This window comes from Perognathus longimembris, chromosome 12, assembly GCF_023159225.1.
Source record: "Perognathus longimembris pacificus isolate PPM17 chromosome 12, ASM2315922v1, whole genome shotgun sequence".
NCBI classification, from domain to species: Eukaryota; Metazoa; Chordata; class Mammalia; order Rodentia; family Heteromyidae; genus Perognathus; species Perognathus longimembris.
Window position 1 is genome coordinate 64795823 of NC_063172.1, and position 144179 is coordinate 64940001.

A 144179-nucleotide genomic window follows, 5' to 3' on the forward strand; every position below is an offset into this window, starting at 1 on the left:
CTCTTCTGGAAAGACGGAGAAAAACAACGGAGAAGCAGTTTAATAAAGGAAGCCAAAATTTGGGTCTCTTTTAGACTTAGCTTCAGAAGCAATAAAGAAAAAGAAGCAGCAACTAAACTTGAGAAAGGCTGAGATGCACAGGCCGGAACAGGCCTGGAATGAATCACCAAGCAAGCCCAAGTCCGCTCCGTGTGCCTGGTGGAAGTCCAGGTCACCTCACTTCTCTTAACTTCTCATAAGTATCAAAACAAAGGGGGTTTTGTAACGCTCTTCCACTGTGTTTGCCACTCCCATGCCTGAAAACATGACCCTGCCTGAATCAGTGGGACATCAGGCAAGTCGGATATGTATTATAGCTACAATATCATCCTGCCCTCACATGCGGGGGGGTGGGGGTGGGGGAAGGCAGTTAACATGGAAAATAGCCATTTAGCAGTTACTGTAGGCAGGGTAACAGCCCCTCAGAGACCTCTAGATCCCAATGCCCACACCCTGTATTTCTAGTGTGAGGAAATTGAGGATTCACAGGTAAGGAATTATCCAGAAGATGGGCCCAATGTTGACACCAGTCTTTATAAAAGGAAAGAGGAGGCGAGGGGCTCCAAGTTGGAACTCAGTATTGATTGCTGGCTTTGAAGGCCAACAGGAGGCCCACCCCCAAGGAATGCAGTTGGTTTCTAGAAGGTGGAAAAGGTAGCCTTGTGTTTTCTACTGGAGTCTCCAGAGCGATGCAGTGCTACCGACTGACACCTTGATTTGAGGCCAGTGGGGCCCATTTTGTATTTCTGACCTGGAATGGTGTAAAGCAATAAACCTGTTGTTTTAAGCCACTAAGTTTATTACAACAACAATGGCAGTGAAAATTAGGCGTAGGTCTAATTAATAGCAAAGCAGAAACAAGTCATTTCGTAGAAAATTTTGAGCATTTACTGCCCATTTGTGTTTTGTACAGGGACTTCAGGGGCATGCTAATTTGCATGACTACCTTGGGCTTTACTTCTGCAGGCTGCTAGACAGCTCCCTGTGATTTCCTTTAGCTACGTGTGGGTTGGAAGATGCAATTAGTGCAGTTTCTCTGAAAGCAGGAAGTCACCTGTAATATCCCATCGCTTGTTAGAACTCACCCCACATAACTGTGTCATGCTGAGCCAGCATTAACAGGCAAATGCCAAGAGCCAATCACAAGAAATGATTCTGGGAATGTATAGCCTCTGAAAGACATGTTGTATGTTTATACTTGTAGGAACATGCTTGAAGTTACTGTTTGTTGAGAATATGCTTCCATGGTAGCATTAGTCAATTCTTTTTGCCTTCTTCAGAGAGCAGTGATGGTTATCCATTTACACCATTTTAAGTATAGAGTACAAAAACTAGGCTTTCTTAGCAGTTTTAGATGTCCCCTCTCCCCCCACACCCCAGTAGCAATTTGGCTACCATAAGGAGGTTGAAAACCTAAATTCTCTGGACCACACTTCTCTTGGAATAGAAGTAGAAATAAAAAATATACAATTCATGATTCTAGTTGAAGGGGATGAAATGTAAAATACTAGGTACTGGGATGTTTTGAGAACTTATGTACTAAAGGACTTTTTACCAGAGTGATGTGAAATTAAACTGTTCTGAATTGCTTCCTCATCCACTTCTACCCTGAAGAACCCTTGATGAAAGAGAGAAGAGCCAGGTACTGGTGACTCATGCTTGTAGTGATAGCTACTCAGGAGGTTGAGATTTTAGGATCTAAGTTTGAAGCTAGCCCTAGCAGGAAAGTACTTGAGACTCTTATCTCCAAGTAACCATGAAAACATCAGAAGCAGAGCTGTGGCTCAAGTGAAGGAGCTCCAGTCTTGAGCAGAAAAGCTAAGGGACCATACCCAAGCTCTGAATTTAAGTCCCCTCCCCCCCACACACACACCAGCTTCTGAAACCAGGAGAATAATATGTTCTTTCTTCAAAAGAAATGTGTGATAAGCCACAGCAGTTGATTTTCTCTAGGAATACCAACTTCGGTGCTTCCCCATTGACTGCGCACTGCCTAGCAGTTTATCAGAGCAGTTTACCAAATTGCAAATGATGCACTCGTTAGCCAAGAGAAGAAAAGCTGTATCAGTTCTATTTTTCTCTTTATAATGAATAGATAGATGTGACTCAATTGTTTCTAGAATAGCAGAGAGCGTGGTTTAGGGCCACAGAGGTAGGGAAAGAGCAGATAAGTATTTAATCATCATTTATAATAAACAATGCTCCATAGTAAGGAGCCATCAAAAGTTGGTACTTAAAGAATTTCACGTTGCATAGGTCAGACTTCTAGATCTTACACAAAGCAATCAGGACTTTGTTCCTGAGACATCATAATATTTCATCTACTGAATTTTTGAAGAGGGGAAAACTCAATGTACTGAATCAACTGAAGAATAAATACAGAAATTAACTCCTGGCACCTCTTTGGTTCCAAGCCGTTATACACTGTATTACCATTGCCCCTACTGAATGGCTTCCTAAAGACTTCCTTGCATAATGACATTTTAGTCATTACTGTAATGTCAACAAACAAGGCAGATTAATGCTTCGCGTCCTGAGCTGTCTTGCACTCTGCTTATTAGGATGGTCGTCAGATCTTCATTAGAATGAATGACACCTGATTCTCTGAGGCCGGCACAACAGAGGAACCTTCTTGCTGTGGTGTCACCCTGCAGATGACAACACACGCCATTATGAGTGACACTCTGCAATTCGTGACTTCCTGCCTCAAATTGTGGTTAATCTTTCATCCAAACTGTACACATGTGCTGCTTTAAGTGGCCGATCACAGCAAGCCCCAGGAACGCGGCAAGCACATGGCGACTGACAGAAGGTAAATTGCTTGTCAGGAGGTCTGTATTTCAGTTCACAGCATATTCCAAACACGTCGTGGTGAAAGCATGCCACAACAGCTGCTTTCATTGCTAACTATTTTTGATGTAAATGTCAATAAAGCTCCAGGCCTTTTCATATTTGGGGCCAAGAATGTCCATCTTTCCCTATGCAGGCTGGCAGGTGGAGTCCCATTTATCTACTCTTAGGAACATGTCCTATAATAATGATTGTCTCTGGAGGCCGTTTAGAGTGATTGAAAGCAGTGATTGGGACAATAGGCTGCTGAATTTCACTGCTGGAGTGGGTTGACAGGTGACTGCTTTTATACCCTCTCATCTGGTGGAGAAGGAAATAAAATACACCCTTCCATCCAGTCCACAAGCAATCACCTCGGGGTTGCAGATCTACACCTAGAGTGCACTCCATTCATGGAAAAAAAAATGAGAGCCGTGGTTATTAAACCACCTTAAATTCCCTCGCAGGCTTAGGGTTTTTAAAGAGCCAGTGATGGCGTTTAGTTTCTGTAGGATTACAGATAGGAGAATGAAGTAAACGAATTTGAATGAGATGAACGTCTTTGAGGACCTTTCTCCTTTTGCCTGCAAATGTCCCTTTTGGGATACCAGCTGTTCATGCTGGAGAACAAACCCAGTCTCTCTTAACTAATGCTCTGAGGAAGATGACTGAAGCTTGACCTTTCGTAAGTGAAAGCCAACAGACACATTAAAAAATCAGTTCAAAGACACTGTTTGTGAGCATATTTGCATTCAAAAACATTACTCTATTACAAGGAGTAAGTATTTTCAGCATAGTGTAAAACCTCATAGTCTGATTCACATTTATTAAGCATCAGCTATAGGTAGGGTTAGAGACAGAAACTAGAATTAGATGACACTTATGAAAAGGTAGCCATTTAGAATAATCAAGAGAGAACAATTTTTAGCATAACTTAACACTTTATTTGGTTCTATTCTTGTGAGTTATTTATAATGTATATAGCAATATTATTTTAAAACATTTATCATAAATAGGAGGACATTTGCTCCTTTTCCTGAAACTTTAAAGGTATGATGATCTTAAGAAAGGTAGGTGGGTTTTGGAGTCAGACTGGAATAGTTTTCAATTCTGTTTTTGTCATTTATTTTTCTATTAGCCTTTTGAGGATGAATTACCTTTAAAATTCATCAACTGCAGTGTCTTCATATATTAACGAATGATAACTAACATGTGTAGAGCATTACTATGCACCAGATACTTTATCTACGTTATTTAATTTAATCCTCACCAAAGCCTTTAGAATTTTGCCCTTAGTATTACCCTGTCTTACCCAGGGCAGTGTGACTTGGCTAGTAAATAGAGCCACGATTGGAACACATCAAGACTATTTCTAGGAACTGTATTTGAAATGATCATTCTAAATAACTTTTTCCTTGATAATAATACCACCTCCCAGTATTATCATGTGCCTGGGTAAAAATGTATTCTCATCTCCTTGGAATTAAAATCTATGAGGGGTATGAAAACGGCTATTGAAAAGCAGAGAGGGTAGCAACTGGTTCTCGTATTTGGAGCTTTGCGTAACTGAGATTGAAAGAAGGATCCGAAATTGGTGTTTTAGCAGGAAAGTAAGCTGGGAGGACCATGAAGCTCGGGAAGAGAGTGACAGCTGAGAATGGCCTGCTCGAGAAACTAGTTGAGTGTTCCGCACGCCGGTGGGATGTGGGGTTGAGCTTTGAAGATGGATGAATAGGTGCTGTACATTTCTCTTCTAGCTGGGCTCCAGTGGCTCATGCCTGTAATCTTAGCTACGCAGGAGCCTGAGATCTGAGGCTGAGATCACCATCCAAAGCCAGCCTGGGCAAGATAGTACATAAGACTAAACTACCCACCAAACCCGCCCCCCCCCCCCAGAAATGGCATTGTGGATCAAGTGGTAGAACATTAGCCTTAAGCAAATGAAGCTTAAGGACAGCTCCCAGAGCCTGCGTTCAAGCCCCAGGACTGGCACCAAAATTTTTTTTTAATAATTTTGTTTTCTACCCACTAGCCATGTGATTTATTTGATGCCTGTTTTTTTTTTTTCTCAAGAGCATGAGCAGCTCTTAACGAATTCAACACTGCTGTAGGATTGAACATTGTTGTATGTGCAGTATGTTTAAGAAATTTACGTGCTTTATCCACTCTATAGTCAGATGGAAACTTCTGAAGGGCAAAATCAGGTGAGCCTTAGTATTTGATCATGTGACATCCACTACAGTGGTGGACACCCAATGAGTACAAAGGAATTACATGTGGGATTTTTTTTTTTTTTTTTTTTTGGCCAGTCCTGGGCCTTGGACTAAGGGCCTAAGCACTGTCCCTGGCTTCTTCCAGCTCAAGGCTAGCACTCTGCCACTTGAGCCACAGTGCCGCTTCTGGCCGTTTTCTGTATATGTGGTGCTGGGGAATCGAACCTAGGGCCTCGTGTATCCGAGGCAGGCACTCTTGCCACTAGGCTATATCCCCAGCCCCTACATGTGGGATTTTTGATAAGGCTGTCCACTAGCTTCCTACCTTAGAGGAAAAAAACATAACCCTTGTTTAAGTGTATGAATTACTTTTATCCAATTGTTATTTAACATGGACTTGAGATTCTAGTCAACTTCTCAGATACCATTTCCTGTATTTTTTCCTCAGCAAGCTTTCCCCAAGCATTCTGTGGTGGGTGTTTTGTGACTCCATTCTTTTCTAGGGTCCCAGGAATGGAAACCAACAGGAGCTAAAGTTCTCCTAAGCTGAGAGACCCCCCCACCTCATGACCCACCTCGGACTCCTGGGCCCCTACATGAGCCGTGCTACCCTGCTCATGTAGAAGTCCTGAATGGAAGGGTTTTGAGTTTTCGTTCAAGAGAAGTTACCACAGCACAACCTCTACAAGTGCTGTTCTGAGTTGGTTGTGGAAGCCTTTAGCTCCTCTGCTTACCGCCTCTGGCATAGAAGTGGTCCTGTCAGTGAGTTAAGACAATGGCTATCAGGATCCCGTGCTTGGTCTGCCGTGCCTGCAGTCCTCATCCTTAGTTTCTGATCTGTACATGAAAACTTAGAAGGGAGGAGTGCTCGGCATGCCTGAACATTTTGTGCAAGATGAATGATAAGGGATGATGTCTCACTCTTCTTCCTCCACCGAACACCATGCTGCTTTCTGCCACTAGAGATTAGTTTTGATTATGCCTGAACTTCACATAAGTAGGACTAATAATTTATTGATCTTTAAAGCTGGAACTGGGTTTTGAACTCAGGGCCTCATGCTTGCTGGGAGTGTTTGATCAACTGGTCCTGTACCACTTGAACCCAGGGTTACCTTCAAACTGTAATCCTCCACATCTCAGCTCTTGCGTAGCTAGTGTGGTATCCTGGCGACCCAGGACTCGAACCCACGACAATAAAGTCCCCAGCACTCAGTAAGTGGGGCTAGGAATCTTTCTTTAGCTGTGCACAGTGTCTGTGCTCCACCATCAGGATGGTAAAGAACAGCAGTGGGCCACCGCAGGGCTGGGTTTTTAAAGGTAGAGGCCATGGAGTCTACAGCGGGGGGTCACGTAGCACACAGGGGTCAAAACAGTGTAAGCAACCCATTTGCAGAGGCAGAATTTTGCAGTCAGGCTGACCTGATATCAACTAAGTAAGCATGAGTGGGCAAAACAATACCTGACAGTTACCATAGTTACCATGGCATTTCTGTAACTACTATTATGGTCCTTCCTTCCTTCCTTCCTTCCTTCCTTCCTTCCTTCCTTCCTTCCTTCCTTCCTTCCTTCCTTCCTCCCTCCCTCCCTCCCTCCCTCCCTCCCTCCCTCCCTCCCTCCCTCCCTCTCTCTCTTTCTCTCTTTCTGGGGCTTGGACTCAGCACCTGAGCATTGTCCCTGGCTTCTTTTTGCTCAAGGCTAGCACTCACCACTTCTGGCCATTTTCTATATATGTGGTGCTGAGGAATCGAACCCAGGCCTTCATGTATGCTAGGCAAGCACTCTTGCCAGTAGGCCATAGTCCCAGCCCCTATTATGATTATTTCTCTAATTTATTACTATTACCATTTTCACAATCCGTTACTTGGGCTGCTACCTAGATATAGAGAGGAACAAAGGCTACATATATCTTTAAATGTCAAACTATGAGGAACTAGCCTCACTGGTGGGGTACAGCCCTCTAACATGGAGTCACAAAAATGGAGTTACAGGAACTAAGAGTAAACTCTAAGACTGAAATTTTACAAGCCCTATTGTTTCTAGGAGCTCAGGGGACTACACTTTTCCTTGCTTCTCACAGCTAGCATTACAGGCATATGATATTTTATAGTGATTTCATAAAATGAGACAGAATTATGTATTCTTTAAACAATTAGACAACTCATATGCAACTGCCTAGAATGTGTGTGTGTGTGTGTGTTCTAGATATACATGCCAGTTCAGCCCTTTACTAGTTGAGCTAGGTCCCTCAGCCATTTTGGGCTTATTTTTCAGATACAGTTATGTTTTCGGATCAAGCGCTATCTTCCTCTGCCTCTTTTTTAACTGAGAATACACGCATGGACCACCATGTCCCGTTTGTTCTTTAAGATAGAATTGTGATAACTCTTTGCTTGAACTAGCTTTGAACCATATGATGTTCGTATCTCTGCCTCTCAAGTAGCTAGGATTACAATCATAAACTATTGCACCCAGCCACATGTATGTAAACATACACTTGTATATATGTATATAATTTTTGAAAATATTTTTATTGTTATTCTAAAGGTGCTATGCCGAGGAACAAAGAGTATATTTCTTTTTGGACAATATCAGCTCTTCCCTTGCTCTCTTCCAGTTTTTCCCTTCTGTCCCCACCCACAAGTTGTGGAGTTCATTTTCCACAGTGTGTAGTGAGTCCCACTGCTGCCTTTGCTCACCCTTTGTCCCCCCATTTCTGTGCCCCCTTAATCTACTGAGTCAGCTAACTTCAAAAGTTCCATCCTCTGCCCATATTTTCTTGTCTTATTCTACTACCTAGAAACATTGGTGCAACACAGAAAAAGACATGGAAATTTTGTCACCGACTATGTTATCAAGTTTTCAGTAACATTTCTCTGTCATCCTTCATATTTTCTCATCTTTGTTTTTCCACAATGTATTTCTGGTTCTCCCCAAGTTCATACTACATCGTTCACTCTTTTATACTTTAATTGCATTATCTCTGTGAAGCTTGAGCAAATTTCCAAACTATATCCCCTTCAACAGGTTACAGTAAATGTTTACTTAAGTTTATTGGTATTTTTTATCTTAAATATTTGGTTCTTTTTCATGCCCATTTGTTTTTGTTTTATTTCAACTAATTTACTCTCATAGTACTGAATTACTTTTAATAGCTGCTATGCCTTAGATAGATCTTTTAAAACTCTCATGATCTCAAAGTCCTTTTTTTAAATTTCAATAATGTAGAGTAATTTTTCTCCAGAAGTCATATTGTAGCTGTCTTTTAAAGCATATTTGAAAGAGTATTTTGGATAAAAATTTTCTAAGATTCTTTCTGAGTTGAGATTTTGATTACTCTTTCTCTATGTACAATTCCTTTTTTGCAGAGGTTTTGTAACATTTCCATTCTCTTATGGGGTCCCAGTTCATAAGTAATAGCCTGTTTAGAGTTCTTATTGTATGTTAATATCGAACTCAAGAATTTTTCGATACACATGACTTACTCATTATATCAACGTCATTAAAGTTCTAGGCAATGAGTAACTGCAGCTTCCTGCTCTTCCCTTTCCCTACCTTGGCCTCGGCTTGCAGGTAAGAAAACTGCAGTCTTATGTTTGAATAGTGAGCTTGGTGTTGGTTCTTCTCTCATACCATCTGCTTTTGTTTCTTCCTCAGTAATGAATGTAAACTCCTAGCCAATCTTAACTGTTCTAAAACAAGAACCCAATACACAGGTACACATCCACTCCACTCACTGTTTCCTGTTGTTGTTGTTGTTGTTTCTGGTCTCCTGAATTGCCTCATTTTAAGAGCAATGATTTAAAGGTCTTCTTGTCATTTCTAAGCCATTTATATTGGGTGACTGGAAAACTCAAGTCTGAGTTTAAAATAGTTTAACAGCTTCATTGAGGTATAATCTGCATACCTATTTTAATGGTATTTAAATTCATTTAATTCACCCATATTATGTGTACAGATGTGCAGTTACTACCACGATATAACTTTATAACGTTTCCACCACTCAGGAAATTCTCTCATATCCATTTCTATCCCTTCCTCTCCAAGTAGGTACCGCCTTCATTTCTGTCTCTTGGAATTTGATTTTGAATAAAAATTGCATAATAGTGAAATGATTTAAAAAGTCGTCCTTAGGGTCTGGATGTTTTCACTGAGGTTAACCAATTTTTCAGCACGTCTCACATTTGTTCTTTTTATAAGATTATAAATCTATTATCATAGATAATCATATTGCATTTACATCCTCACCAGTTTGATAGGTACTTGGAGCGTCTCCAGGTTTGGACTATTCTAAACAATGTGACACACATTCTTATCCAGGTCTTTGTGTGAACTTGGCTTTCATTCTCTTGGAGAAAGATATAAGAATGGAATTTCTGTATCTGGAAATACATGATAAGTTTAAGAAAAATTTTAAGTGGTTGTCCCAAGTAGTTCTGCAATTTCATATTCCCTTCAGAAAGAGAGAAGGCTTGCTGTTTCTCTACATCCTCCAGATTTGTTTTTGTACTTCTATTTGGTGGAATATCTAGTATTTATTAAATGTATTCCACTCTCATCAGTGATGATGAATGATGTTGAGAATCTTTTATATCTTATATACTTTTATAAACAAATGTGTATTTGTATATCTTTGCAGTACCTATTCAACTCTTGTGCCCATTTAAAATATTGGATTGTCTTATAATCGCTCTTGTGCATGCTACTTTCTTCAAGCTGAATTGATTACAAATTTTCCTCTTAAAGAATACTATCCAAAGATACATACATCCTACTGAAACTCCTCCATGACCTGAGTAGTGAATCAGAGTAGGTTCAGTAAATTTGTCATGTTAATTTTGCAATAAAATTTTTGTTAGAAGACCCTTACTTTCTATTTATTTTTAGAAGTACAAAATTGGAGAGTAGCACATTGCTTTCATTGAAAAACCTAAAACAACTCTAAACTTGTTATGTGTTTTTCTAACCATATGGCAATCTAATGAGCCACGTAGTTAACTTTAAGCCACAGGAATCTTCATGAGGTGAATTAGCAATTGTAGTAAGACAAAAACAAAAAAAACAAAAACCAACAACAAGAAGGCCTTTATTAATGTTCATCAAATTTTATCTATGTTAGTGCTAAATATCAAACTTTGTCTATGTTAAATGTGAGCATCAAATTTTAGCCATATTATTTCTATTTGGTTTCTAGGTCTCCAGTTGAATCCTCCAGGCCAAGTTCATTACTAGATTGTTTCCCATATTTCCTTTGTAATTCAGTAGTTTTTAATGTATCTAAAGAAATGCATCTTTTTCATAATCAAAACGTTTTAGAAACAAGTTGAACAAGAAATGTACTCACTGCCTTACATATGAAACTATAACCCCTCTGTACTTCACTTTGACAATTAAGAAAAAAACCCAACATTTGTTCCTCTTTGTCATCATTCACAATCTCCTCCAACAAGTCAAACAGTGTGGATTCCAGACATTACATATAAATGTAAGTCTACAATTCGTGGCTGACAATTTTACTTACAGTTACTTATTCATTTAACAGCTTTGGATTGGCCATGTGTTTTCTTTTCTCTGGGGTAAATTCTCCTAGGGTCTATAATAACTCTATTTTTAACAACTACAGGAACTGCAAGCCTGTTCCAAAAGGGTTATAAGCATTTTTCATTCTAATCTGCAGTATGAAGGCTCTAATTTCTACAATGCCATTATTACTTTATTAGATATAGGATTCAATTTTCCGTATGTGTGTGTGTTTATCTTTTCTAATTTCTTTAGTATATTCTTTGAAAGCAAAAAGTTATTTTTAAATTTTGATACCTAACTTAACTATTTTTTCTCTTATTGACTACACTTTTAATGTCATAGATAAAGTACAATTGCCTAATCCAAGGTCCCCTAAAACTCATTACCATGTTTTCTTATATAAGTCTACTGTTCCAGTCCTTACATGCAAGTATCTAATTCACTTGTACTTCATTTCTCTATATGAGGTCGGAGTTTACTTTTATTAATTTTAATTTTACAGGTGGATATCCACTTGTTCCTTTGCTATTTGTTAAAAAACATTATTTGCTCGTTTAATCTTTTAGCACCCTTGCTGAAAGTCACACTAGATCAGGAGTGGAAGGGTATTTAATTGTCATTAGCACTATAACAGTAAGTGGGAACAACACTTGAATGAGATCTTAAAGTGGGTAAACTCACTCTCCATGTTTAATCCAGCCATCCTTGTGAGATGAATGCATCTAATCTAGATGGGAATTACTTAATGTCCTGTTTCTTTCTAAATGACCCTCGTGCAATGTGAAAATTTTGTAGACAATGTTAGTATAAAACTCAACCAAACCATCTTTCTCTAATGATGTGGTGTTCAGCAAGGCACCAGAGCTGATTAATGCCATTAACATTAGGTCTGTTGACACTTGGGTTGAAAGACTAGTGTATACTCTACTCCCTCAAGTGATAACACAACTGTCATTCAGAATCTGTGTCTTGCTTTGTTGCAAAACCCTGGAGCATATGGCATTTGAATCCCAGACCTTAGGGGATCCCTTTTTAAAGCTTAAATCTACAGCCTATTTCTTCAGTATGAAATGGTCTACTTTATTATCACAAGAAAATATTCAGGGAGAAATTGATTATATTCTCTGCAAAGCAATAACAATGGGAAACAATTTGAAACAAAGAAGTTTTATAAAGCTTTTAACTTGTTAATTTGCCCATTTCTAATCTATTAACAGATATTTTGCTTTAAAAATAACTATGATTTGTTTTTTTATTCTGTAGTTTTATGTCATCCTCTATTTAAAATGCCTATAATTTACCTCTAATAATAGTTTTCACATTTTTTTCTTGAAAAAATGACATATATTAATTGTGCATGCTAATGGGATTCAGTGTCATATTTTCATACATGCACATCGTGTGCTCCTATCAACTCCGACCTTTCTTTCACCACCCCAGCTCCTCCCCAAATCTCTTAAAAATCACTTCAAATCTTATGGTTTTCTCATACGAGAGAGTACATATAGTATTGTTGCAAAATTGGCAAATTCATTTCTTCAGTCAAGATTTGGCACCTTTGCCAAAAGTCACTTGCCTATAGATGCATAGGTTTATTTTTTTTTTTTGTTAATTCTATGCGTCTGCTTTTTAATGTCAATACTAGGCTCTTTTGATTATTCCCTCTATTAAATATTGCATTGATCTTATGCACATAGCTATTTAGCCCTTGTGATCCTCTCTTAAGAATATCCTCCTTTGTTCTCACAGAGTGAATGTTTAGATTACTGTTTAATTAATCATGTCCAGGTCTAATTATTTGCCTTTCGCTCTCCAATGGGTTTACTTGTAGATTTATAGGCACATTCTAGTTATTACAAATGAGAGGAACCATGCAGACTATGTTTCTTTGGGTCTGACTTAGTACAATTTCTTTTTTTTTTTCAGACCTGAACATTTTTTTTATTAATTAAATTTTGTTGACAAGGTGTTGTGCAAAAAGGGTACAGTTACATAATAAGGCAGTGAGTACATTTCTTGTAATATCTTACACCCTCGTTTTTCTTTCCCTTCCCTAGATCAGGTAGGCATATATACAATACCCAGTGTACCAAAATCATATATAGTAACCATGTAGGCTACGCCAAAGGAAATTCACCTAGAACTTTAAATGTAATGTCAACAATAGAATCCTCCTGTGTCCTTCTCTTGGAGTTGTTTTTGCTTATCCTCATCTTATGTGATCATAGGTACATAGCTGTTGAGCTATTGTGATCCACTGAGAGGTCTATTCTAGACCTTTTCATGTTTAGTAGTTGTTTGGTTTTAGATACATAATGTAAGGTCGCCTACCCAAACCTGTGGAAATACCATTTGAAAAGAAGTTTTTGTTTTGCAGATCTGGTCTCTACTGTCCCCCACCCCACCCTGACCCTAATGGTCATGTATCAAGGAGACCATGCCCCTTTGTTCTCTGTGTTCTAGGCTTGTCTCACTCAACATTATTTGTTCAAGTTCTGACCATACCAATACTTTATCATTTCTAATAGCTATATAGTATTCCATTGTGTATAGGTACCACATTTTTTGGATCCATTCATCTGTGGAGAGGCATCTGGGTTGTTTCCATATTTTGGCTATTGTGAATTGTGCAGCGATAAACATGGATGTGCAGATGTCTTTATGATATCCTGAGACCTGTTCAGGATAGATGCCTAGGAGTGGTATGGCTGGATCATAGAGTATGTCTATGGTGAGCTTTTTGAGGAACCCCCATACTGTTCTCCAAAGTGGTTGTACTAATTTGCACTCCCACCAACAATGGAGAAGGGTTCCTGGGAAAGAGGTTTTTTATTATACTGTTTTCAGTTCTTTCTTTCTCTTTACTTTTTCCTTTGGTTAACTCCCTTCGGTTGCTGTTTTGAATTTCTGTACCTTTTGTCTTGTCTATAAGTTTATCTGATCTGGTGAGAGGAAGGAGAAGCACAGAAATGGTGGGCCAAAGGGTGAACCAATTCAGCAGTGAAACCCACTATACACTAAGTTGGAAAGGAACTATGCAACTTTGGGGGGAGGTCATGTGGGCAGGGGAAAAACTGGGAGAGAATGAGAGAGGGAATGACATTGTTGAAAAAGAAATGTACGCATTACCTGACTTTCTTAGGATGTGGAATATGTCATTCCTTTCTCTCCTGCCCTGTGTGGGTTCCACGTAGAGATTTCTTGTTCGTCTAAGGGGGAGGGCATTTCTTTAAAAATGACTTACCCCATTTGTTTTGCAGATTTTACAATTTTGTCTTTGTTCTGGACTTCAGAATGCTCTATTATAATATGCCACAGTTGAAGGAAAACCTGGTCATTTATTTCTACAAGCATCATGTACATAGATGTCCATGTATTATCTGAGATTGTGGAAGTTTTTTTGCTTACTTTCATCGGATGTGTTTTCTATGCCCTCAATCTTTATCTCATTGCTTTGGGCATTATAATGATACAAATCTTTGTTAATCTAATGAGGTTCTACAGATCAAAGTGCTCTTTTCATTCATTTTCTCTGTTTTTAAAATCTGTTATCTGTAGCATTTCAAAAAGATCTGTCTTCTTCAAGATCAAATATATATTCTTGCTCTTAATTTATTCCATTGTTGGAGCTTTCAGTTCCATTCTTAAATTTTAAAAACTTGCTGTTTTAGGGTAGATAGGGGCCTAGGGGATTGGATTTGTATGCAATATTTGTTTTGTTTCAATGTGGAATGTAAAGTAGCCTTTCTGAAACTTCTTGTGATGATTAAAGGGATCTACCGTCTTTGCAGGCTACCTACCAAGCAGTGGGCACACTTGCAGTTCAAGCCCGTGGGGTACCTCATGTAGGTCCCCAGTCACTGAGCTTTACTCAGGTAATGTAATGTTGCCTGTGCTACTTATAAGGGTCTCTGGTAACACCAGTAGTGGCCAGGAACCTGACATTCTTGTCTTCTGGCCAGACTTTGGCATGGTCTCAGGTGGTAGAGCCAGGCAGTATGCCTACTGTGTGTGGTTAAACTTTTTTAAAGCAGAAATTCTATGCTGAGAAATGATTTGATTGAAAAATTCTCAATGCATGCAGTGGCAGTCTGAGACAAGTGGAAGAAAGATTATTTGTAATAATTGTCTCCAGGAAGCAAAAAGGAAATAAAAATAACTAGAGTAGGGACAATACCAAGTGAACACATACATATTTTGATGGAATTTTCAGAAGGAAAAAGAACCAGGGGCAAAGAATGGCTGAAAACTCTCCAAATCGATTCATAAAAGCAAGATGTTCAATAGACTTTAATAAGTCCTCAAGAATGCGACGCGTTTTCCACAGAAATCTAGTAGGGGGAAAAGGAATTGAGATAACATAAAGAATTCAAAGAAAACAATGTCAAGAGTGAGTTCTTTTTTTATTAGACAAAACCACCCCTAAACATAAAGGAACTATGAAGGCGATACATTTCTAGATCAAACCTGAGGGAGTTCATGACCACTAGATCTTTCCTACAAGATTTTTTCAAGGAAGATCCAAAATAGCTGAAAGAAGGTAGCCAGCACTCATTCTTTTTAGCAAAGAATAACTAAATATCCCAGTAAGCATCATCCAGGTTCCTCAGCCTGAATTTGCAGATGAGAATCACACCGATAGCTGCCTGTCACTGGGAAACCTCCCCTCAGGAGGGCAAGGATGAAAGAAACCCCATGAACTATTGCCACCGATTGTGGCATCAGAAATACTTGAAGTCTCACCAGCCTCATGGGCTTCCAGCCCAGTGAGATAGATAAGAATAAATACACAGTAGGATTTGGGCTGCTTTAGAGAGAGAGAAACCATTGCAAATTCTCATTTCTGGAACCCCACAGATGGCCTGAGGTGCTGGTTCAAAGGGCAGTTGCCTCAGAAAACATCAGGGGCTATACAAGTCAGTGGGTGCCCTGCACAGTAGAAGATGCTATTGCAAAACAGAGGGTAGAAAGGGCATCTTCAGGAACCAGGAGATAAGGAGCTTGTGTTCTAGCCTGTTGCATGTGGATTTGGGTGAGAGGAAAGAAAACGTTCATCCACATGACTCCCAGGTATGAATTCATGCATGGGTACCTGTTCCCGTCAGGAAGGTGATAGTTGTTTCCCCATCCACAAGGAAGGGCTGGGACAGTCAAAGCTACAACACGGGGCACATGCATAACGAGTTCTCAAGAGAAACTCTGCCGGGCTCTGGCTGCATTCTCTGCCTGCTTGTTACTGTGCACGTATCAACTGAAGAGAACAGAAAAAGAAAAGCCATGACTATTACCTTATCCTGTAAGTACACACACGAGTGTAGGCACAGATCATGAGTATTTTGTCCAGCTCCAGCTATCACTCTTGCTTTCTTCTCAGTAGACACTGTAGCTTTAAGACTAAAGAAAAAAATACCCTAGTCATTGCCCTGTCCCTGGACACAGCCAACCAACAAAGGTCCAAGAATAAGTTTGTCTGGCTAATTCTGCCACTGTTGGCTTTCTAGCAGGAATTGCAGAAAGAGTCAGGAGGAGAAAAGCCCTCACTATCCCTCCACCTCGAGGCACACACTTCCAAGGAGAAGCCAAGGTCCTGCGCCTGGGCAAGCGCCCACAGTAGCAACAGAAACAAACACTAAAATCCCGGCTGCTACTGCATCGATGTATCTTCCAACACCGCACACGAATTATATATGAGCACCACACAAGAGGTGTTGTGGTTTCGTCCATTGCTCTATCTATGAAGAACCTAAACACACCTCACTGTCTGGTCAGAAGACAAGTGCTTCAAGACCCTGAACATTTACACTGCCATAGACCCCTACCAATAACAGAGTCAACATGACCTGAGAAAACCCCCATCACTCAATAGAGAACACCACCGCACAGTGTCTACCACACCCACTTGTCTCTCAGTAACATCTGCCTAAATTGCTAGGGCATCCTGACTCTGGAGTAGGCTATAGAGACAATATTGGAAAAAGAAATCAACCTTAAGAGAGATAATGTCCACAAGGGAATGTAAGAATTGTAAATCTATGTATGTCTTATATTGGGGCACCTGATTTCATAAGACACTGTTAGATCTAAATGGAAAGATCAGCTCCAATACAATAGGTTTGGGGGATTTCAATACTCCATTTTTATCAAGTGGCGATTAACAGAGTGATTAACAATGACATTATTAACTATGCTACTGATAAAAATTGATTTAACAGACATTTATAGAAGATTTCATCCAATAGTTGTCAAATAATACTTTCATCAGTGCATGAATATTTTCTAAAAGGGATCATCCTATACTTGCTTATGTTACAAGGGAATGAAGTAAGAACTCAGCAATCAAATATATTTTAGAAATTATTTAAATACATGGAAACTAGATATCATAATTTAAAACAAACAGTGGGTCTCTGAAGAAATCAAGAGGATAATTAAAACTTTTTCTTGAAATGAAAATAGAGCACTACATATGAAAACTTGATAGATTCAATAAAAGCAGTACTGAGGGAAGTTATAGCAATGAATATGCACATCTGAAAATGTATTTCAAAACACCTAATGAATCTCAAGATTTTAGAAGAGCAAGAGAAAAGCAAATTGAAAATTAGTAAAGGAAAAGAAATAACAAAAATCAAAGGCAGAAATAAATGAAATTGACACTAACAAGGAGTAGGAAATATCAATGACACAAAGGAAGGGTTTCTGAAAAGACAAGCATAACTTTGTTACAAAAACCTCATAAGGACTCTACAAAACTATAGACCTGTATTCCTTAAAATTACTATGTTAATCAGCTTTCCAACAAAAAATACCAGAAAAACAACATAAAAGAGGGGGAAATCTTACATTGGTTCGCAGCTTGATATCTTTCCGTGCATGGTCAGTTGGCCCCATAGCTTTGAGCATATGGTGAGGAAAAAATAACTTTATTTATTTATTTATTTATTTATTTATTTATTGCCAGTCCTGGAGATTGAACTTGGGTCCTACGCATGCACCGTCCCTGAGCTTCTTTTACTCAAGGCTAGCACTCTACCACTTGAGCCACAGAGACACTTCCAGCTTTTTCTGTGTTATGTGGTACTGAGGAATTGAACCCAGGGCTTCATGCATGCTAGGCAAGCACTCTACCACTAAGCCACATTCCCAGACCCCCAAAATTATATTTTGCAAGGAGCATATGAAAGTGTAATGCTTCTTCCATCATGTATGACTAGGAAGGAGACAGAGAAAACAAGGAACAGCTAAGGTCCTGATGTCTCCTTGTAAGAGCATGTCCATAATGACATACTTCCTTCCACTAGACCACACCTCCTAAAGTTTCTACTACCCTATAGTAGACCACAAGTTGTTGAAGAACAATACTTTTGTTTTACACTTAAGATCCAAACTATACTATATCTCTCTCCTGGCCCCAAGAGCTTTATGTGCATCTCATAATACAATATATATTTAGTGCACTTCCAACAGTCTTATATATCTTAACAGTTCCAGCACTGATCAAATATCCAAGTCTCATCTTGTAACTGACAAGCAACACAAATGAGACCTCTAGTTTCACTTACTTTTAGTTGAAATTAAAAGTAAATAATTTTGGAGATTCACAACTGAGCCATCTCTACTTTATCCCTGATTTCCATGGAACTTTATACATGGGCATGTTAATCTTTTAAGCATCGTTTTTTTTTTGTTTTTTTTTCTTTCCAATTTTTATTATCAAACTGATGTATAGAGAGGTTACAGTTTCATACGTTAGGCATTGGATACATTTCTTGTACTGTTTCTTACCTTGTCCCTCATACCCCCTCCCCCTTCCCCCTTACCCTTTCCCCCCTGAGGTGTTCAGTTCACTTACACCAAACAGTTTTGCAAGTATTGCTTTTGTAGTTGTTTGTCTTTTTTTACCCTGTGTCTCTCAATTTGGGTATTCCCTTTCAATTTCCTAGTTCCAATACCAGTTTTCCAATATACTCAGATAAGATTACAGAGATAGTGTAGGTACAACCACAGGAAGGTGATACAAGAACATCATCAATAATAGAAGCTACAGATACACATGGGACGTTGAAAGTAGTTACAACTGTGATATAACAATTGTCTCCATAACATGGAGTTCATTTCACTTAGCATCATCTTATGTGTTCATAAGGGTAGAGCTATTGGGCTCTTGTGATCCTCTGCTGTGACTTGCCTAAACCTGTGCTAATTATTCCAATAAGGGAGACCATAGAGTCCATGTTTCTTTGGGTCTGGTTCACTTCACTTAGTATAATTTTTCCAAGTCCTTCCATTTCCTTACAAATGGGGCAATGTCATTCTTTCTGATAGAGGCATAAAATTCCATCGTGTATATGTACCACATTTTCCTGATCCATTCGTCTACTGAGGGGCATCTGGGTTGGTTCCAGATTCTCGCTATGACAAATTGTGCTGCAATGAACATTGTTGTGCTGGTGGCTTTACTGTGATTTTGTTTGTGGTCTTTTGGATAGATACCCCAAAGTGGGGCTGCTGGGTCATAGGGGAGTTCTATATTTAGCCTTCTGAGGAATCTCCATACTGCTTGCCAGAGTGGCTGAACCAGTTTACATTCCCACCAACAATTGAGTAGGGTTCCCTTTTGGCCACATCCCCTCCAACAATTGTTATTGTTAATTTTTCTGATAATGGACATTCTTACTGGTTTGAGCTGGAATCTCAATGTTGTTTTGATTTGCATTTCTTTTAGGGCCAGTGATGTAGAGCATTTTTTCATATGTCTCCTGGCCATTCTCATTTCCTCATCAGAGAAGTCGCTTTGTTTTTTAGGTAAGTGATACCCTAATTTTTTCCCTTTACCCCATTCTAACCTTCAAGATGAAAGCCCCAAGCATTTCAAGATTTATAAGGTGTCATAAATCACATTCTACCAACAGCATACTGCCATCACCAGGCTACTCAACACTCTGTTTTGGATGCCAGAACCCTGCCCGGAAGCCTCTAGTCATCAATGCATTCCTAAGTCTTTCTTTCTCTGCCCTTTATCTATGAATGAACAGTACTTAGCACCTAGGAAGAGCTAAGAGAGTATTTATTGGTCAATTGATAGTCTCTCCCCTTTTTGACTTGCTGATCTTCCAATAAAACATTCCTGTTGCCTCCAAAGTTTGTCCTTGGGTATTTATTCTTTAATGCTAATTTAGGTGAAATTGGGCTCAATAACTAGCGAGACTTGAAAAGCAGTATTAGCTGTGAACACCTCACAAGTGAAATGCTTCCCAGGTTCCGTCTCACAGGGAAGGCGCTCCCATTCCAAAATGAAGCAACGGGGAATAGCAATGCGATGTGACCACACTGAAACCTCTGTCTTTGTGTCCAGCATCTGGGTCACGATGTTGATGGAATGAGTTTTGGAAGCTCTTCCCCACATCTTCGAGTGTTCAGTCTAAATGACCACTACTTTGGGGTGGCTCTGTTCACTTCTTCAACGGATATTCCTCATTCCTACGGTGTCTAACTTCTGGACTTTCCTTACAGCTTCACTATCAAAGCTTGGTTCATCACCCTCTTGAGTTCAGCTGGCTTGCACTCTGACCCTGCTGCACGCAGCCTGGTATCCCAGGCTTCACTCTGAAATCTTGGTGTACACCCCCATGGCTACATAACTTACTTTACAGGCTTTCCACATGAGCCTCACTTGGACAAGGGCTATTGCAAGCGCTAAGCAGCATCAGCCTCTGTGCGCTTGCGTGGATGAACGCCGGGAATGAATCGTGGGAGAGTAATGCTATAGGAAGTCCCGAGTGAGCAGCATGCTCCAGAGACTCTCTACTTAAACAAAAGCCTGAAATCCATGAGTATTACATATTTTTAAGATTCTTTCTTATTGTCCCAGCACAAGGTATAGCTTCTTTTTTTTTTACCTTGTTCTAATTTCCTAAACAAACCCAGACTTTTATGAAAAAACTTTTCCAGTCTGCTTTATGCCGCCAATGTTCATTATAAGCCTGAAAAAAGCATATCTCTGCATGGGAGGTCTTTTGTCTTATTCCTTCTATCAGAGAAACAAATATATCATCTTAAAACTCAGCATCACAACAAGGCCAGGGCATAGATAAGATGTCTTAGTGAAGTTGAAGAAGCTAAAATGAGTAGATTGCATTCTAATTCCCAATATTGTCCTTATTTCTAAGTGAAATCTTATGCAACTGGTCGTTACCTTCTATATATCTGTCATCATTCTTAACGTGTTAGAGGTCAACAGAATTGCCCAAAGTCCGGCACTGCAAGCTATCTCTAGCCTTCTTAGCAAAGTTTCCCACATTCCTTCAACAAAAAGAGGAAATATTTATTTTTGGCTCATAGTTTTTGAGGTTTAAGCCTCTTGGCAGTTGAGTTTATCATTTTGAACAGCGTAGTGGAGGATACACAGTGTAGCAAACTACTAGGAAGGACACAGACAGAGGAAGAGTTAGCATACAAATGTCTCCTGTATGGGCAAGCTCCCAGTGACTTCAGATGCTTTTTTATTAGGCTCAATCTCCTAAAAATTCCACTATTCAAAATAGTGCCACAATCGGACATTTAAGGTTAAACATTTAAACATAAGGTTAAACATTTAAGGTTAAACTCATAATTATGTATATCAACAATTAATCCACAAAACACTGTAGGATCAGGAACACAACAGAATTATCATACATTCTGATAAAGTTGGTTTACTTTCTAGGATGTGAGGATGGTTTAACAACATATACAAATAAAAAAATGTAATACATTACATTAACAGAAGAAAATATATTTTTTTTAAAGTTGGATTGGAGATGTAGCCCAACCACTGTGATCAAAAAAGCAGAGAAAGAGCATGAGTACCCGAGTTTAAGCCCTGATACTGACACAAAAAGAAAAAAAAAAATGGAAGAGGAGCCAGTTGCTAGTGATATTGAAGAGATTAAAAAAGGAAAAGAGTCGAGTACCAGTAGTTCACACCCATAATCTTAGCTACTGAGTAGGCTCAGACCTATGATCAACGTTTGAAGCCAACCTGGAAAGAAAAGTCCATGAAACTTTTAACTCTAATTAACCACCCAAAAAAGCTGGAAGTGAAGCTGTGCCTCAAGTGGTAGAGTGCTAGCCTTCAGCAAAAAAGCTGAGGTACATCTCCTAGGCCCTGAGTTCAAGCCCCAGGACACACGCATACATGCACACACACTGCAATAAACAGCTCTACACAAAATATGGTCATTTATATTAAGTTGAAAATTTTCCTGAAAAATGTGTACTAGACTACAATAGTTAAATCTGATAATTTGAATAAAATGATTTATCTACTGAAGAATTGAATTACTAAGTTTAATAATCTCCCTTCTCCTCCCCCCAAAAACACAAACTTTTGGAACTTTTTCCACTGGGAAATTATATGATACATTCAATGAATAAATTATACCAACTCTTCACAATCTCATTTAGAAAGCAGAAGCAAGAACACTTCCCAACTAATTCTATGAGGCTAACATTAACCCAGTACCCAAACCGGTGTTTACAAATGTTAAGAGGAAACTGTACACCTGTATTTCTTATGAACATAGCTATAAAAATCTTCAGATTATTAGTAGATGGAATCCAGTAACTGTGTTGGTAGTATTGGGGTTTGAACCCAGGGCTGTGTGCTTGCTGGAGAGTTGCTCTACCATTTTAGCCACACCCTTTTTTACATCTAGTTCTATTATCTTTTTAGTTCTATTTGGGTAATATAACTCAGGCTGGGTGAGCAGTGTGAGCCTCCTGTTTACAGGGAGAAATTTTCCTGCCCAGGCAGGCTTTGAATTCCCACCCTCAGCTTTCAGTGTTCTGAGTAGCTAGGATTACAGGCATGAGCCACTTGGTACCCAGCTACTCATTCTTTTTTAAATTACATTTTATTATATTAAAGTAGTTGTACAAAGGTGTTATCATTCAATGTGTTAATTTTCCACTTTCAATGAGAATATTGGGCCTATTGGATTAAGTTCCACTCCAATGGCATCATAGTCACTTGACAATTTGAAAGTCATTATTTTCAAATAAAGTCACATTCATGGATGCCAGGGGTCAGAACTCCACATAATTTGAGGGGAACACCAATCAAGCCATAATACCAGGAGATCACTCACCACCTCAGAGTTTTCATGTTAAATGAGCTAAGCCAAGCTCAAAGACACAAATGGCATGTTTTCTCTCCTGTGTGAAAGGTAAATGTAAATGACACCAGGACATGATAAATCATACAGGACTCCAGGCATTCACTCACAGTGAGAGCAAAGGAGGATACTCTTAAGGAAGGAACACAACGGCGCAATGTCCATGCACCTCGGATCATATAAAATAAAAATATGAAATTATCAAAATGAACTCCAAGGAATGAAAACAGGTTTTTTTTTCTTTGTTGTCTTTGTTTCCTTTTCTTTTTGTCATGCTTGTTCATTTATCTATTCATTTCCCAAGGTCGGGGGAACGTAGAAATGGTGGGACCAGGGTTTACAAATGCAGCAGTGGGACTCACGAGACCCTATTTGAAAATATTTGAACTCTACATCCTGTGGGCAGGGACAGGAGGAGAACGATGGAGAGAAAGTGAAGGAAAGGGTGACATTGTCAAAAAAGAAATATACTCTTTATCTGACATATATCACTGTAATCCTTCTGGACATGACTTTTATAATAGCAATTGAAAAAAAACCCTCTCAAATTTTTGTAGCATTCAGTTTTACTTTCCTCACCCCTCAAGATAGGAACCTTTTCTTTGTGGAAAACTATCTGTAACATTGTGCATGCACGACAGCTGCTAGAACTGTGCTGGACTCCTTTGTTCCTGGATACAGCATAGTTTCCCAAGCTAGCCTTCCTGATTTCTGAAATGTAGCATACTCCCATTTCCTAGCTGTGCTGTAAGAATGAGTTGTGGCTAGTTTTATGGGTTCTTTTCACTGGTCTGGCCTAATTTTTTTTTTAAAGGCGCTCATTGAACTTCTATCCATACCTAGATTAATACTAATACTTGGCATTTCTTTTCACTTTATTGCAGTCATTACATTCTGTTCAATAAGCCAAGTATTTGTTTTCTTTTTAAATGTAGGAGCTGTGTGAACAAATCATAAGTCATTTGGTGATAAAATTTCCAGTCTACTGGGTGACTCAAATAGCCCAGTCAGACACATGTCTCGCTTATAATGGGTGTCTCACTTTTCTGATTCATTGAAAACCCAAATGTGTTGATTATTAATTATTTACTTTCCCTATCCATTCAGAGATGACAGTATATCCACAGAAATAGGACGTGGGAGATGATAGGGTGGCTGCCAATTTAATAATTTATGAGCTCACTAAAACAGATGATTTCTAGAGTATCTCACTACATAAGCTAAACAGAATATTGGACTACTACAATCGTTGGGACATCAATGGAGATCTTATCCATTTTCCTCATGGCTCTTTTTGGTGTCTGGATGAGACTTTCTCTTGGACCAACAGACTCTAACACCTCTTCTGGAATGAATTCCAACCGATGATGAGCTACATCTGGCCTGTGAAATGAAAATAGCAAAACCTTTGATTGAGTCCAAGTTAAGTGGATCTACATCATCTGCTCAGTCAGGTTTTGCCAAGATGAATGGTGCTGTGTCAGTGCTCCCTAATTTCAGAGGTGGATTTCCCCTCTTTAAAAACAAAGTGTTTTCCTTCAGATCAGCACTGAGAGAAAGAAAGGAAAAATAACTCTGCTGGGTGTGAAAATGCGTTTTGGCTTCTGTATGTATATTTGGAAATGGAAACTCTGGAATAACCTCGCTTGAGCCTTTTTCTTTGTCTTGGATCACTGCCATCCTAGTCCTTACCACGTTGCGGGAGGGGGCACTGCAGCCCCTCAAGCTCTGGAAAAGAAATTGTTTCCAAAATATGAGCCAGAAGACTGTGTTGAGAATTGAGAAAAACCAATAACTTCCAGAGTGTCTGAGCGTGTTCTCCAGTTGTTTTAAGTCTCATTTCAGACAATGAGATATTTACTCTAGAAGGTTCACAAATGGCCACCCTAAGCACAGATAGCAAGCTGAGAACCTTAAAGCTTATTTGATAAATTGCTACAGTTTTCCACACAGAAGAGCAATGAACACAGAAAGGGAAATTTGCTGAAAATGGAGGCTTTGGAAACTCCGGGACTCATGTAGCTGTGGGGTTCATGATGGTGGCAGAAGATGCAATTCTAAGTCCAGTATCTGAAAACCTTTCCAGGCTTCCCTGAGGAGAGATGAAGCTTGGAGACTTGGATGTAGCACTGATCACTTCACAGTGAGAGTACTCAGAGAAAACCTAACTACTTTACTTAACTAGTGTAGTGTCATGATTACTGGTGTAATCAGGAAACCTCTACCACCCTAGGTTCTGCCAAACCATGATGCAAATGGGATCGCATGTTAATTTCCAAGTCTGCTCACTGGTTGGCCTTACAAGTCTAACCATAGGACTTTCATCTCTGTAAATTTTTTCTGAATTATTTATAGGATGTCCTATGTCCATATCAACTTCTATGGCCAAGGCATGATTGGCCAAGGCCAAGGCCATATTTTTGCGTTCTCATTTTGTATTCTGGCATAGTTCTTTACAAGTCCACAATGCCATCATTCTCTTCTCTTTCCCTCCAATTAACTTTACCATTGGGCTGAAGGCAAGGAACTCTTTAGTTGCCATGAAAAGACTTGAGTTGTTGCAGTAACAGTTGACACCAAATAGCAGCTCTCTCTCTTCTATTAACTTAACTAAGCTCACTTTTATCCATGCTCCGGCCATCTCATTATCTTACAATGAATTATATAATAATACAGAGGTAAAAGAAGACATGAGAAGTCAAGAGGCCGAGCTACAAAGAAAACTATGTACTGAGCTACAAGCTGAGATGGAGCAGGACTTGGAAACTTTAGAATGTCCTTTAAGATGTTTAAAGTGTCCATATATAAGCTATGTGCTATTTTTACATGTCTAATCTGTAAATTCATTTTAAAGCAATAGAAGCAATGAAGTCAGAGAGACCTGTAAGACCTGTAAGAACCAGAATTGCAATGCAGACAATGCACTGTGTAATATGGAGGGTGCATGTGAAAGGTTTTCTCAGGACCATGAGGACATGTTCAGTGGAATTAGAAGGCTAAGGAGGTTTTGGGGTATGTAGCCTGGAAATTCAATATATAAATTATATTTCTGAAGAAGAAAAGGTAAACTGAATAATTTCAGTATGGTACTGGGAAGTCTCCCAAGATGAAGGATGGCAGAATAAGCACACAGACAAGGCTCCATTATGAAATGCTTAGAGTGAATGTACCAGAACATTCCTATGGAAAAAAAAAAAAGAAAAACAAACCTTCATGGCAACCATGCAATCAAAACAGCTCCCTTGGATTAGAGATACAGCTCAGTAAAGTTGTAAGCTTTTGACCCCATCTGTAGCTCCTGAGTGAGAAGAAAATCAATATTCAAAAGAGGAAAATTTTTAAAATAAATGTACAAATATAAAGCAAAGACACTATCAGGTATTCTAGAGCCTATAAAATAAGTATCTGTGTGCTCTTATTGCAATTATTACATAAACACTCTACCTTACACAAATATGAATGAATATTGAATAATTAAAATGAGAGTTGTAGCAGGAAAGTTCCATGAAATTGAATGTAAGAAGTTAAACAGTTTGTATGAAACATTCTAAATATATTTAATGAATAATACAAAAGACAAACAAGTGCTTAGAAGGTCTATACTAGTTTTTAAAAGTGAATGATTTCTGGCTTTAAATCATCAGATTACAGTGGGTAAATGGAAGGAAAGAAATCTCTCATATTTCCTGAAGAAGAAATGCACTGTTTACAATGACATTTGCTTAAAGCCTCCAGTGTAAATGCATTTTTGAAATGTCAAAGGGAATCTTCTTGAAAACAGGGCTTAGCTTTTATAAGTCATTAGAGTACAAGAACATAATCATAATAAAAAATTACAACCAACAAAATCAAACTTAACCAAACATAAACATCTAGAAAAATTGCTAGATTTGGGAAAAGCATAAAGGCAAGCACAAAAGAGAATCAGAAGTAATAAAAACATGTGGAATACAAAACCAATGGAAACTAAGCACCAGACGCTCACGCCTATCAACTTAGTAACTTGGGGCTGAGATCTGGAGGGCTGATGGAGAACATCAGCCCTAATAAAAAAAGTCTGTGAAGCTTCATCTCAACTGAAGAAGGGAGTACGGTGCTATAAGCAGATGTAGTTATTGCTGTGGTTTGGGTGTGAAGATATCCCCCATAGATCCATAGGTTAAAAGCTTGGTTCCCAGCTTGCCAGGACGATGGTGGAACCTTTACAAGGTGGGGCTTCATAAAAGGTTCAGCAGCACGATATTTTAAAAGGCAAATTAAGAAGTATCTATAAGCTTAAAGTGACATCCTTTGTATACATTTGGAATCTAAAGCAGCTTAAAAAGTTTCCTCTATGACTTAGATACACAGTAAAACGGCTGGCTCTTCTGTGTACCACCAGTGCTCGAAGGACATCGCCCAGGAAAATTAGTGACACATTGGAGGTACCCTCGTGCACACTTTGTTTTATCCATGAAGGAACACTGGTAGCTGATGTTGAAGAAATTCAAGGTTCAAAAACTAATTTTAAATAAACCAACACAGAGTAGATCAGTCATCCATCCAGGTTTTCAACATCTGCTCCAAGCTGTCAAACTGATGGTCAGCAAGGGTGGAACCACTCTGGAGATTTATAATATCATTGAAGCTTAGAAGAACTCAGCATGTTACCAATAAACTGGGACTCAAACCTCATAGTTTTTTCTCCTAACTGCCCTTAGTATCTTGACATATGAGGGGCACATAAATGAATAGGTTCCTTGTCAGCTTTTCCAATGTGGTCATACTGAACCTCATTTCCAACTGGTGCTGTGGACAGTCTGCTCCTCTTTTAGTTTCAGCAAAGGTTCTTGCATGGGAAAGAAGTTTTAATTTTGAGAATTTCACATTTAAAAACCCCACAACAGCTGAGCACAGCACTCTTGGTCTCCCTTGAAATTTCCCTGTTTTTCAGCAGAGGAAAGAAGGGTGGCAAGGAGTGGGAATGACCCCAAGTTAAGACCCTGGTGGAGAAAAAACTCTCCTATCCTTCCTCTTTAGGCCTTGCCCGGTCTGTTATATATATATATATATATATATATGTGTGTGTGTGTGTGTGTGTGTGTGTGTGTGTGTGTGTGTATGTATGTATATATTCACCAAGACTCCACCCCTTCAGCACCCACAAAGAAGAAAAAGGCTTGGCTTCAGGAATTCTTCCCTTGTGGGCCAGAAGGACGGGGTGGCAGGGATGGGAAGAAGAATGAAAACACACTTGGCCTTAATAGATTCTCCCCAAATCCCATAGTAAAAATTAAAAAAATGACAGGCCATAGATTTATTTTACCAAATGGTCATTTTACAGACAATCACTTTAAGACACTCAAAGACTTCCTGTTTGGATATTCCTGAGTTAAAATAACTATGTTACCGTTCACCTGGCACTTCAGTTTCCTTGACTAAAATTACTTTTTTACTTTAAGCTTGAATAAAAATCTTCATTGATAAGTGTTAAAAAAAAAAAAAAAACAGAAACGCAGTGAGGCTTTAGGTCTTTGAAGGGATTGTGAGACTCGGGTCTCTTCCTGTCCCTCTCGGATAATTGGCGGCCTAACACATAGCTGTCACACTGCTGCGTGTCCACAGTGCGCGTGAGGCACGTGGTACCTTACCCACGCGGGCTGCTCTGCGGAGCCCCAGCAGCAAGACTGCAATGGCTGATTGCAGCAGGGGCCACGTCATCCCTCCTGCGCGCATCCCTCCTGCTCCAATGTGCCATTCTTCCGCATCATTCTCCCAGGCCCAGGATACTGTACATTGCACTTCAGAAAGGGCCACCCCGCCACCCACAGCGCGTCAGATTCAGCCTCGCCCCTGGCACAGACCCTCGGGCACTGACTTTGCATAGTGTTGCTCATTGCATAAAATGTCCCCCCCCCCCCACACCTTGCTGTGATGTGTGTGATCCACTAGCACAGCATCTTCTCCAGAGCACCCAAATTTGCTTTTTAAAACAATTCTCAGCCAGAAGCTGGGCACTGAGGGTTCACACCTGTGATCCTAGCTAAGCAGGAGGCTGAGATGTGAGGATCATGGTTCAAAGCCGGCTTGAGCAGAAAGCCTGTGGACTCCTGCCTCCAGTTAACCACCGCCAGTAAAGCAAAACAAACGAACAAAAACCAGAAGGGAAGCTATGAGCCCAGTACAAAGGGCCAGCCTTCAGGGAAAGGGCTCAAGAAGAGCACACAGGCCTTGCTTATAGATTCTCAGCCAGGCATGGTAACAGAAGCCACCGACTCCAACATCAGGATGTGGAGGGCGGAAGATCATGAGTTCAAGAGCCATCTGGTCTGTCTGGTGAGATTCCATCTAAACAAACACGATCTCCATTGGTGGGGAAACTCTCACAATCCTCAGTGCCCTGAGTGCCTGACACCAAACGCCGAAATGTGGCAAGCTCCTGAAATCCTTGATCCATTCCCTGATCTACTCTTGTCGGTCTATGCGTTGTGTTGGCTACGGCCTGAAATGGCACGAAGGATGCTAAAAACGGCAGAGGGGTGTGAAAGAACACTAAAAGAGGAAATGTACTAATTTTCTCAGAATTTCCTTTTTCCCACAAAAGCAAGCCTTCCTGCTTCGAAGATAGACATGTCAGCTGTAATATTCATCCATGCATATGTTCAGCTTGGAGGAATGAGTGTGAGATCAACCATCGACACATGCCCATATCTGTTACCATCAGGTTTTACCGTCCTTGATGACAAATTGGAGCAGTAGTTCATTATTTGTGCTTTACTAAAAAACGAGGAATCACTTTACAGAAGCTTTGTATATATGCCTACGTAAATGAGTAAAGGTTACTCAGCCTGAATTTGAAGTATATTTGACTCAGAAAATATATTTGTATTAACGTTTAAATAGGAGTAAAATAAAGACATTGAGAGCTGAAGAATGATCTTGTAATGTAGAAAAGATGTGAGAGTTGTAAAAATGATGCAAAGAGGAAGTGGTGCTGTGGCTCATGGGACAGAGTGCGAGCCTTAAACACAAAGAAGCTCAGGAACAGTGCCCCGGACCTGAGTTCAAGCCCCACAACCAACAAAATAAAACGATGCAAAGAAATATATGTCAATTTTTAAATCTGGAAACTTCTTGTGGTGCTTATCCGTGGAGCAAGGACTGAAAATCCCTCGCTTCTTCAAAAAGTCGCTGCTTTGCTCTTTAGTTTGCTACTAGGTATGTATGGATATGTAAGTCTATAGATATATAGCGATACTTAGTATTTTTCTAGATGATGCCAGACATAGTGGTGAAAACCAAAAGAGTCAGCCCATCATTTTGCTCTTTGTTATACATTTGGCATCACTTAGAAAAAAAAGAAATTAAAAATCATTAGTTTCAATTTTTATTCATATGTTCGAGTATAGTCATCATTACAAGGAAAGCTAGGTCTTAATAATTGCTTTTCTTTTATTTCATGTTTTGTACCCATAACCAAAAGCTTCCTCCTGATGTGTTTATTTTTCTTGATTGTTAAATTACAAGCTTCATTTCCCTTTGACTATTAAGCTTTGATCTAAAGTTTTCCCATCAGTGCCTTAATCCTTCCTGATTTCAACTTTGCTTCATAAGACATGACTTTATTTTCTATATATTTCACAACTATTTCTTACCTATTTTACTCATTCTTATATGTGTTGAAATGATTTAAATTCCTAAAAATAAACATCAAACATACTAAAATGTAAATAGTGATCAAAATAAAAAGATATTAGAAAAAAGGGAGCCAGAAATGAGCCAGCTATCTTGAGATGAGTGAATTCCCTTAATTGAACACCAACCTTCCTAAAGATAAAAAGTAAAAGTGAAGATCAGGCTTGAAGGGGAGGAACTGGATAATAATGACTGAAAAATAAAGAATCGCACAAGTCTATCTCCAGTAGCGGTACTCAATCTGGGCTTCTTTCTCCACAATCAAGAGCTTCTGCATCTCCCTAATAACATGCTTTATTTATTACAAAGGGGAATGTCTGGCACAGGGACTTTCCTGGTTTGGCAAACCTGGACATTTAAACGTCCCCACGGAATTTCTTGCATACCTCAGTATTCCCCCCGCATTTAATTTGACTTTCTGATGATTTTATTTCAAAATAGGAATAAGGTTGAAAGAAATCAAAACCTAACATGTATGCAATGTTTCCTTTCAGCCAGACCAGCTGAGCTTTTGCCATGCGTGGCTCATTTACTGTCTGCAATGTGCTTACAAGGCATTAGCTCCACTTACTGGGAATGAAGCTAAGGTTTGCAGACTTTGTGGGAGCAAGATCACAAGCTAGGAGCTGGGAAATGGCAGAGCTTGAGCATTTCACTCCTGTGGCTGTGTGTACATTGAACTCTTTTGTATGAAAGAATATCTTGTCTCCGCCTTCAACCGCAGAGCTCTGGCTTTGAAAGGCATACAGTTCAGCCTTGAAGCCTGGGTTTGACAACAGACCTGGTGATTTTTCTGGGTGGCTGGAAGTCAATGCTCTAAGGTACTGAAACCCAACCCCTTGCTCTTCTTCATTCTGGGAAGATCACTTCTCACTCAGAGCTGCCCACAATCCCTTAAGAAACATATTTGGGATAAAAGTGATAATTTATAAAAACAAATCTCCAAATAGAAGATGTTGTATAGTCCCTTTGAAAAGCACTTCAAAATTTTATCGAAATAGTAATTGCTTACCATGGAGCCTTCTAAGGTATGACAATATTCTAAGTGTTTTCCTTTCTAGTACTCCCACATACTTGTCATTCAGTTACAATTCATATCTCTGTCTCAGATTGGAAAACTAGAGAAGAACTGGAGTTCAAAGAATAGCTTGGTTTTACTCTATGATTTAAATTTTTTTTTTGGCTGGTCCTGATGTTTGAACTCTGGGCCTGGGCCCTGTTTCAGAGCTCCTTTCGCTCACTTGCACTCTACCACTTGAGTAACAGCACCACTTCCAGCTTTTTTTTTTCAGTGATTTAATTAGAGATAAGAGTCTCACAGACTTTCCTGCCCAGGCTGGCTTCAAACCTTGATCCTCAGATCTCAGCCTCCTGAGTAGCTAGGATGACGGCTATGAGCCCCCAGGGCCCAGCTTCAGAAACTATGATTTAATGTTGCAGATGATACTACTTCTTGGAGTTGTTAGGATTTTCTGACACTGACACACTCTCTTTGGGCTATGCGTAGGGATGTAGTGAGAGATATCAGGCACTAGACATTTAGACAAGACGCTTCAAGGCTGAATTCAGGGGGCACAAAGAGGAAATAGCAGCATTCGGAACACCAGAAATATCACCTGTTTACAAACTTTGTGAGGAGTTCATGGAACAGGTGCTTTTCGATCTCTTCTCTGAAGGTAGATTATTCTTTTGTAGGGAGAAATAAAACACTGAAGGCCTTACCAAGTTTGAAAAGAGTCAAGTGGCTTTCTCTTACGCAAAGTTAATGTAGTAAATCTTATTAAGGTTTTAATGTTCATTCATTGTGAAGACTGATTTGTTTCACGATGAATAGATGGGGCAACCAATCTATAGCCCATGCTGCAATTTAGCTCTATGGTTTTCCTTTTCTATTAGTTATATTCTTTCTTTCACCCCATGAACATTCAACAGCAAGTCTGGAATAACATCTTTCCAACCCCATAACTAAGAAAGAGTTGGTATAAACAGGAATATTCATTAAATTGTATTGGTTAACTGCAATATAAGTAACCCTGTGATAAAAATTATGTCAGACACTAAAATGTGTATTCCTGCATCCCAAATTGTGCACCATCTACCTTGATCTCAGACATTTCCATCTAACCATATTTCAGGATGACAGATCCTTAATTTGCAAGTGAAGCGCGCTTGTGAGATTAAATGATTGGATAAAGGACTGAAATAATCGGATCAATAATGGAATTTCAAGACAGTGTGGCTCAGAGGTCAGGAAACTCCTTTGTGTGTGACCAAAGCCTTTGTTTCAATCCAAAGCGTGGCTCAGCTAAATGTGAGGGCATGCAAGCAGCTCTTTCGCTCAGACCTTCTGATGAGCCTCCCTGCTCCAGTCCAATGTGCTCCTCGTATGGTTAAAAATCATGAGGTCAAGGGAGATGAAGAACTGACTTTCCAAGGCCATATGCTAGTTAAGCTACAGTGGACAATATGGTCAGCATAGAGTAGGCCTCCTTTCCTGGGGAAATGTATTCCAAGACCACCACGGAGGTGCTGAATACCTACCTCTGATCCACTTCTGCAACCAAGTAAGTTATGAAACAAAATAAGAGGTTAGCAATAACGAGTAGCAAAACAAGACCATTATCACAATAGAATGTGATAAGATAATTTAGGACAAATAAATCGTTTCTCGAATTTTAAATTTAATATTATCAAATCTCCATTGACTGGGTAACTGCAATTATAGAAAAGAAAACTATGGAGAAAAGTGGGGGTGGGGCCTGTTGTATATATTACCTTCCAATTCTTTTTTCGGCAGTCCAGGTTGTCTAGGAGTTTAGTAAAGTCCAAGACAAACTTTGGAGAATGCCCAACACTACAGATAGCATCGAATTATCCGAGACAAGTATGAGGAAGTGCAGTAGCCCATGGGAATAACATGGGCCATCAGAATGAAGAAAACAAAATGAGAAAGACCAAAAAAAAAAGACTCCTGACAGGAGCCTCAGGCTCTTGTGACATGGGAGTCGGCTGGGTGTTGGGTTTCCTCCAGCTACTGAAGACTCTGGGTAAGGAACGCGCGGGGAGTTGCTGCTACTCAGAGGCATATTAAGTTCAGACTGTGTACGCAGTGAGTCCAAATCCTAAACACCTTTCTAATTTGTGCCATGGACCCTAGCCCCAGACAGGTGGCCCTCATTTGATCTTTCTGTGGGTCTCTACTGTTACAGTTTTTTGTTTAGGAGCTGGAAACTCTGCTGTCTTCAACGTGTCTTCTTTTAACGTGTAAATTCCTTTTAAACTTGGGATACAGCTTCTAACTTGCCTTCGATTTCTACACTTTTCCTGTCATTTCTTTGTTCTCACATGTCAAAAGAGGGTTAAGCTTATAAAATGTTCTAAATTTATCACTGTCTCACTGCATAATTTTTAGAAGAAAGTTATTCTCCCAAAATAATGTATTTGTAAGTTAGGAACCTTGGCTTTCAAGAGTTGCACATTGAAAACGTTCAGATTATGCGGGTGAAGTCAGTTAGGACCCTGAGATGGAGATCTCTTGGAGAAACACTTCCTGATAAGCCACTATTTCTTTAGCGAGAGTGATGAGACACAAGGGTTCTGCCCAATTCCTGAGTGGTGTTCTTTCTGTAGATTGGCTCGTCACTCCAAATTAGGGTTCAGGCTACTGGCACAGCCATTTCAGACGAGCAGCATCTGTTCACAAGCTACCTGGCCGGGGAGTGTATTCAGGAATTCTATCACCTCCAATCGCCTGACCTTTAAAACACAAGGGCTGATCATGCGAGAATCGAAAGGGAGATTGTAGAGCAGTTTGATGACCTTTTCCCCCACCATGGGCCACTAATTAGGGAATCTACACACTGTCTTTACACAGATCTCTAAAACACAGCCAGAGCATCTGGGGAAACAAAGACTCCCGGAATGAAATTCTACAGAGGTTTAGGTTCTTTATATGCAAAATATACCTCTCATCTACATCCAACATTGTTTCTTTCTTCCAACATTCATCCTTCCTCATTGGCTATTATGACAGACTTCGGTTCTCATATAACAAATGCAACCTCATTTCTTGCACACATACAGGCATTTTGACACCTTTGACTTTGCAAACTAGATCATGCAGCATGAAGTATTCCTATCCAAATCAGCCCACTGCAAATGCAAACAGAGTGGTTCTAAATATTGCATTTGATCATTTGCTCTGCAACTTGCTGTTCATACGGATGTTTTGCATATGTTGATTAAATATGCACTTTCCACTGCCTGGGGAGGCAGAAGCCTCTTGCAGCAGACCAGTATAACGTGGTCCCGGGAGACAGCCGCACTCCAGAGGGGCACTGTCACACGGGCTACCTGCTTCAGCTTGTCTTAGCAACAATGATCACCATATGTGAAGCTGCAGGAAAGCAGATGCTGTTTTTCCATTTGTGAAATCAAGTTGTTGGAAAGTAGTCAGGTTTTGAATGTACGACAGCTCATCTAATCAACCTACGGAGACAGCGTGAGCTTTCTCAGAAATATTTGACAACATTCTCTAGCATTAGTGACTAAGAGACATACATGAAATCTTAGCTCCAAAGTGGTCACCCCCTTCCCCATACTTGTGTTGACCATATCTACTTTGATGCCTTCAAACGGTGTCCCTCAAACAAAGGAAATCAGTTACCCAGTTTTCCATGATAGAAAGGGCTTCAAGACAACCTTTCAAGATTCAAGATGGGGGGGGGGGAGCACATCTGTCATAGGAGTACTAAGCACTCTTCCTACCCTCAGGAGAAGGAACAGGAATATGAGAGAGATCTAAATAAAGACAATTCCCTCTTTATCATTTCAGAAGTACAATCTCCGCAAGACCTGACCCTCGGGAATACATAGGTGATCATTCATACCTCGCTCTTTGGCCCCTTCTTCAAGGAATCGTCTTAGCAATTCCCTAGCTCATGTCAGTCACCTTAGCTATTCAAGAAGTTGAGACCCGAAGATTTAAAAAAAACACAGCTGAAACAAAAAGTCTTCAATACTTATCTCCAAAACAAGTAGCATAAGGCTTGACAGGAGGCCTGGCTTAAGTGGTAGAGTACCAGCCTTGAGCAAGAAAGCCAAACAAGATCTCAAAGCCTTGAGTTTAAGCTCTACTCCAGACATAAACTCAGAGATTCAGACACACGCATGCACACATTCACAAACACATACAAGTTGTCAGAACAAGAGAATACAACAAGATTTAAGAACAAAGACCTACAGAATACTCAAGTATTAATAATAACTGCTGTTCTTCCTTTTCTATGTGTTAGATCAGGAACCCTGATATCCTAATTCAGGAGACTCAGCTTTGTACCACCCTGACTTGAGAACAACAACAGCAACAATAAAACCCAAAGATGAGAACAGAACACTAAAACTACTGCACTTGTGAAAACTGCTATTTGGCCAAGTGCTGGTAGCTCATGCCTGTAATCCTAGCTATCCCATATGGAAAGAGCCAAGAATTGCAATTCAAAGCCAGCCAGGGGAAGAAAGTTCATGAGACTGTTATCTCTGACTGATCAGAAAAAGGCCAGAAATGGAACTGTGGCTCAAGTAGCCGATCACCAGCCTTAAATGACAAAGCTAAGGGATCGCCCCAGGGCCCTGAGTTCAAGCAATAATACTAGCATCAAAAACAACCAAAGCAACCAGGTACAGGTGGCTCATGCCTGCAATTCTAGCTACTCAGGAGGCTGAGATCTGAGGATCTCTGTTCAAAGCCAGCCCAGAAAGGAAAGCCTGTGAGACTCTTATCTCCAATTAACCACCAGAAGACTAGAAGTAGAGCTGTGGCTCAAGGTGGTAGAACACTAGCCTTCCGCAGAAGAACTCAGGGACCGCGCCCCGGCCCTCAGTTCAAGCCCTATGACTGACAAAAAATAAAAAGCTCTTTGTTCACAAGGCACATATATTTTGACACTTAGAACAGGACATGTGAGGACAGGAGAACCCAGGGTATTCGCAGAGATAAAGACACTGAAGGGTTTTTATTGTTTGTTTTGTTTTGTTTTCCTGTAACTCTTTTTTTCCCCGCTTTATTGTCAAAGTGAAGTGCAGAGGGGTTACAGTTTCATATGTAAGGCAGTGAGTACACTTCTTATCCAACTTGTTACCTCCTCCCTCATTTTTCCTCCGCCTCCCCCCTATTTCCCTACCCCTATGTGCTGTGCAGTTGGTTTACACCATATCGTTTTGTAAGTATTGCTGTTGCATTGCTTTGTCTTTCTATCCTTTGTCTCTCGATTTTGGTATTTTCTTTCCCTTCCCTAGTTCCAATACATGTATATACAATATCCAGGGTACCAAAGTCAGTTACAGTGATATTAGGGGTAAAACCATGGGAAAGAAATATGAAAAAAAAATGGCACTGTTTCACAGGGCATGTTGGCAATAACTACAACAGTGACATACCACTTGTTTCCATAACCTGAAGTTCATTTTGCTTAGCCTCATCTTATATGTTCATGTGGGCATAGCTATGGAGCTATTATGTTGGCCGTGGGAAACGAACTCTGTGCCTGGAGGCTGCTCCTGAGCTCTTCAGCTCAAGGCTAGCACTCTACCACTTGAACCACAGCACCACTTGCAGTTTTCTGGTGGTTTATTGGAGATAAGAGTCTCACAGACTTTCCTGCCTGGGCTGGCTCTGAACTGTGATCCTCGGATCTTTGCCTCCTGAGTAGCTAGGATTACAGGCATGAGCCACCGGTGCCGGGTGACATTTAACTTAATTTTGCAACTTGGTGAAGGAGAGTAAGAGAGAAAGGCTATGTGAAGGACAGATCACAAAGAGTCTTAAGCAATGGAAAGAGGTGATTTTTTGAGAAGTCAATCATGGTCCGAGCTGTGCTTCATGCTGGGCAAAATGGGTCTTTACGATATGGCACACTTTGAGCCTCTTAGGGCATAACATGTAGTTACCTATCACAAAGACGAATGGACCATGATAAAGAATTTTGCAGTCTCAAAGGGAAGACCAGAAATACAAGACAGTTATAAGTAAGTGCCAAGATATAATTAAGCACTAAATTGAGTGGTAACAATGATTGTCAGGAGAGTTTTATGGTCTACAAATCATTTTTCCAGTAACAATCTCAGTTCTTCAATAAATACTGAATGAGCAATCACATCTTTGAGGAAAATAGGAAATGTACAGAATTTGAAGAAATCGACGTTCCATAGGCATTAGCTGGGTCTTCAAACTGTACTTGCAGGAGTTACATAGAAAATGGGAGTCTTGAGTAGTTTTTCTGTATTTAGATTTCCTAAATACTACTAGTGAAAGCAGGGAGGGAGGGAGGGAGGGAGGGAGGGAGGGAGGGAGGGAGGGAGGGAGGAAGGAAGGAAGGAAGGAAGGAAGGAAGGAAGGAAGGAAGGAAGGAAGGAAGGAAGGAAAGAAGGAAGGAAGGAAAGGAGAAACACAATACTAAACTGTTTGCACATGAGTAATGAACATTTTTTATGGACAAAGCAATTAGAAGTGAAACATTGAGACAATGGAGGCTTACTACTACAGATTGTGACAAAAGTCTTTTACACAGGAGAGGACATAAAAGAGAATATTTTCCTGTCATTTGATGACTCTAATAATCACCCTAAAGCCTTTGAGTAAACTGCTTTCCTTTCCTTTCCTTTCCTTTTCCTTCCTTCCTTCCTTCCTTCCTTCCTTCCTTCCTTCCTTCCTTCTTTCCTTCCTTCCTTCCTTCTTTCTTTCTTCATTTATTTTTGTTATTGGTCATGGGGTTTAACTCAGGGCCCGGGCACTGTCCCCAAGATCTTTTGCTCAAGGCTTGTTTTCTACCACTTTGACCCACAGCTCCATTTCTAGTTTTCTGGTGGCTAATTGGAGATAAGAGTCTTGTGGAATATCTGCCTGGGCTGGCTTTGAACCATGATCCTCAGATGTCAGCCTCTTGAGTAGCTAGGATTACAGCTGTGAGCCACTAGCGCCCAGCCTAGTTTTCTTCTTAAACCAGACACTACTAATTTGAGCTACTAAGATTCCTGACTAATGCAGAGAGTAATTCCATTAAATGGAAGACTTAAGCCTGGCATAGTTGCTGTAGCTTGAGGTTCTAAACAAAATATACATATTATTCAACAAGACACAGCCTCCACGAGCACATTTTGTATTTATAGAAGTGCAGTAGGTCCCTGATGGTCTAGTGGTTAGGATTCAGCACTTTCACTGCCTTGGCCAGGGTTCGATTCTAAAAAATAAAAATAAAAAAGTGCAGTAGGCTGAGCACCTAAGACTCATGCCTGTCATCCGAGCTACCCAGAAAGCTTGTATCAAGGATTATAGTTTAAAGCCAGCTTGGTAGGAAAAACTGTGACACTCTTATCTCCAAATAGCCACCAACCAACCAAAAACAAAGGGAACTGAAGCTGTGGCTCAAATAGTAGAGTGCTAACCTTGAGCACAAAAGCTGAACAGTACCCAAGCTGCCCAGGACTGGTGCGCATATATATATATATATATATATATATATATATATATATATATATATACATATATACACATATATACATATATACGTACAGTAACAGTTTCTAAACCATCTACCTCTATCAACGAAAATAAATGTTAAACATTACTTTGTCAAATATAGAACAGTTGATGCCATAGAAGTGTAAGGTATTACTTGCCCAGAGTACAAGTATATTAATTTTATTTACATTAACTAGTGACAAACTTATACATTGTTGGATTTTACTCTAAGGGAAAACTTTGATTTATTCATAATTTTTACATTTTGTCTATCCTATTCTGTATTACAGGATGTTGGAAGCTATACCCAGGAGCCTGAGATGTTCCCAGATTGCAGTTGGCTTCATCACAATCCCACTTGAGTGATGAAGAAAAACCATTGGTCTCCCTTTAAAAAACCTTCCCAAACTACCTTTCCTCCTTAGGCTTGCAGTCTCTTGCTCTTTACTTTGATAGACGACTAGAAAGTTTCACCCTGTGCCAAGGAGCCCACGTGTGTCTCCTATTTCTTCCTGTAATGTTTTCAGGGTATCTGCTTTTACTTTGAGGTCTTTGATCCATTTGGAATTGATTCTGGTACACGGTGATAGATAAGGATCTAACTTTATTCTTCTACCAATGTTTAACTAGTCTGGAAGGCAGTATGAAGGTTCCTCAAAAAGCTAAACATAGAGCCCCCCTATGACCAGCAATCCCACTTCTGGGCATTTACCCAAAGCAAGATCATACTAAAGCTACCAGCACAACCATGTTCATTGCAGCTTTATTTACTAAAAGCCAGATGCCCCTCAATAGATGAATGGATGAAGGAAATGTAGTATATATACTCAATGGAATTCTATGCTTCCATCATAAAGAATGGCATTACCCCATTTGTAAGGAAATGGAAAGACTTGGAAAAAAATCATATGAAGTGAAGTAAGCCAGACCCACAGAAACATAGAGTTCATGGTTTCCTTCATTAGTAATAATTAGAATATGTCTAGGATAGTACTAACAGAGGATCACAATAGCGCAATAGCTATGTAAATATGATCATATAAGATGATTCTAAGTGAAATGAATTCCAAGATATGGAAACAAGAGGTTTCTCGTTGTTGTTATTTTTAATGTACTATTGTAAAATTATTTCTTTTTGCTTTTCTTTTTCTTTCCTACGGTTTATCCCCTGTTGTCACTGTATTTGATTTTGGTACCCTGGGTATTGTATATATGTTTAGTTGAATTACAGAAGGGAAGAGGAAGGGTGAAGCAATGCAACAGCAAAATTCACAAGACAATATGCTGGATGTTAACTGTACAACTTAGAGGGTTGAGGGGAGGGAAAGTGGGAGAAACATGAAGGAGGTGGTAACAAGTTTGACAAGAAATGTACTCACTACCTCATAATATGTAACTGTAACCCCTCTGTGCAACACCTTAACACTACAATTAAATTTTCAAAAAGAAATGTATTCTGTATTTGTTGAATTTGTCTGGGAGGAAGAGAAGCCAATCCATTGGCAAACTTCCTCAGTTTTACCTTCAAAATATATCCTGAAACTATTTTTATGTCCTGCATCCATATTAACACATTCCAGGCCACCAAATGTCTTGCTTAGAAAACACTAATAACCACTCCTATCTTTCCCATTCTCTTTCTGTCTTGTCACAGTGTATTAGCCACATGTACCAGAGTAAGGTTTGTAAAACATAATAGGCAGCTCCTCTGTCTTCCCTGCCAGCAATCCTCAATGGTTCTTACCATCCATGTAACCTATAGGATTCTAAGAGATTTGGGGATAGGAGGTGAGGGGAGAAGGTTAACCTGGAGTATACTCATCCTCAGTCAGAAGAGGAACTTAAGGTTCTTAAGAGTGACATTTGCAGTTGGTATGAAACAATTAAAATCATAAACTGAAGATGTGTCAATGGCAAGGTCTTGTTGATTTCTTGTTACTTTCAATATATGCTTTGAGATGATTCCTTGGTTCCACAGTTGAGATGCTTATCCAACAAATACTTGGTAAAGAATAGATCTTATGTGAATTTGAGGAGACATGATTTTCTCAAATGTACTTTTATCCATGGAAATATCTAGATATCTAAACTTTCACAAATACCAGCATCTTTCATTGACTGTCTTTAGGAGAGCAGGGCCAGGTGCTAGCTGGGTAACACACCCTATCTCCATGTTGGCAGTCTTCTTCCCCAGGCCTTTAGCCTAAACCATAATCATATATTCTAATTGGAAGTATTTTTAAGATAAAAATGATACCTGGCAAATAAAGAAACATATTTATTCTAAGTTTAATTAAGTAAGTCTGGGCAGCCTTTTTGCAATATGGAGATTAACTGTCAAATTTATGTTAATAGGATCTCAGAGAATGAGGCTGCTATAAAAAGTTTCTCCCCTCACCCCTCACTTGAGTTCCTCATGCTGCCTTCCTTAAGTTTCACTATTTTGCTAGTAGCTGATTAAAATATCACCAGGTCAGTTCTGCAAGAGGAAGGCAGTTAACCCATTGCAAATTTTAAGGATATTAAGACGAAATCATATCTATTATACGGAGAAGAGACTGTCACAATGGCTGAGTTTTCATCATCTCATTGGAATCATTCAATGCCAAGCTCTGCTTTATCTGATTAACACAGGATTATAAAGATCTTCTGAGCACACTCAGTGTAATACAAAGAGCCTTTTATTTCTCTGAATATCCCTTCTGTGTGTGTGTGTGTGTGTGTGTGTGTGTGTGTGTGTGTGTGTAAAAGATGTGCCACCCATTTTTTTTTTTATTTTGTGATTTAAGAAAAAAAGTGCTAACAGTTTAAATCATGAGTCCTGTTGTGGGGACTGAGTTAATTAAAAACTGATGTATACATACAGCTGATTCTACTCACCCTAATGAAGAACATTAATTCTAGAGCATGTGTGCCTATAGTCACATTGCTACAAATTACTGGACTCTTTCCTTTATCTGTTTCCAAGAAAATCTCCCCCTGTTAGTTAGGAAAAAAGAAAAATATGACGCCTTAGTTCTAGGCAGCATAAATTACACGCATCAATCAGAGGAAGCTTAAATTAAAATACACATTTGGCAAACAAATATGAATATGTTGATCTCATCTGTGAATCAGAATGATTTAGTGCCTGTGTTGACCCCCTACTGTTCAACATGAAGGTCACTGCTAGCAGCGTCTTTCTCATTGAGAAATGTTTTCATGTCTTTCAAAGATGTGATTTTATATATTCCCTAATGTCCAATCTAACTAGCAATTCCTATGTGGAGAGATTGATTTATAAAGAAAATACAGGCTCATTTTTATTTATGTAATCCAAAACAGATAGCTAAATTAAAATGGTGGGAAAAAATGTTACTAGTTTATGGTTCCTAGACTGAGATTTCTCCAATGTGTTTATGATATTTTCTAATCTAGCAGAATACTGTTTGTGAAATGGAGTGCTACACCTTTCCGATATTGAGTAACCATAAATCAGTCTATTCTTATCACCTACTTCATGCATTCATAGGGCAGGAACCTCTTGAAGGTCCATTACATGGTAAACCTTTAGCAGAGATGATCTAAGATCTCAGTTTCTGAATATCTGTAGGCAAAGTAGGCAGATTGAAAGTAGGCAGTGATACCCTGGACCAAAGCATGGTTTATGTTATGATATTTATCTTGAATATTCACGTTGTATCTTGCTAAAACTTCTTTCTCATAGCTACAAACTAAAATAAAGATGCATGCCTTTAGTAGATAGATTGAAACTCACTTCTGAACAGGCATACAGCTAAACGGATAAAAAGAAAAACCAAACTCAGATGAAACGCTACACAACATACATACTTGAGTGTATAAAGAAGAAACTGAGGAACTTGATAGACTGTAAATTTCCAGGTCTCATTCGACTCAATTCCAATTCAGGTGATGTGAAAAGAAGCACTGTTCTGTATATCTCATGAGCTCTGCGGACATTCTTATGTTACTCAGAACAAACCTTGAAAACCTTGATGGAAAGAAGAATGGGTGAAAAGAAAACCAAGTGATATACAACTTGTTGGGCTTCAGAAATCTGGCAAAAATAAGATGTCAAGAGGTTAAATAACAAAGCTAGCATGTGCCATTTTGCACAAATCATTACACAAGAGCAAAACAGGCTTGTAAGGTCCTATTTCATGACAGTTGTTCCATGGAGATGATGTGTTGGTGGGGACTGGACACAAGGGAAAAAAGGATTTTTGGAAGGAAGCTACCAAAACATGAGGTGTTTGCTCTGTTTGCTTGTTTTTCTTTTCTTTTTTGTTGTTTTTTAATCTATGGCCACAAAATACTTTGTTTTTTTGTTTTGTGTTGTCTTTTCTACTGGTTTTGGGGCTTGAACTCTGGGTTCAAGCTTTAGCTCAGGGACAGCACTCTACCGCTTCCACCAAAGCACTTCCAGCATTGATGGCCAAATAGTCTCACCGACTGTCTACCAGGGCTGGCTTTGAACCACAATCCTCATATCTCAGCCTTAGGAATAGCTAGTATACAGGTGTGAGCCATCAGCACCTGACAGTATTCTTTAAAGCAATTTAAATTTGAAATATCCAAGGCCATTATCTGCATATCATGTTTACTAGTACTTAATTCAGGAAATACCATCATACTTCATGAGTAAATCCCCAAAGAGATTATGATTCTCATCATTCTAGGGTACTAACTAGTAAGCCTGGAAAGTTCTGGAAGGAAGAAATTCACGGAAGTAGGGTGAAAGAATGATCATGGTTATTCTTATTTCTGTGGAACAGAGAAAACAGCAGTTTCATGTAATCCTTGTAAGAGTCAACTGAGAAGCACTGAAGTCTATGAAAGGATACTGAAGGAATCATTGTGTCTTCAGGAGGAAAAAGAGATGGAGTCAGTTTTGTTAGGATCCATGTTAATTGTTAAGATGCCCAAGATGAATGGATTGGTTGTGCTGCAGTCTGTTCATTTTGGCTCAGATAGGCACTGCCAAGAGTAACTTGGGTATAATTTTGCTCTGTACTAATTAGAGTTGGTCAAATGATCCACTGATGAATTCCCTCCCTTAGATAGAATTTGAGAATATAGAACAACAAAGTAATTATCTGGGGTGCCAATTATCCACAGGGGTGTCTACCCTGGATTCAGGGAAGTAGAACATGGTCTCAACTTCTTAGAAAAGAATTTCCCCAAGTAATACAACTAATACTCCATTAAAAGTCCTCTTTTAGTGGGCACACAACCAAAAGTGCATATGCTGATAGCATTTTCACATACAAATTTGATAGTTAGGCACACCATTACCCAATTTACACATGCAAATGCCGCAATTGTATGTACTGGGTGCTCAGAGAAACCTGGCACACACCCAAAATGGAAGCCTTTTCAAAATGTGGCCAACCCACCAAATTTCTCTTCAACAGCAACTCAGGGTGCTCCCTTACCTCTATCTCTATTATGTGGATTTCTATGGGACTCTGAGAGAAAGTATGAGAGCATTGGAGACTTCCTGAATGACTGAAACTTTTATCTCTTTGGTTTGCACATGTTTTACATTCTTTTTCTTGAATTAATTGCTAGGATTTTCTCCCCTTTGTGGTAATTCACCATTTCATTTCACTGCTTTAAAAAAACAACAACTCTAATTAGAAAGTACAAATTTTCTCATTATAACTTATTCTCATCTAAAACTTGAAATGAGAATGATTATCGGTTGTTGTAGTAAGTGATTTGCACTTTTACAAGGAAGGAGATGACTGTTTACAGCTATGTGTGCGCAAGAGTTTACTCAGGATGCATTTGATTATTCTAATTTGCTCAGCTGCTACAGAAGCAGTCATTAACTATTTCCTGTTTCATTATTTGTTCTTCAATTATATTCTGGAGCCATTGGACTACTCAAGTATTATTATGCAGACAAGTAATTTAAGAACTATAAGTAGGATTAAGTATATTTATTTTGACAGTCCCCCCCCCCCCCCCCCCCCCCCGCCAGTCCTGGGGCTTGAACTCTGGGCTTGGGCCTTGTCCCTGAGCTCCTTTTGCTCAAGGCTAGCACTCTTCCACTTGAGCCACAGCGCCACTTCTGGCTTTTCTGTGATTAATCGGAGATAAGAGTCTCACAGACTTTCCTGTCTGGGCTGGTTTGGAATTGCAAGCCTCAGATCTCAGCCTTGTACCTTAAATTTATGTATCCCATTGGTCACTGAGTTCAATGCCACTACAATTCAAAGCCCATTCAGTTCTTTTCTCCCTGCTTTCTGAGTTCTAGCCACCATGATTTCATTCCTGGACACTTGGGATGGATTTGTCTTTGTTTTCAGTATTTTCTCTAAACTATTCCCTCACCAAAGCATCTTCTACACTGGTATCTGGTTATGTCCTGTGTTGAGTATTTTTAGTAGCCCATCGTCGCAGACCTCTTGCCATTGAAATCTCATTGCTTACTGTTCCAGGCCCAGTTGTGCCTTTCAGTTCACAGATAATCGAGCACCGTTCACATTGCAGTATCAGGGTGCCCGCTGTCTTTTCTACTGGTGGGTCCCTCCCGGTTTGTGAGCACTGGCCTTCATTCTGTTACTGTTCTTCGTCCTCTGAAGTCTATCAGGTGTCTTGCAGATTGTGAGTCTGTTATAATGCCTCCCACTTTACAGCAACAGAGCTGCAAGTTCTCTCCCTCTGAGGACACCACTTTCAAACATACAAATTATCTATAATTTTATGGAAAAATGGCGTTTCTGCTCTGATACGATGCTGTGCCATCATAATCTATTTGGACTTTGCTTTGGTTCCTGGCACCGTGCTCCCAAACCCCTTGTAATTTCCTGAGCGTCGAGAGCACCGAGGATGTCTATTATTCTAATATTAGTCTTTGACCCCAGTTCCTGACAGACTTCTCATCTTTTGGAATGTTCAAGCTGACAGAAGCATGTGATTCTGGGTGGGCTCCTGGTTGAGTATTGGTTGCCAAAAAAGCCAAAGCTATATTAGAATTAAGAAATTTGGGGAACTTCCAGATTGCTAAACATGGAGAGCAATGTGCCAGGAGAGGGTGGAGGTCCCTACCCTTCCCCGTACCTCACCCCGGGCCGTTCTTCCATCTGGCTATTCATCTGGATCCTTTGTTCAATTTTTTTTGCAATAATCTGGTAAACATAAGTGTTTCTCGGAGCTCCGCAGCCATCCTAGCAAATTTTAGAATCCGGGAAGCAATTTGTGAAAATTCTTATTTATCCCCCATCAGTCAGACACACAGGTCACAATCTGGGAGTTGTGATTAGCCTCTGCCTCAGTCCATTTGGTGCTGCCATAATGGAGTGTCACTGACAGGGTAATTTACAACGAACAGAAGCCGATTCCCCACGGCTATGGCATTCAGAAAGTGCCAAATAAAGGAGCCCACTTCTGACAAGGGTTCTCTTGCTGCCTTACTCCGTGCAGGAGAAGGGCAAAAGACAACGACCAAAGGCAGTCAAGCCTTTGCTTTTATAATGAACCCACTCCTGTGCGAACAGCATTAAATCAATGCGTGGGACAGAGACCTCATCACCGACAGATGAATCTGGGGGACATGTTCAAACCCCCACAGAAGTAAGGGAAATGTCGGCGCGGGTTACTCACACTCCCCTGGACTGTACACTTTTTATGTTAGGAACTATCTTATTGCCATAATGTCAATGTCGTTAAAAGATCACTAAGAATGGATTGGTAGGTCACGTTTGGGTTTTTGCTGGTTGCAGTGATAAATACTGCAAACATGAGGCACAAACATGAGGCATGATGAAGTATTAAGAAAGGACTAATTTTATCTACTATTTGATTTTGCAATAGTGTCTTTGGGGAATGTTTAAGAAAGCAAATCTTCTGGGAGCTTTGTGTCTTACATCAAGCTACATAGGAGGCTGACACCAGTGGATTGAGGTCTAAAGCTATGCTTAGCGGAAAGTCTGCAATACCCCATTTTCATTTAACTAGCAAAAGGCCAGACTAAAGGTATCGCTCAAGTGATGGAACACCAGCCCTTGAACAAGCAAGTTAAACAAGCTGAGCAAAGATGACACATGAATTCAAAATTCTGTATCAGAAAAAAAAAAATCCAAGGAAACATATCTTTGGATTACCTTTTTTCATTTACCCAAAGTGGTGGTAATTCTGATTGACTATCTTTAATAATGTCAACCAAAAGGAAGAAAAGTAAAGACTGGACATAATACTATAACAGCTAAAGAATCAGTAATCACCCATGTTAGCCACAATGAGATATTGATCTTTTTTTTTCATATCACCTGCCCTTCCCCACCTTTCTTTTTCCACTGTAACCCTTTTATTTCATTTTCACATATCCTACTAAAATAGCTTGTATCTCCATATTTTCACGTTTTTTTTTACTAACATATGAATTATATAAAATGACTTCATTTAGTTATAAAATGCATAAAATATTCTTGGGTCGAATTCACTCTCTTTGTTACTCTTTCTTATGCTCATACCTCCATTTTAAAACACTTTGAATCCTTTTCATTGTTGTTTCCCTATATACACATGAAGCACTTCGGTGGTTTCGTGATTTGCATGCAGACACGGCCATGGTGTGTGCTCATTTTTGTCTCTTCTTACATAGTCACCCAGTGGCCTTCTCTGAAATTGGTATCTGTGCCATTGTTTATGCCTAAGCGGGGGATGCCAAGGCCCAGCTGTGAGTTCCAGTGCCTTGCAGCATTAGAAATACATCGTGCCAGCCCAGCTTTTAAATGTCTACGCTGGCCCTTCTTTTTCAGTCATTCTCTTTGACTTAGGGAAGACAAAGACCAACCAGGGGGACATTATTCCATGATATCCAGACTTTTTTTCTGTGGCCACAATTCAGCTGATCAAGAAGAAGAGAGTAGTCGAGTACATAGTTCATTAGTGGAAAAGTTAACCCATTTCTTTCACCTTTATTGTAGGATAAATTGTTGAGTCATTGTATGTAACGAGGTCTAGCTATATTGTAGCTTATAAAACTTCGTATAAGGGCTGGGGATATAGCCTAGTGGCAAGAGTGCCTGCCTCGTATACACGAGGCCCTAGGTTCGATTCCCCAGCACCACATATACAGAAAATGGCCAGAAGCGGCGCTGTGGCTCAAGTGGCAGAGTCCTAGCCTTGAGCAAAAAAGAAGCCAGGGAAAGTGCTCAGGCCCTGAGTCCAAGGCCCAGGACTGGCCAAAAAAAAAAAAAAAAAACTTCGTATAAGGTTCATCATCCAGCAACACAAATATAAGAGAAAAATGATTTTAATGACTATACCAAGTCCTAAAGCCATATTTATAGATAAATAGGTAGATGGATAGATGTAAACTTACATGATAAAATACGTTCTATCTATGTTATTTTCCTTTGTCATAGATTTCTTTTCTTGCCTTATAGTAGTTCCACAGGCCAAGCAAATAATCTATAGCATGCCACTCTCTTATCTAAATAAGAATAAAACCAATAGCTATTGGGCTGTTCATGTTAACTCTGGGTAGTACATTGAAACTTGAATATCCATGGCAAAAACTCCATCCATTAGGATATTTGCTAGAAATGTAAATAAATATAAAGCCATTATTTCTGGCTGTATTGTTTATTTTATAGAATAATTGTAGCTCACATAATAGACTGAAAAAATAGTTCATAGAGGAGGCCAAAGTATAATAGGTAGCATTAACAGTAGAGCAAATAGTAAGAAAAAGGCTGTTGCAGAAGCAGAAATAAATACTGTCCTTTGTCTTGGGTGAAAACTGCCTACCTTTGTACTCAGTAGCATTCCAAAGTTTGGGATGGGAGGAGTTTAGTCATACTGCTGTTGTTTACTGCAAGGTTCTAAGGTGACTCTGTCTAACGTCCCATGATAGGATGGACACCCAATAGCCAAGCTGGCAAAGTTGTAATTAAAATGACCAACACCTTATACTTTGATGACTAGTTGTTAGCTGTACACAGTACCTGGGAGTTTATCTTTCATCAAGGCTCAAGGTAGTTTTTCCTGGTGATTTTTCCAGAAAGCCAAACTTCAGCTTGTAGATGATGAAAAGATACCCTAAGTGGGTATTGTAGAAATGCAGCTCCTACTTCTTGGTGACAAAGGCTGAAGTTTCCTGCGAGTCCTAACATTAGTTATGTCAATAGTATAGAACCTCGGCTGAAATCGATTCGTAAAACAGGAAGTAACCTGTTAGTTGGAGGATCCTAGTTCAAAGTTCAAAGATCCCAGGGATCGCTAACCTTAATACATCGGAGTGAATATAGAACTTTGAGTTTAACAATGTGGACCACTTTATATTATAGTAAGTTTATGTTACTTTTTTTTTCCAGGCAGACCCAAGATGGAGATGTGTGGGGCTGAGGGGGGGCGTGGGGGGGGCAGAGTGGAAGGAAGAAGAGAAGAAACGGGAAAGAGAGACGATACTAGTATGTAAAATCTAAAAATGTACCATCTGTATTTTTCTGTAACTATAGTACCTCGTTCAGCTATGTCTATCAATTCGTATCTCGAAAAGACACTTCTGCCTCTAGACACAAAGAAAACCAGGTAACAGAAAAATCAGGAAACTATGTAGCTATTATGTAAACACTGATTAAGGAGACAAAATAAACATATATAAGGTTATCTAAAATCATTTGCCTGTTTTGGAATACTATCAGCAGTTTAAGAAAGAAGAGCAAATTAAAATTAGCTTTGGCCGAGTGGAGAGAGTGTCTATTTCTTACTTAGAAATTATTTTTACCTCCAAACACTGTTAATGAACTTAATCTTTTACCTAAGGTTTTAAATTTAGTGAAGTACCTGGAAATTAATCTAATTTTAATTAACACATTAAATCATATGATTTGTAGTGTTGCAAGGATTCCATAGATCTATCTATATATATATAGATATCCTTTTAGGTCTAAAATCCACATTTGAGAGAAAGCATTAACCTTCCATCTGAGTCTGGCTTACTTCGCTCAATATAAGATTTTTCAGATCCATTCATCTCCTTGCAAATGACATAGTATTATTCACCTTGATAGAGAATAAGTTTTTTTTGCATTTTTTATTGTCAAACTCATGTACAGAGGGGTTACAGTTACATATTTAAGGCAGTGAGTAAATGTCTTATCAAACTTTTACCGCCTCCACTTTTCTCCCACCATCCCCCCTCCCCAGTTCCCTCCCACCCTCCCCAAGATATACAGTTGGTTGACAGCATAGTGTCTTGTAAGGATTGCTGTTGAATTGGTTCAACTTTTACCCTTTGTCTCTCTATTTTCGTGTTCCCCTTCCTTAGTTCTGATAAATGTGCATACAATACCCAGTGTACCAAAGTCAGTTACAGCAACAAAAGGGTGTAAAAGCATGGGGAAGAAAGACAAAAGGAAAAAAAGGAATGATTTCATAGGGTACATTGGAAATAACAACATCAAAGATAAACCACTTATTTCCAAATCTTGTAGTTCATTTCACTTAGGATCATCTGATGTGCTCCTCTGCTAGGACTATCCTAGACAAGTACTAATTGTTTCCAATGAGTGAAACCATAGAGTCCATGTTTCTTTGGGTCTGGCTCACTTCACTTAGTATGATTTTTTCCAAGTCTTTCCATTTCCTCACAAATGAGGCTATATACATTTACTACACTTTTTTGATTCATTCATTATTTGAAGGGCATTTATATTATTTCCATAACTTGAATAGGGCTTTAAGAACATGGGTGTACAGTTTCCCATATTATATGCTAGCTTGATTCTTTCAGATAAATGCAGGAGAATGGTATTACTGAAGCATAGGGTAATTCTATCCTTGCTTTCTTTGAGGAACTTCCATATGGATTTCCATAGTGTTTGCGCTAGTCTAGATTCCTAACAACAATGTGTTGGAGTTCCTTCCCTCTTCCACATGCGCCCCAGCATTGGGTGTTTCTGTTCTTATCGATGGCCATTCTGACTCCAGTGAGATGAAAGCACAGTGTTGCTTTGCTTTGCATTTCCTTTATGGCATTTTATGTCTTCTGAGAACTGTCAGTCACACTTTTGCTCATTGATTAATTGGGTTATTGATTCTTTCCAGGGGATTAGTTTTTAAACTTTTTGAATTTTCCAGTTATTAGGCACTTGTCAGGTATATTACCACCAAAGATTTCTTATTCTGTAGGGTGTCTGTTTAGCTCGGCATTGTATCCTTTGCTGTACAGAAGCTTTTTTAGCCTCATGCAAATCCCATATGGCAATTCTTCTATTTTCTAAGATCTATATCATAACAAAGCTACTATCATTCCCAGTTGAAAAATAGAATCAAGAGAAGGGTATTCACTCTCTATTCAATATAGTAATAGAACTTCTAGCCACAGCAATAAGACAAGAGATAGAAACAAAAGGAATGCAGGGGGGAGGAGTTGGGGAAGAGGAGGGAAAGTAGGAAAAAAATGAGGGGGTAACACTTTTTGACAAGAAATGTACTCATTTCCTTACTTATGTAACTGTAACCCCTCTGTACATCACCTTTACAATAAAATAAAATTTAATAGTATCTAACAAAGAAATAAAAGGGATCTAAGTAAGGACGATATCAAATTATCCCTATTTGCAGATGATATGATCCTATACCTAAAAGACCCCAAAGAATTTATACCCAAACTAGAGCTGATAAATGTAGCAGTATACAAAATGAAAACCACTAGCTTTCCCATGCATGGATCATGAACAGAAAGAAAGAAAGAAAGAAAGAAAGAAAGAAAGAAAGAAAGAAAGAAAGAAAGAAAGAAAGAAAGAAAGAAAGAAAGAAAGAAAGAAAGAGAAAGAGAAAGAAAAAGAAAGAAAGAAAGAGAGAGAGAAAGAGAGAGAGAGGGAGGGAGGGAGGGAGGGAGGAAGGAAGGAAGGAAGGAAGGAAGGAGAAAGGAAGAAGGAAAGAAAGAAAAAAGTGGCACAATAGAAAGCTCATATGCATACATAATTACATTTCCTCTGAAAGAAGAAGAAAGAAAATTTAGATGTAGAAGGTCACTCTGACATAAATAGAAGAGTAGCTTTAAGGCTGATTTAGACATAGAGGCTCAAACAGTTTTCATTGTTTCTTACAGTTAACTTATTGATCCCTAAAACAACAACACCAAAAAATACTATAGAAACAAAATGTTTGTAATTATGCAGAAAATGTGCAATGATGTAGGTCCCTTTGAATATGCCTTTCCAATGCCTCAGGTACTAGAATCTTGGTCTCCAAAAGCGGTGGTGTTGATGTGGTGGAATTGTTTAAGGTAAATGGGTCATAAACATACCACCTGTGGGAGTGATCAGTGCTGACAGTGAGAGGTGAATTCATTCTCATGAGCAAAGGTTGTTGTGAAGCAAGGCCAGCTATTTCAGTGTTTTCCTCTCCAGTCCTCTCCTGCCAGATGATCTCTTCAGCAGGCGTTTCCTCCATTTGAAACAGGAGGCCCTCACCCTGTCTTTCATCCTCTGAAACCATGAGCTAACCTTCTTCCTGGAGTGCCCTTTCTTGGGCATGTTGTTATAACACCACAGAAGAGACGAATGCTCATGTCTCTTCTGATGAATAAAAAACAATTTCTATTTTAGATAATTAAACCTCACAATGACTTCTTTGCCTTTTAGTCTGAATTCCAACTGAATGGGTTGACACAACTCTTCACAGTGAATACTGGAATTTCAAACTGCCCTCAGTGCATTTTTGTCCTTTAGGAGAAACAAGAATATTAATGAGCATCTGAAAAGGCTTGCCAGGAAGCAGGTGTTTACCTGAAAGAGGCAGAGTTTTAGACTGAGAAACCCCACCAGAGAATCATGTGACGTTGCTTTGTAGCTCCAGATGTTATCCTAAGGCCAATCACAACTAACCAGAGGCTGAAAAAGAAAAATCTTGGTTCCAGGCACATGCTGAACTATACAAGTAATTCTCAGACACAGGGAGAGAAGACTTAAGAAAAAGACCACAAAAGGTTTGAAGATAGTGGCCCAAGGCAAAGTCTACCAACGGTGGCTGATCTAAACATCTAAGTTCTGTTTTCTTAGCTCCTAGACCAGGCTCATGGTCAGAAAATTCAGTCACGTACCATGTCTTCTCCCTATAGAATTTCTTCTCCCTGTATCATTTTGACAACCTCTAAAATGTTAACTAAGTGGACAGACCACAGAGACAGTGTCATAAAACTAGAAAATCATTTTACCAGGGAATAACGTGAATCTTAGAATGAAATAATAAACAATCCCAAAGAAGGTATATATCTGTGGCTTATGTTTGTAATCCTACATACTTAGAAGATTGAGAGCCAGAGCATCATAGTTTAAAGCCAGCCTGGGCAGAAAAGCCTTTGAGACTCCATGTCCAAATTAACAAGGAAAAAGCGGAGATGCAGGTACGGCTTTAAGCAAACATACTCAGTGTGAGGCCCTGAGTTCAAACATCAATGCATAAATAAGTTTAAAAAAATTAAAAGAGCTCCAAGGGAACTCATTTTAATGTAAACAAACTAAATTTAACTTATAAACTTATTTCTAATTCATAGGAAGGAATCATATTGTCTTAGAATGTTGTACACCAATCATGTCAGAGACAAAGTCCTCACTACCCCCATGGGCTAATCTCCTCCCAGAAGTCACACCTCCAAGTGCCATGGCCTTGGGGGTCAAGATTTCAAGAATGAAACACTCCAGGAGGGTGAGGTGGGGAGAGAGAGTGGGGGGGGGGGTTATCATCTTTGTCTTCTCCTCTTTCCTTTTGCTCCTCCAACCCTCTTCCTCCTCCTCCTGCCTCCCTCTCCTCTTCTTCCACCACCTCTCCTCCCTCCTCCTCCTCCTCCTGCTCTTCCCCCTCCTTCCCCTCCTCCCCCTCCTCCCCCTCCCCCTCCTCCTCCTCCAAGTCTGTCCAAGTTTCTCCTCTACCTGGATTATTAAACTGTGAGATTAGGCCTTGTTTTATAAACTGACCTTCAGAAAGTTCAGTCACACAGTTTCTCCCTGGGTTGTTCCTCCTTTTTCAGTTTTTATTTTCCTTCTTCATTTGAGTGTCTATTTTCCTTCAAATATTATGTGGAAAAATAAAACTAATAATTGATGCTTTCATTAAAATGTCTCCCATTTATGTACCCAATGCATTAAAGATATCCAGTTAATAAAAAATACCAGCATTGCAAACCAAGATGCAACCAGTTCAAGTTAGAACTTGATAACTAATGAGGTGATTTGAACTTTCTGCAAGCTACTGAACACTAAATTCAACCCTAAAATTAATAGTAACCCTCAAAATATCTGGAAATAAATGTATACGTTGTGCTGGTCCTGGGGCTTAAACTCGGGGCCTAGAGATTTTGTGCTCAGGGCTAGTGCTCTACCACTTGAGCCACAGTTCCACTTCTGGCTTTTCTGGTCTTTAATTGGAGACAAAAGTTTCTTGGGCTTTCTTGTCTTGGATGGCTTGGAACTCTAATCCTCAGATCCCAGACTTCTAAGTAGCTAGGATTATGGGCATGAGCCACTGGCATCTGGCTTGAAAATGTTCTTTAGAAGAAGTTTACGGGATAGTAGCTGCATCGATGGTGTGAAATGCCATCCTCAGTATGGATAAAACAACGCACTTGATATGGTATATAGTAAGGTAAGAAACAGAAGACAGATATTCCTCCTTCTCGAGGTTTGCAATCTACCTGGGAAATCACATACCTACCACACTAAGTCATGACAGAATTGCCCTTCTTCCTGGTGACTGTTGCAAACCAGCATAACTTCTCATAAACAGGGTCCAGGTCTTTCTTTTCAGTGAGTCTAGTGCCTTCTACATAGGGGCCAGTCACCAAACAGATGTGAGTTTGATTAAACAAGGAAAATTTCTCCTGAATCAATCAATGGTTTAAGTTATGAAATAGCAAATTTATGTTCTCCTTTGTATACGTGTATTTGCCAGAAATTGTTTGCATCGTGTGAGACACCTCTAGGTTTCTCAGCTCTGTCTACCCCTAAAGAATACCAAATTAAAGTACAAAATGTGGCTCGCTCGGTAAGTTCCCTGAAGACAAAGACAGATAATTTTGTTGATTGGTCTCCATCTTAAAGGGGCAGCAGCACACTTCCACTTCTCAGCAACAACAATGAATTTGGAGGCCTTTGACATGTCGGAATTCTCTAGGGTGGGAGAGTTGTGCACTAAACCCTTGAATATTCATTTCTATCATGGAAGTATAACTAGAGAACTAGATTATTTCAGGCTCATAATGTAGTTTCTCTTCTGAGATTAGCAATTGGTTCGTTTAACCAAATGCATCAGGGAAAAATGAGGCAATCGAATTAAGAAGAAAAGGTTTTGCATTGAAGAACATAGCTACGGTGGCACTCATCCTGGTGGTGCAGTTGCTCCGGGACGATGGATGATTGAGCGAGACTGGCAGTATTGTTCTTCTATCTTGAGACAAAAGTGTGAGGCCCCCTTGGGCCACACAGGAGCTGGGCGAGGCAGTGGAGGAAGCCTAGCAGAGCTGCTCAGGTTTGATAGATATCTAGCGGGGCTCTACTAAGGGGTCAAAGAAATAGCTGAGGGGTGCAGCAAGCAAACTCACAGCTCACACAACAAGTTTGTACAAGTGGCAGCAAGTTCCGGACAGCAAGGAGCCGGGCCTGGCAGCTACTGCCAAGAGTCAGACACAGTACAGCTCCATCTACCTGCTCCAAATTCAAGACATGGTCTGGGCTGAGCAAAGGTGAGGCCAAGGAACCTCACCATTGAACACCTCCAGGAGGGAAAATGAGGACTAAACTGGAAAAGCTGAGCTTTTGAAAAGGCCCTGAGGTAGTAGCTGCTCACATTTTACCAAAGGGCAATTGAGATCAGATATTCACATTTCCTGATTGTCTCTGGGAGCTACAAAGAGCTGCACGTTCTAAGGACTTGACACTGGTTGGGGAGTGGAGAAAGGCCATAACCCTGCTCCTAACAGGGGGAAGAATACTACCCCCTGCCTAAAAGGGTCTGGTGCTCTACCAACCGTAGTTCATCCCCTCCCTCCTTCATAGAGCCGCTGGTCTCCACAAAAGTATGCTATGATTGTTTCCTATGATATTGTTTCATGCTATGATTGTTTCTGCTACTGCAGAGTGGGAAAACGTAATGCACTAACATATATTTCATTTCACCTGTACATCCTGATGAAATAGAGGCGGATTCCTCTATTTTCAGAGCATCAATTACATGTATTTTTTTCTCAAATTATGAAAATTATATAACTATAGAGAAGATTATTGATGTTGAGGAACCAATTGATTTCAGGACTCATGGTGAGTCCTGAGATGCATGAACTGGGATAAGCTCTCCTCTTTCCTACTCATTTTGTGGTTTAAGTTGCCCTGTACCTAAATAGATACTAAGTCACTGAGGTCCCTAGAGGGGTCAGGAAAGTGAACAACAGAAATCTGTCTTCTGCTTTAAGGCTACCTATTGACCTCTCCAAAAGTCATAATGCTGCATCTGTGAAGTTAGGATAGCTTACTTTTCTTTTTGTATTTCTATTTTTTGTGGTACTGGACTTTCGTCAGAGGGCTTCATGTTTGTCTGGCTGGATGGACTTCTACATCAACCCATGTCGCTAGCCGTTTTTGCTCTGGTTGTCTTTGAGGTAGGACCTCAGGTTTTGTGTGGCCAACCTGGGCCATGACCCTATTCTTGATGGTTCCTGCTTCGCAGGGATGACAGGGGTAAGCTATCATTTCTGCTTTGTCTATGGAGATGAGGTTTCGTGACCTTTTTTGCCCCAGTTGGCCTGGAACTGTGATCTCATCTCAGCCTCCTACTGAGCTGGGATGACAAGTACATATCACTGTGTTCAGCTATTGGTTGAGATGGGGTTTGTGAACATTTCTACTGTGGAATGACGTTGAACTGTAAACCCTACTAATCTTAGCTGCTGAGTAACTAGGATTACAGGCTTCAACCATCAGTGCCAACAGTTTACTTATTAATGCCTAAATTTATCTTTAGCAATAAGCTGTAATATCAATCCCAAGAGACAGTCTTTTCCTTCTTGTCGGTCTATCATTGATTTCTGATAAGACTCCAATGTCATATTCTCTCACTGAGTCTGTACAGAGAATGAAAACAATTATGCACAAGGCCTGGCATATGTAAGAGATGCTCAGTAAGGCAACTCTTCCTATTGGGTAAAGAAAACCATTTATCAGATGAAACGCAGGGATAAATCCTCAGGTAGTCAGTAGTTTAGAAAATTGAAGCGCACTGAAGCGCACATGCATACACCTTTAAATGGAGACGACAGTAACTACTTTTACGGGCTTGCGCTTGTTCAGAAATTGCACCAGGCCCAGTGGTAGTAACTTAGTAGTCACTAAATAAATGATTCTTACCATTACTAGTATTAATAGTAGTTGGAGTTCAGGTGAGACATAGTACAATTTGGAGTCTTTTTGGTTTGTTTGGTTTCTGTTTGTTTGTTGATGGCAGTACTGAAGTTGGAACTGATGGTCTTGGGCATTTCAAACCAGCAATCTAACACTTGAGCCTATTCCTATTCTCTTTTAGCTTAGTTTTGCATAGAGTGTCTTGTTCTTTTAGCCTGAGGCTGACTTTAGACAACAATTCTCTTACTTCCCATAAAGCTATGATTGCACACATATATTACCAAGCCTGGCTAGATTTATTGTTTAAAATTGTGTTTGTTTTATTAGCCTTATAAGACTTTATTTCTATATTTTGGTTTCGTCCTTTTTATCCTTATGCTTAAAGTGTAAATATCAAATGAAGAGCTGAAGATTATTTTAAACAATAATGTTGACTCCAAATTTCAGACATCCTTTCAGTTAATTAGGCTAAGTTAATATGGTTCTGATTCCTCCTCATTTGCTTTAGAAAAAACTAAAAAAGCAGGTTATGTTTTGGCTTCAGAGTAAAATGCTGCCATTGAGACAGGATACCAATTGCCTTTAAAAAGCTTAAATGAAATGAATAGGCTTGCAAAAGAAAAAAAAAGGAAATTTTTCATGAGTCCCTGGAAAGGAGCAAAAATGCATCAAAACTCTTGTGTTTGGTACTAATTGGGATTACTTAGTGAAAAATACCCTGTTCAAGAAGCTGTCTCTGCTTTTGGTGCTTCTGCAAGGAAAAATTAAAACAGAATGCACAGCATTGGGACCAATTTGCTTCCAAGGATATCAATTATTAATACAGTGTTTAGTATTTAATGAACTAGGCCTATGTCTGCAGAACACTCCAAAGACAGCCCCAAACACAGGCAAGAACAGGTGTGGGTATAAGCTTTGCTCATATGTTTACTAGCTGATTAGCACCCATTAAAAGAATAATAATCTAATAAAATTTACCTGATATCGAGTGAAAGGAGAAACTCCCTGATGTGTTGGGAAATTACTTTATCCCCATTTCTGTGGCAGAAATAGGATGGAGGCAACAAGAACCCACACCCAAGGCACTATGAATATTTTGAATTTCTATAATGTAGACTGTTTTACTTCACTCCCTTTCTTCAAAAGGCTGTCCCAGGCAAGCAGGACAATTTATATCTTTCCTTGCTTCAAGGGAAGAACAAACAGTTTCCTACTCACCAACATTCATTCTTTGACAAAAGGGAAATAAATCAACTCCTGGGGAAACGGTGCTGCCTCTGGAAGATCAGATACACCAGGGAGCATTCTGGGAAACCAGTCCGTGACTTGTTTGTTCCAGGGAGCACTGAACAGTTGCTAAGGAATATCCCAGCATTCCTTGAATTCGTTTCTTAGGAAATCCATGAGCATATATTAGTCCTAGACAAAATTGTGATGAATTTATGTTTTACATCATCCTCAGGTTCACAATTCCTACCTCATTTCATGTCACACTGTACTGCTCTGTCTCAACTACAGCTGACAAAATAGACCTCATTATTCCTGGGGTTTGAACTGAAGGCACCCCACTGCTGTTTGGCTTTTTCACTCAAAGCTGGTGTTCTACCAATTGAGCCATACCTTCACTCCAGCTCTTTGGTGGCTAATTTGAGGTAAGAGTCTCATAGACTTCACCACCCGGGCTAGCTTTGAACCATGATCCTCAGATCTCAGCTCCCTGAGCCACCAGTACCTGACTACCAAAATGCCCTCAGTTGGATGTGCTCTGCAAATAAACTGAGACCACAATATTGAATTGCTTTGCACTTCCAATTAGCATGCAGTCAGAATGGCCAAAGTTGTTTTGTTTTTTTGGTTTTTTTTTTTTTTTTTTTTTAATAAATGTAGAAGAAAGGCTCAGGAGGGTCCCAGATCAAAGCAAAGAAAAAAAGAAAAACAGTTGGCAGTGTTACTCCACTGGAACTTCCTTTGCTTTTCTGGATTGCCTCAGGGAGAGAGAAGGAGGGGGAGAGAGGAAAGGGGTTGCTCCAGATCACCATGGAAGAGCATCAAGGATTTGGGGGGCATGTCCCTGCACCTTGGTTCCTACGCTGAGTGAAAGCCATGTGGCACCAAGAGGACTTGGCTTGCAGAAGAGGACTGCCATTCTTCTGAAGGAAACATTGTATTGACCAGTAATTCCTAGCACTCAGTAAAAACAAAAACAAAACAAAACAAAACTTCGGGTTCTTGCCAGTGGTCTTGATAATTGGAACTTAGATTCAGGGCCAAACATCAAGGCTGAATTGGTCTCTTTTGAAAGCATGCTTGAGAACATTTGATTAATGGTGCTTTTGTATTCTCTGTTTTCTTGCACCCTGACCTTCCTGCTTGGCTTTGGATTTTATTTCCTTCGTGTCAGCCTTCTTGGTCATGTTAGAATCATCTCACTCAACTCCTGTTGGTCTCCAGCCATCTCGGAGGGTGGAAGGAGCACAAGAAGAACACAGATTTGTCCTCCTTGTTTAACGATTAGGACACTGAAGAAGTTCCTGAACAAGCCGGATAACACAATGGCTATCATTAATGCTGACAATCATATCTTCCTGAAACTTAGTCTCTAGAGGTTATGAAAGAAGGGGCCTAGTTTTCCAGGAATGAAAGGAAAGTATGGAAAGCAATATTTCAAAGGGCGGCCTCTACTTTGGTGCTAAACGCCAAGTGGAGCTGGGATTCGCAGAGGAACCTGATTGTGAATCATGTCTGTTTTCTAGAAGGATTAGGTTCTTCTCACAGTCCAAGGAAACTTTGCAGGCACATTGAGACAGAGACCCATAGCTCAATGAAATTCCCATAGAGAACCAGCCCACAAGTCAGTAGTGATCAATGTGGAACTTTCTGGAGATTTTATCAAGCAAATGAAAAATAGGATTTACACCAACATCTGAAAAGTACAACACTTTTAAAAAGCTCAATGTGCATGTTTTCTTTTTAACCAAAATTTGCTGCTTCCTGTTGGTCCTCAATAGGTAATTTTTATTCTACTCTGGCTCCTACTGGGTTGCCATTTTCCCCTATTTATTATGTAATTACTAGGATTTATCCCCATTAGAATGAAATGATGAATTATAAGCAGCAATACCAATAAAATAATACTTCACTAGAATAGAACCCTTAGGACAGAGACTTGGTTCACCTTCATGATAACACTTCCTACTTTTCTCTAATGAGGGAATGCCTAGATTATTCTCTTTGTGGAATTCCACAAAGCTTTGTATTTTATTGGCATAAAGAGATGAAAACCTCAAATCATGAGACTCCAAATCAGCATTACATCTGTACCCCACAGAGAATCAAGAAACAGTCATATATTCACAGCTCAGAGGTGGGAAGAGATTGTTGGGCTTTCATTATAATCCAAATCACACAAGAGGTAATAAATTTTGACCAGAGTGAGTGAGTTCAGAAGCCTTAATTTCATCCAGGCATGAGATTTCCTGGAAATGGCCAATTTAGAGAAAAGAAGGAAGCAGAAGCCAAAAGGCATCACAATTCTTAGCTAAGAAAGAAAATAAAGTCTTCACACAGTGTATTTTTCTACAACCTTGTTTGCTTCAACTCATTTTTTCAGCCAGAGGTCTCTTTGTGGGACAGAGGAGAAAAAAATCTTTTCTTAACAATAACATACACGTGCCATGAAAGAGATGAAGCAGAAGATTAAGCATGAAGCACAGATATTTTATTGCCCTAAGGCATTACTCATTTTCCTGACACATTATGTTTTTAATTAAAATTGCATGTGAGTTAATTAAAATGTTCACTCAGGCAATTTTTCCTCTTCTTCTTACAAGTGCTTATTTTTGCTCTTTTAGCTTTTTGGGTAAAATTTACTTTTATTTTTATCTGACTGCCTTTTACTGGCTGCAAATTTGGCAGTCTATATATGAAACTAACCTAATTTAAAAAAAATACTTAACCTTAAGTGACCCAAGAAAGGAGAGGTTGCCAGCATAGAATCATTCTGCATTCTGGATGCTTTCCTAATTATTAAAAATGTTATGTAATTGGCATTAATAGAAAGGGTTTGTAAGTCCTGTTTATTCTTGCAATAAACACATTTATCCATCTGCAGTTAGTTGTTATGGAAAGATTACTGTAATTGAATTTATAAATTAATTGAACAGCACCCTGGGAAAATTCCTTTTAAAAATGTTGAGATAGAGATGTAGAAACTTTGTTACTGATGACATATATATTGGAGCTATGAGAGTAAATGGACTGGAACAGGAGGCCACACTGGTTCATGTGCAAACAAAGAAAGTTGTTAAAAGGATAATTGGAGACAAAAAGCAGATATTTTAGCAGGAACATGACCTATGAGGTGATGAGAAAACCTTCACTTTTATATCCATCCTTTTCCCCATGAAGCCTAGCTCAATCTTTTAGAAATACTATTGTTTCTTTAGAATAAATCTTTCTTTTCTAGATTTACCTAAATTGAATTTTAGGTTCTTATAAATAATAAAGCATCCATACATCCATATCTCAAAAATTCATATACTGCCAGCCCTGGTGTCTCATGCCTATAATCCTAGCTACTCAGAAGGCTGAGATCTGAGCATCGTGGTTCAAAGCCAGGCAGGGCAAGAAAGTTGGTGAGAGTCTCATCTTCAATAAACTTCAAAAATAGCCGGAAGTAGCACTGTAGCTCAAGTAGTAGAGCACGAGGAAAAAAGCTGAAGGACAGTGCCCAGGTGCAGCGTTCTAGCTCAAGTACCCCCCAAAACAGAAAAAAAAAATTCCATACACTGTAAGACAAAAGACTGAAATTACTAGGAACCAGAGCTAGGGAACATTGCTCAAGATAAAGGTCTGAGTTTTAAAACTCCTGTAGTGCCAAAAAAGAAACAAGAAAGGAAGGCGGGAAGGAAGGAAGGAAGGAAGGAAGGAAGGAAGGAAGGAAGGAAGGAAGGAAGGAGAGAAGGAAGGAAAGAGAGAGAAAGAAAGACTCATATCACTGAAAAACACAGATGTAAAAATTCTCAAACTATTAGGAAACCAAATTAAACAGCACATCAAAAATACAATATACAATGATCCTAGGATGCAAGGATGGCTCGATATATTCAACGCAGTTTAAAATGCCGTAACTCATCAACAGAAAGAAGAACTGAAATGATATGATTTCCATGATTCAAGGTAAATGATTCGGCTAAGATTATACACTCCTTCATGAGAAAAGATCATAACACATCTGATATAGAAGGAACATTCCTCCATACGCTGAAGGCTCTACACACACACACACACACACACACACACACACACACACACACACCACATCCAATATACTGAGTGAAAAGATGATCAAAGTGTTTCCTCCCAAAGACCTGAGACAAGAAAGGAAGTTCACCTTTTGCCTTTCTTATTAGAACTCTTGGCAAGAGTAATCAGACAACAGAAAAGCATAAAGGGCCTCCAAATTGGAAAGAAAGACGTTTAATTGCCCATGTTTTCAGATGACAAAATTTTACACTTAGGAAACCTACACCCTCCATCAAAAAGCTGCCCAAACAAAGAAATTCACCAAAGATGTAGGACATGAAATCAACATACATAACATACTAGTATTTATATATACCAAGAATGCACTTGCTGAAAAAAAAATCATGAAAAAAATTCCATTTACAATAGCTACAGGAATTGAAATGTTTAGTAATTAATTTTAATAAGGATGTGAAAGATATATCTACAGTGAAATTTATAAAACATTTGAGGAAATAAGTTATAAAGAACACTAAAAATAGAAAAATATCTCATGTTCACGAATTGGAAATATTAGCATTGTTAAATATACATGCTACCCAAAGCAACTTGCAGATTACATGCAATTCCCATCAAAATACCAATATTGTTGGATAGTTCCCTACCGTGGGCCTATACTGCATTAATCCTCCAAAGAGTTGGATCTCCTTTGAAGCCTAAACTAAATCATCTATCACTATAACCTATCCCAATCATTGTCATGAACTTCAGAGGCACCGGTAATGTCCCATGGCAGTCATGTCATTTTCCCTAAGTCTGTTCCTTGTCTTTTTCTCCAGATGAAAATTGTCCCTCTTGAACCAACACCCATCATGCTTTGTCTTCTACTCATTCCATTTAAATTTTTCTTACTAAATCTCCAATGGAGTCTTATGTTTCTAAACCCAAAGTCCAGGTATTGATCGCTATATTCTTGACTGACAGCTGTCAACAGATGTGGGAACTCTGTACTTGTGATATATGTCTGTCATTTGGCTTCCAAAGCATCATATTCTCTTGATTTTGTCATCTTACTTTCTTCTTCCTCAATATTTATTTTTGTTTATTTTTCTCTCTGATCTCTGATTTCCTAATATGATTTTCAGTACTTAGCTCTTTTTCTTTTCCTCATATGTATTAACAATCTCACCACTGGTGATTATCACTGAATCTTATAGCTTTAAATCCAATTTTTGCATTAATAATCCTGAAATTCAGACTCCTAGCTGAGACAACTCTTCTGAAATGCCAGTTACTCAGGATTCTATTTGCCTGCTTGAAATTCTTATTGGATGTTTATCATGAATCTAATGCTTCAATATCAACCTCAGCTCCTGCCACTCCTCTGAGGATGTGCTGATTCATATCTTTCTGTCTGTTTGCCCTACAGTTCTATAATCCCAATGTCTCACCCAGAAACCTTGGAGTTATCCAGGACTTGCTTTTAATATCTCTTTTAGGATCCAAGTCATTAATCAGTAAGATCCTATGAACTTTACCTCTTAGGCATTTACCCAGAATCCATCCACTTCTTGCTACCTCCATCATCACCCTTCTCCAGTGGTCACTCTAACTGCTTCCTCTAACTCTCTCTCTGTGTCTATACTGTCTATGTACAATGCCGCCACAAGAGAAGTTTTTAAAACATGACTCAGATTGTACCACTTGCTAAATATCCTTACTAGGGCTGGGAATATGGCCTAGTGGAAGAATGTTAGTCTCCTATACATGAAGCCCTGGGTTCGATTCCTCAGTACCACATATATGGAAAAAACCAGAAGTGGAGCTGTGGCTCAAGTGGCAGAGTGCTAGCCTTGAGCAAAATGAAGCCAGGGACAGTGCTCAGGCCCTGAGTTCAAGCACCAGGAATGGGAAAAAATAAAACAAAACAAATAAATATCCTTACTAAACTCAAAGTTGAAACCAAAATCCTTGTACGCCGTGACATGACTTTTCATAGCTCACTCAGTTTTAAACCCTGTGACCATTTTGCTGATTCTCCAAAATTCCAAGAACACTGTTTTTTCAAATTCCTTCCTAGAAATGCACATCACTGGCTCCTTCACTGCATTCATAGTTTCAAAGTCATATTTATAATAAAAATCTAGGATAACTCTCAGTCTCCCATATCCTGTTTCTCAACCTGCTCCCTTTTGATTTCTGTACAGCTTACAGTTTTTTAAATTTAATTAATTAATCTGTTTATTTTTGTACTAATACTGTGGCTTGAAATCAGGGCCTTCCTTGGTTTTTTCCACTCAAGGCTTGTACTATATCTCCATAATCAGCTTTTTTTTTTGTTTTTAATTGGAGATAAGACTCTTGTGGACTTGTGCCTAGGCTATTCTCAAACCTTATCTTTATGTCTTAGCTTTCTGTATAGCTAGGATGACAGGCATGAGCAACCAGCACCAAGTTTACAGTTTAAAATTTTATGTTATGCAATTTAATTTTTACTGTTTTTTTTTGCTTTTAATCCCATGATTGATTGCCTTTCACATATGTAACTCTCTAAAATTCAGAGCTTTTGTATGCCTTTGCATTAATGTTTCAAACATCTAGAGCATTATGATTGACATATAGAAAGAATATATTACATAGATGAATGAATGAATTCAGGCTGAGGTGGCAGATTACGAATTAGAGGGCCCAGGTAACACCAATTTACAATGAAAACTGTTTGAGAAAACGTCCAAAAAAAACTAAGTAGTAATCCTTGAAAATCTCCTGCTAAGCAGTGACATATATAAGGAGAGAATGCATGAAGCTGAACCAATGACAAATACTAAAGAAAAATAAAAACACCTGCTTGGGAGCTATGAATAAAAACCTTTCCCTATCCTACACATTTATTCTGATCAACGTTAGTAGAGAAACTAATACTGTGTAAAAAATATAGAATTCATTCAGTAAAAGTGTCCATGCCTTAGGAAAAAAATCCAATCCAGCTCTAACAACCATAAAACTTTTGAAAACCAGCTTGGAGACAGGAAGATGGTAGACTAGAAGCTGTCTCTGTTGAGATTAATGACATGAAAATAATATTTTGTTTATTCACTTGTTCTTTGTGACAATCCAGAGGCTTGAATTCAGGGCCTGATCATTGTCCCAGTGCTTTCGTGCTCAAGTCTAGTGCTCAACCCTGTGAGCCACACCCCACTTTTGGCTTTTTGATGATTAATTAGAGATAAGAATCTAATGAACTTCTCTGTTCAGGCTAATTTCAAATGGTGATCCTCAGATCTCAGCCTCCTGACTGGCTAGAATTACAGGTGTGAGCCATGGGTGCAGATAGGAATGTTTTTAAGCAAAACTACTCTTGAAGGCATCAATCAAGTCTACATGTGAATTCATGCCCCCAGTATTGGAATTTGAACTGGGCACCTTGCATTTGGTTGGTCCTAACCAACCAAGCCAAACCCTGGGCCTCTTTTGCATTTGTTACTTTTGAGATAAGGGTTTGCATTTCTGTCTGGGCCAGCCAGGTCAGCAATCCTATTTATGCTTCCCACATAGCTGGGATGGCAAGTCCGTGCTACCGCATCGGTCTTTTTTTATTGGTCAAGATGGACTCTGTAAATTTTTGCGCTGGTTGACTTGCATCCTCCCAATCTCCCAAGTAGCTAGGATTATATATGTAAACCATTGGCTAGATTGACTCTTTGTATTTTCATGACAAAATGTGATTTGAATCTTGGTAGGGATGACATTCAACCTGTAATATTGCTTAGGAAGGTTATTGACATTTTAATGGTAATAATTCTCTCAAGCTACCAACATGGGATATTTTTCCATTAACTGTGTTTTCTTTCATTTCTTTCATCAGTGTTTTATGGTTTTCAGTGTATAAAAGTTTACTTCCTTTGTAAAGGGAAGTGCTTTACCTTAGCCAACGACTTTATTATTTCTTATTTTGTGGTAAATAGTATTTTTTCTTTATGTCTTTTTTCAGATTGTTACTGCTGTAAATAAAAGCCACTAAGTTTACATGTTAATTTGCATGCTGCTTTGCTGAGTTTGTTCCCTAGTTTTAATGTTTTTGTAAAGATTTCAGTGTTTTCTATGTGTAAGGTGCATCATCAGCAAACAGGCCTCCTTCCACTACTGCTGTTATTTGAATGTCTCTTATTCATCTATGTCTTACTTTTTATTTTTATCGAGTTGTTTTATCATTATTTTTTCTGATTTCAAGTTATATTAGAAAACCATATTAATGAAATTGTATGATATGAAAATAGTCACATAAAACAACAGGATACCAAGAGTACACAATGGTAATACAGAAACTCTTCAATAAATTGTGTTGAGAAATCTGGTTATCTACATGTGAAAGCATTGGATCTTTATACCACACACTGAAATCAGCTTGAAATGAATTAAAAGCCTAAATGTAAAACCTCTAAAAGAACAAATCAGGGGAAATCTCCTTGATACTGGCCTTGGCAATGATCCTCTGATATCATACCAAAAGCTGAGTCAAGAAAAGCAAAAACAATGGGGACTGGAGGCATGGTCCCCGGTGAAGAAGTACCTGCCCTGCAAGTGCGAGGCTGAGTTCAAATCTCAGTACCACCAACTATAAAATGTGACTACATTAAACTAAAGAGTGTCACAGTAAATGACCAAATGAAAACAAAGGATACTTATGAAGAAGGATAAGTAATTTACAAACAGTGTATTACCTAATGAGGGGTTAGTGTCCAAACAGTAGAAGCAAATCTCACAAAATCCATGGATGAAAAGTAAACAGCCAAAAATTTAAAAATGAGTAAATGACACAAACAGTGAATTTTCTAAAGAAGATGTACATGTGGCCAGTAGGTCCACTTACATAACACACACACACACTCACATACACACACACACACACACACACACACACACACACACTGAAATGGAACATTGTGCAGCCTTTAAGAAGTCCACACAGTCGTTTGTGAACCTGGACATTATGTTAAATGAAATAAACTAGACTATAAAGATACATATAGATTGATCTTGCATATATGAAGCATATTTAAAAAGTTGGATACACAGAAATAGAGAGAAACGGTAGCTACCAAGGGCAGGGAGGAAGAGGAAGTTAGGAAAAGTAAGTTCAAGATTACAACCTTAAAGTTACATGTGACAAATAACTTCAGAGAGTTTATGTACACTATAAGAATTATGGGTAAAAATATGTACCAGAAATGTGTTAGGTTTTAGATGTTCTTTCCATGCACACAAATGGTAGCCATGGAAAGTGATGAATATGGAATGCTGTGTTTATATAGTGTATATATATATATATATATATATATATATATATACATGTACATGTATACACTGTAGTCATAGTGATTATTGATATATAATATAATAAACCATATATAATATGTCTAATACAAAGGCAAAATAATCTAAACTGAGTATTGGAACTTTGGCAAAAGAGCAAGCTTTCACATAAGTAGAAAGCTATGACTAAACAATGACAAAAATTGACTAATTCCAAGAAATATATATATATATATATATAAAGGAAAATGGACTGTGCATGCTTCCTGAATATTCAGTAGAACCACACCCCAAAGCCTTCCTCGCTCAGCCTCCCTTCAGCTTCATAAACCTCAAAGCTCCATATAGCATTCTCTTCTCATTGCTTTCTACCTCTGGACCCCACTGAACTCCACTTAACTTTTCAGTATATGGTTCTACCTTTCTTTAGGTCTTTCCCTTTCAGATTTGGAAGTGATTCATCTGATTGTTCAAGGTATTGTAAAAGTTTTGTAAGAACTACAAAAAAGTCATTCATCCTTACCATGACTCTGCTAAGCTATTGCCATCTCATCTCCACTGAAAGAATTTCATGTGGTCAGGAGAGGAGGTGACTGGATGCAGAAGATCACTTTTGATTTGGAAACTCATGGAACCCCTGATTATGTGTGGATAGCACTCACTTTGAGTTTCAATCATGACTGGAAGCCAGAGCACAGTATTAGAAACAAATAGGGCAGCTGTAACGCTGAGAGGTTGCAAAAGCATCAGCCAGATTTCCCTTGCTTTCTGCTGCCTTCAATTGACTTTGTGGGACTGGAGACTAGCAAGAAAATATCATGTAGCCCCAACAGTAGGATGACATGGCTGAGAGGTGCGAAGAGTTAAACCCTGACAGTAAAGAATTGGTATTGCCAAAGAAATTGAGCATAGAAAACACAACAGAAATAAATGGAAATAACCGCGCAAAGGTTACCCTTGTTTATTTTTAAATCACTTGAATGCTTGTACAGAGATTTGAACTGTGTAGCTGAACCTTTTGATGTATCTTTGGAAAGATCATTTTATTGGGAAATGCTAAACATTTACTAAAATGTTGAGTAGCTGAACCTGAAATATGTTAATGTATTTCTTTCACGGAATCAGATAAGTACCTAATTTTGCAGGAAAATTACAAACATTTCTTCGTTTCTTTAAGAATGATTTAGACTCCGCAGGCATCTCACCTCAGAAATAGCAAGGCATTATTTAATTTTAAAAGTGTTTTAGTGTGACATTTTAGGCATTTGAGAAGTGCATAGACGATAAGGTTACCTGACAGTAAGGCTGTTCCCCAGAACCATTACACTGATAACTCCTGGAGCCATTTCATTTGCATGAAACCATTTGATTATGGCACTGGGAATCAAGTGATATTGTGTTTGGAACCATTTGGGCATGCTATTTATTTTAGCATAATACATATTTATTGGTACTTTATTCACAATATAAGTCACATGTTAATAATAGTTTAACAGGCCTTAGAGACGTGTCTTCTCACATGTTCAATAACAACTTCATGAGTAATTCCACAAGGTACACATATTTGTGGACAGCTCTAAGCCTATAAACCACGCACTATTTATTCCACAGTCTAGCAAGCACTTGTATAGTATAGTCCACTGTGCAAGGCTTCTGGAGTTGGTGAGTTAAAGTGTAATTCACTAATTTAAATTCTAAGTCAGATTAACAACACGTAAAGTATTGGTGTGTAAATATTTGTTGCAATACCTACAACATATGTATCCCTTTCAAACAGACATGATTTAAATTTTTAATTTAACTGGACTACTTGTATTTTATCTGACAACTTAACTCTAGAAAGATAAGCTTTTCATCACCTTATAAATGTCAACCATAGCGCCAGGCACACGTGGATCATGTTTGCAATCCCAGGTACTCAGCAGGCTGAGAGTTGAGGATTGAGGTTTGAAGCCAGTCCAAGCAGATTAATCTCAGAGACTCTTATCTTCAACTAACCAGCAAAGAGCCGGAAAGGAAGATATAGCTCAAGTGGGAAAATGCCAATCTGGAAGGAGAAAGCTAAGAGAAAGCACAAGGCTATGAGTTCAAGCCCCAAGACCATGACAAATAAATAAACAAACCGACCATACATATTTCAAGCTAATACAATCCATGTAAAAATTTCACTTAAGAACTATGACATTTTCAGGTGCTGAGCTCTCAACTCCCACTACAACAAATCCATTTAGACTTCAGATGCAGAGGGGGGCTAGGGAAAAGTCATTTCCAGCAAGTTACATCTACAAAATACCGAGGCTGAGAATGTGGCCTAGTGGCAAGAGTGCTTGCCTTATATACGTGAAGCCCTGGGTTCGAATCCTCAGCACCACATATATAGAAAAGGCCAGAAGTGACGCTGTGGATCAAGTGACAGAGTAGCTAGCCTTGAGCAAAAAGAAGCCAGGGACAGTGCTCAGGCCCTGAGTCCAAGGCCCAGGACTGGCCAAAGAAAAAAGAACTGTACAAAATACCTTGCATTATATAGCTGAATGCAATAGGGATAAAAGGGTTTAGATTTAGATTTAGAATTTCATTAGCCCAATAGGAAGTTTATTTAATAAATGATCAGTTGGCCAGACCGTAAGACTGGGTTCTAGAAATGGGTCCCTGATAGTAGTTCACCATCAATATTGATAAAAATCTGGACCTATCAATTGCAGAATGAGGATGATAGACATTTTGGGATGTCTGAATATGTTTCGCCCTAGACCAGTTGAATTATAATAACATGCGCTTAGCTAGAGAACGTTTACCATAGCTCACTCGAACCTCAGCTCAGTGCTCAGCAAAACTACAAACTGTCAAGTTATGATGTGAATGGCAATCCGAACCCTGTGTGGACACTGACAGGAAGCCATAAATACTTCTTGCCCTTTCTCCCCATTCCCAGTGCTCGTTGCTACCTCATGTTTTAGTTGAAAGGATTTGGAAGGGGGTTATGGTTGAAGACAGACAAGTCATAATCATATCAGCTCTGTCTTGGGAGGTTAACCAGCAAGCTAGAGGCTGATGCTGTTTCTGTGAGTGCCAGCGACTGAACAGCTCTGCGTTGATAGCTGTTGACAGCACTTTCCTGTGTGTGTGACGTGTGCCCTTCTTGCCAATGGGGTTCATAAACTAAAGATTAATAAGAAGAGGGGGCAGCTCATCAGGGGCAGAGCATCAGTAAAACAGGAAGATCGTTTGCGTTTTGGAGTTAGAATCACCAGGAGGATTTTTCTCGCTGTTTCCGTTGACTTTGGTGTCTAGCCAAGCTGGAGGCGCTGACTGCAGGCACATTTGGCGGCGTCTTCTCCTCTGTACCCCTGATGCCCCAGCAATCCTGACACCACTGCACAAGTTGCTGCCAGAATGAAGCGCCCTCGTCATTCTCCCTCTTCCTTTTGCTTTACTATTTTGAGACAAATTTGAATAACAACCTATTCCTCTCATTTATTATTCTCGATGAATAGTAAATTATTCTAATAGCATTGACTGTTCTATTCATTTGTTATTTGAGGATGATTAGAAGTGAATAGCCATTATGAAGCCTCACCAGTTCCAAAAATTAGACCTCAGAATTTTATGTTTCCTTTTGGCTCTGAGTAATTATCTCTATCACTTCCTCTAATTCACACACACACCACACACACACACACACACACACACACACACACACACATACACACCCCTTCTTTCCTACTCAGAGATTGTTTTGACTCCAAAATTGGTAAGCTCCAATATTGGAAAGTTTCTCAGTATTCAATAGATGAGCCTCCGTAATGAGATTTCCTCCAGGCATACAGGACTAGTAAGTTATGTTAGGGTTTAATAAGGTCACCTAACTTACTCACAACCATATTATTTAAGTGTATAGCGTAGTACATTAGTAAGATTTAACTTTCTTATAGACAGGAATGGGGGGATGCCTGTATAAATCACAATGCTATTTACAACATCATCTGTTTTTCTCTGTAGGCAAAATAACACGTAAGGTGAAGAAAACGTCCTTTTAATATGAGATTTGTTACAAAATCCACTAATCTATGCATATCAATCCTTATCCCATCATAGGATCATCATATTAAAAGAAATACGCCTGTTCCAAGCATCAAGTGTTTTCTCCATATGTGGAATGTAGAAGAAAAAAAATAAGTACATGAGGGATTGAAGGCACGGCAGTTAGCAGAGCACTGGACAATGAGCAAACGCAGTGCCAGTTCAAGTCCTAGACCAAAAAAATGAAAGAAGAAAAGGATCAAACTTTAAAAAATAGTCTCAAAGTAAAAGGCAGAAGTGGAAGGAGTGAGTAATAAGAAAGATTATTGCGGGGGAGTAAATATGACCAAGGTACATCATATGTATATATGGAAGTGTTACATATTTGTATATGGAATGCATAAATGGAAAAACAGAGATGTCTTTTACTTTGTGCAATTAACATATGATAATAAAAGTACCGAGAGAGAGTATATTGAGGGTGGTGATATCAGTCTAGTGGAGTAAATAACTCCAAAACTTTACCCATGTACAAAGCAACAAAAATCACAGCAAGAAATTAAGCTGGGCAATGGTGGCTCATGCCTGTAACCCTAGCTACTTAAGGAGTCTAATCTCTGAGGATCACAGTTCAAAGCCAGCCTGAGCAGAAAAGCCCATCATACTCTTACCTCCAATGACCACCAAAAGAGCTAGAGGTAGCGATGTGGTTCAAGCAATGGAGCACTAGCCTTGAGCAAAATTGCACAGGATAGAGAGAGAGCATCCTCTCTCTCTCTCTCTCTCTCTCTCTCTCTCTCTCTCTCTCTCTCTCTCTCTCTCTCTCTGTCTCCCCCCCACAAACACATACACACACAACAAAAAAATTTACATGAACTTTTTACAATGTTAGAAACTACCCAAAATTTTATAGCATTCCAGGGATCTCTTATATAAGAAAATGGCTGGTTCTTGTTGCCAACAATGGACTTGGTTATACTTTACCTTCATCTCTCCCCCATATTCCTATCTCAGTGGTAGAGCTGAAATGAACAGCTCATATGCACAATACCACTACTGTAAAGAACAGACCTGATCTCATCAACAAAGAATTACTGTTATTTATTTTGACCAATGTAGCTCAAGAGATTTGTGTATTTCACCCGAAACTGAACATAAGTCCTTCTAAAGCAGCAGTGGGTGGTAAATGTACAATTGGTAGAGGGTTGAGATGGGTGTAATGTATAAAACATTTATACACCAACATTGTACTTGCTGCTGTCAGAGGCAATAGATCGATATTGGAACAAAACACAGACTAATAAAACCCTTGGAAGGAAAGACTGGTGAGAGGCTTTTGAAAGAGGTTTGTAAAACTCTGAAATATTCTTGGAAATCTAGGCGGCTCCCCCTGTTCAGGGCTGGGTAAGTGCTCAGGGAAGTCCCAGAGAAGCCCCCATCTTACTTCTGACTAAAGAAAATATTTTCTAAAAAGCTGGAGCAAAAATAATTGAATAGGTGATCCAGGCAATATAAATAGTGCATAGTTCTGGGGTTTTGGTTTATATCTGGTTCTTGGATCAAATTTTAAAATGGATGATGAGATTTGTATGAGAAAAATAATAAATGCAAGGCCAGTGGGTGAGAAATGAGACAGAATGGAGCTTCTTTATAGATTTTTCTGATAACAATTTTAAGAGATGTCCTTTATAGACTTAAGATTTATTGAAGTATAAATATGTAGTAATGATATAATGTATTTTTAAGTTATGCCAGAAAGTGTAGAGACTTTTGTTTGAATCTTTCTCTGTGCTGAGAGGAACAAGTCAATTTCCAATAAAGCTATAAACTCCTCTGCTCTAAAAAAGAATTGAATAATAGAAAACAATAAAGAAAATCAGTAAGACCAAATGTTGCTTCTTTGAAAGAATTGAATAATAGAAAACAATAAAGAAAATCAGTAAGACCAAATGTTGCTTCTTTGAAAGCATCAATTAAACTAATAAGTCACTAGGTAAACAATAGAATAAAGGATTCAATTTTTTTAAATCAGAAGTAAATGTAGGACATCTCTAATGACCTTACTGAAATAACAATTATCAAAAAATACTGTTTAATTTTAATCTGGAAAAAAATAACCTAGATAAGATGGAAAATTTCTAGCAAGACACAAGCTACAAAGAGTGACTTCCAGGGCTGGGAATGTGGCTTAGCAGTAGAGAGCTTGCCTCGTATACATGAAGGCCTGTGTTCAATTCCTCAGCACCACATAAACAGAAAAGGCCAGAAGTGGTGCTGTGGCTCAAGTGGTAGAGTGCTAGCCTTGAGCAAAAATAAAGAAGCCAGAGATAGTGCTCAGGCCCTGAGTCCAAGCCCCAGGACTGGCAAAAAAAAAAAAAAAAAAGAGTAACTTCCGAGGAACAAAAACAGAAATACACCAAATCAAGAGATTGTCAGTAATATGAACATTTTCTCAACAGAACTTTAAAACAATAAGGTTTAACTGTTAAGTATTACTAAATGTTTAAGAAATATTTATACTGTTTTTAATTCTTAAGAAAAAAATTAGAAAAAACTTCCTCACTTATTATACCAAATCAGTGTTATCATAATATCAAAGCTAGACAATGACATCACTAGAAAACCAAATTATACACAAATATAACTTAAGAATTTAGGGACAAAAATCCCCATCAAAATACTAGCAGCACCGGGTACCAGTGGTCCATGTTGAGTAATTCTAGATTCCCAGGAAGCTAATATCTGGAAGATCATAATTTGAAGGCAGAAAAAAATATCTCTACATTCCATCTCTAAAATAACCAGAAAAATAAAATAACATAAGGGCTGGCGGTATGCTCACTCAGCAAGCAGGGGGCCCTCAATTCAATCCCCAGTATTCCCCAAAATAAAAGTACTAGCATGTCTAAATAGTGTAGTATTTAGCATAAGACTAGTCATATTGATCAAGGGAGAGGAAGTTTGGTGCAGGTAAAAACTAATAGTGGGGAGGTTGGGAGGAAGGAAAGCGGGAGAAAAACAATGTTCAACAAGAAATGTACTTATTACCTTACTTAGGTAACTGCAGCCTCTCTGTGTATCATTCCTTTACAACAAAATAAAATTATATTAAAAAAAAACTAATAAAAGTAGGGCCAACTGATTTCAGCAAAGACGTCAATCTCTTAATGATGACAGAATAATCTTCTTTTTTTTTTTTTGCCAGCCCTGGGGCTTGAACTCAGGGCCTGGGCACAGTCCCTGGCTTCTTTTTGCTCAAGGCTAGCACTCTGCCACTTGAGCCACAGTGCCACTTCTGGCTTTCTCTGTGTATGTGGTAGTGAGGAATCAAATCCAGGACTTCATGCATTCTAGGCAAGTACTCTACCAGTAAGCCACATTCCCAGCCCCAGAATAATCTTTTCAGTAAAAAGTGCTATAACGACTCAATATCCATATGCAGAAGAATTAGTTTTGAACCCTGGCTTCCTATCATGTAACAATTAAAATAGCTCAAATGTACTGTGAGCCTAGATCAAACAGCCAGAACTATAAAATCCTAGAGATGAAATATTACTATAAATCTTTTTTTTCTGAATTAGGCAAATCATAAACAACAAAAGAAAAATAGATTTTATCAAAATTTAAAAAGAAATTACATCGAAGAATACTACCAAGAAAATGAAAAGACAACCAAGATGTATCTGATGTTGCTAATACTCAAAGTATATTAAAAAACAAAACTAACACAAGACTGATGACATAGCTCAGGTGGTAGAGTACTAGCCTAGCTAGCAGGTAGAGGACTAGCCTAGTTAGCACGAAAACCTGAGTTTAATCTCCAGAATTGTCCAACGGGGTTAAATTTAAAAAAAATTTTTTAAAGAACTATCACAACTCTTGTTAAAAATAGAAATATCACAATTAAAAATGCTCAAAGAATTTAAGCAGACCGAATGTCTTCAAAGAAGACATGCAAATGGCTAACAAGCAAAGAAAAAGATGGTAGTCATTCAAGGAAATTCAAACAAAACACACAGTAGTAAGTTGCCACTGCACACCCGCTAATCTGACATTAATTTTTTAAATGGAAAATAACCATTGGCAAGGAAGTAAAGTAGTAAAACCCCTCAGATTTTGCTGGCAGACCTGGAAATGATGCAGTCACTGTGGAAAACAGCTTATCAGTTCCTGGAAACGTTAAATATAGTTACCCTATGAGCAATTCAACTCCTAGTTATAGTTCCAAGACAATTAAAAACACATGTTCACGCAAACACTTCTGCACCAATATTTAGAATCATTATACAGAATGGTCAAAATACGTAAATGATTCAAATGTACCTTAATGGTAAAATGAATAGGCAAAATGAAGTATAATAAGTAATGTTTGTTTTGTAGATGAGAACCAAAAACGGGTAAAGAAACTGATGAGCCTTGTACATTTAGTAAATGACTGACCCATGCTTTGTAAATGTTGGGTAAAAATGGATTTTATTTTCAGGATTGGGTTTTAAATTCAGATCTTCTCTTTTGCTATGCAGGGGTTCTAAGCCATGACTTTAATAATATTTTTTCCCCCTTGGGTGGTACTAGGGATTGAAATCAGACTTTCATGATTGCAATGACTCCTCTAGTTACGGCATGCTACTAGCTGATTATTATTAGCATCAATTAGTTGACAAAGGGCACTTATTTTGGCATGACCATATATATATATATATATATATGCATCTATGTGGATATATGCATATATACAAATATATATATATATACAACTTGATCAGACTCACCCCTCTACCTACCCTTTTCACATTTTCAGCAAACTTCGTTGTTCCATTTTCCCATGTGCACATAAAGTATTTGACCATCTTTACCTACCCGCACTCTCTCCAATGAACCTACCTATGGAAAGGACATATTTGACCTATCTGTCATTCCTTTCTTTTATAAAGTGCATGTGAGTTGTTCAATGGGGCTCTTCTATGGCAGCTCATGCCTCGTAGTCGTTCCTAATCTGATTGGTCCTTCAGCCCCTCTCGCTTTCCCCGTCTCTACCACTTACTGTTCTTGAGTAGCAGTCACTGGTTTCCTCTTACTGTCTTCGTTCACATATGTCCCGTATTTCAGTATTGTTTACCTCCTATCATTCTTCCTCACCTCCACCTCTGGCTCAAAATTTCACCCAGCAGCTTTAAAAATATTTCTTCCCAGTTCTTCCATTTACAAGCTGTTTTATGGGGGTTTTATGCTAGAAGATAAGTTAACACACTTTTCTAAATGCATACTCTTTTAAGAAGAAAGCATAACAGAGAAAATGGTCAATGAATGTGACATGACTACTAAAATATTCTAGCACTGTAATAGAAGATAGGTTTTCAGAGCTCAATCAAATTCTACCGGAAACTATTTTCTGGTGGCTCTTTTTGTGACAGCCTTTCTCATTTCATTTTCTCATCTCCCATTGTTCATCCTCAATAGTGCTATTCTCCCCTAACCTACACCTAGAATTCATGAGGCACCTAGCTGCTTGTGTATTTTAGTGCCACCCTATCCATCTGTGTTCTTGTTTTGACTCCTTCACTCTTGACACCTGAACAAACTTTAGCTTTGGTAGGATAGCTGGATAGGAATCTATCCAAGAAATTTAATGAGAGGACTTAACAAAAGCTAACAGACCACTTCAAACTAATGCTCACCATATGTATCTCTGCGTCTTTCCTCCAGAGGCTGAAAACAGAAACATAATTAAGGAAAAAACTTGAATATATGCACAGAAGATATCTGCCACACGGGTTTATTTAATTTCAACAAACAATCTAATATTCCATTCCCTTTTAAATACATCGGTAGATTTTAAGAGCAAAACGTCATGTTAAATTATAAAGTAAATATTTTCATAATCCAGAGTTTAAATGTTATTTCTTGTACCCTTAGTTTCTTTTCCCTTGATTCTAGCAGGTGAACAGTTCCACGTGAACTTTTATCGCCTCTGTTTTTGAGTTCAGGATCTCTAATAACTACGGATTCTTTGCAATTTTTATATTTGTTCCTATTAAATTTCACTGAAAATGGCTACAATCCAACCTGTCCTTCTCACCTCCTCTTCTTGGAATTAGCTCATATTTAATGCATGCATGCGCACACACACACACACACACACACACACACACACGTAAATACTAAGGTTGCATGCACCAATGCGTTCAGGTTTCGCCAGTGCTTTCGAGAGGTCAGCTGAGAGTGTGTGCGCTCTGACAGGTACTGTGGTTTCTGAGTTGGGCATTTTAGTTTACTATTTTGGCATCAGGTGATCAGATGCGTGCACAGACAGAATTTTCCAACCTAGCTATTCTTCTGCATTCATTTATTGACTTACCATGAGCAAATGGCTGGCATTTGTAAGTGCTAGCTAGCATCATTTATTAGGAAGATAAATGAGAGTAATTAAGCTTCAAGGCCATGAGCGCTGAAACTTTTTGGAATTAGTGTGCTATTAAAATGACAGAGTGGCTGGCTCTGCCCAGGTAAGACGCGCTCTCTCACCTCCAGCGCTGCTTCCTGGAGTGCCCTCCGCTGCTCCTCCTAACCCTGCACACGGCTTCCAGGAGCTAAATATAACTCCTCAGGCACTGGCGTGGATGGATGGTCAGTTTGATATTTCAGGTCATCTTTGTCCAGATCATTTAGTATCAAGCTGGACATGTGATAACCATAGCTTTTAGTTAATGCTTGTTATTCTTACTTGGCAGTCTCCTCTCCTTAAAAAGCAGACTCAAGTTGGTGGAACTCTGTCTTTTTATTTATTTATTCATTTCTTTATTGTCAAAGTGATGTACAGAGGGATTCCAATTTCATTTGTAAGGCAGTGCGCACATTTCTTATCCAACTTGTTACCTCCTCCCTCATTTTCTCCCGCCTTTTGTCCTCCCCATTCCCCCCCGCCCATGAGTTGTACTATTGGTTTACACCATATAGTTTTATAAGTATGGCTGTTGCATTGGTTTGCCTTTTTGTCCTTTGTCTCCCTGTTTTGATATTCCCCTTCCTTTCCCTAGTTCCAATACACATATATACAATATTCAGAGCAGCAATATCAGTTACAGTGACATTAGGGGTAAAACCATGGGGAAGAAAGACAAAAGAAAAAGGGCATAATCTCACATGGAATGTTGAAAATAACAACAACAGTGATAAACCACTTGTTTCCATAACTCGGAGTTCATTTCATTTAGCATCATCTTATGTGTTCATATGGACATAGCTATTGAGCTATTGTGATCTTCCACTAGGTCTTTTCTTGAAATAAAGTAAGTTTAGGATTTCACCATCTAAAACAGCTAAAATATAACTAGTAAGATCACATCTAACTTTTGGCAAGGGATATGAACCAAAAAATCAAGCTTCTTAATTATGAGAGAAAGGACCTAAACTAGAACATAGACAGATTATATTTTGATTTCTAAATGTAATCCTGAATACCTGTGCAGTTAACAGCTTTGGGGAGTGAAAATGTTGCATGCCATACTAACTGTGAATTTGTAACTTAGTATCATGTGACATTTTTCATTATTTGAGCTGCCAATATGTGCCTGAAGCTACTGCTAAACTCAGTGTTGTGCATGGGTTTGCTGGCCAGTGATCTCATATTCTAAAATGCACCTGCAGGTTTTCATTTCAAGTCTTCTTAAATGTGAAACATTTTTGTGTGTACAAAATATTTTCCTCCAATAAAGTGCCAAACATTTTCACGTTAGTATTTTTTCCCCAAAATATGACTATATGAAAAAAATGTCAAATGAGACACTGCAGCATCTTTTCATGGTGGGATAAGAGATGCACAAGTCCAACAAGACAGAGGTCACACTAAGGAAGCATCATTATTCTTAGTTAAATAGGACAGTCTCATTATAACCTTGATCATGAAATTAACTCTATTAGTCACATTTCCACATATAGTATTATTGCCCTCAACCCTAACTCCTCAATTATATTAATTATTGCAATTATTTATAATTATTCAATTGAATCAGGGTCTCACTAGGTAGCAAGCTGGCCTCAAACTTGGGATCTTCCTGCCTCAGCTTCCTTGGTGCTAGGATTACAGGCCATCGCTAAAATTTTTGTTCTTATGTTTAAATAGGAAAAGGAGAAGAAAATATATTTTAAAATGCATTGGGAAAGGTCCACATTTAACAATCTCAGCACCATTTTTTGAGTTTATACCACAAGTCTCTCAGTAGCCCAAGTCTCTTCAGTAAAATTTAATTTATTGAAATTAATTTGTTTTAGCTTCTCATTGTTATTCTCCTTTCACCCAATTTTACAGACATGCTTCCGATAGTTTGATCTGATTTTTGTGTTATTTTTGACCCATTGTCCACATTGTAAACTGAGAATCTTAGATTTATTGAGAGTTGGATCCTAGTTTATTTGCCCTCTTCCATTCCGATTTTACATATAGTAAAACAAGGAAAAGAAAATGAGGAAGGAAACGCTAAGAGAAAAAATTCCATATGCAAAATTATTAGAATAAAAAGAGTTCTCGAAAATGATTTTGATTTTGTTTTATCCTTGTGCTTTCATTTTAACATTAGGTTTGAGATTTAAGGGCTACGGTTGACAAGAAAATACATAAGGAACTAGATGTGTAATTCCAGTTAACATCTCATTGTCTTCCCTCAACTTTGGAGTCTTATGGATATTTGCTGTGTCACTAGTTGCCTCTTAGCTCAAGACTAAAGTGGCCTTCGCAATCCTGACCGCCATCAGGAAAATGAGAGAGGCCTTCCTACGCCAGAGAGATTTCTAGAAAAACCAGGACAGGAAGCAGAATGCGTGTGACTTCAGGGGGCAATTTCAACTGTCCCATTGGTGAAGGTGTGCCTGCCTCATCTGTGTGTGAGGAAGATTTCTCCTATCTCAGGAGAGGCGTTGACCACCTACAGCAGCAGCGCAGGGAGACGTATTAGAATTGCTTTCTGTATAAGCTGTGCACCAGGGGTTCATGCCTGTAACTCTAGCTACCCAGGAGCTTAAGATCTAAGGATCCCAGTACAAAGACAGCGCAGGTTGCAAAGGCTACGAGACTCCTTAGCTTCAACTAATCAGCAGAAAGCCTGAAGCAGCAATGTGCCTCAGGTGATAGAGTGACAGCCTTGAGCTAAAAAATACTAAGAGTGGGAGGCCCTGAGTTTAAGCCCCAGAAACAAGACACACATGTACAAATACACTCACACATATATTTTCCTTTTAAATTAAGAAAAGGAGTGATGGATGCCTGTGCACAAGCCTGAATCCTAACTTACTTGAGAGGCTGAGTTCTGAGGATCGTGGTTCAAAGTCAGCCCAGGCAGGAAAGTCTACCTCTAAGTAACCACCAAAAACTTGGAAGTAGGACTGTGGCTCAAGTAGTAGAACACTCATCTTGAACACAAAAGCCCCCGATTTCAAGCCCCAGGACTGATACACACAAAAAATTAAGAGAAAATGGGAGAATTCTATATTGGTAATTATATGCATGTTTTTTTTTAAAGCACGTAATACCCGAGCATCCTCTATTTTTAAGTTCCTATTTTCCATTCCATCTAAAACAGTCCTTTACAAAAATCTTTGGCAAAATTCTGCTTCTTATTTTTGGAACACTTCCAAATCTTCTCTCTTGTCCACAAAATAAAATACATAGATTGTAGAGGAAAATAAAGGACAAACCAAAGAGGGTATCAGTGCATTGTTCACTGATGTCTCACACTCTAGGACCTCGGCACACACTTCTTCCTGCTAGGAATATAGAGATTCTTTTTCTTAGTTGGTTTCTTGTGACAATTCACTTCATCAAAAATACTTTATTAAAACATATTTTCAACTCGCCTTTATCTATCTTAGTTATTGAAATTCGACCATACTTGGGTGCTATCTGTGGAGAAGATTTTCTCATGTGGAATGTTCTACAGAACTCTGTGTAGTGCTGTAGTGCTCAGCTCACCATTTCCCCCCAGCTACTACCATAGCAAGGAGTCCAGCAACCAAGACCGACTTGCCAAGGAGACTGGTGGTAAGGAGGCACTCAGGTCTGTCCTGCAGATCCCATGCACAGGTGAAGAAGTCAAGGCACTGGCTCCCCCCATTCTGCCTCTGTCCATCGCCTCTGACCTGGGACCTGACCAGACAGTAAAAGACAGCTGAGGATCCTAAGATGTGACATGCTACATCCATTTTCCAGTCTTCTCTCTTATCCAGCCTCTCTGTGGTATTTTGTTGAAATATCTTTATTGACAACTCTTTCTTGTGGTATCCTTCCAGTTTGTCTCATACAGAGTATCCTCCCTGGTTTATCTGCTCTCCTGTTTTGGCTTCTTTTTCAGTTTCCCCTGTATGTTCCTTTCCTTCCTCCTACCAGCTGGTTGCTGGTATGCCGCAGGGTTCTTCATGTTACCTTCTGCTCCTCCAATCCCATGCATACTCCATGAGGAAGTCTCATCCATGTATAGATAAGTAGACAAAGCGACGACTTCCAGATCTATCTTTCTAGACCCAAATCTCTTCTGAGGGATAATTAGGAGACATTCGCCTCCTCCATGTGAATGTCTCCTAATTGTCCCTAACTTGAAAGCTACTAATCTACACACAAACTTCTCATGCCTCATTGCTCACACGTAATCCATCTCTATAGTTCTTTGCATCCCAGTCCTAACTCATCTGCTATAGGGGACAGACTATATAATTTCTGCAGTAAAGGCAGAAATAACTTTACAATGAAGAATAATAAGTTGTCCAGAAATTTTTTTTCTTTTGTTTTGTTTTTCTCGGTCATGGGGCTTGAACTCTGGGCCTGGATACTGTCCCTGTGCTCTCCAGCTCAAGGCTAGTGCTCTACCATTTGAGCCACAGCACCACTTCCCAGAAAATGTAGACCATCAGAAAGTTAGCCCCCTCTCCTCGAATTCTAGGACTTGTAAAGTAAGGTTTAGGTCAACAATTCAAGCACTAGAATGCACCTAACTACTCAGGAGATCTAAGTTTGGTTAAGTTACTGTCTCATTACAAACTATACAATTCTAACGTAGAATTCATTCCTGCAAAACTGATAGCTTTTGAATATGCAAAGTTTAGAAACAAGATAGAAAATGGGTTGCTGGTGAGCATTTCTTACTATGCCCATCTTTACTATCAGTTGTCAATGTTCAAAACTCTACAGACTCCCATCTGAATAATTTATCTTTCATTATTTGACATATTGTAACTATGACATTAATTATATCTTATATCACATCCATTATAATAAGGGACAATGAAAACTTATCTTTTCAAAAATTATCAACCCCATCACCTTCCTAGGCCTGAATCTCTCAAACATTTCATACTATTGAAGTCAGGGACAAAAGCAAAACAAAAATATCGGCCTTATAAGTGATCTAGGGCTTGTTAGCATGGTTCTTAAAATCTGCTGGAAAAAGACCTTGTTTGGCCTTATAGCATTAAGCTCATGAATGTGCTCGGCGCTTCGTGTACGATTGCAATGGTGCCATACTATTCTAGCGTAGGAGTACTGTTTTCTGTAAACATGTGATTCCTGATCACTGTGCCAATCCAAGATCACCAAATTGGGTCAAAGGCAGAAGACAAGGTCCCTAACAAGGTGTACACTAGTCTGTGTTCAGAACTATAGCATCCTGGCATTTAAGAACACTTTAATCTGCCAAAAAGGTTTCTTGAGCGGTTGTGCTTTCTGTCTTCTATTAGTTGAGTGGCTTTCAGATGCTATATTACTTCCTACAGTCTACTCCCAAAATATCAGTAAAATTCACCAGGCTCTGCCTACTCCCTGGGCTATTGCCTTACATGGAACCCTGATAAAGTAAGAGAAGAAGAAAACCTTAACTACAGACACAAAGCGAGCTGAACTCAAATATCACCTCTATCCCTTCCTTACACCTTGAGACTTGATGGACTCACAGAATGTGCATAAAACTCAATTCATCTGAAGAGTGAGAGTAATTTTCACTTCCGAGGATGCTATTTACATAAAAGAAGTAAAATTAGGTATCGTATCACCAGTATTTTAGGTATGCTCATAATCTGTCTTCACAACCAGTACAGTATATGATTGTCAGTAGTACTTTGTTAGACAAGGACACTGGCACAGGGAATTCCAGTACTTTGCATCAGGTCATCAGCCAGCAAGTGCTGGAGTCAGGATTGGTTGGTTCCCATGGGCTCCAGAGACTTTACTCTGAATTCACACAAGCCCAGTGCCGAGCATCACTTGTGATACCCATGAGATAAGCGATAACCATCTTGTTAGGACACTGTAACAAGCTTTAAAAAGATGTATTTAACTAGGTGTTACTCTCTTCCAATTCATCCTGCAAGGTTTTACTTGAGCCAACACTCTAAAATGAAAATTTTATCAAAAGAACTGTAAAAAATTTACCATATTTTCTCATTGTCTTAGGGAAAAAAGCCTGGGGTCTCAAATAGGGTATATAAACCTTCCACCATAGGTTTGCCACCTACCTTTCTAGAGTCATCTTTTGACTTGCTGCATGCCAAATATACATCATCTATGTTGTCTCAGCCAATTATTATCTCTCAATTGCTTGTACAATTTCTGAACTCTGCCAGCTCTTTTATTGGGCTGACACTGGGTCTTGAAGTCAAAGCCAGGGTGCTATCCCTTAGCTTTTTCACCTATGCCTGATGTTCTAACACTTGATCCACACCTCTACTTCCAGTTCTTTGTTAATTAATTGAAGATAAGGGTCTTATGGACTTTCTTACTCAGACTGGCTTTGAACCACAATCTTCAGATCGTAGCTTCCTGAGTAGCTAAGATTACAGGTGTGAGCGACAGTCACCCAACTTTCCTGCCTCTCTCAATTTTCCTGCACTAGGAAAACTCCCATTCCGCCTTCAAGATCAAACTCAATTTCTATTCCTCTGCAGGATATTCATAGTCCTTTGAGGCTTCCCAAGAGCAGTACATTGCTATTTCCCTTGAACTCCATCGCAGCCTATTAATATATAATAACTCATCAATCATATGTACATGCAGCTGAATGTACACACATTGGATTCCTACTGACCTCAGAATTAGAAGAGCATCTGTTTTGCATGATGTCTGTTTGAATGTACAAGAAAAACAAATTCCCTATCAGTCTTTGGAAGAAGTTGAGGTGGCAAAGTAGAGATTACTGAAATTCAGGTAGGGATCACTGAAGACCATTCTTCCCACTATAAGGAGAGTCAAAATCCTTTTAGCCCTGAGATTTTTTGCTCAAGGCTAGCATTCTCCCACTTGAGCCACAAGTCCACTCTGACTTTTTTTTTTTTTTGGTAGTTAGATATAAGAGTCTCATAGATTTTCCTCTCTGGGCTGTCTTCAAACTGTGGTTCTCAGATCTCAGCCTCCTGAGTAGCAAGATTACATACAGGCTTGAGCCACCAGCGCCTGGCTAAAAAGCCTTTAAAAATGTTTATCTACTTACAACTGGAGGCTTCCTGAAAGGAAATCAAGCTCTTTGTAGAAGAAAAGTTCCTGAATGTTTTTTAAGACTGATGAAGGAAAGAGCAGCCACATCTCTGGGTGATGCTTGGGAATAGCATCTGCATGCTGCTCAAAGGGCAAATGCCGAAAGTCGCACAGGCCAAGTACGTTTTAATTGGCAGCACTTTGGAGAATACTGGAGTTCAAATGTCTGAAAGTTCCTGGCACGAGCAGTGACAGGGGCTGAGTGACTAGGCCTAGTTCCAAAGGTGGCGCCCTAAGCAGGAGTTCCTGGAACAAGCCTAGCAGCCGGAGATTTCTCGGGTGATCGTTTAGGGACACAATGAGGTGATCGTTTAGGGACACAATGAGACGAAGGCAGCAGCCATGGTAACCTCAGGTGCTTCTCATTCAATATGTCTAGTAGGACTCATATGAGGCCTGGGTTCCACTCTGTCCCCCCAAACCCGAAGAGCCTAATAATAAACTTATTGTCGGAATGGCATCTTCACTTTTCACGTTGTCGTTTTTCTTTAATCTGAAATGTTGAAGATGTGACACAACTGATAAAGCCTGGAAGTATTCAAATCATTTCCCTGCACGCACGGTGGCACTGGAAACGATGGCTTCGTTTCTGTGGAATTCGTCCCCTCAACAGCCCGACTTGTCCACATCCCCCCGTTTTCCTCTGCCAGGTTTGTCTAAGACAGCATCCCCAGTGAGCCACTCCGACAACCTTTCCTGACCCTTTTGCCATTTTAAAGCAAAATTCTACTCACTACTCCCCTTTACTTAAAAAAAAAAATGTTAATGAGACCAGGCATGGTGGTTCACATTGGTAATCCTAGCACTATGGAGGCTGAGGTAGGAGGATCACAAACTTGAGGCTAGCCTGAGCTATACGATGAATTGCAAGCTATGTATCAAGACCCTGTCTCAAAAAAGAAAGAAAAATATGTCTTCCCAATGGCCTTTAATAAAGACAGAAATCCATATTTCGCAGCCTGATCCAACCCCTTATCTTGGACCAACCCCATACTTCCATCAACTCTTAAGTACTGTATGAACCAAGCACACATTGGCTGTCTTTCCCTCATGGTCAGGAACACCTCTGTGAGTTATCCTTCTGATCCGCACTCTCATGTCTGTGATGTTTTCCAAGGATTCACTCAACCAAGCCTCACACTCCCACCAAAGGCAGTCATGCAGGGGCAGGCTGCTTTCATGGCTGCTTATGTCATCACGCGTATTACAGTTTCCAAATCTAAGTTAATTCTTGTGACTCGTACTTCCCCAATGGCTATCTTGCCAAGTGAATGCTGTATTCTATGGGAGAAGGGCTCACATTTCCCTCGCATAGTTTAATGCTTGATCAGAGGCATTTAACAAATCAAGTTCAAACTTGGATAATGATAAAATTTTGAAACTGGCATTTGTGGTAAAAATGAATATACCATAGGAATAAGTAAGGGGTAATTTTATAGTGATGGAAGGAATGATGCAAAAAGAATAGAGGGATAATAGCTCAGAGCCATGACATGCAAAGCAGAGGCAGGAATGCCAAACTTTTCTCTTGTTTTTAGTTGACTTATGGGTTCAGCTAGAGTCAGTGCTTTTTAGCAAAAGCAGTTTATGTTCCTGTTCAAATAATAGGTAACTGTCTAGGTTTTCCCCCCATGAATGATTTAGTCTGTTGGAGGGTTTTGTGGATTTTTTTGCCTTTTTACTTTTTTTTTTCCCCAGAAAAACCAAGAAGAAGAAATTTTTCTTTTCACTGGTAAGTAATCATAGCCTTGAGATAGGGAGAATGCAATGCTGCAATGTATTGCAAACAAGAGATCCTTAAATTGGACAATGTTAAAGGAAAGGAAACCAAAATGAAATCATCGCAAAACTTTACTCAGTACAGTTCCCAAAGACTGTATAAAGTTATACATTTGAACAAATATAGGCAGATCTACTAATACTAAGGACCTAGCTACAGAGAAGTGAGGGTTCAATGGCAAATGGTACAGAATGTACAAGATATGTACAATGGAAGGGGGAGAGTTTCAGGGAGAAACTGCCCCACCTGAAAAGTTACTACTCTTGGCTAGACATAGGGGAAGATCTGACTGATTGCTCAATGAGAAGATAGTCAGCATGAAAGTCATACTTATGTATATTTGTGTTTGTGCTTCTGATATACCCCTAGCATTGCTCACTGTAGAAAGTGACAAGTAGTCCTTACTTTAAAAGGGTTATTTTCCCTCTTAATAAAGTCTTTTTGTATACTTGAATTTCAATCTAAACCTGTCAAGTACTCGTTTTCATAAATCACTAATCTCAAAACAGCAAGAATAAACATTCTGGTCCCTTAATTATTAAACCACAAAAATCCCGTGTACTACCGTCTTTAACCTTACTTTGGGTGGAGTCCATTATGACATGATCTATAAAGCTATTTCCAGAGGGCATCTGTTCGATTTTTCTTGAAAATAAGAACTGGCCCACTGGTAGCTTTCCAGGTTTATCCAAACAAACATCCTGCCCTCGGAAAGCATATGATTTTAGAAACACTGATCCTGATGGAAATTTGAAACAGTCACAGATGTCTCCATTATATTTATGGTCTTTGCTCACAAACAAACCCTGCCTAAAACTAGATGCTTCCCCCTCCCCCTTTTTTTCACTATACAAGAAACTAAAGCCTGAAAATTTACACTTGCCATTTCACCTCCATGTCACCTTCCTGCGCTTTGATGTAATGCAACAGAATGATGGCTCCCATTTAATTAAGCAGAAATCTGGATCTCTTCCAGATGTGGGCCATGCAATCAGTCCCTGCATGAGCAGAAAGGGGTGTAATCCCTGGCCCGTAGATCACTCCCGCACGAAAATCTGCTCTCACTCAAATCCATCCACAGGCTGCTAAAAATGATTTTCTTTTCCTATATGAATTACCTAGAATGTGCAGCCCTTCCCCCACTCCCCACCATATTAAAAGAACCAGAAAGGCGAAAGCAGTTTCCTTTGTCCTCTTCTTGTAACTACATTTTAATCAAAAGGGGCTCAGCCCTGCCTGTTGATATACCCACCCTTTCTTTGTTCGTTGCAAGAAACACTGTAGATGTGGTTCATTGTTTAATGTGTTGGTTTTTTTTTTTTTTTCTCACAGGCGTATCTCCAGATGGGTATAATTTGATTCTTCGATACATTTTGAACAGATTTTTTAGAAACAGCTTTTTGAGAGGCAGACTTTTGTTGCAATATGACTTCATCTTTCTTCCAAAAAGAGGTATATTGCTCTCTCTGAATTGTGAATGGGTTTACTCACAAAATCTTGATACTTCAATCTGTGAGAGATGGTCTCTTTTTTTTTTCTTTATTGTCAAAGTGAAGGACAGAGGGGTTACAGTTTCATATGTAAGACAAGTAAGTACATTTCTTTTCCAACTTTTTACCTTCTCCCTCATTTTCCCTGTCCCTCCTCTTCACTTCCCTCTCCTCCCATGAGTTGTATGGTTGGTTTACACCAATTGGTTTTGTAAGTATCGCTATTGCAACCGTTTGTCTTTTTAATCCTTTGTCTCTCAATTTTGGTATTCCCTTTCCCTTCCCTAGTTCCATTACACATATATACAGTTTCTGGGGTACTAAGATCAGTTACAGTGATAGCAGGGGCAAAACCATGGGAAGGAACTATGTGAGAAAAAAAGGGGGGTACAATTTCACACGGCATGTTGAAAATAACAACAATGATATATCACAATAGCCCCCTCAATAAACGGGGTAAAGACCTAAAAAGAGACTTCTCTGAAGAGGAAATGAGAATGGCCAAGATAGAGACATGAAGAAATGGTCTACATCACTGGTCACAAAAGAAATGCAAATCAAAACAACACTGAGATTCCACCTCACCCCAGTAAGAATGTCCATTATCAGGAAAATTAACAATAATAAATTCTGAAGGGGATGTGGCCAAACTACTACATTGTTGGTGGGAGTGTAACTTTGTTCAATCACTCTGGAAAGTGTTAAGGAGGATTCTCAGAAGGCTAACATAGAACTCCCCTATGACCCAGCAGCCCCACTTTTGGGCATCTACCTAAAAGACCACAAACAAGAACACACTAAAGCCACCAGCACAACAATGTTCATCGCAGCACAATTTGTCATTGCTAAAATATGGAACCAACCCAGATGACTGGATCAAGAAAATGTGGTACATATACACAATGGAATTCTATGCGTCTATCAGAAAGAATGACATGCCCCATCCATAAGGAAATGGAAGGACTTGGAAAAAAAATCATACTAAGTGAAGTGAGCCAGACCCAAAGAAACGTACACTCTATGGTTTCCCTCATAGGGAATAATTAGTACATGTTTAGGCTAGTCATAGCAGAAGATCACAGTAGCTATGCCCGCATGAACACACAAGATGATCCTAAGCAAGAGACTGTCTCTTACAGGTCATTTATAGTCAATGGCCAGAGTCTCTACATATTTATTATGCTGAGAGTGAAAAAAGTAGACAGAGATTCATCAACTTGGGGTAGTCCTTGGATCTACTCAGAGAGGAAGGACCAAGTAAATTTCAATGTACAGGGAGTTCAATTATTGTGCATTTTAAAAGAGGGTGTGTTCAACTTACAGATGTCTTCATTGATTAGAGATAGAGCCATTTTTCTTGCCAGAAAGTGGGACCGAAACAGACAAAAAAGGATGTGAAGATAATTTGGATTGTAATGTCATCTTTTAGGAAAAGGATAGTATCATGTTGTCCAAATAATTTCTGTACTTTCATGAAAATAGAACAATGAAACTTGTTAAGATGAATCTAGGAATGGGGCAGAAAGTTAAGGGAGGCTGATGACAGATGGGTTCAGTGTGATCCAGGCACATTGTCAGCATGTAAGGACCTGATAAAGGAAACCCCTTGTATAACTAACCAATGCTAATGAAAATATTTTACAAAGGAAAAAGTAAAAAAAAATGCTAAAAGAAAATTAAGCTTTCTCTAACATGTTTCTGGTACATATAATTCTGCCAGCAAACTCAAAATTCCTGCAACACGTGGAAGATTTCATAACTATTTTGTAACTTTGAGCACTCTGGCTTCCTGTCCCCTGGAATAGAGGGAGAAGAGAGGTCGGACCAAGTTCGCTCCTCATCATGGTTCTCAGCACTGAGTGCGCACCATGCCCCAAAAAAGACTAAGACAAGAAGGGCCTGAGTAGGGATCAAAGGCCTGGAGGGCACATAGTCTAGCTACTGGAAAACAGCGATAACCCTCTTCCTTGCTTGGGTGAATAGCATTGACGATGTTGAATCCTGGGCCTCATAGAATCCCTTACAGGATAATCTATACAGGGTCACCCTGTATAGATATATAGGGTCACACCTTTCTTAAAATGTTCCCAAGTGCATCCTTTAGACAGTATTATCTTCGAGGGAAGAATCCTCTAATTGACTTAAAGGTAAAGGACATGGGTTACTTGTGGCCGCATCAGGAACCCTAAATCTATTAGTCTGACCTATTAGTCTGTGCGTTAATGGAATGGATCTATCAGATGATACTTTGAGCCCTTTCTGTGTCCTGGAAAAGACACCAGCATATCAAATGCTATGTTCTCATCGACGATAGAGATGTTTATTTTGACATGTTGTCTTACAGTGAAAAGAACACTAATTTGAAGATTATTAAGCAGGATTATTTCTATTTGAATTTATTTTGATTGATACAGAATAACTATAAAATATACATATTTGAGGAAGTTACCATAGATGTTTCTATACTTTTATACATCATGTAATGATTAAAACCAAATAGCTATCATTCATCAGTCAGATATTGTCAAAGAAATTAAGTAGCAATTCTATAAACACTAAGGATAGATCAGTGCTTGATATCATTTAATTTTTCCTAGAAAGAACAATGAAATACCTCTAAAATAAGTATTAATATCCAACTTTCAAAATGAAGTTTGGAGATATAAGGCAAATTTTTATTCAACCATTTATTGCGACCCCCTGTCTGTTTGGCCCCAATCCTAACACATCTGGTTATTATGTGATATTTAGAATGTAATTTCTTTATCATAACCTCAAAGAATTATGTATTATTTCTGTTGTCTTCAATTGATAGTACCATGTAATACTTTTTTTTTTTTTTTTGGGCCAGTCCTGGGCCTTGGACTCAGGGCCTGAGCACTGTCCCTGGCTTCTTCCTGCTCAAGGCTAGCACTCCGCCACTTGAGCCACAGTGCCACTTCTGGCCGTTTTCTGTATATGTGGTGCTGGGGAATTGAACCTAGGGCCTCGTGTATCCGAGGCAGGCACTCTTGCCACTAGGCTATATCCCCAGCCCCATGTAATACTATTTTATATTTTACTACGAGGTCACTCATCCAACTCTAAACAATTTACTAAGTAATTGATGCTATATAAATACTTAACAGAATATTAGGTATTTTTACTGACTGCCTTGTCTAAGGTAGGCATGAAATGGTGATGGAAATGTAAGATAGACCAATGTTTCCCATACATCAAGGAATATTCATTTGTAGAGAAAATAAGTACAGTGAATTATATATTATATATTTATTTGTAAACAGTGCCCTGAAACACAAAGTTAAATAACAAATACTTTTCATAGTGTGCAAAATCCTTCAAAATATTTTATCATTTTGTATTTTCCTATGTCAGGTGCTGCTTTCAATAACTAAGAGTTCTTGAATAAACATAGCTTATGTGATAATACTTGAATCATAAGTTGTATGACGATAAGGCTCCCATTTGACTCATACATTTGAGATTTGGTTTCTTGCAAAAGGGATTTGGCAGGGAAAGTTCCCTCTGCCATCCACAACCACGTCAGCCTCTTTGACAGGAGTTGGAGGGAACCCAAACTCCTACCACTGGACTCAGCTTCGTGTGAAGAACGTCAATGTGATATACCAAATGGTATAAATCATACAGCTCATCGAGACCACTGGAACACATGCTCAAAGGAACCTTCATCCAGAAAAATTTCAGAATCCTTAACAGGAATAGGAAATCATTTTTTTCCAACCAAGGTCATTTGGATATTTATAGCATTATTTGAGTGTCATTCAAATTTATCAATATTGCAGAGGGAAAGGGCAATTGAGGAGAAGCGTACATATCTGTCCTGTTATGTACCAAGTGATCTCAAAGACTTCATATGGCCGAAAAGCTGGATTTCCCTACCCCTGAAGAGAATTGAATAAAACTTTTATTTTTATAGAGTGGTTTCTATAAGGTGTAGAAGAACTGGAGGAAGTCTTGCACTGGGAGATAAATAATACCAGCAGAATCATAAACATGACATTCATGTTCATCATGGAATGCAAGTCATATTTGGTGATTGAGGCTCCCAAGACACACTCCGATGTTAATGTGTCTACAAAGCAGGACCTAAAGTAAACCTCTCACTGTAAATAGTGTATTTGAGTTTGATCCCAGGAAGTCGTAGTGAGACAGTGGGGACAAATGGGTTAGGGAATGGCAAAAGGCTATGCAACTATTTGGTCATGGTTTAAGTGTGTCTCCCAAAGCTTAATGTGACAGGAAGTTGGTTTTAAATACGGTGCAGTGGGAGGTGGTATAACCTTAAGAACTAACATCCAAGGGGAAGTCTTTTGGTTACTGGGGAGCTGACCTGGGATCCCTGAATTCTTAGGAAAGCACATTTTCCTGAGTGAGCACAACCTGAAAGAAAACACTATCTGGTTTCTGGTTTGTAGACACCGTCTCTTCATTTCCTGTCCACTCTATCTGTTGGGAGAGCATTGATCACGAGCTCCCTGACAGATCCAAGCCGATGCCAATATTATCCTCTTGAACCTCCAGAACCATGAGCTGTAGGAATAAGCCTCTTTTCTTTATAAAGTTAGTCTGCATTAGGTATTCCTATGAATACCTAAAAAATAGACTGCTACAAGCAAATAAAGGGTAGCTGAAAAACAGAATACTACTCAAGCAGCTTTAGTTCAGTTTAGGGTCTGAGGATGTGTGGCAAAGGTACTTGGAGAAATTTCTACATAGGTTGAAAACTGCCCTCAAAGTATTAATGTCAAAGATCAGTACTGGTGGCCTACACATGTAATCCTAGTTACTCAGGAGGCTGAGACCTGAGCATCATAGTTCAATGCCAGCTGAGGCAGGAAAGTCCATGAGACTATTATTAATAAATCACTAAAAGGCCAGAAGTAGCTGTGGCTCTCAAGTGGTAGAATGCTAGACTTGATCACCAAAGCTTATGGACAGTCTTCAAGCCCTGAGTTCAATCCCTCGGACTTGAAAACAAACAAACAAAACAACAATAAAAAAAAAACAACATCGAAAGTACGAACTTGACTTCTACATTCCACTAACAATTAAGCTCTGGACAAAAGCTCAGAATGTAAAGAAGAAAGACTAAGTGGTTGCTCTCGTTACCAGTCCCTACACAGAAAACTGTCTGCTACTCCTGTACCATAATGCATTGCCCACCGAAGACGAGCCATTGGGTTTCTCAAGACCCTGCCAGAGCTGCCCACTCAACAGCCCTGGCCAAGGCCTCCGTGTTGTCATCTCCATTTTTAGTGCATATTAGTAACTAGGAATATCACAATTTTAGTGGATTCTGTGAAAAATAGATTTGCATCGCTTCTTTTCTTTCTTCTCTTCTGTACCTGTGAAAATTCCACAGAACATTTCTATTTCCAAAAAGCCATTCATGAAAAACTAGACCAGAAAGACAGCTTTAACAGAGGGCGTCACCCTTTGGTCAGTATTAAGATTATTTCTTTCATACCCTTTATTCTTTTACCTTGAAGATCCATTAGGACCACCTTCTTGGATAGAACTAATGAAGACTAAATTCCATCTGTGAAAAATACAGATGATGTGAAGACAGGCTTCGTCTACACAATCTGGAAGGAAGGTTTGTAATTCAACTCCTTAACCCACGCTTTAGCAATAATGTTAATAGAGGATAAAAAAAAAACCCTTGTCTTTGATAATACAAGAGGATAAAGGCCAGTTTGCCTTCAAAACATTGCGACTATTGCCAGTAGTGATTTTCAATGGATTTTATATGTATCCAGTACACTGATTACACTGAGGGATAAAGGCATTAAAAACTGAGGGTTTTTTTTTTCTTAAAAAGTTGATTCATGGCCAACATAGTGAACAAGCCAAAATAACAGCCTACACAATGGGAGAATATTTTTCCAAGCTACACATCAGACAATGTTCTTATAATTTCCAGAATGTACAAAAAGCTTAAAGAACTAAACTCTTAGAGAACCAAAAGCCCAATTAATAAGTAGTTAATGAACTAAAGGAAGAGCTATAACAAGAAGTAAAAAGAAAAAAGACCAATAGACACATGAAGAAGTGCTCAACATCTCTGGCCATAAAGGAATTGCAAATGAAAACACTGAGATTCCACCTCACCCCAGTTAAATGGCCATTATCCAGAAAACAAACAATAACAGATGTTGGTGAGGATGTGGCCAAAAGGGAACTTTAGTACACTGTGGTGGAAATGTAAACTTGTTCAACCACTCTGGAAAGCAGGATGGAGGTTCCTCAATAAACTAAACATAGAATTGCCCTGTAAAGCAGCAATTCCATTCCTGGTCATTTATCCAAAAGATTAGAAACCAAGATACAGTAAGCACAACCATGTTCATTGCATTACTACTCACTACAGTCAATGTGCAGAATGATCTCAGATGCCCCATGATGGACAAATGGATCAAGAAATACACACACACACACACACACACACACACACACAAAATGGAATTTTATTCATCCATCAGAAAGAATGATATTGTGTCATTGGCAAGGAAATGGAAAAATCTGGAAAAAAATTAAGTGAAGTAAGTCAGACCCAAATAGACAAGACAAGGTTGCATGTTCTTCCTAATATGTGAAAGCTAGAATTCACGGATAAACACATAAGTAAATATGTTGGGTGGTAGAAAAGTTTATACAAATGTATTAACTGAAATACAGTAAATTCAAGGGAGAACTCAAACAGGCTAAGTCAACATCCAACAAAATAAATACCAGGAAATGAGTACTTGAAAGAAGTCTGGTGGGGTGAAGAGCAGAAGGATAGACAAATGAAGAAGAGGAGGGAGGGGGGGAATGCAGTCAAGAATCCAGTGTATATCCCACAAAATTGAGAAGGGTGGGGGAAGAGAATGAGTGACAATGTTGGGAAGTGTGATGTTGATCAAGATGCACTGGACTCATCAACGGCCTTGTTAAATGGCAACTCCTTTGTACAACGACTTAAAGGTTATATATAATATATGGGGTATATATGGATATATATATATATATGGGTTTTAGAAGTGGCTATATGGCTCAAACCATAGAACACCAGCCTTGAGTATAAATCTAAGCAAGAGCATGAGGTCTTGGTGTGCACGCACACACACACACACACACGTAAAAAAATAAAAACTGGGCTGGGGATATAGCCTAGTGGCAAGAGTGCCTGCCTCGGATACACGAGGCCCTAGGTTCGATTCCCCAGCACCACATATACAGAAAACGGCCAGAAGCGGCGCTGTGGCTCAAGTGGCAGAGTGCTAGCCTTGAGCGGGAAGAAGCCAGGGACAGTGCTCAGGCCCTGAGTCCAAGGCCCAGGACTGGCCAAAAATAAATAAATAAATAAAATAAAATAAAAAAATAAAAAATAAAAAATAAAAACTGTATTTTGCAATCAGTGATTCATACTAATGTATGCACATATAGTTTAAATTCCATCAAAATTATAGATAGATAGATGCATTATTTCTGCTTAGAGGTGGCTATAAAGGGTTCAGATTTGAAGCACAGGTAAAGAATAAACTATTGTTGTCCCCAAAAGAATATAGTTAAAGGGGGAAAGGGAAAGGGGGAGGGGGAGAAGGAACGAGGGAAGAGGTAACAAACAGTACAAGAAATGTATCCAATGCCTAACGTATGAAACTGTAACCTCTCTGTACCTCAGTATGACAATAAAAATTTAACAACCAAAAAAATATAGTTAAAATAGTATAAAACTGTATGAATGTTTCTGTTATAAACTGATGAAAGCCGAGCTCAGTGAGGTCGCGTTTGATGAACCTGAGCTGACATGTCAGTCAGCTAGCAGACATATGGTTTTCATACGGTGACACTCCCCCAATGCCAGGAAAATGCGAGATATTTCTGGCCTGCTTCCCCTCGTTTTCTCGAGTGTCATGTTCCCTGTACTCATGCCCACTCCCATGTATACACACATGTGCTTACACATGGACACAGATCCTTGTCATATTATTACACTGTATCATCCACTTGATCTCAGAAAGTCCATTAAATTTGCTTTGTCCTTGCTTCCCTAGAGGCACATTAGTCATCAAATTAACATTTAATATCGAGGTTTCTTTTGTACAATCTGAATTTGAAAAAAAGGGTTTTCAGCTTCAAATTGAATGTACGTTTTCTTGTGAGTCCACTTATATTCTTTGAAGATACATTATATACATTATATTACACACTATATACTACATCACATATAAGCTATGTAGGCATACATATACAGATATATGAATAGCATGCTCAGAGACTCACTTTTTTACTCTTAGCAATTTTTTAAAAATACCTTTCCCTGATACAGATTTATAGCACCATTTCATGTCAGAAACTCGCCTTTCTGGGCACAACTGAAAACATGTAACTGTAAAAAAAAAAATAAAGAATTTTAATCTATTTCAAGATTGCATGTGGCACTGTGTTCATAGAATCTATTGCTCTAGTTACTGTACCATTACATAATCAAGCATAATAAAACGTTTAATTTTTTACATGATAAAAAATCAGTTGAATGTGTCTCTTGGATAAATCTATTGTATTATTTGAGTCTCTATTTTGTGAATTTCAACAGTGCAATCTTAAGTAGATTGAATTATATAGGAATTCCCCGCTATTACTTTGCAAGCACGACAGAGGAAACTAATGGGAAGATGAAATCACAGTGACACATTCACATAGTTATGACAAATATAACTGTACACACAAATATACCACACGTCTAGCCAAACTTTATCTTCAACCCCCAGCTTTGAGCAAGAGAGACATGTCTGTTCTAACTCTGAATTTCCTTTATCCAGACCTTAATGACACATAAATATTTGTAATTGAGTGCATACAGTATTTGCAAATATAAATACAATATGGTCTACCTTTATCTTCTAGACCGTTATATGGAGCGAGCTCTTTAGGCATACTGTATACAAACGGATGGCAGATGGCAATTGGATAAAACTAATATACTGTCTGGCTCACAAATGAAGAAAAGTATCTAATGAGAACCATCTTCCATCCCTTCCCTAAGCATGCTGCCATTACAGAAGATAGGATTTCAATAAATATAATGAATTATTTTCATTATAAACATACTACTGCCAATTTTTTATAAGGCAGTGTTTACATAATCACATCCCAAAAGCAAAGAGAAATGCTTATGGATTTAAATTGAATTCATTCTGAAACCTATAATCATAATGATCTTTTAGAAACATTGCTTCAATAATTAAATAAATGAACATCCACAATTAGATCAAAAGATCTGTCATCTTTTGACAGACAGGCAGACACACATACACACACACACACACACACACACACACACACACAGAGTTCCAATCTTTTTGAGATTTTAGGGTATGGTAAGATTTCTGATTAGGAAATCAAGCTCACTCCATCTTCTCAGTTACTCAAATTAAACTGGAACAACGAAACCATTATTAACTTAGAGTATTAAATCATTACAAAAAATCTCAGATTTTAGAAAAGAGTAAAAGTATTCCCATCTCCATAGAACGCCTAAAACAATGAAGAATCACATGGTGTTATTGCTCAATGTTTCCCAGAATTCATGTAGTAGACAGCCAATCCTCAAAATGATGTGTAATAGTATTTAGAGGTGGAATCCTCAGGAGGTGATTGGATGTAGGGCATTCCCTTCAAGAATGACTTAATGTCCTTGGATGAGTAAACACTCACTGTGTTTTGTCTTGTGGTGATATAGCACGAACTCCTCACCAGATGTCCAGCTGTTGACAGTGCTCTGCATCTTTTTCCCAGCCTTCAGAACTGACAACTATAAACCTCTATTCCATGTACACTCCTTGACCCCACATATTTTACAATAGAGTAAGAGAAAGTGAACCCCAAGTCCCAGCTAGCTACCTAGTACTCTTCACTAATTTTAAACTTATCCTTCCAAATAAATAGTCAGTTTCTAAATATCTTTTGGGAAGTTCTTCTTTTCAGGCTGATTACAATAAGGAATAAGGGGACAATAAGGATGTTAAAGAAACTGGCATGAGTTCCACAATCACTTAGTTCCATCTAATTTGGTTAAACATATTGGAAAATACTAGATTCCAAGCATTTCCTAGGTCCTGAAAGACAAAGATGAATAAGGCAGCAAGATCCATTCTCGGGGAATTGAACCCCCCTCAGAGTGGAAAATATTAATGAGTAATGCTTGCTCAGAAGGAAAACTGTAGGAGAAACATGAAACAAATGAGAACTCCATGCTACCTCAAAACCAGCTCCTGACCTCTCTGAGAAGAGAATGCCTTTCTGTGAATAGGCATTTACAACATCTGGATATAGGTTTTCCCATTTACAAGGCTAGATTTGATGAGTTCATTCTTAAACTATCAAACTATTCGTATTTTTGTACATCTAGACCAAGATTAAACCTTACTCATATTCTATGTTCATAAAGAATTTCAGCTTGTATGAATAAAATTATAATAAAGATATCAAATCCTTAGTGGAAAAATCGGTATTAAGCCCACAAGAAACATTTAAAGGCACTCCCTCAAATTCTTATTATTCAACAACAACAACAAAAAACAACTAAAGAAATCTACATAAGAATTTGTTGCTATGGGTCTTTAATATTTTGGGAAAAAACTGAAGATTACTTCTGATAGAGAGTTAGGCAGGAAGGTATAAAATCTGATGACTGAAAACCATGGCTTGTGGCTTCCTAAGAAATCACACCGTGGACTGTTGAGGTTCGTAGAATAGCTTGTGGCATTCATTGACCTGCGGCCCCTGGAGCCCACTGACGGTGTACATGGAGATGACCCTCTCTTGAGATGGCTCTTACTTGAAGAAAGTTCATTCATATTTTGTAAATATTTTTGTGCCAGTCCTGGGGCTTGAACTGGGGGCCTTGGGTGTTTCCTCTTGAGCTTTATTTGCTCAAGAACAGTGCACTACCACTTGAACCACAGTTCCACTTCTGGCTTTTTGGTAGTTCATCAGAGATTCGAGTTTCACAGTCTTTCCTGCCCAGGATGGCTTCCAACTGCAAGCCTTGTATCTCATGCCTAAATCTTAGGTTTCCTCATCTCAAAAATGGAGTGATAACAATACTTAGAAAACAAAATTGGTTTGAGAATTAAATGAGAGAATTACATGATCAAAGCCTGAAGAACAGTAGGCATACAGCCAAGAGGAACAACTTCTTCCTTTCCTTCTTCCTTCTTTCTTTCCTTCATCCCTCCCTTTCTTTCTTTCCCTCCCTTTCTTTCTCCCTTCCTCCCACCCTCTTTCTCCCTCTCTTGATTTTCTCCTGTCCTCTCTCTCTCCTCCTCCCTCCCTCCCTTCCTTTCTCCCTTCCCCATTCCTTCTTTCTTTCCCTCATCTGTCTTTCTCTTGGCTCTTTCTTTGGTCTTTCTCACGCTGCACTGACCCCTTCTAGGGACTTGTTCACGCGGCAGCAGGGCACTTAGCAGCAAAAGATATGAAGAGACATTTCACCAAAGAGTATTTTCAGGTCGAAAATTGACACATGGAAAAAATATTTATCCCCATTTGACATTAGGCGATGAAAGTTAAAAATCAAAGAGTGCTGTTGGCTATACATTCACCAAAAGGGATATAATTGAAAAATGGAAAGAATACTAAATGCTAAAAGAGAGCTAGAGAAGCAGAGCAGGGGTAAGAGAACGGTAGAGCCAGAGCAATAGCGATGGTTATCCTGATCAAAATATGTGCACACATCCATGGTAAAAATCCCTTGGTACAATTAGTACAGGTTTTCAAAGAAAGTAAAACAGGCTCTGTTGTGAGAGGAAGGTATCAGCAGGAGGTGGCAGGTTTGAACGGAGATGGTAAATGAGGATGAATATAGTTGAAGTGGTTTATTTGCATATGCAAATGACACAGTAAAATCTGTTGAAATCCTTTCAGAAAGGGTTAGGGAAATAAGAGAAAATGATGAAAGGAGTGAGTTTGATCATGATACATCATAGCCATGTTTAGAAACATCTGAAACCTCCTCCTTGTATAACAACTGTATGCTAATAAAAAATAAATAATTAAAATGGTATGACCATTCTAGTGAACAGTTTGGCAGTTTCTGCTAGAAAATAAGCACGAAACTTCCATTTGACATAGCAATTGTACTCCTGGAAATTTACTGTAGAAAAAGATTTATGTTTATAGCAGCTTTGTTTTTAATGGTCAAAAGCTGCCAGTTAATCCAACTGTCCCTCAGCAGGTGAGTGTTGGAACAAAGTAGTTCATCTTCACCATGGAAAACTACTCAGCACCAAAGAGTAGACCAGACAACACAAACAATGACCCAGATGAATCTTCAGAGCATTATGTTAAACTGAAAAGGCCAATCTCAGTTACAAACTGTATTTATGCTCTTTGTAATATTCTTGTAATATTCTCTGTAGGAGAATGCAGTCATCATATTCAATGTATATCCTATGAAATTAAGAAAATGGAGAGGAGGGGTTGAGCTGGGAGGAAGAGGGGAAAATTATGAAAGGGGTGCTATAGATCAAAATGCATTGTATCATAAACTGATTTAACGATAAGAAAAATATAATATCATGTGCATAAAATTTTAGCAAAATTTCTAATCCTATCAAGTCAAGGAAATTGTTTTGCAATAGAATTATAGGCATTAACCGTTATTGAATGCTAGATATATACACTTGTTTCAATTTGGAGCAATACTTCTGGGTCTCTCAACTTGAAACACTTTTAGAGCTTGTCTTTCAGGTATCCTTTCAAATAACTGAGTAACAATAGCAGATGAACAAAGCTACTCATTTATACTATTGTGTTTAATGTACATTATGATGGTTAGTCTCAATTTTCAATGTAATTGAACTTTAAAAAAAATACCTGAGAGGTTAGTAAAGAACATTACTGTATTCATCTGTGGGGATGTTATTCCCAGAGACAGTTCCTCCACGAGAGTGCCAATCTAAGGAATGGATTAATTCGCTGATGGTCTCAAACCCAAATAGACAATTAGGGACTGTGGATCTGTGAAAGGAGAAGCTGGCTGGAGTAAGCAGGTCACCGGGGGAATGTGCGGAGCTATAGCAGGCCCTGACTCTCGCTATAGTTCCACTCTGCTTCTACTCTGCTGGAATGCCATCTGCTCCTCTCTCCGTACTGGTCTCCATGGGACACGCAGTTTCTGCCATGCACTTTGGCCTGAACTCTTTCAAAGCGGGAGCCAAAATAAACCCTTCCACTCTTAGGCTGATTCAGTCAAGCAAGTATGAATATAAACATACATTTGTGCATGCCTAGATGAACATGCATATATATTCTTACACACATTATATACCTGAGTATACATGCACATGTGCATGCATGTATGCATGTGTACATACACATATAATATACTCCTACACACATGTTTTCAATGTAACCATCTTCCTTAGGCATACATCACTATGTATATGAGTATTCGATCACATAACATTCATTTCATCTGATACATAAGATTTTCATCTTCATAACATTCTATCCATTTATTTATTTATTTGTTTATTTATTTATTTATTTATAGCAGAGATGGTATGAGCTGAGAGATTTTTGCTTGCTAGACAAGTGCTCTGCCACTTGAACCAGGTCTCTAGGTTTGGGGGATTTTTTTTTTTTTTTGCTTTGGTTACTTTTTGGATAGAATATTTGCCTTGGAACAATCTCAGCTCATTATTCTCCTACCATTGTGTCTTCCATAGCTGGTATTACAGTTAGGCCTCCATATACAGTTGTTGATTGTGATGGGATCTCACTAATGTGTGTGTGCCTATGTGCATGTGCACAAGTGTGTGTATGTGTGCTGGTACTACGTCTTGAACTCAAAGCCTGGGCATTCTCTCCTAGCTATTTCCTCTAGGCTAGTGTTCTACCACTTGAGTTATGCAGCTCCACTTCTGGCTTTATGCTGGGTAATTGGAAATGCAAGACTCCTAGGCTTTCTTGCCCTGGCTGGCTTTGAACCACAATCCTCAGATCTCAGCCTCCTGAGTAGCTACAATTCAGATGTGAACCACAGGCTCCTGGCTTTGCTAAATGGTTGCCCAGGCTAATCTCACAATATGATGCTCTCAATCTTTGCCTCTCAAGGAGCTCTATACCCAGTCTGTTCGTTCCATTCCTTTTCAAATAAAAGACATACTTTCCAACCCTAAATTTCTGCTACTTTATCAAACAACATTGGTTTTTAGTAGGGAAAGCAGAATAAACATAGAAGGCCACTGTATTTCCAATATTAGTTGCTTAAAATAGCCACCATCACTTGATATTCTCCAAAAAATACAAATAACTAAAAGGACATTAAATATGCATGAGTAATTAAAGGCGCACTTTTCAATATGAAATACTTGCCCAATACTTAGCCTGATTCACTAACTTTTGTCTAATATAGTCCCCTCCCCAGACTCAAACAGTTTCTTTACTTTGAGAGGCAATGGAGAAAACATTATACCACATTTCTAATGTAATATTTTTAGCTTATAGTATCTTTTACCTAAATACAAATGTGTGTAGCTTTCCTTTCTAAATTGTGCATTTTGTTTATCATATTTTTTCTGGCCACTGGCAGAATTCTGCAAATAAAGGGTAATGATGGTATTTATAGGCACCCAGGTTAAAATGGAACCAGGCCTAAAACATTTCTGCTCCCCTTCCTATTAAAATACCTATAAAGATATTAACACACACACACACACACACACACACACACACACAGCTACTATGCAAACACATGATATAAGAAAAGCTTGAAAAGCTGGAAATTTGGGTGCCTGGCCCTTAGAGTGAGAGTGTGGCTACCCACGTGGAGACTTGCCTGAGTGCTGGCCCTAGAGTCAGGCCTTCCCACTGTACCTACCAGCTTTCCTACCCCCCCCCTCCCCGCGCATATACTCAAGTGCCCAATACTGCCAGAGAGGGGAGGAAATGTCAAAAACGGCAATAGCCGAAATACAGAAATAGTTGTAGTATTCATGTTATCTGCTTATTTATGTTATCCATGTATATTTATGTGTTTAAAATATGTTTATAGAGATACATTTTCTATTAATTAGAGATATTTAGTTTAAAAACAAGACACGCTGCAGGGAGTACCAAAGTGACTTCTGCTAAGGGAAGGGATGAGATAACAGCTTTTGTTGTTCCTTCTAGTTCTGTTTGTTTTGTTACCAAGAGCATCATTTAAAATTTTGATTATAATTTTTAAAGAAAATTACATGTTGATCATGCAAATATCCTAGATTGTGGAGCAAACAAGATATGCTACATACCAACATTAATGTAAGTGATTCAAGCTGATTAAGAGCATATTCTCAAATTCTTTCTTTCTTCATTAACCAAAGAGGATAAGATATTTGAATATGTAAATACTAGCAATTGACTAAAAAGATCTCTACAGCAAAAGTTGACGGAACCAGTTGAGCCTGTTGGTTCATGCCTACAATCCTACAAGTAGTGGATTCTATCTCCCAAGTAAAGATAGAACGATCAAGGTTCAGAGCCAATCTTGTCAAACAATGTTAGCAAGCTCTTATCTCAAAGAACCAGCTGAGCATGGTGATGCACATCTGTAAACTCAGTTATATAAAAGGCAAATGTAGGTGGATCACACTCCAAGGCAGGTTCAGGCAAAAAGTGCAACTACATCACTGGCGGTGAAAGAAATGCAAATCAAAACAACATAGATTCCACCTCACCCCAGTAAGAATGTCCATTATCAGGAAAACTAACAATAACAAATGTTGGAGAGGATGTGGCCAAAAGGGAACCCTACTTCATTGTTGGTAGGAATGTAAACTGGTTCAGCCACTCTGGAAAGCAGTATAGAGATTCCTCAGAAGGCTAAACATAGAGCTCCCTTATGACCCAGCTGCCCCACTTTTGGGCGTCTACCCAAAAGACCACAAACAAAATCACACCAAAGCCACCAGCACAACAATGTTCATCGCAGCACAATTTGTCATTGCTAAAATATGGAACCAACTCAGATGCCCGTCAGTAGATGAGTGGATCAGGAAAATGTGGTATATATGCACAATGGAATTTTATGCCTCTATCAGAAAAAATGACATTGCCCCATTCATAAGGAAATGGAAGGACTTGGAAAAAATCATACTAAGTGAAGTGAGCCAGACCCAAAGAAACATGGACTCTATGGTTTCCCTCATAGGGAATAATTAGTACATGTCTAGGATAGTCATAGCAGAGGATCACAATAGCTCAATAGCTATGCCCTTATCAACACATAAGATGATGCTAAGCAAAATTAACTCCAAGTTATGGACACAAGTGGTATATCGTTGTAGTTACTTTCAAATTAATGGCTTTTTGAAAAGCATTCAATTTAAAATGTAATGCCTTTTGATTTAAATATCTGTAACAGTAAAAAAACAAGCCAAATTGTTGTTTAATTCTCCTTGGCATATCTGATTAAAGCATACCACTGATCTGCTACAAACAGGGAAATCAGTAAGGCATTCAAGTCCTGACTAATGAAAATAAATAGCTATTGTAACTCTTAGAAATTCTTTAAATATGTTGAAGTCTAGACAATTCATAAGTCAGGAAGATGAAGTGCAAGAATAGGTAAAACAATAAATCACATTGATATTTTCAGAAAAAGTACAACTGTTACCTTCATAAAAGCAAAATTTTCTTAGTATTTAGTGCAAGCAATATTCTATGAGTTTGTTTCTCCCATAACTTTGCAAAAACCCTCAGAAACGGCTTCATATTCATAAGAATTAAACAAACTATTTGAGAATTATGAACGTAGTAAAACCAAGGCAGTAGGTATTAGGAAACATAATAAAATGTTCAATAGTGTGTTCTAATGCAAATTAAAATTATATTGCCCAATAGCACTCTTAGATACCAGTAGCAATTGGCTAAAATTTTTTGAACCCTCACAATAACATAAAGATATAGAAAGCTTTAATAAATCAATGTAACAGATATTAAGAGATCAACATCAAGAAGAATTCTGTCAGGAAAAAGAATTAGTAATTAGATGTATAATATTATAAGGACATCTATACTTCTCTTGTAATTTGTAGTTTTAATATCCCTTTGAAGGGTCTTACCTCTTTTTTCACAATCTGGACAAATAACAAAATATTTTTAAAAGTATTGTACTTGTGAAGAAAAACTATTAAAGACAGTTAGATAATTAAGATAGGCATTGGTCATGACAAGACCACCATTCATTATCAAAGCTACAATTCTTGCTTCTCTGTTAGGTGTGTATGCAAGTTCTGAATGGAGCAGGGCACTGATCAAAATGTGTGGGAGATGAGGTCTTTAGGACAGGGTGGACTTGCAGAAATGTTGTCTACAGGCACCTGGGTCAGACTTTTGTTGATTGGGTTATTATATCTATATAGATAGATAGATAGATAGATAGATAGATAGATAGATAGATAGATAGATAGATAGATATCTCCTGGTAAATTCAAGACTCCAACCCAGTGTTGTAACTACTAGTTGTCTAGGTTGCACAAAAATTAGCCTTTTCCAACTTTTGTAGGAGGAATATATTTTACTTTGTTATTTGGTCCTCATTTAGCCAAAGCCTGTCGGAGAGATTACAGGAATCATTCAGGTCTTCACCAAACTCCCATTTTCTCTGAGAAGGCCTTACATATGGATGAGTAGTTTTTATATACACTATTATATTCTGCTTTTCTCTCCATTATTTGTAGAGTTATATGCCCACCCCTGCAGAAGAAAGCTAGAGCTGGAGCTGTGTCTCAAGAGGTAGAGTGCTGGCCTTGAGTCACAAAGCTTAGGGACAGGACCTAGGCCCTGAATTCAAACTGTAAGACCCCAACACACACACACACACACACACACACACAAACACACACAAAGAAATGATCATTTGTAGGAAAATGGACAGGACCTAGGCCCTGAATTCAAACTGTAAGACCCCAACACACACACACACACACACACACACACACACACACACACACACACAAAGAAATGATCATTTGTAGGAAAATGGAGGACCTAGAAAACATCATACTAAGTAAGCCAGATTCAATAGGATAAAGGTCACATGTGTTCTCTTACATGTGAATTTTAAATCTTAATATCTAAGCATATACACCAATACATATTTGATCAATCTGACTAAAGTATGGCATATGCAGATGGGCCGTAGCTTTGTAAACTCCAGTTGAACAATTAACATATAGTTAAATGTCTATATTAGGGAGTTGAGACACGCCATGATGGAAATGTGGGTACTTTGGAGAGGGGGAAGATGAGTGGAGAGAAGGGATGAGAGGGCACTTGATCAAAATACTCTGTATGTGTGTGAAAATGGGGCAACAAAACTTGATAGGATTAATCTGGGAAGGGATAGGTGGGAACTGGGAGAATTATGGAACAGATGACTCTAATCAAGATGCATTGTATGCAGGAATTAACAGGTTAAAATGAAACCCCCTTGTATAACTCATTGATACTAATAAAAATCTAAAAGATATGTTTATTTACTTATAACCCATAAAGGGAGGCTTATATCTATTTGGAGGCACTCACGGAGTTCTTTAGACACAAATCCAATCTATATTCTCCTTCTACAGCTTTTCCAGATTAACTTTGGGGAGAGACAGCCTGAACTAGATAGTTCTTGTACTGTGCAACAAATTCCCCAGTCACGGTTTAGTATTGTGGCAAGTTTGTCACTGTGTGATGTTTTTGATTCATGGAAGATTTTTCCACATGGAGAAGAGATTTTATTTGGTGCTATCAGATGGCTATTCAGGTTTTGTCAGTTCTCACTCTTATGAATCATATAACCCCGTCATTGCTGGAGTTTTGCTGCAGAAGGTAGGGGTCCATATTGCCCGCATTTCAGTGGAGCCCTTGAACTTGAGGAGTTTATTTTTTGTTGATTTATAGGAGACCTTCTCATAGAGATGTTACCCAGAACAGTTTGTGTAGTATGCTGGCTTTTCAAGCACTTCTACAGTATATGTAAAGAATTTCTGTGGTATTTAGAATTCATTTCAGTCGTATCCTCAAAAGTACTTTATAAGGTAAAATATAATATTCTAGAGGCAATAATGCCTTTTTTGGTTCTACTTTTTAAAACAGCTTTATTGGGGCTAAATCTATCCACTTTTAATGCAAAATCAATAACTTTAAGGATTTTTGTTGAGCTGAACAACTTCCCTCCTAAGCTAGTATCCTGACACTGCTCCTAGCCCATCACCTTCTACTTTTCCACAGCAATTTCTTCAGAGTAACAGCATCGCATCTACTTATTAATACATTTACTATTATTTAAAGGTACCCAAGAAAATTCATTACAAACTATCTTCTTCAAAATTTTAAATAAAGGGAAGTATTTTTAAAACTACTAGTTTGTCGGGCACTGGGGGCTCACACCTGTAATCCTAACCATTCAGGAGCCTGTGACCTGAGGATCAAGGTTCAAAGCCAGCCTAGGCAGAAAAATTCCATGAGACTCTCACCTCTAACTACCAAATAGCCAAAAGTGGAGCTGTTGCGCAAGTGGTAGAGCACCAGCCTTGAGCAAAAAATACAGCACATGAGCCAAGTTCAAGCCCCAAGACTAGCACATGTATCACACGCACACACACACACACACACATACACATACACACACACACCAACTAGCTCTATTTTTTTTCCTTTCATTTTAGTAAATTCATATGTCATAGAGAAGGCCATTTAGATCAACCATTTCAACAATTTGCTTCTGGTAATGAATTAAGTTTTATAAGAAAAATGGTACTATTTTTAAAAATCTAACTTAATATGTCATTGTTTTATAAGAGTCATCAATATACAATACTAAGTAAGCATTTGTTATTGGAACATCCAAATTTCCTAGTCTGAGCATGGATATTTCTTGAATTAAAGAAACATAATGATGGATTGTCTGTCATAAAGGGTTATGGAGTTGCTGAATTAATGGTGTTATACTAGTGGATGTACAAGGAGAGGGTAACAATAATTCATAATTAATTACTCAACTAATGTTGAATGGTTTCCAGCAGCAATAAGGATTCCTGGACAGTTATCTTAGATTTACAGGTGATTTCCGTAGTTTAGTTTAAGCCTATAACTGCTGCAAGGCAAGAAGGCTGAGCATTGTCTATTGAACTGTAATGTGGGATTTCACAGGTAAGCATTATTTAATTTATGATTTATGCTATGTTATTGCATTCATTTCTCCTATTCATTGAATTCATTACTCAGTTAACATTTTTATATTTGTACCAAAAAGAAAGGAGGTTTATATTACCAAGAAGAATTAACTTGGATTTTTATGAAATCTGATCTAATTAATTTTCCTTTGTCTGTCTTACCTTTGACCTTCAGGAATTCAGAGACAATCACCATCATTTTGATAATTTTTAAAACCATATATAGTGAAAATGTATTAATGTTCATGCCCTATGTTCATGTCCTATATTGCACACAAGATTTAAGACATGTTTCAAAACTATTCCTGTTAAATTGGGGGAAGCATGTCACAAACAAACAAGCAAACAAACAAAACCAACAAAAAAGAATTCCCTTAATAGGGATTTCAAATGCCTCAGGTACACTCACATTGTTAGAGAATCTCACCACTCTAGCGATTCTAATGAATAGATCAATTAAAATTTCTTTTATTTTAAGATTTCTTCAATTTACTACACACTTTCAATTTGCCCTTTAATTCATGCTTCCAATATCTGCTGTTTTCAATACTTGCTTTATGACAAATTTTCTCTTAAACTTTTGAAAGGGAATTTCCTAATTTTTGATGTAAAATTTTAATGTTTCCGACGATAGCATTTTTAAAACTCTCCTCTTTTTGACTGTCTTTAATATTTTTCAGCCATTTGAGGGGGCTAGAATTTGATAAGTTAGTACAGATGTTTAGTTAAGAATAAACATCTAACTAATAAGCTCTGAGTTACACAAGAGAAATTTACTTCACTCTTTGAAGTTCAGAAATTGTTTTATTTATGTCCCTTAACTTGTTTCCAGATGAGTATTTTAACTTAGCTTCTATGAATCTACATGTTAGTTAAGCAAATTTACAATGGATTACTGTCCTTAGAGGACCCTAAAGAACAGAACTCAAGAAACATAAAGCAGTTTTTTTTAAGCTTCCAAATGGTAAATTTTGGTATTTCAAATTCTGATAAAGACTAACTTTGAGTTGGAATTTTATTTCTAGTTTTAAGCACTGTAGTTTTACCTCTATGTAAGTATATGAGTGTTGACTTAGTGTTTCAGCCCCTTTCAGTATACTAACTTTCTGCTTTTGACATTTCAAATGCTGAAATCAATTGTTACCTTCTTTTTTTGGTTTTCTATTTACCAGTGAAAATGCAACAGTTAGAATTTTATATAGGAATTTTATATAGGAAGTGGAGAATATTTCTACTAGAAATACTTCTTTCTAGAAAGAAAACACTTTTGCATGTATAAACCCATGAAAAAAATAGGAAACAGCTGGCCAGTAGCATTGCATGCTTATAAATAAATCTATAGAACGAGAGAGGTAAGGAAGAGGCAGTGTTATGTATTAAGAAAGGCAAGTCAAGAAAAGCAACACTTTCTCATAAACAGGTAAGGGAAGGAGTGAACACTTAACTTTTGTAGAGGGCCTACAAAGCCTTGCTACTTTTTCAATTATTTTATTTTATTTTATTTTTTGCAGGTTAAATGGATTTCTGTCCTCAGGATTTACATGAATTGCTTAGAGACTTGGCAAATGTGCTCCTCAGTCTCTTTCTTTATGCCTTAGTCTCCTCTGTTTTATGTTCATTCAACAGAAATAAGACAATTGAGGACCAAACATGACATAAAACAACACACACACATATACCAAAGCGAAGAGCATATATTTAAGAGAAAATATATCTATAAAATAGTATTCCTCCAAAACAAAAGGCCTAGTAATAATCTTATACAAAAAGATAGGTCTGATTATCAAATTGTATACTTCCACATATAAGATATAATTACTGAATAATAGTATTAATAAGATCATAAGAAAATAAACCAAATCCCCTTGCCCAACTACCTAAATTTAAGGATTTAGGATTTGGCTACAAAGCTTAGTATAACAATTCACCAATCATGACCATTAAGTAAAGCATCTAACATCCCACATTAAATAATAGAGCAGGGATTCAAACCCAGATAGTGTTGCAGTTGGACAAATGGGACTGCATCAAACTGCTGAGCTTCTGCAGGGCAAAGGGCATAGCGTGTAAGATTAACAGAAAGCCCACAGATTGGGAGAAGATCTTTACCAGCCATACAAATGGCAAAGGCCTCATATCTAAAATATATGCAGAACTAAAAAAACTAAGTGCCTCCAAAATAAATCCCCAAAGAACCAATAGCCCCCTCAACAAATGGGTTAAAGTCCTAAAAAGAGACTTCTCTGAAGTGGAAATGAGAATGGCCAAGAGACACATGAAGAAGTGGCTCTACATCACTGGCCATAAAAGAAATGCAAATCAAAGCAAAACTGAGATTCCACCTCACCTCAGTAAGAATGTCCATTATCAGGAAAACTAATAATAACAGATGCTGGAGGGGATGTGGCCAAAAGGGAACCCTACTACATTGTTGGTGGGAATGTAAACTTGTTCAACCACTCTGGAAAGTGGTAAGGAGATTCCTCAGAAGGCTAAACATAGAGCTCCCCTACCACCCAGCAGCCCCACCTTGGGGCATCTACCCAAAAGAATACAAGCAAGACCACACTAAAGCTACCAGCACAACTATGTTCATCACAGCACAATTCATCATTGCTAAAATATGGAACCAACTCAGATGCCCCTCAGTAGATGAGTGGATCCGGAAAAGGTGGTACATATACACAAAGGAATTCTATGCCTCTATCAGAAAGAATGACACTGCCCCATTTGGAAGGAAATGGAAGGACTTGGAGAAAATTATACTAAGTGAAGTGAGCCAGACCCAAAGAAACATAGACTCTATGGTTTCCCTCATAGGGAATAATTAGTACATGTTTAGGCTAGTCATAGCAGAAGATCACAATAGCCCGATAGCTATGCCCTTATGAACAGATACAAGATGATACTAAGTGAAATGAACCCCACATTGTAGAAACAAGTGTTATATCACTGTTGTAATTATTTTCAACATGCCATGTAAAACCATACCTTTTTTTTTTGTTTCTCTTGTATTCTTTTCCTGTGGTTGTCCCTGCGCTATCACTGTATCTGATCTGAGTACCCTGGATACTGTATATATGGGTACTATTACTAGGAAAGAGAAAGGGAATATCAAAATTGAGAAATAAAGGATAAAAAGATAAACATTCCCAAAAGCAATACTTACAAAACCATTTGGTGTAAACCAACTGAACAACTCATGGGGGAGGAGAGGGAAAGGGGGAGGGGGAGGCAGGGGAAAAATGAGAAAGGAGGTAACAAGTTGAACAAGAAATGTACTCACTGCCTTCCATATGAAACTGTAACCCCTCTGTACTTCACTTTGACAATAAAGGGAAAAAAAGTTTAAAGAAAAAACAAAGAGCGATCCTAAAATGGACATGGTACAAATAAGAAATGAATAAACAATATACTAAATATCGCTTAAGATATATAGAAGAGCACTGAAAGAACGAAGCTGAGAGAAGCATTAAAAACAAATAAGCAAATAAGCAGTCAGATGTAAGGTATAAGGTTTACAATGAGATGTCACAGCCATGGGATTAGAGCTCTGGAAACACATATCTACGGGGCAAGACATAATTGCCCTGTAATGTACTTTAGGGTACTTTAAAATGTATGTTTCTTTAAGGTGTTCCCTTCAAAAGTAATCTGGAAGCCCTTTAAAGAACTAATGATGGTTCAGAATTAGAAAATTTCAGAATTAGAATAATGAAAATTGAAAATATCTACTTCAACCGTTTTTGTGCATTCTGGTCCTGGGACTTGAACTCAGCTTGAGTGCTGTCCCTGACCTTTTGCTCCTGGCTAAGGCTCAACCACTCGAGCCACAGCTCTACTTCTGACATTTGTTGGTAGTATAGTGGAGATTAAAGTCTCATAAGTTTCCCTACCAAGGTACACTTCGAACAGCAATCCTCAGATCTCAGCCTCGTGATTAGCTGGGATTACAGGCATGAGCCACCTGTGCCCAACTCTACTTAAGCTTTTAATTTTATGCAAATTTTATAATGCATAGAATACATTGTACACTCACATCAGTGTCTAATTTACAAACAAATAATCCTTAAGGATTCAGAGTAATTTCTAAACCATAATAATTCATGATAAATAATTTTTTTATTGCATCTCCTGTTGTATTGCATCTCTTATTGTCTTGTATCTCTTCAGTTGACCTAACTGCTGGCTTTGATATTTCAGGTGTACAGTGAGGGAGAATTCTATATTTCATCAGTATTGAGCTTATTATTAAATATATGTTATGATTGCATGTAAAAACAAAAGAACTAAGGATGGTAAGTGTAGGCCTTATTCTTTCAGCAGTTACTCTCACCCTACATGGCAACAATAACTAAAAGTAACAATACCAGAGGTAGGATAGTGTGTGTGATGAAGAGTGATACCTGTAACCAGAATTAAACAACTTACTTATTTCTCTGAGCATTAGTTTGCTCTTCTGTGAAATGGTTATTACTAATCCCATTCACACAGCTGCTACAGTGGCAACTGGGATGAAGTTCAAACCGAGGCCAGTGGCTCACACCTGTAATTCTAGCCACTCAGGAGGCTGAGATCTAAGGACCATAGCTCAAAGCCAGGAAAGTCTATGGGACTCTTATCTCAAGTGAGTCACTGAAAACACAGAAGTGACAGACACCCCCTCCCCTTGTCTTGAGGGACAAGGCTAAGGGACAGCACCCAGATGCCCTAAGTTCAAGCCCCAGTACTACTACCTCACCACAAAGAAAGAATGTACCACAGTGCCTGATGCAAATCCATTTAATAGCATAGGTGCTGAGTGTCTTTGGAAATACTTCCAAAGATGAAAATGGAGAAGAACTGCCAGGCCTGTAAGCCTGCCTACTCAGGAAGCTGAGGTCTGGAAGACAAGGGTTCTAGGTCATCCCAGAGAGAAAGTCCACTAGACTTTCCAGAGTTGCTGCTCAACAGCAGTACTCCAATCTAATTCCAAATGAATTCAAACCCACTCCTGCCCTGTCATATATTCTATCTCTCTCTTTCACACACACACACACATACACACACTCACACACACATACACACACACACACACACACACTAACAAAGGCTATGTTAAAGTTGTAGGTTAATTTTTCTTTATTTCTAAAATTGTTATGTTGTATTATTTCAAATAAAAGATAAATCAATAGGTGTGTGTTTTACTTCCAGAGGAGGCTACACCTAAAGTACAGAGCTTACCAAACAGCAGATGGATTAATTCTGAGAAGAGAGCATAATGATTGTGTGATGGAGGAGTGAGTTATGAGAAATGATTAGAGATAAAGATTATGTCTGAGGTTGCTAAGTAATGGCTGAGGGGGACTAATAATTGACTGCAAAAATCTGACAGGGGAAATACTGAGCAAGTGGGAAGAATTATTTATTCAGGCTTAGAACAAGATAACTACAAGAGCATAAAGAATAAAAATTTACCCTAAATAGAAAAGAAAACTTTCTGACAGTAAAAATTGTTATACAAAGAAAAATCTTCCAAGAAAAGTGAGGAAAACCCATCCTTTGGAATATTTAAAATAAGTTTGGATAGAAACCAAAAAAATATATGTGACAGAGAACCCCAGAGTTTCAATCCAGTGCTAGTGTCAAACTCTGATTTGATAGCAGCCCTGGGAGGAGATAAAATGGGTCATGGAGTCTTCTTGATAGATGATTAAAATGGAGCTCTGGTAACCAAGAGTTCGGATGGTTTTCAGGTGACCTGTCTCCAGGCAGGCACAAAGTAACCCAAGCCAGTTTCTTTAGCTGCAACATGATTTCTTCTATGTCAGTAGGAACTCGGTGATGCTACACAAGCATGATGCATGATGGTAGCAGGGATGGCTGGACTCAGTAAACTATCTGTTGCTAAACTTACCTCTGGATGCCAAACAATTCCAGAATCAGAGAATAGAGGCTCAAAGCATATGGAACTCATTTTCACAAGGCCTTGGAAGAAAACTAATGTGTGTGTGTTTGTGTGTGTGTGTGTGTGTGTGTGTGTGTGTGAGAGAGAGAGAGAGAGAGAGAGAGAGAGAGAGAGAGAGAGAGAGAGAGAGAGAGAGAGAGCTGGTCCTGGGCTTAAACTCAGGGCCTGGGAGCTCTGTCCCTGAACATTTTTGTTCAAAGCTAGCATTCTACCACTTGAGCCACAAGCCCATTTTTGATGCTTTTCTGGTTGATTAGAAATAATAGACTTTCCTGCCTGAGCAAGCTTCAAATAATGTCCTCAGATCACAGCCTTCAGAGTAGCTCGGTTTAATGGTATAAGCAACTTCTGTACAGCTATGGGTTTTTTTTGTTGCTGTTGTGATTGTTTGTGATGGACCTGGGGCTTGAACTCAGGGCCTGGGTGCTGTCCCTGGTCTTCTTTTCCTGAAGACTAGCCCTCTTCCACTTGTGCCACAACCCCACTTCTGGCTTTTGGGTAGTTAATTAGAGATCAGTTTCATGGACTTTCCTGTGGGTCTGGCTTCGAACCTCCATCCTCAGATCTCAGCCTCCTGAGAAGCTAGGATTGCAGGTGTAATCCTAGGGAGATTACAGGCCCCCAGGGCCTGGCCAGCTGTTGCTTTTTGAGACTAGATATCTCTGCAAATGAGGTTAGCCTAGAACTCACTATATAGCCCAGGCTGGGCTTAAACTTGAAATTCTCTTATGTCAGCCTCCTAAGTGCTGTGACTACAGGAGTGTGCCTACACACCCAGTTGTTATCCACATTTTTATAATATCTTTATTGTAAGGTTGAAAGGAATTGTTACCCACTTTTCTTAGAAGCTGAAAGACACTAATCTTGTCTCAAGGTCACATGACAAGTGAGACCTAAAATGAGGATTCCAACTCAGGTGTACATCTTGCTCAAGTCTGTGCTCCCTCTGTCTCAACGGACAAGACGGGGAATGACTCACATAACACCAGGTAGTCCAGTTTGAGAGCCCACATTACATCTCAGGACCCTTGTTCTTGATCTCTGTCCTCAGAATCAGTTCTCATCCCTATTTTCTTCTCCATTCCCTTTTCTCCTCTTCCTGCTGATAAGTAACATCAGAAGAAAGCAAGGTGGCTTGCTTGGTGATGTTCAAAACTGGGCATAAAAGGGACAAAGGCACATATACCAATTTAATGTATAGATTCTAAAGTGTTTCTACTCAGTGACAATATTCTCTCTTTTTTCCTGAATTCATATTTCTTTTATAAGAAAGCAAGACTCTGGTACATGTAGCTCCGATGGGTATTTTTGAAGTCTAATAATATAAAGTGAATTGAATAATAAAAATGAGAATAATGTAAGTGAAATTTGCTTCCCTTTGCATTGCTCTACATATATTTGCTTTGTTATTGTTTACAAGACACAAAATCTGCATGAAAATGAAATTTTTGCATACACTACAAGCTTTGAATTTATCAATGGCAGTATCTGCTTCTGTTTTATTTTTTACTCTCAATAGGCCATATTATTTTGGATACACATTTCTCAATATAATAAAGTTACCTAATGGAAAAGTATTCTGAAATGAACACATTAAATAATTCTGAATGATGAAGAGCTAATCAAATAGGAATAAGAACCTAGAGATTAAAATCACCTCTCAATGATCAGGTCTTCTTGACTCATTGGAATATCTTTCACATATTAGTCAAACCTTTGTGTATGTGTGGGTATGTATGTGTGCGCATGTAGATTTTCTTTCTTTCTTTTCTTTCTTTCTTTCTTTCTTTCTTTCTTTCTGTCTCTCTTTTTCTTTCTTTTTGCACTGGCACTAAGGCTTGAACTCAAGCCTCTAACTCTTGCTTAGGTTTTATTTTTCAAGGCTAAGGTTCCTCCACTTGAGCTATACCTCTATTCCAGAATTTTGCTAGTTAATTAAAGATAAGAATACAGAGGATCTGTCTGCCCTGGCTGGCTTTGAACCTAGTCCTCGAGATCTCAGCTTCTTGAGTAGCTAGGATTACATGAGTCATAGGAACCTATTTTCTTTCTTTCTTTCTTTCTTTCTTTCTTTCTTTCTTTCTTTCTTTCTTTCTTTCTTTCTTTTTTGAGATAGGATCCCCCTATATAGGTTTGGCTGGCCTTGAAATCATGAGCCTACTGCTTCAGCCTTCTGAGTGAGATTATAGGCATGTGTCAGTTACAGGAGCGAGTTGGGGGCGGGGGGGGGGAAGCAGGCAGGGAATTGATGCTTATACAAGTGGTAGCAGAATATGACAATCAACTACAACCTGCCTGGCAACACAATGGGAGCAGGGAGCTAGAAAAACAGAAGCAAGACACCTGTTACATAAAGACAAAGGACAAGGAAATGAAGATGAGCACTAAATCTTTGGTGCCAACACCCTTATAGGGATCAGAAAGAAGACCCACCAATCAGAAAGCCATCTGCAAAGACTCCAATATTCCCTTATTAACCTAAAGTCATTTTCTGTAACTCCAAAGACAGTGCAGGGCTGAAGTGCTGTTTATGCATAGCATTTCCATGTACATGCTCTCTTCCTGTGCATATGTCTGGTTTAATAAAATTTCCTATCACCTTCACTATATTTGTATTTTGCCTCCTTTCTTCTCTTGACAGACACAGAAACCCTATGTCAACTTAGCTGCCCTAGATTTCTGGTACTATCACCATAACCCACAAATATAACTGCTGTCTTAAAACAGTATCTGTCATCAAAATTAGTCTCCATGATGAAAAATCACTTAGTTCATCTGAAAACCCTTATCACAAAGGCAAACCATCCTCTCAGGGATGCTTCCTTGTGAATCCCAGGTGGGGCTGGAAGAGCTCCTCAGCCTTAGCTTTTTATCTGCCACTCCTATTTGTGGGTACAAAGCTGATAGATTAGATAGACAGACAGGCAGACAGACAGATCAAGTGCACATGTAGCAATTTAAAGAAATAAGACCAAAATCTTAGCACTCTCTCGGGAAAATAGCTCCTTAGGCCATTTTTTATTTGGGGAACAGAGGACCCAAAGGAGAGTAATAATATATGGTTATGTAATTTGCATAGATCAGGAGAAACAAATCTATGCCAGAGAGGGCTAGAACATAATTGCCTGAATCTAGGCCAATCTCTGATTACTAAATTTCATGCTAGTTGTATACCTCAGAACATTCAGGTCCCACTGTAAGCTACCTTAACCATCTGGACCCTGCCAGCTCTCCACATGATGCCATATCCCTCCCTGCAGGTACTAGGGTCTGCTGCTCAAAGGCAGAAACGGCCATTCTGCCACTCCTCCTTGTGGCAGCACTGATGAACATGTATTACAAGCTTCTTATTCCAGAAAGCCAAAGGCCAAGAGGAGAATACACACAGCAGCTCCTATGTGACAGGATCACATTGTCACCAGCCACACGGGCCCTGGTGCCGTCCAAGAGTGGAGGGCCAATAGCGAAGTAATGCCTGCTTCCCAGAAAGCTAGATACAAGGAGAAAGGGCGGGGGGAGCACGCTGCCCTTAGAAACAGCTTCTATGCCGACTTGTCCTTCATGGAAAAGTCTACACACATAGTAGGGATCTAACACTCCATGGCTATTTCCTCCTGGATAAATCCGTTCTTCCGTTCCTAGGAGCCCATACTTCATTGTGCACTTCATTGTGCAATAAGTCTGCCCTCGCTGTATGCCTGGCAATTCCTGAGACTCACAACCAGAGCTTTTCTTCATGACGCCTCTTATTTGATGCACACAGATTAGGAATGAAACCGCTTTGGTTAGGTTTCTAAATCCCTACCCCAGAATAGCAGCATTCAGATTGCACGTCCAAGAGGAGAAAAGACTAGGAGGACCCAGGGCCCAGGAACAAAATATTTTTCACCGTCAAACAAATAATGTCCCATGTGGAGGAGGGAGAAAAGACAGGAGCAAGATTTTTCAATGAAGCAAGTTAGTAAAACCTGTGCAATTTCAAACAGAAAAAAAAATCACCAGTCACCGTGAGGTTGGAATATTTAAGTCCGCTCAGAGACTTATAACGTAAGAGAGCATCATGAGAAGCAGACACTGGCTACTTGGGAGCGATGTGAGACCGAGAAAGTGGACTTGAGCTCCCATGCCGGGCTCCTGCAGCGGGAGGAAGAACAACAGTGGAACTCTGCCAAGGGAGGAGGGGGGACGTGGAGGGGGAGAGGTTGTTTCCAGTAAGATCCATCAGCTTTGACCCGCAGTCAGTGTCCTTGCCTCTCAAGGGTAATGGCGTGTGGAGATTTCTTTCTCACATCGCAGGTAACTTTTATTCACTTCCTACCTCGTTCTGAAACTCTTCCAGTTGGATGGGGCAAGGATGGAAACGTCCCCAAGCTGCTTGACTAAACGCCTTCATACAACTGTCTTGGGACAAAATACCCTATCTCCATTTCGTCCACCGTGTGCCCAAGCACTCAAGTCCCCAGAAACCCGTGGCACGAGAGGCGCAGAAACGCGGACAGTCCTTGATACCAAGGTGGCAACCTGCTGCCACCATGGAGGGTACCAAAGGCGCCTGCCTGCCCCCTTCCCTTCTTCCTTTCCCTCCTCACGTTACCCCCTTCCTCCCTCCTCCTCCTCCTCCTCCCCTCCTTCCCCTCCAACCCAGTTCATCCTCCAGCGCCTAGACCTTTCCCATCCCCACCGCCAGCCCGGCACACATTCACAGCATGTGCGGAAAGTTGGGCAGACGTGGGCTGCGGACACGGGGGGCTATGGACGTGGCGGGCCCGCTCTCCGCCCGCCGGCGAGGGGTTCCCCCCAGGGAATGGAGGGCATCGTGATCCCCATTTCCTTCCCTAAAGCGCGGGAGCTGGCGATCTGGAGGGTTTGGGGGAGATCCTAGCCGGGGCCCGGCCGGTCGGATGGATGGGTGGATGGATGGACGGGAGGGGCGGGCCCGCGGGCCCCCCCCCCCACCCCGCCCGCCGCAGTCGGGGCTTCTGGAAGGTGATTGTGATCTCCCGCGCGAGGCCGCCGCGGTGGCCGCGCCATCTGCCACCCCGATGGCGCGGGGCGCTCTCGGGAGAGCGCGCCGTGGCTCCTGATCGCTTACAGATTGCGCGGCTTTCTCCTCCATAAGGACCCCATGCGCGGGGCCAGATGGCGAACACACAGGCTGATTATAAGTCTTTATCTCCGCGCAGGAAGGAGAGGAACCATTAGGTCTCCCCCAGGAGCCGCGCGCCGCCCCGCACGCGCGCCGCGCCGCACCAAATACAGACTTCTTCAGCTGTCATCCTCCCCGGCCCGCCGCCGAAGACGGGGAGGACCGAGAGGAGCCCAGCAGCCCGGGCTGCGACGCCGGCTCCCTCCCAGGCCCCTGCCCCGGCCCCTGCCCCTGCCCCCGCCCCGGCCCCTGCCCCTGCCCCTGCCCCGGCCCCTGCCCCTGCCCCTGCCCCCGCCCCTGCCCCTGCCCCCGCCCCCGCCCCGCAGGCCTGCCCGCCTGCCTGTCAGCACAGACAAGTGTGTTCCAAATGCATCATTAGTGTGTGTGTGTGTGTGTGTGTGTGTGTGTGTGTGTGTGTGTGTGTGTGTGTGTGTGTGTGTGTGTGTGGTTTTGGAGCCATCAGGAGGCCTGCTGCTGAGAGCAAATACAAGGACGCAGGATCCTAGCTCGGGCCTCTTATTTAAAGTCGTGGGCTTCTTGCTTTTCCCTTCACCTTTTTGCCAGGGCGGGGTTTGCCCTTCTGAAACCATCGCAGGAGGAGGGAGGGCCCGGGAAGAAAGTTACAGGCTGCGCCTGGCAAGCAGAGTGGAAAACGCCCGGGTTACAGCAGCACTGGGAAAGAATCCTTACAGAACTCTGTGCTGGCAGAGAGGCTGGGGGGAGGGGGGAGGGGAGGGGCCTCGGACCACCCCCCCCCCCCACACACACACACCCCACTGATCCAGGCAGGAGGGCTCCCGGTTGAAATGCAAGTCCTCTCCTAACCCACCCATCCCCCACCCCCCAACCCCACTAGCCACTGGGGTTTGCTGGCTGGAGATTGAAAGCCTGCCAGCCAATGAATCCTGGCCAAACAAACACGACTTGTAAAAGAAATGATTTTTTTTTTACCTTTTAGATATAATTTTGATTCCATAAAGCATACACATTTTAAAAACCAATCCATCACAATGTAGGATACCCTCTCTCTGTCTCTGTCTCGTCTCTTTCTCTCTGTTTCTCTCTCTCTCTCTCTCTCTCTCACACACACACACACACACACACACACACACACACACTGTCTGAGAGGGAACTTCTCTACCAGTGAGCAGCAGTCTGCTGAAACCAGGAAAAGGTTTCCAGTGACCCATAACCTTGAAGTCTCCCCTATTTGGTCATTCATTTAGAATAACTACCACCATAACCCAAGGGTTGCAATTACCTGACTCCAATGTCTTTGCTCAGACACTAAATCTAAGCGATCCTGGAGTCTGCGGAGGCAGTCACAAAATCCTTCCTGGTTTAACACATGGGACTTCTCCATCTCTGAGATACCCAGGGTATAGAACTTCTTACACATTGTTGCCCAAGAGCTGATTCTTCCAGCATATCAGCCTCTGTTGGGAGGCAGGATAAGCCACAACACAGTAATTGTGTGTGGAAGAATGAAGCTATGAGGAATCCAACTAAGAGCATGAACACATGTATACACACACACACACACACACACTCCTTTTCCTCCTTACTCACACTTCCTCAAAAAGTAATCAAAGGCAACGCACTTCCTAAGAAGATTCAAAATTCATTTCACATGCTTTGTTTACATATTAGAGCTAGTCGGTTGTTTTGTTGCTGCTGTTGTTTTGTGGCATAAGAGCTTGAACCCAGGGCCTTGTGCATGCTAAACAAGCATCCTACCACTGAAGCCTGCCCCAGCCTCTTTCCAAGGTGTATTTGAATAGAAGCCAATTATGTTTTCAGCAGATTCAACTTAAAAATAAATAAACAAATCTCATGCAACTTATGAGCTTCCATAATGGTGCAACTCTGTTTTCATCTTCTACGCTAAATAACCTCACACTCACAATTTCTTCTTTTCATATTTCTTCTCTATGTCACTCTGTCTCCATACTTTGGGTCAGTGGTATATGTGGTGCGTGTGTGTGTGTGTGTGTGTGTGTGTGTGTGTGTGTGTGTGCAGTGTGAAGGAATGAGTAGGAGCATGAAATACATATCCTGTAGTTCCTAATCCCAGGCTTCCCTTTCTGCATTTTCTGGTACTCATAGTCAAGCAAAGTCTGCAATCCTACATGGAAAATTCCAGAAACGAACAATTCATGTTTTAAATTTTACACCCTTTGGTTGTCAGTCCCTTGTCATAAGAATGTTATCAGTCGACCCTGCCCTTCTTAGGATCACCCAAGATGACTGCAAGAGAGAGACTCAGAGCGATGTGAAGGCAGAAGTGTCAAGTTTTCCTTCTGCTTTTGGTTAGTTACCTTGTGGGCCTAAGGCAGGGCTTTTGAGAAAAAGCAGTTTTTAAGTACCCGTTATACTACCTCCTCCAAAACATAAGTCATCCTTTAGTCCAACATGTTTATATGGTATAACTGACTGGCCCATTAATTAGTCATTATCTTAGTTATCAGTTATCTGTCATAGCATCACAAATGTTTGTGTCCAAGTAACCTTTATTTTGCTTTATAATAGCCCAAAGTGAAAATGTTTAGCATATCATTGTAATTTTTCTATTTTAGTGTTAGTTATTGTTGTTAATTCTCACTCTGCCTAACTAGTACTTTAAGTTTTATTATAAGTATATATTAGCTGGGCATGAGGTTACACACCCATAATCTCAGCCCTTAGGCAATAGAGACAGGAAGACCTTGAGTTTGAGGTCTTCCTGGGCTACTAAGTGAGACCTGTCTCAAAACACCAAGGGCTGGGGCATCACTCAGAGGCAGTGCACTTGTTTATGCCAGGTTCAATGCTTAGTACTTCCCCAGGCACACACACATCATCTAGAGGGATGTGTGCTAGAAGCCATGGCTTCTAGCATCTGCCATGGATAAAGATAGACTATACTGAATTTGAGAGGCTTATATGCTGTCTTTAAAGTGTTTGGCAAATGATATTTAAAGACATTCAAGAAAAAAATCATTCCTATCTAACTTCTGATCCTTGATGTTAGCCTATGATAGATGTTACCTAAACACACAGATTTTTTTAAATATCAGCATTCTCCCTACTGTATATCATATTTTTTTCTCCCAAGCACAGCCTGGAATCAGTTTTGGATTAGCTATACCTAGTTATACGGGTGATCATGACCTTTGTAATATCACATTGTTATGATAAAATCAGGATAGCATAATAGAGAAGCACATTAAAACCAAATCACTGAATATAGCTCATCCTTTCCCAAAAAGGAGGGAAGAGGATCAAATACAATATAGCGCTTTTGACTAAAAACAAAACTGTGGCTTTATCAAGTGAAAAGGATGACTAAGGTCCAGTGAAAGGGAGAGAAAATGGGATGTGATTACGTGGTGTTAATGAAATGTGCTAAGACACATACTGGCTTCCCGGCTCTGCCATGAGAAGGAAATGTTGTGCCTCCAAAGTGTTGGATATCTGCATTTCTGGTGGCAGTTTTGTCACTTCCAGTGAAGACAGGATCCCTAGCTCAGGCGATAAACCATCCTGTCAAAAAGAACCGAGGGCATAGAACAGGCTGAGGCTTGACCCTGAGCTTGGGCAGGCCACTTTCTTTGGGCCTCCTATTGTCTGACTGCCAATGAGCAAGGCAAGCGCCCAAATGAGGATTTACTTCAAACAATGGGGGGCATTTCAGAGATAACGGACATGTCATAAGCCCTGGAAGCATGCTAACAGTAAAATTCAACCAAAACAAGTGCCACCATCTCTGTTAAAAGCTAGTACTATAAGTACAATCCTCAATGCCATTTAAATGTAAAATACATATTTTGTAAAGGATCCACAGTATTCAACACATCGCTCCTGATAAAGAAATAGGAGCGGTGGTGAGAAATAAGAGACACTGGGTTCTAGGCTCCAGCCATCACTCAGTAACCTGGTGCTCATTATTTGACTTTTCTAGGTTTCAGGTTTTCTGCCTTAATAATGGTTCAGCTATATGGTTTTGCTGTTGGGATTGGATCTCATAGGTGACACAGCTGGAAAATGATAAGCTCTAGGAAAGCCAGGTAGCAATCAGAACGTTCAGGAGGCTATGAAATCTCAGCTCATCATTTCATCCCTTACCAACTTTTAGCTCTAGTCTCACAATGAAATGGCACTGACGCACAAAAGCCCAAACTGACCATAATTCATTGTTCACTTTTATTTCTACTGTTCATGGTTTTAAGTCTTTGCTAGGTAGGAACTACTATTTACTTTACTTCACTGCTGCAAATTACACATAGAAACTTACTAAATTGTATCAACACACACATACACACACACACACACACACACAGACACACACACCACGATACCTCATGCTGAGATTATTCATTTTGCCTATGTTGCCTCATCTTTGAAATATATATTGGAATACTTTTTACTTTCATGGAGTTGCTCTAAGTTTCAAATCTGCAAAAGGACTTTAGAAAGTATAAAGCACAACTATCAAGTATTGAAATTACACATTAAAGGAAGACATATCATTATATTATCATATATTATTTTATATGGCAAGTATACTATATATGACAAGTATATATATATGATCAGCATTAATGAGTGTTACAAACAGATTAGTGAAAATTTTATAATAAATGTGCAAGTGTTAGAAATAAATTCAATTGTAACTAGAAAGCATGAACATCAAAATCTGAACCATAAAGTCAATGTGGAGATGTGTCTAAATTCTGGCATCCTTGGATCAAACAATTCTGATTAATGGAGAGTGGACAAATGGGGCTCACACTTTAATTTTGCTTCTTCCTATTTTTGAGAATATTTCCAATATTACAATGTTGATCTCCCAAACAGCATAAGACCCAAATAAAAGTAAATCCAACCAAATCTGCTTAACTTGGGCTGCTTTAGACTAAGAATTCATACAATGGGACAGTTGGTCTCAATCCTGGTTTAATATATCTGCAGTACAAAGGGTCTCTGCTGCCTCCTGTTTGCAGAGGGTAGGGGAAGGCAGCTTGTTAAAAATAAATGTAGATTGGGATGTAAGCTCCTAATAAGAATAGAAGTACAATAATTTAACTAATAATAATCAATTTAGGATATCTTATTATACTATAATTAATACCTAAAGATTTACATCATAGAAATGTAAAAAAAAAAAAAAAAGAAACCATTATATGTCCCTACACAGTCTCACATATTCTTTTAAAGGATGTCATGTCAACATAAAGGTACTTGTAAAAATAAATTTAATAACTTTTTATGAACAAAATAATTCAAATGTAGGTAGCATTAGGTGGTATATAGGCATATAACCTTTCTTTCTGTAGGTACGCACTAGAAGTTAGCTACTAATGATTACATAATTATAATTATTGCTATAAATAATGTGTAAAAACATCAACATGTGCCTGCACTTGCTTGCACATATGTTGGTGCGTGTATGCACATAAGTGTTTGTGTGTGTGCGTGTACGGACACATGCGTGCTCAAGCCAAATTCACCCAGCAGGCAGTGATCACACATCTCCTCCTGTGAATGGCATTAGATATCTTGTTCACAATCTCTGATTAATCTGATTAAGCTAGTGAATGAATAATCCCTTAATCCTCTCAAGAATACAGTTTATGTCTGCTGAGTGTCAAATTTGAGACTGATAAGCTGTAAATAGTGAAATTCAAGTAAAAGGAAGGAGGAAAAGGAGGAGAAAAGGGCAGTTAACACAAGCGGTGTTGTCTCCCTCTCAGATTCTGTGTCTTTGTTGTTGTGGGTGACCTTCTCAGCTGTAATGGGAATGAGAAACATTAGGAAAAACCATAAATCATGTTCGGGTGTTGGCTGTGTGGCAGGGAGCCTATCTGTCACTGAGGTCCAATCTGGGAACATGTGCTTCCTTTTGCCCTCACAGTCTAATCCCAAATTAATGCACTCTGCCTTTTGCTCCTCATTTTCAATCAGGAACGCTTTAAAACCAGATAGATAGTATTTATTTTACAGTTGGAAAACTACGTCAGAAGATTAAGTAGGCTGAACATCTTTTTGCAGAATCATAAGAGCAAGAAAATGAACCCAGACACTCCTGTCCAGAAAATGTGGTTCAGTTAGAATGGCGAGGAACTCTGGCCAGGAGACAGGAACTGGACTGCCTTGGTCCTGCTCTATGGGTATGCAGCAAACTGAATGGTAAAAATGCGGGAGGCTGGTGGGTAGGTGGGGCGGGAAAGGTGGTGGGGCTTGGAAAGTGTGCTGCCCTAGGAAAACAAAAAAGGTTTACAAAATCATTCTGTAAAACCAAATGGCTTCTTATTGGGGGCATTTGTCCACCTGCTTGGAGCTGAAATAAAAACGTACCCCCTCATTCAGTAGTTTGTGAATTTACTTACCCGAAAAGCCTGGTACATTGGTTGTTTAGGAGAATGAACTCCTAAAATATTGTTTCATTATGTGCTACAGGAACAAAACTACTAGAAGCAACTCACCAACTAAACTAGTTTTTCATTCTTAATACAGAAGAACCCAGGCTAATTAAATTACTAGCAACTATTGAGAGCAGAAAGTCTTTGTTGTTCTGGAATTCCTCAGGATGTGAGGAGATAAAACAAAGGAAGACCCAGGAGCTGGTGGCTCATACCTGTAATCCTAGCTACTCAAGAGACTGGTGATCTGAAGTTCAAAACTCAAAGCCAACTCAGACAGGAAAAGTTCATGAGACGCTTGTCTCCAATTAGCCACCGCAAAGCCAAGACAGTGATCAGGCCCTGAGTTCAAGCCCCAGGACCAGCACCAAAAGATAAAAACAAAGAAAGAAAAGCCCCTCTCAACCCTAACCATAGAGCTGGAGTCAGTGAGGTAGTAAAGAGATAAGTTAGTCTCTTTGCTCTTCAGATGGTGATATAAGCCTCAGTGGACAAAAAAATAAAGCAAAGCATGTAGAGAAACCCCTTTCTGAAATCTATTTTCTCCTGTGTGTGGGTGAGCTTCTCGGCTTGCCCTAGACTTAGGGGAGTAAGTTAAAGGGAGAGGAGCTCATCTCCATCTTATATCACCAATCACAACTTAGTCTAGTGGCTCTCTGACTCCAGACTCTGCACCTAGATCCTTTAACAGCACTAAGTGAAGTGTGTTCCTCTAATGTTCTACAATTTGGCACCGTTAAGTATTTCAGGTCCTTCATTTTTAATCAGGTTGGCAACTGTCTCTCATCTCTGGCCCATGTATCTGCTTCTTTCCTTCCATCTACACAGTGGTAATGGCTTATCTAATTATTGCTTGCTACATGAGCTGCTATCCCTGTGGATGCTGACATTGATATTATCTTTAACCTCATCCACCTTTGACAATGAACTTTCCTGTGGCCTCTTCCACTGGGGATCCAGCTGGCCCCAGATTTTGAAAAGCAAGACCAGCGTTCAAGCCCCAAAGACCACAGATCTTGTTCCAGCTTTGTGACTGAGAAAGACTCGAATATGGGAGGAGGAAGGTCAGGAATTCCTGCAGATTTCTGGTGCTTTTCACACCTGACCAGGGAAACGGAGGTGATTTGTTGCTACCTGTGTGAATGAGCCTTGAGTCAGAGTAGGGAGTGTGCACAGAGGAGATGCAATATTGCTGACAAACTAAATGTAACTTGCTTTACTTTGGGTTGAGGAGTTAAGGACTCCCTTTAAACTCAAAGGGTAGGGTTTCTCAATGGTGTAAGATCATTTCTGAAATTATTTTATAATGATTGCAATTAGGAATAAAAAATCTAAAAGAATAAATTTGGCCATTTGTAATTTCCTCTGATTGTAGATATCTTCTAATTTGTTTTTAGACTCAGTTCTCTTTACCATCTCATAACCACTACGACTCCTATTACACAACAGCAGCCATAGTCTGTCTTCATTCAGCGACTACATCAACATCCCTCCCTTTGCACTCATTCGCTCATTCATTCATGGTACACATATTCCCAGTGAGTTTGATAAGGGTACAGATATGGTGCCATCATGTATAACAATGCAGGGATCCTCTTTGATAGAAAAGCTATCACGCGTCCTACAGAATCATGGATGGCACCCAGTTGTGCCTCATCCCCCGGAACTAGTTTGCATATATCCTGAATACGCTCTCCCATGTACTTTCAACCATTTCTAGACTTCTTCTAATCGTTAATACTATGTATCTACTAGATGAATATTTGTTACAGGAAATAACATGTTCTGTACAAAGACAATTTTCCCCGACGTATTTTCCTTCCACCACCTGTTGAATCTGAGTGTATGGGACTCGTATAAGGTGGGTGATCACCCATGCTGAAGCCCCGGGAAAGAGCACTGGAAACTCACTCAGCCTCTGTGTATGTACATCTCGGTGCTGGCCTTTTGCATTTTAAGAAATGTAGATAGTTGGGATAATGTGTAGTAAGCACCATCACCCTGCTCTCTCTTTGGTATGAGAGTGACATTCACCTTGTTTTAGGTGCATTTCTTCCTTTCCTTGCATTTAACGTTTCCACTAGTCGCATGTGGTTATGAGTACTTGAATGTGGCTAATTCAAACTGATATGTGAAGCCCTGGTATGATATAAAAAAAGAATGCTAAACATTTGATTAACATCTTCCATATTGATTGCATGAAAAAAAGACATTTTGGAAATGCTGAGTTAAATAAAATAGATCCTTATTTTCACTTATTCTATTTTACTTCCCTTGAAGTAGCTAGTAGAATATTTAGGATTGTATTTGTGGCTTGTATTCTGCTTCTATGGAACAGTGCTGATCTGCAGGTTTATGTTGACTGATTCTCTTTTACTTAGTTATGGTACATTGGTGCCCAATTATTTTCCCATGGCTGTTTAACAGGAGGTATAAAATTTAGTCCAGTTTCCTCGCTTTTCTTATTGATAGTAATTTCCTATAGAGGCTTCTGGCATTTTCTGAGTTTGGAATTTCTCCTTGTAGGCTAAACAAGGTGTTAACGAACTATGATAAACTGGAAGGTCCATGTAAATTGGAGACAACTTATAAATACCCTAATAATGAGCTGAATTGCATTAGGGTTGCTTGCATCGACTGTGCCAAGATATATGGTAGCATCCAGAGTCTCTGCTAGGATCTACTTCTAGAAAATCCTGGCATGAAATCTCACTGATAATGTAGAATGGAAAAGAAATGAAAGCAATTCATACCCCCAGTATTTCCCTTTTGGCCCTAAAGGAAGTCAGAAACACAGAAAATGGAATGCTCATTCTCACTCCCAGGAGTCAAAATGATAGCCAGTCACAATTTAAAACATACACACAGGTGCATTTTTTGTAATGGGGGGTTAAAAATAGCTTATATAAATGTAATCCTGAAATGCTACCGAAGCACATTTTCTAGTTTGATTATTATAATCTAAGTGCATCACTGTTGTATTTTTGAAAAAAACTTCATTTGGACTGGGTCTCCAGAGTCAAACCCTAACTGTCAAGGGACTTGTTGTAAGTAATGGTCATTTGTGTTTCATAATTATCTTGCATCAACACAATTAGTTCCACATTCTGCTGTTTTCTTCCTAAGGCATCTGTAAACATTTTTACACAATTTCAGCAAATAGCTTTTGGCAATAATTAAAAATTTTAATTAAAAAAATAAGGTAAAATGATCCAGGATGGCTATTTTAAATGTGCTCTTCGGACCCCTCTAAGATTAGAAGAAAATATTCTTCAAGATGCTAGCCAAGAAAATTTTCTCTTTTAATTATCAGCCATAGTTCCACAATGTAGAATGTCTTTGGTCACAGTTTTAATATGGTTAAATTAACATAAAGCCTGAAGGACATTAAATAAAAAGACAAAGAATGCACTATATATGATATAATTTCACTTTATTCCCCTGGGTCATTTTTAACAATTCCACCAATATTTATTGAACAAGCCGGGCACCAGTGACTCACACCTGTAATCCTAGCTACACAAAAGTCTGAGATCTGAGGATCATGGTTCAAGCTAGACCAGGCAGGAAAGTCCTTGAGACTCTTCTTTCCAATTAACTACCAAAAAGCTATAAGTGGAGGCATGGCTAAAACGGCAAAGCACTAGCTTTAAGTAGAAAAGCTCAGGGACAGACAGCACCTTGCCTTTGAGTTCAAGCCCTAGGACCAAAAAGGGGAAAAAAAAAAAGAAGAAGAAAGAAAGAAAAAGAACACAGCAAATTTGATAATATAGTGTTAAACTCTCATGTGTATCAGAATTGCATGGATTCCAATTGCATGACTCCAACGTAGCAAAAGTTCATCAGAGAAACGTGAACTCAGGAAACTCAGTGAATCTGAAATTGGTGGGGTGCAAACACCTAGTGTTGAGAAATAGCATGACATAGACTTGAGATTCTCTTACTCTGAAGACAAGTAAGAAACATGCCCTGCCCCTAAAAATGGCAGGTACATTCTTAATTCAAGTGAAATTAACGCGATCCAGATGCAGCCGCCCTTACCTTCTCAGACTCGGGAAAGCTTTCTCAACAAGGGACCCGGAAGTTTGGGTGTCATTTTGAGAAAGTCCACTCTGCATTTCAATATCCCTAAGAAGATTTTCTTCATAAATCCTCTAACAGATTCTTCAAAGACTGGCAAATTCCCTACTGGGTGGTAGAATCTGCAGACAGGAACTAAGCATGGAAACATAAATTCATGTTTCTCAGGCCACTTCTCGGGCCACCTGGACACAGGCAAGACTCCGAAGGCCCAGTCTTCGTGTTGTCCTTTGCGCCATGTCTGGGTCCCTTCGCAGAAGCCCTGCCCAGGTATGTTCTGTTTCCTTTGCTGTGTTGTTTTCCCCTAGGATGTCACTTGGCTCTTTTCTTTTCTTTTCTTTTTTGCCAGTCCTGGGGCTTGAACTCAGGGCCTGAGCACTGTCCCTGGCTTCTTTTTGCTCAAGGCTAGCACTCTGCCACTTGAGCCACAGTGCCCCTTCTGGCCATTTTCTGTATATGTGATGCTGGGGAATCGAACCCAGGGCCTCATGTATATGAGGCAGGCACTCTTGCCACTAGGCCATATCCCCAGCCCCCACTTGGCTCTTTTCTAACAAGGTGATGACAAGCTGACAAGGGAGGGCTCTCTCTGCCCCCTGAGACCTGGAGCCTGCGGTGGTGACGCTTGCCGTCTGTTCAAGACATCAGGACAAAATACAGACTATTCGCAGAGGGGAAGGCAAAGGCCTACGACATTGAAAGTTCACCTTTGTGGCATTAAGTTTGGGGCTAAGAATCCTTCTACGTGTGTCATCCCTGGTTCTCACTGCATCCTAATAGGAGAGAGATGAAAACCAGCGTATATCCACTCAGCAGTGAAATATCTGAGTATTCCAATACCCGTCATTGGGTATCATCAGAATATTCAGATGGAACCAGGTAACTTGATGCTGGGGTTGGACAGATGGATGAAACCGACAGAAGGGGTGACAGTGATCAAGATGCCATATAAACTCAAACTGATGTATTGAATTAAAACCTCTTTGTACTACTAATTAAAGGTATTAAAAACTAAAGATAATCAAATAGGTTAAAAAGTAGAGTATTCAATCAAGTCAATGAATGAATTCGGGATTTGAATGACTCGAGTTGATGAGCCCCACCCTTGCCATGACCAGCAGAACAATAACAATCTCCCCCTGAGAACCGAAGGCCGTGGCCCTAGTCCTATCACAACATGCTTCCCACAAAGGCCCTGGCATTCTGTTTGAAGTCACAGTGTTTTCCCCAAGTTACTGTCCAGTAACCCCGGCCATTGTGAGAATCTTTAGCCATTTTTAAAAATCTAGTGGTGGCACTGTAAAGAAAAGGCACGAGGTAGTTAAAAAATCTGAAGAATATGTCAATTGGTAAAATTAGATAAAAAGTTACGCTGTGTTCTGCCCTACATTTGGACTATCACAAGTGAGGCAAACTTTTCTAGGCAAACTGCTGAGGACTGCCAATTTAACAAGCTGTTCTGTGCTGCAAGGGACATATTTATGGACATACTTTCAACAAGACGTACCTAGTGCTACCAAGCTGTGCTGTACTAAAGAGCAGAAAGAATCAGAATGATGAATTTAAAAAAAATAAAGAATTTCACACATGGGTCCTATTAAAATCAGATCAAGTATTCTGCAATTTACAGGCAAAAATATTTAAAATAATGACAGGGTTGTTGCATGATCTAAGAAGAAAACACCCGGGAAATGTAAAAGATGAGATTGACACAGCATGTTTAGCTCAGGCTGTTGTACAACAAGGCTCTGGAAAGGAGGAAGGAAAAGCCAAGTTATACTGTGAATATTCTCATTTTTAATCAGCTAGGTCAATATAACTTTTAACACTATTTAAAACCTACATTTCTCTCATGAATGGTCTGCATTACTCATAGACTTACAAAGAAGATTGATTTCACGCCTCTTAATCTTTCAGAGGCCTCAAAGTCACTGACAATTTCTGATGGTACATTATTTATTTTGAGCAGCAGTATGATTTGAGAGATAACAAGACAGCAACAGTACCACTGATCCTGGGGACCGTGTTTTGGTGAGTCAGAAGAATTTGCTATTTCAGACTAGCTACCTGTCTTCTATTTCTGGGAGTAGAGACATCCAGCCAACTTATAGCTCCTTTCTTTGTTTGGAGGAAAAATATCATTGTAGGAGAAAGGGTTCAATTTTTGTTGCTGGTTTGACTTTTGTGGTTGAATGTGACTTCTTTTGATGAGTGGAATAACCATTAGCATGTACGTTTAATTTACATCCTTCCTTCAACTTGACCTCGAAATCTCCCCAAACTATCATGGTCCAACTCTGCTGCAGAAGAGCCACTGCAGACAGTGTGTAAACCGATGAACCTAAGTCCATGCCAAGGAAACTTTATTGTCAAAAATGGTAGTATAGTGCATATTATAGGCGCTATTTTGACTGTGGATTGAATCAAACCAACTGAATTTAGGAGAAGGTGCCTGGAAATATCTTCAGAAGTCGTCCAAAAAGATCTTCAGGAGGAAGGGCATTAGAAATTTTAAAAAAAAATCCAAAAATAGACGCACAACCCAGGGATTGAGGTTGTTGGAAAGAAGGCTAACCCCAGGCCAGGTGCCTAAGGCTAAGCTGATCACCCTGGAACTACTTACTGTGTTCTCAGAACACAACCGCAGGAATGAGAACTGAGAGGCACTCACCTAGGTTCTGGTTTCTTTAGGCCAAGATAACTACAGAGATCTTGTCTTCCTCCCTCCCCAGCCCACGTGATGAGAAACTGTGATTGACTCCATGTCAGTCTTCACAGATCACTCTGTCGGCAAACCACTCAGTTCCTGGATGTGGAAGGTTTGTTCTTGATAGCAGCAACTACATCTTTTATTCTCGTCCTCTAACTAACACACACACACACACACACACACACACACACACGAGAGAGAGAGAGAGAGAGAGAGAGAGAGAGAGAGAGAGACAGAGAAAGAGACAGAGAGACAGAGAGACAGAGAGAGACAGATAGAGAGGGGGAGGGAGAGAGAGAAATAGAGACAGAGAGGAAGAGATAAAAGGGAGAGGAGAGGAGAGGAGAGGAGAGGAGAGGAGAGGAGAGGAGAGGAGAGGAGAGGAGAGGAGAGGAGAGGAGAGGAGAGGAGAGGAGAGGAGAGGAGAGGAGAGGAGAGGAGAGGAGACAGAGACAGAGACAGAGAGATTTGGATTGGATCAAACAAGTTCCTGAAGATTTTGGCCCTTTCAGAGAATGCCACACTAAACAAAAAGGAAATAATAATAAGAAGTGACTATCATTTGAGGCTTCCTTCTACAGCCCAACCTGGAAGGAGAGTGCATACTGACTGTGCAGCTGAAATCCCGTCACAGCAGGGCTGAAATCCTTCCTTCGTCCAATGGATAAAAGTGGGAAGCTGACGAGACCCATGAGTTCAAGTCTGGTACGAAGATCAGGATTGTGATGCAATCACTAAACCTGGCGGGCGGGCTGCGTAAGCCAAGGTAATCTAGACGGCTCTAGAGATTCCCTTTATATTTCATTACAGAAACAAATTATTCCTGCTAGTCACTCTGGCCAACAAAACAAATCAGGATTTTATTTCACATTTAAAATCATCTGCGTCCTTTGATAACTCGTCTGTAGATACCTTCTAAAGTCAAAGGCTGCAGATTCCTTTGTTGATTTCATGTCTGAGATAAGAACCAAAAAGTTTTAATGCTTTGTTAGGAATTCAAAAGAAGCAGGTACTCCCCCCACCCCCACACACACACATGATTTCCACCCAGGGTCCTTTCATTCCAAATGCTATATTCTTTCCCGCTCTGTCTCAGTACTTTTACCCCTGCGGCCTTTTTCACACACATCACCCAGAGCCTGTAGACTAGCTGCAACGAAAATACCTATACACTCAGGATGTGAACACTACTCACGATTCACTGCCTAGCCAGACACCTTGGGCTGGGTCTTACTTAGTCTGTAAAAAGACAGGGAAAAAAGAAAAGGGGAGGGAAGGAGGGAGGAAGGGAGGGAGGGAGGGAGAGCAGGCAGGCAGACACTACTGGCTGAAGTCAGTGATCCTTGCTACTTCAAGAGGCTGAGATCTGAGGATCACAGTTCCAAGCCAGCCTGGATAAGAGTTGGTGCGATTCTTATCTCTATTTAACCATCGAAAGACTGGAAGTCATCTGTAGCTCAAGTGGTAGACAGACTTGAAAACACACACACACACACACACACACACACACACACACTCACAGAAAAGCCATTATGGACTATAGAGAATATACCATAGTTCAATGGGAATAATATTGTCAGTGATTCCATACATGGATTCCCGAATCTACCTATACTATTGAGAAAGTGTGGGCAAGTTACCCTACCTTCTCTGTGCCTCAGTTTTTCTTTTGTAGGGTAATGACAGTACCTACTTCAAGGAGATTCAGTAAAGATGAAATAAATTAACATTTATAAAGTGTTTGGAGTGATGCCTAGTACACCGTACGTGCCAGACAAATGTAAGAGACACAGAATGGTCTCAAGGAAAGAAGCCTTGAGCAGCAATTAGGCAATAACAAGCCAGTCTGGTTATGAAATTTTGTCCAGAAAGTTCTTTCACTTCCTTAGCCTTCTTATTTTCTTCCCTGATAATGAAGATGACAGACAGTATTTATCCAAACTGTGATAGAGAGACTTCACTGACAATATTTTGTAAAATGCAGAATAACTGTAAAGTTGTTTGGTAATTACCTTTCTTCAAAAGGCTATGCACCACTTGGCGTAATTTTAGCATATAAAGCAGCAAGAGTAGGTTCTTCCTTTATCAGAAGCATTATCGTCTGACCCACCTCTAGCTGCCAGAATCCAAGGTACACAGGGTTCAAATAATTGCTTCCATTTATTGAGTCCTCATTCTGCTAGACTACCTGGACTGAATACCATCATCTCATTTAATCCCTAGGGCACGACTATAACAACCCTGTTATGCACATGAGTAATCTCAGATTCAGAGAGGTAAAGTATTTTGCCCTATGTCAGTAACCAGTAAATAATGAGGATGGCTTGTCTAAAGTCCATATGCCTTAAAAAAAATCATTTTAAATCTACTTCCTGCTAAAATGATTCTCTTCTTTCTCTGGAACAATACAGTTCTTTGCCCATTTTCTTTTCATAGGAATACAATTCTTCCTGCCATATTTTAGGTGCATATCACAGCTTATCTGGTACACAGGCTTCATAAAAATAGAGAAGAAGCCTTGTGCATCTGTGAACATACCCTTCATGCCAGCACGTGTCTGTGCCTGTGAAGAAGCAAGGTGACCAAGACAAAAGCACAAACCTAGCACTTGCCAGAGTTTTGCTTCTTGACTCAAGAACAAGGTTGAGAAATTCTATCCCCGAGGACTTCCTTGGGGTTCAACCAAGAGAACCAAGTTTAAGTGACTGAAAATCACAGAGAACTACCTAAGCAGTGACAATTCAAGATTATTAACTTGCATTAAAATCAGACTGGTTTATGAATAGATTGGCTCTGAACCAAGAAAAATGAGTCAGTGAGGACTTGAGCCCAATGTGAAAGTCTGTACTACCTGCTGAATTCTACTGGAAAATGAGATTTAGAGGAAAGCAATTAACAAATAAGTAATGCAAATAAGGAGAGATGTGTGGAAGAAAGATGGAAAAGTGAGGAGGGAGAGGATTATGGACTTGAAAATCTAACAGACAGCAGATTGGCTACCTGGTATTTTGCTTGTTCCCCTCCCTACCGCTGCTTGGCTCCACAGATCTGCGTGCCTCGTCCACCTGCTGAAGCTACCAAGTTTGATAGCCATCTAGACAGCTTTCAACCACAGGTGTTACGTATATGTAAAGTGCTGAGACTTAAACAATGACACCCCAAAGTGTCCACCTGCCCTTTTTGGTAGGCTGAGTATTTACAGTAGAAGGAGATCAGCAGGACCTCAGACTCAAAGCAAGAAGTGCTCTTTAATCATCTCCTGTTCTCCTTTTTCCTTCCCTCATTTCTCTCCCTAGGCCGCTCAGAAAAAGCAGAAGTCTTCTTCTAGAGATGTCGTTTTGTAATCTACCTAAAAGTAGGTCATAAGACTCATTCCAGAAGAATAATGACTCATCTGAGGATGGAGTCGTAGAGAGTGCTATATCTACAGACTGAGAGAGCAGAACAAATGGGCCTTGTAAATGTCCTTCCATTTTATTAAATCTGACTGTTTCTTCCAGTCACATAGCTGCACAGCTATCCATTCTTCATCAAACGTAAACATAAACATAGTTTTCTCTGGGCTTGTGAATCTTCATCTCTGAGGACTCTCCTGTCATGTAAGACATATTTTAAAAATATGCCATATCTTTCCCGTGTCAATCTGTCTTTGGTTGCAGGGATTTTGACTGTGGAGCTCAAAATGGGTGAGTAAAGGAATGACATCTTTTCAGTCCTGTCAACCCTTCTTGTTGCTCTTAATCCAGAGAGAAAACAGCAAGGACATTGTCAGCACACAAACCCACCCAGGTCTACCCCTTTCTCTGCCTTCCAGAAAACCAGGGACACACACTATAGCCAGAATTCATAATCACAGATGCATCAGGCTCGCCATTGGATGTTTTCTGGTGCTAGAAAGGATTCCAGGTGAGACTAGGAGGGATTGAATGTATTCATCAATGCTTAATAAAGTTTTCACTAGATTTACCAAGGGAGCCTTTTAGTGGGAAGAACAGCTTGTTTCCTTGACAGCCAGAATTCCAGTTAAACACACACACACACACACACACACACACACACACACACACACACACACACACACACCTACCTCTTTGTTGTCTGTCAAGAATCCCAAAGAAATAATAGATGGCTTTAAACACAAGGAAAAGTGCATTCTTTTTCCACTTCAAGGGTTTGTCTCCAAGGAGCTGAGTATTACAGATTTTCACAGCATAAAAGGGTTTCTAAAATGTAGGCTGTAGATAGTAAAGGCCTTTAGAAGGAATAGGGGGAAAGGTTATCTTACAAAGAAGCTCTTTCCCCGGAGGAGACCAGGCAGTCTTCTGAACCTAGACCCAGTGCCCTGCTTGGGAAGCACAAAGACAACCGTTGAAAACCAGAACACAACAGACATGGCACCTAGGAACAACCCCTTCTGCCTGGTCAACTCAAGCTTAGACAGAACTACCAGGTCCTGGTTTCTGGGAGTCCTGGGAGCCGGGCTCTGCTCCCTCCCGCAGTGTCCACAGGACTCTGGCAGAGGGCTCCCCGAAACTGGGGTTTCCAAAGGAGGGCCAGGCGGGAACCTGAGCTGGAAGCCCGCGTGCTCGGGGCACCACGCCCTTGGTTACTAATGACTCATTGTTCCCTGAAAGGTTTGCTAAGGGGGGCAGGGACTGACTCCCCCACTGACCGAGGAAATAGAGGGGAGGTTCAAAGGGGTGACTTTGCATAAGGAAGTGGAGGGGGGCTTGAGGAGGGGTGCAGACATCCCTCACCCCTCTCCGGCTTCAGTGTCTGCTCAGCCAAAGGCCGGATTCACACGTCCACCTCTGGGACATTTTTTCTTTCTTTCTTTCCAATCCCTTTCTTCTGTGTCCTTAAGTCCAAGGGTAAAGAGCAGCTTCCCCATCCAAGTCGCCGGGGCTGAAAGGAGGGCGAGCAGCAGGGCGCCCAGCCGGAGCCGCTGTCCTCAGCCTGCTCCCGATTCCATGGCCCGAGGCGGTGCTTTGCATTTGGAGGACGACAGCCGGCTGTCTGCGAGCCGGAGAGCCCTGCCGGGCCTCGTGGCCCCGCTGGAAGGACCGGGCCAGCCTGTGGCTATGGGGCACTGCCAAGTCAGGCTGGAGGCTGCAGCTCGACCCCCCCCCCCCACCTCACTCCCCACCCCCCCACCCCTCCTGGAGGCCCAACCCTGCCTGGGAGGCTCCAGGGGCTGTGTGTGTGTGTGTGTGTGTGTGTGTGTGTGTGTGTGTGTGTGTGTGTGTGTGTGTGTGTGTGTGTGAGAGAGAGAGAGACAGACAGACAGACAGACAGACAGACAGACAGAGACAGAGAGACAGAGAGACAGAGAGAGAGAGAGAGAGAGAGGAGAGAGAGAGAGACTGATGCATCACATGGCACTGACAGTGGCGGTATGCGTAATTAGTAAGCAGTCCAGGCTGATCATCATTTTAGTCCGTATTTGAGGGAAGAGTTCTGGGGAAGAGCTATGATCACTGCCTGGTGGGTGGTCCATCCTAAGAAAGCTGTATTACAGAGGTGGGAGGCTTGCTCAGCTGGTAGAGTACTAGCTAATGAGTCAAACACTAGCCAATGAGTGAAAGCATCAGGTACTAAGTTTAAGTCCCATTCTGGGAACAGAAAGGAAATGAAGGAAGGAAGGAAGGAAAGAAGGGAGGGAAGGAGGGAGGAAGGGAGGGAGGAAGGAGGGAGGAGGAAGGAAGGAAGGAAGGAAGGAAGGAAGGAAGGAAGGAAGGAAGGAAGGAAGGAAAAGAAGGAGGGAGGGAAGGAAGGAAGGAGGGAGGGAGGGAAGGGAGGGAGGGGAGGGAGGGAGGGAGGGAGGGAGGAGGGAGGGAGGGAGGGAGGAAGGAAAGAAGGATAAAAAGAAAGGGAGAGAGAAAGGAAGGAAGGAAGGAAGGAAAGAAGGAAAGAAGGATAAAAAGAAAAGAAGAGAGAGAAAGAAAGAAAGGAAGGAAGGAAAGGAAAAAGAAAGGAAGAAAGAAAGAAAGCTAGCTAGGGGTAGACTGTAGACCATAAATATGCTATTATGAATAGTAATAAGTTATGTCCTAGAAAGGCTCTATTCCCTATAAAGCTCATGAGTGATAAGTTCTGGATTCTAAGGTGATTACTAACGGACACAGAGAAAATGGCTTAACGGACACAGAGAGAGAACAAAGATACACGCAAAGTGGAGGCAAAGGTGTCAAGCTTCTCTCTGCTTTTAGTTCATTTGCAGGCCCAGTAAAAGCAGCTCTTAAGTGTCCCCTTACAAAACCTTTTCATCACCTCCCTAATCTCACAATTTTATGCCCCAGGCTTAAATCATGACCAGTACTAAAATGAAATCCCTACAGAGGTTACCATCCAGTCCTCTCAGTTAAGAGCGGATGTTACACCAAGTGCCTTTCCAAATGAGGATATATCACCTTGCATGAGTCAGAACAAGAGGGTATCATGACACTTCATTCAATGCTGGGACACTAAACATTGTGATGAGACATTTCAAAATAAGCATAGGTAAGTTCAAGATTACTGAACAAATGTGTTTAAGGAGGTATTTTGGTGGGAAACTTAAATGTGTGGAAAATTATTAGACAGATGTAACACCTCTATCTTGAAAGAAAGTTCCCAGGAGAGGCTGAGGATGAAAGGCAAACCCTAGAACATTGCTGAGTATAAGTGCAAGAACGCAGCAGGTTCACTGTACCTCAGAGTGGCTTCTTTCTTACCTGTTCGGTTCGGGAGCGACTCTTCTACTATAACAGAGACCCCAGTGAGGGAGGCCAGTACAGAAGAGAAATTTATTCTTCTTGTCTTTAAGTAGCCCTGGGCAAGCAGACCAAATTATCAGAACAGGTCTTCTCCACAAAGTTATTAAGGGATTCATGTTCCTCTCATTGTTTTAGTCCCCATGAAAATAGTTATCAGATTTTAATGGGTCACTTTTTTTTCAATTGCTATAACTCTTTTACAGGGTGAGAACAATATGGCCACCTAGTGGTTTGGGCCCATACGCTATAGTGTGCCATTCTCTAATTTTTGGCATCACTTAGAGAGCTTTCTGAACTCACACCAGAGTTTCTGAGATCATGTGCCTGGTTAGGGACCTAAGAATTAGCATCTTTAATAAGTTCTGGTGTGTGATCTTAGTGCTGATAGCTTGGAGATCATGCTTTGAGGATCACAACCTTTGAGTATTGCTTTTGCCTTCGTGGTGAAAGATGTAGCCCCCTGAACTTGCATGTACCACCTTAAAAGAAAAGGGGTAAAAGAAAGTCCAGAGAATCTCTCTTTACTTATATGAACATGAAATTGCAACCATCTCATTGGTCTGATCTTAGTCAGATGACTGTGATTGGATACAAAGGAGATTGGGAAGTATAGGCTACAATGTTCATGAGACCTGCTACAATTTAAGGGGTGTTAGAGTAAGAGGAAAAGAAAGAAATGTAGCTTCAACAATTAATAGATTCTAGCCCATGAGCAAAGAAGAGGCCAGTGGAAGCTCTTCCATAACTGGTTTGATTGGCATACAGTGACTACCCAAAAATATATTACAGTTTCTCCCTGCAGTATCACAGATGAAAAATACTCACAGGATACTGGACCAACTCAAACAAATAGAGATCCAAAAGCTACCATAAGAAATAAGTTAAACTCAGGGTCTTTAGGCTTGCTAGCACTCTACCAATAAGCCACACTAGCAAGCTTTTAGTCTTATTAAATTCCTAGAAATTTACCAACTGTTGGTGGTAAAAAAAATAGTAATAAAAGAAAATCTGTTTTATATCACACACCAAATAAGTATCACATTAACTAAATGTAAGTATAGCTTTGTAATCCTGGAATTGGAAAATACTCATTCTACAAAGAGAATTCTAATTAGGTTTTTAAAAATGTCTGAATTGACTGAAAGAAAATGAAAAAGCTCCATACACCAAGAAATATTCCTCAGGAAATTGAAATGAGTAGATTAATACTTGCAACAAATATAACAACTGAAATATAAATTGCTCACCCAAAGAACATGAAGGGCAATTTCCAAAATGAAAATATTTAAATGACCAGAGAACAATAACTAATAACAATTATATTTCAACTAAAATGCAACATTTTCTTCTTATCAAATTGACAAATTATTTTAAAATAATAAATCAAATTTGTCAAAGTTATTGACCAGAATCAAATGGTAAGACCCTGAGTACTTGGTTATAGGATAGGGGATGGATCATGTGGTAGTACTCAGTTCAATTGCCAATATTGAGAAAATTGGAAAAACACATTCAAGCAAAGGTATGGGAAGATAAAGGGAGGAAAAGGGAAAAAGGAAAGAAAAGAGAATGAGAGAAAAAGAATGAAGAGAATGAAAAAGACTAATTGTAAACAACTATAACTACTGAAATATATATATTGTCAATATATATATTGACAATATATATATATTGTCATAATACAGAAAATTGACACCAAAATATTACTTAGCTAACAAAAATGACAACAGAAGTAGTAGCATTCTTGAAGAATATAATTTCAAACATAATAAATGCCGAATGAAGTTTCCAAACAAGCTTGTATAATCAGTTATTTTAAGTTTAAAATGTTTATGTGCATGTATACTCCTTGAAATTATATTTTAAAAGATAACAATAGGACTGAGAATGTGGCTTAGTGGTAGACTGCTTGCCTAGCATGCAAGAAACCCTGTGTTTGATTCCTCAGTACTGCATAAACAGAAAAGGCTACATGTGACGCCATGGCTCAAGTGGTACAGTGCTAGCCTTGAGTAGTTAGAAGCCAGGGACCTGAGTTCAATCCCAGCACTGGTTTTAAAAAAGATATCAATATATTCCTTAAAGATAGGCTTATGGAATTTTAAATTGAAATATATGGTTACATATATGTCTACATGTATTTGCTTATCTTTTTAGTTTTCTATACTGACCAATTCATGCATTTGCAAAATATCAACAATAATCTATAAATGAATTTTAATGTCTAATAGAATGCAAAAGATTTCTCAGCTCCATGCAAGAAAAAAGGATAAAGTTGAATGTAAATATCCATTGTTTTTATTGTTATTAAATGTAAGATTCAAAGTTTCTCAGGTATTAGGAACCTAACAATACTGGTTAGCATTCCCGAGCTTGTACAAGATGCCAAGTACTTGCTGAGCATTTGTTCATTAAGTCTGTGAGTAAAAGGTTAGATATTTTTTCCCTATGCATAATGGATCAATAATATGTGTGTATATATATACATATATATATATATATATCCACAAAATGGAATTTTACTTATCTATTAGAATGACATTGTCCATTCCTAAGGAAACGAAAAAGCTTGGAAAAAATTACATTAAGTGAAGTAAGCCAGACCCAGAGAAACAAAGGTTCATGGTTTCCTTCATTTGTGGTAGATAAAATATGCTCATAAATCTATAAGTAAACGTGTTGGGATGGACCATACACAAGTGGTTACAAATGAATTAACTTGAAGTATACTAGACTCTATGGACAGCTCAAGTAGTAGAATGTGTTAGAAAGACTAGGTCAAAAACCCATCGACATCAACACTAGGAAATGGGTGCATCCAGGGGAGGGGGGAGGGAAAAGGGAGAGTGGTAGAAGAATGAAGGGGGGCGAGAAGGGGAGAATGCAGTCAAGAATTCATTGTAGGGCTGGGAATATGGCCTAGTGGCAAGAGCGCTTGCCTCCTACACATGAAGCTCTTGGTTCGATTCCCCAGTACCACATATATGGAAAATGGCCAGAAGGGGCGCTGTGGCTCAGGTGGCAGAGTGCTAGCCTTGAGCAGGAAGAAGCCAGAAGCCAGGGACAGTGCTCCGGCCCTGAGTCCAAGGCCCAGGACTGGCCAAAAAAAAAAAGAAAAGAATTCATTGTAGCCTCACGCTGATGGCTCATGCCTATAATCCTAACTACTCAAGAGGCTGAGATCTGAGGATCCTAGCGTAAGAATCCTGCCCTAGCCAGGGCAGGGAAGCCTATGAGACTCTTAGCTCCAATTAACCACCAGAAAACCCACGTGGCACTGAGGCTCAACATGGTAACACTAGCCTTGAGCCCAAAGAGTTTAGAGACAGCACCCAGGCCTCAATTCAAACCCTACAACTGACAACAAAGAAAAAGGTAGAAGAAGTCATTGAACATGCTAAAATTAGAAAAAGTTAAGGAAGGGGTGGGTTGAAGTGGGTGACACTGCTCAAGTGTATTGTATTCATAAACTGCTTTGTAATATGACACCTTCTTTGTACAGCTGCTTAAAGATACTAAAACATAAACCAATGAAGATTAAAAAGAAGAAGAGGATGAGGAAGGCAAGCAGCCTGTGCCCTAAGCGTTCTACTAGACTCCCTTCATGTAATGAGGCGTATCATGAGCAGAAAGCACAGTGATTGCCCGTCACGAGTCTCAACTCTACCCACCAGCTTTCCTCGCACAGCACTTCTCAAAACCTTGCAGTTTACATTCCCAGAAGCCTCCCTCAGGCCTTCCAGAGAGACTTTATTTGTTGTGGAGTCTATCACAAAAATAGAAGAGGCACTTACCGCACACTTTCCCCTTGAATGACTGAAAACAACAGTTGCTCTTACAGATGCATGGAAAGAGCAAAGATATTTCAGTAGGTCTGAGGACAAGCTAAAAATTACCAACTCCTCATAGAAATTACTCATTCCTCTATAGAGCAAATGAAGGTTAGCTTTTTCCAAAATCTAGCTTGCTTTACAAGTGAAGGCTCATCTTTGTTTAATGGCCTTGGGCAAGTCATGGAAGTCTTTTTGTGTCTGTTATTCCTTCTAGAAAAGAGATTTCAGTTACTTTGCCGAGTTATAGGCCTAGGAGAGTGATATCTTAAATTTCTACCAGGTTGAGGGTTTGTGATGCTGGAACATGTTCCTTCACCCAGACATTTTATTAGCTAAAACTCTTTGTAAAAGGAAGTCTGAAAGACATATCTTTAACCGAATCAATCAATGAAAGCTTTCAGGGGATATTCCTAAGTAAACTTTGAGCTTA